The sequence below is a fragment of the Oncorhynchus keta genome, chromosome 22, assembly GCF_023373465.1.
Source record: "Oncorhynchus keta strain PuntledgeMale-10-30-2019 chromosome 22, Oket_V2, whole genome shotgun sequence".
In the NCBI taxonomy this organism is placed as follows: Eukaryota; Metazoa; Chordata; class Actinopteri; order Salmoniformes; family Salmonidae; genus Oncorhynchus; species Oncorhynchus keta.
The window spans coordinates 38,762,378-38,897,370 of NC_068442.1; the positions used below are offsets into that span (position 1 = coordinate 38,762,378).

General features: G+C 42.6%; 7 protein-coding genes across 13 annotated transcripts in view; 2 read left to right on the top strand and 5 right to left on the bottom strand.

Moving 5' to 3' along the window:
* Positions 1 to 1,372: 1,372 nt before the first annotated feature.
* On the bottom strand, positions 1,373 to 7,809 carry r3hdm4 (R3H domain containing 4). 2 transcript variants are annotated; one of them, XM_035798957.2, is made up of 8 exons: positions 7,594 to 7,809; positions 6,477 to 6,634; positions 6,152 to 6,273; positions 5,896 to 6,010; positions 5,547 to 5,623; positions 5,286 to 5,371; positions 5,078 to 5,133; positions 1,373 to 3,491 (listed from the first exon to the last, which is right to left on the bottom strand). In XM_035798957.2, exons 1-8 carry the CDS (start codon positions 7,632 to 7,634, stop codon positions 3,385 to 3,387), a joined length of 762 nt encoding a protein of 253 aa, XP_035654850.1. In that variant the 5' UTR covers positions 7,635 to 7,809; the 3' UTR covers positions 1,373 to 3,384. The 2 variants fall into 2 exon arrangements, with proteins under 2 accessions (XP_035654850.1, XP_052331124.1); XM_052475164.1 differs by lacking the exon at positions 5,078 to 5,133.
* A 195-nt stretch (positions 7,810 to 8,004) lies between these two features.
* LOC118401448 (uncharacterized) lies at positions 8,005 to 9,976 on the top strand. The gene is made up of 4 exons (XM_052475163.1): positions 8,005 to 8,168; positions 8,290 to 8,963; positions 9,177 to 9,373; positions 9,829 to 9,976. The coding sequence occupies exons 2-4, from the start codon at positions 8,310 to 8,312 to the stop codon at positions 9,974 to 9,976; spliced, it is 999 nt and encodes a 332-aa protein (XP_052331123.1). The 5' UTR covers positions 8,005 to 8,168; positions 8,290 to 8,309.
* Positions 9,977 to 10,057: 81 nt separating this feature from the next.
* abca7 (ATP-binding cassette, sub-family A (ABC1), member 7) lies at positions 10,058 to 67,814 on the bottom strand. Of its 2 annotated transcripts, XM_035798954.2 has the most exons (50): positions 67,679 to 67,814; positions 65,594 to 65,696; positions 65,069 to 65,162; positions 63,840 to 63,981; positions 63,406 to 63,533; positions 63,118 to 63,239; positions 61,249 to 61,443; positions 60,409 to 60,501; positions 59,913 to 60,150; positions 59,511 to 59,650; positions 59,231 to 59,347; positions 58,719 to 58,910; positions 57,547 to 57,752; positions 53,003 to 53,179; positions 52,596 to 52,818; positions 42,655 to 42,876; positions 42,161 to 42,365; positions 41,800 to 41,913; positions 41,540 to 41,711; positions 40,990 to 41,121; positions 39,924 to 40,063; positions 38,069 to 38,206; positions 37,644 to 37,864; positions 37,207 to 37,264; positions 36,765 to 36,967; positions 33,689 to 33,815; positions 33,548 to 33,571; positions 33,244 to 33,389; positions 32,976 to 33,100; positions 32,018 to 32,110; positions 31,387 to 31,579; positions 31,038 to 31,132; positions 30,887 to 30,925; positions 30,598 to 30,703; positions 30,430 to 30,504; positions 30,152 to 30,321; positions 29,682 to 29,859; positions 27,537 to 27,652; positions 27,128 to 27,272; positions 26,717 to 26,840; positions 15,049 to 15,178; positions 14,557 to 14,680; positions 14,378 to 14,440; positions 14,126 to 14,232; positions 13,563 to 13,704; positions 13,304 to 13,438; positions 13,094 to 13,197; positions 12,866 to 12,958; positions 12,323 to 12,572; positions 10,058 to 11,366 (listed from the first exon to the last, which is right to left on the bottom strand). In XM_035798954.2, the coding sequence occupies exons 2-50, from the start codon at positions 65,657 to 65,659 to the stop codon at positions 10,956 to 10,958; spliced, it is 7,053 nt and encodes a 2,350-aa protein (XP_035654847.1). In that variant the 5' UTR covers positions 65,660 to 65,696; positions 67,679 to 67,814; the 3' UTR covers positions 10,058 to 10,955. The 2 variants fall into 2 exon arrangements, with proteins under 2 accessions (XP_035654847.1, XP_035654848.1); XM_035798955.2 differs by lacking the exon at positions 33,548 to 33,571.
* A 4,824-nt stretch (positions 67,815 to 72,638) lies between these two features.
* On the bottom strand, positions 72,639 to 86,666 carry si:ch73-40i7.5 (amyloid-beta A4 precursor protein-binding family A member 3). The gene is made up of 11 exons (XM_035798958.2): positions 86,363 to 86,666; positions 84,645 to 85,816; positions 81,837 to 81,867; positions 81,572 to 81,717; positions 80,961 to 81,047; positions 77,329 to 77,517; positions 76,727 to 76,906; positions 75,904 to 76,116; positions 74,798 to 74,917; positions 74,243 to 74,383; positions 72,639 to 74,125 (listed from the first exon to the last, which is right to left on the bottom strand). Exons 2-11 carry the CDS (start codon positions 85,698 to 85,700, stop codon positions 74,054 to 74,056), a joined length of 2,235 nt encoding a protein of 744 aa, XP_035654851.1. The 5' UTR covers positions 85,701 to 85,816; positions 86,363 to 86,666; the 3' UTR covers positions 72,639 to 74,053.
* A 1,510-nt stretch (positions 86,667 to 88,176) lies between these two features.
* Positions 88,177 to 91,119, bottom strand: pex11g (peroxisomal biogenesis factor 11 gamma). 2 transcript variants are annotated; one of them, XM_052475165.1, is made up of 6 exons: positions 90,782 to 91,119; positions 90,449 to 90,640; positions 89,827 to 90,005; positions 89,416 to 89,478; positions 89,279 to 89,332; positions 88,177 to 89,199 (listed from the first exon to the last, which is right to left on the bottom strand). In XM_052475165.1, the coding sequence occupies exons 1-6, from the start codon at positions 90,842 to 90,844 to the stop codon at positions 88,977 to 88,979; spliced, it is 774 nt and encodes a 257-aa protein (XP_052331125.1). In that variant the 5' UTR covers positions 90,845 to 91,119; the 3' UTR covers positions 88,177 to 88,976. The 2 variants fall into 2 exon arrangements, with proteins under 2 accessions (XP_052331125.1, XP_035654852.1); XM_035798959.2 differs by lacking the exon at positions 89,279 to 89,332 and having other exon boundaries at positions 88,179 to 89,199; positions 90,782 to 91,116.
* A 206-nt stretch (positions 91,120 to 91,325) lies between these two features.
* si:ch73-40i7.2 (FYN-binding protein 1) overlaps positions 91,326 to 134,993 on the bottom strand; it is a 45,605-nt gene continuing 1,937 nt past the window's right edge. The window contains exons 1-16 of one of the 4 annotated variants that reach the window (XM_035798965.1): positions 109,644 to 109,743; positions 107,248 to 107,899; positions 100,015 to 100,111; positions 99,745 to 99,866; positions 99,478 to 99,515; positions 99,315 to 99,352; positions 98,912 to 99,047; positions 97,928 to 98,090; positions 94,596 to 94,767; positions 94,466 to 94,485; positions 93,995 to 94,055; positions 93,583 to 93,646; positions 93,254 to 93,410; positions 93,050 to 93,083; positions 92,863 to 92,903; positions 91,622 to 92,346 (exon numbers count right to left, since the gene is read on the bottom strand). In XM_035798965.1, the coding sequence (XP_035654858.1) occupies positions 92,297 to 92,346; positions 92,863 to 92,903; positions 93,050 to 93,083; positions 93,254 to 93,410; positions 93,583 to 93,646; positions 93,995 to 94,055; positions 94,466 to 94,485; positions 94,596 to 94,767; positions 97,928 to 98,090; positions 98,912 to 99,047; positions 99,315 to 99,352; positions 99,478 to 99,515; positions 99,745 to 99,866; positions 100,015 to 100,111; positions 107,248 to 107,899; positions 109,644 to 109,646 (1,848 nt within the window). In that variant the 5' untranslated portion in view covers positions 109,647 to 109,743 and the 3' untranslated portion in view covers positions 91,622 to 92,296. The other 3 variants (XM_052475167.1, XM_052475166.1, XM_035798964.2) reach the window with 3 other exon arrangements.
* Positions 134,157 to 134,993, top strand: part of LOC118401453 (prostaglandin E2 receptor EP4 subtype-like) — a 1,395-nt gene continuing 558 nt past the window's right edge. The window contains exon 1 of the mRNA XM_035798966.2: positions 134,157 to 134,993. This exon is cut by the window's right edge and continues 181 nt beyond it. Within this exon, the coding sequence (XP_035654859.1) occupies positions 134,392 to 134,993 (602 nt within the window). The 5' untranslated portion in view covers positions 134,157 to 134,391.

The following is a 134,993-nucleotide window of genomic DNA, read 5'->3' on the forward strand; positions in this document are numbered from 1 at the left end:
ATTATAATTATGTTCTGGCCCTCGACCATCTGCTCTGACTAAAATTGGCCTGGGGCTGAATCTAGTTGCCTACTCTGCCCTACTGACTACTGTATGCTCATAGCACACAAAATAAGCAAACTGAATGAAGATTATGAGACCACGCGTCCTAATTATCGATTATAAATTTTGCCAACTCTTTTGCTTTTTCCCCTCATCAAAATTGCCATGTAATAAATGTTATGGTGGAATTTCCTTGGGAAATAAAATTACGTAATTATTATGACATAATTCATCATTATTAGCACCATCATTAATGCATAACAGTTATAAGCCGAAACCTTGCGTTTCTGCATCAGTTACTTGTATCAAGGGGTAGCCTATGCATTTTAATCACACAGCAAAGGTCAGCAACAATGCAGCTATATGTTATTATAAACACCAATTAATAAACAGAATCTAATTGAAGCCTAATTTAATTCTAAACAGTATCAACACTTTACCTATTACATATTTGGCTGCATTTAATAAATAAAAAAACCAAATAATTTATTGTAGTTTACTAGTTTCTTATAACACATTAACTGACGCATTACTAACATTAGGCTGCCATCTAGTGGATAGATGCATGAATCATGCCGGCTCTCAAAATAGTATACTCTACTGTAACTCGCAAACAATTTAGTTAGCTATTGCAATGATCACCATCATAAAATATTATGTTTATTTTCACAATTCAAAACAGGAGTAATTACTGCAAGTAATTGCCCAACTGTCACAGGTGTGACTGTGCACCTAGGCTCCTGGCTAAAACATACTATGTTTAAGTGAACATTTAGTTAAACATACACCCTGAGTTTGTGCTTTCTTTGTCATTATTTATAAACTTGACACAATTTAAAGATATACTGTAAAAGCCCATTCACGTTTGGATGTTGCAGCAGATCATTTTATTTTGATCCAAGATCTATTGACTAATTGCTCAAAGTTTTAGTTTAGTTCAGGGTTGTAAATTGGCAAAAACAAGTTTAGTCTTTCACATTGTGGTACCCAACTCAGAGAAATGAGGTATTGCATTCTTGTGGCATATTATGTGGACATTTCCTTACATTTGAAGCTCAATTACATTCCACATTTCCTGTTATGTAATACATTCTTTAAAGATCCCGTGCAATCACTTTTTTATTACATATTAAGTGTCCATCAAGCAGTAACATTAAATGTAAAAATTGTCAGGGAGTCACACTGCGTCATCATACTGCTCCATCATTGCTACTACCATTTGTCCATTTAACATTCCAACTGCAAAATTAAGGGATATACTGTACATTTTAAGATGTTCATGAAATACTGTCTGAATCGACGATTAAATAATCAAGTCATTTAAGAGTCATTGAACACTTGAGTTAAGATTTATTAAAATGTGTCTATTCAGACATGGTTTTCGGCACTTTCAGTAAGGATTACGCAACCAACTACCTAGACAATAGGATAAACATTTACAAACTAAACTACTATATTATCATTTGTTGACTGATATAATTATGTACTGACATTACTTAAGACATACACTCTTGCATCAAACAATCATTGAAGGAAACATCCATTCATATCACTGTAAAATGCTTTAAGTTAAGAGAATACTACGCAGAAACAGAACTTTACCTATCCTGTGTTGGCACACATTGAACATGAGTTCAATTAATTAATGTTGGGGCTTAATATTTACAGCACTACTAGTAATAAACAAGCGACAAAGTTGACAAAAACATTGCACCACTACATACAGTAGAGGGTTGTTGGTTGTAATATTCAAAAGAAGTTAAGCTTCTCGTATGCATACATTACTTGTGAAATCACAAAAGACATTCATAGTGAGTGGCTGAAAGCCTAAGAAACTAAATGTACGGGCACAACAAACTTTGGTTATCGACACAGATGCACCGGCAGGTCAAGTTTCTTCATACCATTTTTGATAGTACAAATAAAGTTATGGATATTTTAAATAACCTTGATGGATGCTTTCAAAAAGTCATTAGTATAAATGTATAAATACATACACAAATACATATAAATAGGGTTGCCAAAATTCCTGGAACTTTCAATAAATTCTGTTTTTCCTAAAATCTCAGTTGGAAGATTCCCGGTATCAGGAGGGAATAAGCAGGAAATCCGAATCCATTCAGCCAGGATTTCTGGAAAAGCAGGGAATTTATTGAAAGTTCCAGGAATGCATTCGTAAGGCAAAAGTGCTAGTCCAGGGGTGGTTTATGATAGAAAAAAGTGCCTAAGAGGCAAAGCACAGAGCAGGTTTGCTGTCCAGTAAAGAAGGTTGTGTATATTAACTCATTAGTACTGCATATTATTGATACAGTATTTTTGATTAGACATTCCAAACCAAATAGTTGTTGGAAAAGTATATGAAGAAGCTGTATATACATTTTTTGAAGTTGACCTGTTTCATTGTCAGATGCTAAACTTATATAATTTGCTAAATGATGTAAAGAATGGGAAAATAACAATGTACCTGCATTCAGTACAGTAGAACACAAGGTCTATCTACGCATGCAAGTATAAAAAGCTGCCAAATGGTGTACATCTTTGACAAAACAATTGAAAAGTTCTCCCCCAAATAAAACACAATCATGCAAAGTCAAATTGGAAAGTGCCCAATATCTTTGTGGATAGACTTATATTTTTGCAAGAATGTGAATATTGTTCCAAGAGAGTTTGTAAGTATTTTTTTTTTACCAGGAGAAGTAACAAAAACCATAGATATACCTCCAAAGCCATATACATTGATACATTATCATAGTGATGAGTTCTGTGCTATAGAATAGTTCCCGATCACGTTATTTCTGCACTCTCAAGTAACATGAAAAGGTCCAAGGGTTTTAAGCCTGGTCCTACCACTAAAGCTGTTTTATTTTTCAATTCAACGTGGCTAATTAAATCATCAGTACAAACACAGTTGGTGAACTGCATACTCCCTCTCTGGCCCAGTTTTATTCTGATCTCTACCCCCTTACCCTGGTGGCCATCAATTTTAAGGTCACAGATAGATGAAGATTGGATTGGATAGTTAAGAGCGATATGACATCCACAAAGCACTTGAGTGGACGAGGTAGTCAACACAACTTATTTAAATGTGGACATCCATGTTCGCAACACTGCTGATTTTCATTATAACAAATCATGGACGGATTCAGATTTTTGATACCAGTTGAGTGGAATCTCTGGCTAATCAGTGACATCAAACCAGCAGTATTCTGGACTTCCAGAATCGGATTTGAGTACTCCTATATACACACTAACTTATGCCTATCTGTACCTTTCAAGTCTGCACTTATGGGGCTAGGGAGTGAAATGGAACCAGGCCCATCTGTCCAGCAGTGTGACCGTCTCTCAGCTCATGTGCTCCAGGTAGGCAGAGAGCATGGGGCTGGGAGGCTGGAACAAGCCCTCCTGTTTGTTCATGACATCAGTTTGACGAGCACCGTTGCAGTCTGAGCCTGCAGCACAAAGACAACATAAAACGTCTCTCAATACATACCTCATTATAGAGTAACACAGTATGAGTCATAATACCCATAAAACCTAGCGGTCAAACAGGGAAATGGTTCCAATCGTTTTTACACCATTCATTTTTCCTGTAGGGGATTTTAGAAACACACATAAGGGCTGTGTATTGTGTAGGCTTACCCTGGCATGACGTTTTGATAACCGTGTAAATCTCTCTAGGACAAGGTTTTATGGGTATTATGACACCTCCACTGTGGGGCTCTATTTTCATGTTACTAACCACATTTCCATACGAGTAAAGTCATACAGTACATTTAAAAAAATTACTACAGCTGTTGGTACAATTTCATAAATGTCAACAATTTGTTTGTTCAATATGGTGGGATCTTTTGTGCCTGTAAAATGAATTATGCTACAAATTTCGGGTAATTAGGTAATTGTTGATAGAATTAACCATCATGTCGAGGTAAATTTGCAGTCACGCTATGCTATGTTGTGTGGTCTTCCAACTACATCTTGACAAAGCATGCACATTAGGCTACAGATGAAATAGACTGAAATTAACTTCACAAGGTGTTGAAGGTGCACGTGATGAGCTTGTTGCTTCTTTCAAATAAATATTTTGGGGTTTTATTTATATGCTAGTGACATTATGATCGGTGCTTAGCTGCCAATTAACAAATAAAAATGATCTTGCTCTTATCCATCTCATCATATAACGTAACATATCCATTATATCAGCAAACTATTGTCTAAAGAGCATGCGCAAAAAACGAGAGTGGGCAAGTTTTCCATTTATCGCAACAGTGTGTGTACCAAAACCATCGATAGAGTGGAAAATGCAATGGAAAGCTTATGTTTTTTTAAATTACCTGAACACACACAGCCTTTAAACTGCAACAAGTCAGTTTGATGGAAACAAACCACTTGGTGGGAAAATGTGCGTATGTTTTTAAATATTCGCACTCAAAATATTGGAGAAATATGCTATTTTCCACAAGCGTAGGTTAGGTGCCAGTGTCACTTTAAAAGTCATAAATAACTATAGAAATCACATATTGTGGCCTCCTGGGTGCACAGCGGTCTAAGGTACTGCATCGCAGTGCTTGAGGCATCACTATAAACCGGGTTTGATCCCAGGCTGTGTCACAGCCGGCCGTGACCGGGAGTACCATGAGGCGGCGCACAATTGGCCCAGCATCGTCAGGGTTAGGGGAGGGTTTGGCCCGCCAGGATTTATTGGTCCGATCACACTCTAGCGACTCCCTGTGGCGGGCCGGGCGCCTGCAAGCTGACTCTGGTCGCCAGCTGGACGTTTCCTCCGACACATTGGTGCAGATGGCTTCCGGGTTAAGAGAGCAGTGTGTCAAGAAGCAGTGCGGCTTGACAAGCTCCGTGTTTCGGAGGACACACGGCTCTCGAACCGTCGCCTCTCCAGAGTCCGTAGGGGAGTTGCAGCGATGGGACAAGACTGTAACTACCAATTGAATATCATGAAATTGGGGAGAAATAAAGGGGTAAAAGTTACCCCAAAAAATGTATTAAAAAAATAAACTTCTACTCTACTACTACTCACTTGCTGAAACAAGGTCCATGTACTGGCAGACGGCATGAAGCAGTAGCCTCTCAAAGCTAATAAACAAAACACAAAATCAGTAACATCTGATTCATTCATAATTGGTATCTATACAAGTCCAAATATTAGCCCAGAAGAGCTTCTCAAATGTGTAAAGAACACTTCTGATAATTATGTTTGGGGAACATTTTCAGAGGGAAAAAAGTACCTGCTTCCAAGGTTGGTGGTGTAAACAGAGTGAGGCTGAGCACCAAAGAAACTGAGAAGGTTCTCTTCAAGTACCTCAAGTGTCCCCTAAACCAATCAGAGGGGAGAATGGCAATGAGACAGAGAGAAGCTAAAGTGTGTAATTAAGTGTTGATGAGGACAGGTGTCACTAGCACAGATAACAGTGTCTTTACTTTAGGTTAAACCATGATATGATTGACAAGCATTTCTCAAAATCTCAATGTTGAATGTTGATGCTTACAATGGGAATTTGTTTGCGTTTCAACGTAGCACGCAGCCTTCGATCAATCCTCTGGAAGTAGTCTTGAGCAGTGAAGGCTGGATTCACGGCAGAGTAGAAAAATGTGATCAGTTCATATCAAATATCCCCAAATCCTGACAATGAGCATGTTAAACCAATGATGCACCAATTTTCATAATTTACACATTTTATTTCATGGCAAACATCGTTGTTCACTGACCTGTAGTGATAAAACACATCAACCGAAACATACGCCTGGTAATGAACTTTCAACAGCATAACGCTACAAACTTTGTATATAGGGCAGTGCATGTTGGGTGTGTGGCAGGCATTTATCCTGGGCTCTCACCCTCTCTCTGGTCCTTGGGGAGCTTGTTGGAGTTGCTCCTCTTGGCCTCCTCTTCTAGAAGGGCCAGAAGCTTCTCCTGCTCCTCTCCAGAGCGATTCATGAAGTCATTCCATTGCTGACAGACAAGGGGACAATGAGCTACAGCTTAGGGGAAAACATTTAGTTAGGGGTAGTAGTGGTAAAAAGTTCAGCGAGTCTCACTTGCAACAAGTGAGGCCTGATTGAAGATAAATGGTTGGGACCAGTAGAATCCTACCTCCACGTAGTTGCCATTGGTGCAGGCCTCAGTAAAGATGGAAGGGAGGGCAGGGTCACTGCATACCTCTGCCTCGTCTTTGGAGCACTCATCTTTTTCAAGTAGATTGGCAAGGTAGCGACCTTTTTGGGGGGAGATTTAAAAAAACGAATAGGCAGCATCGTTAAATCATTTTGATAAAATACTGTTTGGCTAATGGCTATAACTATTGAACACGTTCAGACCAGCTGCTATCAAGCTAGTGAGTATTAAGAATATGTGCTGAGCAGGTGTCTTCCATCTACAGCAGAGTGAAATATTCCCACTGATAGACATGAGAACTTACTGTTCTCCTGCCGCCTTTGGCTCTTTTTGCCTTTGGCTCTTGGTGTGAGGTCAGAGTTGCGTATGGCCTGGTTGATGAAGAACTGTTTCTTCTTGGTTGGAGACACACGTTTGGCTGGGGAGTTGGGCAGAGAGGTGCATTTGCGCGCCTCTATCAGGCTGAGAGAAATAGAGAGCAAGAATTATGAGGACTCAACTATTGTGTTGACTTATGTGTTCGGAAGGTGACCTCTTCACAAAATATGTATTTGTTCATGTGTGGCTAGTAGGTAATATTGAATGGCCTTACTAATAGAATAATCTCGCAACCTCTATACTGACAACAGAATAGTAGGCTAGCTGTAGGTTACGTGACATCCACCTTAAAAAGTGGGTCAGTGGGTTTAAATTTCAAAGCCACGCCCCATTAAGATTCTCGAGCTCTGAATGGTCGATTTTCAATGTTACCACTTTTAGAACAGACGGCAGCATTGTAGTTAACGTCATATCGTAATCATTGCATCATACTGACAGAAGTGCACAAACCAACAAATTGCTCATGCAAATGAGTTGCTTGATGATCTGTCATGAATTAAGTATATTATTGGTTACATTAGTAACAGCTATAGCTAGGTGTGTGTAGAAGAGGCCTCGTCAGAGAATAACGATTGGCTACAAATATGTTTTGCATGAGTAGAACGAGAGCAGCAGAGGTGTAACAAACAACTCAAGCAAAAAACAAATCCTGCAAACCAGTTTTACCTGTTACTAACTAGGGTCAGCCACTTGAAATGGCGTAAATGTAACATCTACACAAGCCAGTTGTGATAAGCTTAGTTCACCTTCATCAACAGAAGCCGGCAAACCTACACACATAATATGTTCGATGTGTACCACCAGCTTGCAAGCTTAGCTTGCTAACATTAGCTACCCATAGTGTAGCGTTAAGTCCAAGCATATTAATATAGCATTCATTTACACAGATGTGCCTGATATCTAAACGGGCAAAATCTACGATACAGACTAAATTAGCTATGAAATATACAATGTTTGAAAACAATGACTAAAATGTGCTTGTCGATTGCTGCTAGCTAACGTTAGCTCTCAAGTTCCCACTTTAGTTAGACTTTTTCACTCACATAATATCCTGTTCCTCATTATTATTTGTCAAAACAACCATCTTACGCAAAGAACAACGAACGAGGGGTGAGTACAAAAACAAAAACAGTAGCTACGATACACACAGAAGTAGCGTAGGCGTTCAGTTAGCCACTTGCTAGCTTGGCGCTGTCAGAGCAGGTAGACAGACAACAGCAAAGCTGATCCCCGCCCTTCACAAAACCGAAAACGAGGCACGAGCTCTAGGTCATTAGAATCTTGATCGTTCACATCAAACCAAGTTTTGACGTTTGCTACAAAATAACTATTTTTCTCGCCTTAACGTTTATTTTTTTTATTAGTAGCTAGCTACGCGAAAAATACATGCCGGCTCTATTTCAATGACATCTGAACATGTCTCGTAAAGTTCAGACGTTTCCATAACAGCAATGTTTAACTGTGCCCTTCCAGAGGCAAGAGAGTCAATTTACAAGCCAGAGTCCCAGACAGTCCCATCCGGCTAAACAGTCAGTAGCCTACTGTTCTTTCTTGTTGTTCCTTGTTTGGGGATAGAATTGGGAAAAGGCTACTTATATATTTTGGATATCCTTCTCAGGTATGGCCCGGTGTTTTCCTTTGTAGATGAATACTTATACTAGTATCAAATGTTTTAGAAAAACAGCTTTTGCTTACGTAATATTAGAGCATCATGTTTACATTGTGAACTTTTATTTGAGGCCAAATTGTAGACATAGGAATGGGCCGGAGGAACAAGCCAAGGGCAACAAGACCAGAAATAGGTGATAAATTGGTAACACCTGACCCTCATCCAATGGTTGTGGGAGCAGTGAAATGTGTACTACCCAGGAAGACTGCCTTAAACTTACTTAAGGCTTGTGAAATAACCACAAACATCCGAAGTCCTGTCTCCAATACGTATGAGAGATTAGATAATAGAGTGGTGAAAATCTGTGTCAATCTATGGCCTGTCCTGGCTTCAGCCAAAGAGCCTGTAGAGGAAAGCAGTAGTTTGCTGGATGAAGAGGAACCTGGGACCAGCACAGATACAAGGACCTTCAACACATCAAAGTCTGGTGAGCAGCGTCCGAGAGACCAAGAAAGGAGACACCATGTTAGACAAGAATTGGACAGGGCTAAAGCAAGCTGTCTAGTGAAGCCTATTTTACTACCACCCATAAGTAAACTATCCCTTACAACACGACAAGCACATTCAGAGTGCATGGGAATGCAAGTGCCACACACATCTCTGCCACAGATATGTGTATCAGACCAAGATGCCTTGGTCAAATCCTCCAAGGGGACAAAAGCCATTGAGAATAAGGCACCATTTCCCATGATCCTATTGCAGAAGACCAGCAATTTGATGGACAGCACCATTATCTCCCAATGTGTAAGGATCAACTGCATTTAAGTATTACACAATTACTTAATTGGTAAACAGAGCATCAAACCTGGTCAAAATCCACTATAAATGTACCTTATTTATTACACAAATGATCTAAGGGAAATAAAAAAGTAATCCATTGTGTATCAAATACTGAATGAGCAATTACATCCACAATTGAAGCAGTTACATCTACATCTTCATATTGTCTCTATTCAGAGGTCTGCCCAGGTTCACCTCCCTGAGATATCAGTGTCCAGTATAGAAGGCCTGCTTCAGAGAGTTGCAGAGCGAGTGGGAAGGAGAGAGAGGGATGAGACATCGGGACTGACCAATCCTGATCATCTTCTCATGGCTGGCGCGCTGCGAGACCTGAGAGAGAAGAGGCTCCAGCATCGGGGAGACTATAGCTCAGAGTACTGTACCATCAATAGTGCTTACAATGGGAAGGTTATCCTTTAACAATTTGACATTTTAGTAATTTAGCAGACACTTATCCAGAGTGACTTACAGGAGCAATTAGGGTTAAGTGCCTTGCTCAAGAGCACATCAGATTTTTCACCTTTCTGGTTCTTGGCCCAACGCTCTTCGCCTACTAGCCGTACCAACAATGAGCACAGAGACCCGTCATTTAAATTTACATTTACATTTAAGTCATTTAGCAGACGCTCTTATCCAGAGCGACTTACAAATTGGTGCATTCACCTTATGACATCCAGTGGAACAGCCACTTTACAATAGTGCATCTAAATCTTTTAAGGGGGGGTGGTGAGAAGGATTACTTTATCCTATCCTAGGTATTCCTATTGTGGCAATTGATTGAGATGAAGCCCCTTTTAATGGCTAACTAATTTATTTGAACCTTTCCCAGGGGAACGGTAAGATGTCCAGAGGTCAAGCCAATCGGTGGACAGAAAGGGACCACTCTAGTAACAGAGAATGGAATGCAGAACCCTGCCTCCCTCTGCAATAAAACCAAACTGCCTGTCATCCTTAGTATGTCCAAAGGAAGCCTTTGAGCATGGATAAATCACCATCAACAATAGATAAATTGTACATGTTAATAAAGTTGTTAGAACAAAATACCCAAGATAGACGTATCCCCATTTAAAGGTTTATTACTATATGTTCTGTATACATCTAGTTATATGTACACATAAATAATCATACACATAATCAAGTATGAATGTTCAAGCATAATATAGTACGTCATAAGACCATACATTCAATTGTATGTATAGATATTTTACACATGCCTATCAGTTATTGTATCTTTCCAATACATCAGACTGCAGTACAGCACAGTAGTAAACTGCTTTGGATTTACAGCTACATTGTTTGTTTTTTCAAGTTCCATACAGTATAACGAGCCCAATTAAAAACAGATTTTTAAAAAACTATATAAAAACAGTTTACCTAATGAAGGCAGTGTTTGGAGTCTGGTATGCAGTCTGGTAACTGCACATCTCAATGTTGTGCCAGTGCCAATAAACCATGTTTTTAGCATCAAATAATAAATGTGACTGGACATCAGAAAAATATATATTTTTCTCTCTGTGCAAAACATGAGACCAATGTGAAAAGATATTGATGATTTTGTTGCCCTGAACATCTTCTGTGATAATGTAACAATCATTGTGTGCAGCATTTCTCAGTTAAAGTGCTTTAGGCAAAATGCAAAGATATTGAAAGACTCGATGATTGACCCATGATGAATACCACTATTCCATCATTAATTTTCAAAACATTTGGAAATTGAAATGACAAATAAAAAGTAAATAATAAGAAAAAGACCTGACCCATGAAAGTGCCTGTATGTAATTGGAGGTGAATACAATTAGTTTGGATATATTGGAGCACTACAGTATAGCTGTGATGGAGAATGAACAAGGCACCACACCCAGAAATTAGAGGAGCTATCCGGTAGTACTTTCCCCCCTCTCCGAGAGGGCACAGAGCTCCCGGTCTGTCCATTAAGGGGGCTGTTGCCCAATAACTTTACACACTGCTGTCTTGTGTGCTGCTACCCACTAGGAACAGACTGGTCGGATCCTTACTGCCTGAAGTCTCCCTTGTGCCCTTGGATCCGTTGGCAGACGATTCCTTGCTTGACCTCCGACTACTCAACTCTCTCCTGCTCTCTCCCCTGCTCGACTGGGGTTTCTCCTGTGGCCTGCTGGTCATCGCCATGCCACTGTCTGTGACCCCGTTTGGCTTGGTCTCTCTGGGTCTGCCGTCTGAGGAGTTGACAGACTGGGGAGGCTTGGTTGTTTGAGCTGGTTTGGCTGTTTGCCCTGGTTGGGTGGGCTGGGCCGCTCTTCTGGGTTGAGGTGCTGGTGTCCCACCGTTGACTGTCACTTCCCTCAGCAGGTCATCATCGCTCTGCTCTTTGGCAAAGTTGACAAACACCTGCAGGGTGGGGGAGAGGAGGTAATGCACATACATCGAAGGGTTAAATGGGCATGGTTTAAGATGAGATGCAAATGGAAGTAGGTGCTTGCAGGGAGAAAGAAGTGCCCTGTTCAAGTGCCTCACAGTGAATAAGTAGAAAATTAATTCTGAAGTGTTATACAGGTAACTACCAAAATAAAGGAAACACTTGAGTAAATAAGGGATACAGAGTTTATTGAAGGCAGGTGCTTCCACACAGGTGTGGTTCCTGAGTTAATTAAGCAATTAACATCCCAACATGCTTAGGGTCACGTATAAAAATGCCCAGTTGTCCATTATTTTGGCTACCATGGCAGAGAGGAAGTGAGAGGTTTTAATCTCTCATAAATCTGTCCAAAATAAGTTTCTATGGGATTATTTTGGACCTGAACTTGTCACCTGCCATCCCGCCTTTGGGACAATGACTCCCATTGTTAGGGAGGAGACATGAGCATCTCTGATCATGGCTAGAAGAAGAGATCTCAGTGACTTTGAAATAGGGATCTTAAAGGGGCATAGGGGGTTTAAAGGGTGTGTGTCTCAGTCACCAGATTTGAACCCAATTGAACACTTATGGGAGATTATAGAGTGGTGCCCGAGACAGCTTTTTCCACCACCATCAACAAAACACCAAATTATGTAATTTCTCGTGGAAAGATGCTGTCGCATCCCTCCAATAGAGTTCCAGACACTTGTAGAATCTATGCCAAGGAGCATTGAAGCTGTTCTGGCGGCCCAATGGGCTATTAAGATACTTTATGTCAGTGTTTCCCTTATTTTGGCAAACAACTGCTAGCCTCTTCAGAGTAATCTGACATTTTATAACCTACTTCTTCCCTCCCCACATTGGAGTCTTTGCTACTGATTCTATGAAGGAAATCCCCCAGCCTAAAAGTTTAACCATCCCATGTGACAGACACCTGAATGACCTCTACCTGGTCCAGGGTGGTCTGTGACACTGAGTAGTCGGCGATGCCCAGCTCCTCGTGGTTGTTGGAAAGCACATCGAAGACCCGCGCCAAGGAGCAGGAGTGGGAGGGCAGCTGGTACTGCAGCACGTTCTGGTGCCTCTCCTTTAGCTCGATGCCCGGGAAGGAGCCCTTGATGTAGGTGTCCACTGTGCACGGATCCTCGGGAGGCTTGGACCCCGACAGGCGCAGGACGATCGTGTAGCCGTCCCCGAACCTGTGGAAAAGATGACCAAGTGGAAATAGGGAGAGGTGAGGGATTTGAAAGTCTTAAAATAGTGCCAGTTTAGATACTATATTAAATGTGTATGGAGATTTGTATTGTGTGTTAAATTGTATAACGGGTTAGGTCTGTATCATAATGATATTGGCGAGTGAAGGCCTATAAAAGGACAGCATCACTGAGTTTAGGCCAATTTTAAGTGTGATCATATCTATACATTGACAGTGATCATGTATGTTACACTAAGATACCTTACAAATACAGTCAAATCAGCAGTAAACTTGTACCTGTTCTTAAGATGTTGAACGGAGCCCAGACACTGGAACCTTCCGTTCACCATGATGGCCATTCGTGTGCAGAGAGCTTCACATTCCTCCATACTGCTCACACACACATACAGCAAAACACCCCATTATTAGCCAATGTTCATACCATACAAGTGTTAAGACGTCAATTAAATAGACCAAGTTTGAGGCCTAGGAGGGTGCGCTGTTGGCATGAATAGCACCACTTACCTGTGGGAGGTGAGAACAACGGCCCTTCCCTCCTTGATGACGCTCAGGATGCAGTTCCACAGGAATCTCTTGGCCTTGGGGTCCATGCCAGTGGTGGGCTCATCCTATAAACAGGAGTGCAGATGTAACTGTAGGTTAGAGGAGATGTGAGAAAAGGAAAGCATCATCTGTTATTTTAGAAATCCACTCACTCCTTTCTCTCATACCTACCAGGAATATAACAGGGGGAGCTCCGATCAGGGAGATAGCAGTGGAGAGTTTGCGTTTGTTGCCTCCACTGTAGCCTCCGGCCTCTCGCTCTGCATACTGGGTCAGTCCCAGCTTCTTCACTCCCCATTGAGCCACCTTAGAGGGACACAAGTTACATTTGTCAGGACATTTTCTTAGACAAACGCTATGGGTGAATTGCTACCCTATTCAGTTGGTGTGTAGTTGGTTGTGTGTTTTTGTGTGCGTAGGTGTTAAGTACCTTAGCCACAGACTCCTCTGGCACCCCTCGGAGCCTAGCGTAGAACTCCAGGTGCTCCCTGCCAGTCAGCAGGTCGCAGATGGCATCAAACTGGGGGCAGTAGCCCATCAGCTGGTGGACCCGCTCCATCTCCGTCAGCACACTACATATCACATAGTACAGGTATAATGTAGGGTTTGTGCGGTAGGAATTATCATTATGGATACAATGAATGTGAGAACAGCATTTCTAGACTAACTTTCACTCCCTCTTATGGTCCTTCTGTAGCTCAGTTGGTAGAGCATGGCGCTTGTAACGCCAGGGTAGTGGGTTCGATCCCCGGGACCACCCATACGTAGAATGTATGCACACATGACTGTAAGTCGCTTTGGATAAAAGCGTCTGCTAAATGGCATATATATTGAAAGTAATTTTATTTCTTGCACGATAAATTATATTTATTACTTTCTTTTTCACAGCTACTAAGCATATGAATAATGTCATGAAATAGCAGGAAGGAAAGCGCAAACATGTTCGGTATATCTACGGAGTAAATGGTGACCGCTTAATCAAACTGGTCTTACCTGTGATGACTGAGAAATGCTTCTCCGTAGGTGATCGCAGTGTCTCCAGTCAGCATGCGAAACGTGGAGGTCTTCCCAGCCCCATTTACCCCCAGCAGGCCAAAGCACTGACAGGGAGAGGCAGAGAAAATGCAACACTCACAGTCACACCTATCTAAAACATATATAGTGTGCTACTCAATGCCCTCTCTAAGTGCTCTATAGAGCCAACAGTAGATTTGTGGCTGACAGAAACACAGCTCTATTTCTCACCTCACCACGAGGAATACCCAGACACAGACGATCTACTGCTGGCTTCTTGCCAGCTTTGTACACCTGCATAAACACAAGGTAATCCGTTTAAACCCCTTAGAGATTATATCCCATGCATTTAAACCTAAAGTAGATGACCCAACTTTTTAATCTACAAGTCCAAAGTTTGTTTTACTTGCCTTACTCAGGTCCATCATGGTGAGTATATCGGCTTGGGCTTTCCCACTCTTCACTCTCTCCCTCTCCCTGGCGATGTCCTCATCCTCCGGGCCAAGAGGAGGCAACTCAAGCTCAGAGCAGGGCCTGGAAGAATAGACTTATGAGTAAGATGACCTGAGAAGTACTGAGCCCATAACATTTTTATGATTTCACTGATCTGACACTATGGAGAAGAGGTGGCATGGTGACATTATAGTAATGTAATGTAGTAATGTAATATAGAGGTGACATTACAGTAATGTGTTTGTCGCTTTTTTCACTAGGTCTTAAAGTGCTTTTGCATTGTGTCGGAGTGGCTCACTCAATATAGCTAATCACATTGTGATCAGTAATAATTTTGAGCAAAAAATTAGGAAAGATGCATTTGACAAGCACAGTATTTGAAAAGGGATCTATGAATGAGATTACATTTTACCAACTGAAATACCAGCAGCAGAGGTCACAGTACCTACCTGCAGTTGACAAAGAACTTGTACTGTAGCAGTATTGTGAAGAGAAAGAACACGACACCCTCCACAGCCATGGCAAACAAGTTCTTCCCCACAAAGTCCCATTCCAGGGGGTCCAGGGTCTGCTTTGCGCCTGTGGACATGGGTACCCACATGGAAACAATGAATTCACTTCAAACTTGATGATGTCGTTGGCACTGATTTGATGTTGACAATTTAGACAAGAGTATAATCATTAAGAACTCCTCTTCTCTCAACAGAGAAAGCCACATTTTACTAAACTATATGGAGTGTTTTAAGAAGGTCATACACGGATCATTTAGCTATATGATTTAGAATTTTAAGACCCCTTCAGGTATTAAAAAAAGATCAATGACATTTCTTTTAATGAAAATTGTAATTTGGCCTTCACTTTGCTATTAGCCCATACAAAGTCATTGAATTACAGATTCACTACAAGGAACGATAGATACTCCTCCCCAAATATCTAAAGGAAGTTTGTTCTGAAGTGTCGGTTTTATCTTAGAGATGTTAGTAAGATCAGGAAACATGTTTTTATTTTTATTTTACATGCATTTAACCCCTTATTTCTGGCACTAAACTATCTCCATATACAATACCTGTCAAAAGGTACCTACTCATACCAGGGTTTTTCTTTATTTTTGACTATTTTCTACATTGTAGAATAATAGTGAAGACATCAAAACTATGAAATAACACATATGGAATCATGCATCAAATCAAATTTTATTTGTCACATACACATGGTTAGCAGATGTTAATGCGAGTGTAGCGAAATGCTTGTGCTTCTAGTTCCAACAATGCAGTAATAACCAACGAGTAATCGAACTAACAATTCCAAAACTACTACCTTATACACACACAAGTGTAAAGGGATAAAGAATATGTACATAAAGATATATGAATGAGTGATGGTACAGAGCGGCATAGGCAAGATGCAGTAGCTGGTATCGAGTACAGTATATACATATGAGATGAGTATGTAAACAAAGTGGCATAGTTTAAAGTGGCTAGTGATACATGTATTACATAAAGATGCAGTAGATGATATAGTACATACGTATACATATGAGATGAATAATGTAGGGTATGTAAACATCATATTAGGTAGCATTGTTTAAAGTGGCTCGTGATATATTTTACATCAATTCCCATTATTAAAGTGGCTGGAGTTGAGTCAGTGTGTTGGCAGCAGCCACTCAATGTTAGTGGTGGCTGTTTAACAGTCTGATGGCCTTGAGATAGAAGCTGTTTTTCAGTCTCTCGGTCCCAGCTTTGATGCACCTGTACTGACCTCTCCTTCTGGATGATAGCGGGGTGAACAGGCAGTGGCTCGGGTGGTTGCTGTCCTTGATGATCTTTATGGCCTTCCTGTGACATCGGGTGGTGTAGGTGTCCTGGAGGGCAGGTAGTTTGCCCCCGGTGATGCGTTGTGCAGACCTCACTACCCTCTGGAGAGCATTACGGTTGTGGGCGGAGCAGTTGCCGTACCAGGCGGTGATACAGCCCGACAGGATGCTCTCGATTGTGCATCTGTAGAAGTTTGTGAGTGCTTTTGGTGACAAGCCGAATTTCTTCAGCCTCCTGAGGTTGAAGAGGCGCTGCTGCGCCTTCTTCACGATGCTGTCTGTGTGGGTGGACCAATTCAGTTTGTCTGTGATGTGTACGCCGAGGAACTTAAAACTTACTACCCTCTCCACTACTGTTCCATCGATGTGGATAGGGGGGTGTTCCCTCTGCTGTTTCCTGAAGTCCACAATCATCTCCTTCGTTTTATTGACGTTGAGTGTGAGGTTATTTTCCTGACACCACACTCCGAGGGCCCTCACCTCCTCCCTGTAGGCCGTCTCGTCGTTGTTGGTATCGTCCGCAAACTTGATGATTGAGTTGAAGGCGTGCGTGGCCACGCAGTCGTGGGTGAACAGGGAGTACAGGAGAGGGCTCGGGAACGCACCCTTGTGGGGGAGGCCCCAGTGTTGAGGATCAGCGGGGTGGAGATGTTACCTACCCTCACGACCTGGGGGCAGCCCGTCAGGAAGTCCAGTACCCAGTTGCACAGGGTCTCGAGCTTGATGATGAGTTTGGAGGGTACTATGGTGTTAAATGCTGAGCTGTAGTCGATGAACAGCATTCTCACATAGGTATTCCTCTTGTCCAGATGGGTTAGGGCAGTGTGGTTGAGATTGCATCGTCTGTGGACCTATTTGGGCGGTAAGCAAATTGGAGTGGGTCAGGTAGGGTGGAGGTGATATGGTCCTTGACTAGTCTCTCAAAGCACTTCATGATGACGGAAGTGAGTGCTCGTTTAGCTCAGTTACCTTAGCTTTCTTGGGAACAGGAACAATGGTGGCCCTCTTGAAGCATGTGGGAACAGCAGACTGGGATAGGGATTGATTGAATATGTCCGTAAACACACCAGCCAGCTGGTCTGCGCATGCTCTGAGGGCGCGGCTGGGGATGCCGTCTGGGCCTGCAGCCTTGCGAGGGTTAACACGTTTAAATGTTTTATTCACCTCGGCTGCAATGAAGGAGAGTCCGCATGTTTTGGTTGCGGGCCGTGTCAGTGGCACTGTATTGTCCTCAAAGCGGGCAAAAAAGTTATTTAGTCTGCCTGGGAGCAAGACATCCTGGTCCGTGACTGGGCTGGTTTTCTTTGACTGTAGACCCTGCCACATACCTCGTGTCTGAGCCGTTGAATTGCAATTCTACTATGTCTCTATATTGACGCTTAGCTTGTTAGATTGCCTTGCGGAGGGAATAGCTACACTGTTTGTATTCGGTCATGATTCCGGTCACCCTGCCCAGATTAAAAGCAGTGGTTTGCACTTTCAGTTTCACGCGAATGCTGCCATCAATCCACGGTTTCTGGTTTGGGAATGTTTTAATCGTTGCTATGGGAACGACATATTCAACGCACGTTCTAATGAACTCGCTCACCGAATCAGCGTATTCGTCAATGTTTGACGCAATACGAAACATATCCCAGTCCACGTGATGGAAGCAGTCTTGGTGTGGAATCAGATTGGTCGGACCAGCATTGAACAGAACCTCAGCGCGGGAGCTTCTTGTTTTAGCTTCTGTCTGTAGGCAGGGAGCAACAAAATGGAGTCGTGGTCAGCTTTTCTGAAAGGAGAGCGGGGGAGGGCCTTATATGCGTTGCGTAAGTTATAATAGCAATGATCCAAGGTTTTGCCAGCCCTGGTTGCGCAACCTTCACACTCCTGGGCCAGACCTTCACACTCCTGGGCCAGACTACACTCAATAATATGACCCACTGAAGAGATGAGTCTTCAGTAAAGACTTAAAGGTTGAGAACCAAAAAAGTGTTAAACCTTCAAAAGCAATACATGGGCTTGCTCCTACCTATCTCTCTGATTTGGTCCTACCGTACATACCTACACGTACGCAACGGTCACAAGACGCAGGCCTCCTAATTGTCCCTAGAATTTCTAAGCAAACAGCTGTAGGCAGGGCTTTCTCTTATAGAGCTCCATTGTTATGGAACGGTCTGCCTACCCATGTGAGAGACGCAAACTCGGTCTCAACCTTTAAGTCTTTACTGAAGACTCATCTCTTCAGTGGGTCATATTATTGAGTGTAGTCTGGCCCAGGAGTGTGAAGGTGAACGGAAAGGCACTGGAGCAACGAACCGCCCTTGCTGTCTTTGCCTGGCCGGTTCCCCTCTTTCCACTGGGATTCTCTGCCTCTAACCCTATTACAGGGGCTGAGTCACTGGCTTACTGGTGCTCTTTCATGCCGTCCCTGGGAGGGGTGCGTCGCTTGGGTGGGTTGAGTCACTGATGTGATCTTCCTGTCTGGGTTGGCGCCCCCCTTGGGTTGTGCCGTGGCGGAGATCTTTGTGGGCTATACTCGGCCTTGTCTCAGGATGGTAAGTTGGTGGTTGAAGATATCCCTCTAGTGGTGTGGGGGCTGTGCTTTGGCAAAGTGGGTGGGGTTATATTCTTCCTGTTTGGCCCTGTCCGGGGGTATCATCGGATGGGGCCACAGTGTCTCCTGACCCCTCCTGTCTCAGCCTCCAGCATTTATGCTGCAGTAGTTTTTGTCGGGGGGCTAGGGTCAGTTTGTTATATCTGGAGTACTTCTCCTGTCTTATCCGGTGTCCTGTGTGAATTTAAGTATGCTCTCTCTAATTCTCTTTCTTTCCCTCTCTCGCAGGATCTGAGCCCTAGGACCTTGCCCTAGGACCGGTCCCCTGGCTCTCGAACCGAAACCTGCCTCTCCGCCTGCCCTACCGGAAGCTGGTGCCGCAATGTGTGGGGCCATTTAAGTCCTGAGGAGGATAAACGAGGTGTGTTATAGGTTACAGCTTCCTCCTTACTATCGCATTAACCCCTCGTTTCATGTGTCTCTCCTCAGGCCGGTGGTGGCTGGTCCCCTGCAGGATGGTGAGGTGCCGGAGGTCCATCTGCCCCCTCTGGACATCGAGGGGTCCCCGGCGTACATAGTACGTGCGATTCTCTAGGGGCCTACAGTACCTCGTGGACTGGTAGGGGTACGGTCCAGAGGAGAGGTGCTGGGTACCGGTGGGGGACATTTTGGACCCTTTGTTACTGAGGGACATCCACCGCCTCCACCCGGATCGCCCTGCACCTCGTCCCCCACGTCGCCCTCGAGGCCGGCGGCGGCACGCTGCGGGGGTACTGTCACGCCTCCCACCGAAGGTGGCCCCTCTTCCTGTTCGGGCGGCGCTCGGCGGTCGTCGTCGCCGGTCTACTAGCCGCCACCGATCCCTTTTGTCTTATTGATTGCACCTGTTCCCGGTTTCATTTCTTGTTTTATGTCTATTTAAGCCTGTTAGGTCCGCCTAGGTTTGTGCGGGATTGTTACTCTGTTGGTTGTGGATGTGTTTTCGGGTTTGTTTTCGCCGGACTGTTTGGTCCTGTGTTTGGGCTGGTATGTTTTATGCGCCCTGTATTTTGGTGTGACCGTTTTGTGCCGGAGAATAAATGACGATTTACCGAACCCTCTGCTATCTGCGCCTGACTCCAACCCACCACTCCTAGTAAACTCTGACAAACCATGACAGGGAGACATAGTGGAGTGGTAATGCGCGTGCAAGCAGTTGCTCCTGATGCCACTTGGGTACACTGCAGCATCCACCGAGAGGTTCTTGCTGCCAAGGGAATGCCTGACAGCTTGAAAGACGTTTTGGACAACAGTGAAAATGGTTAACTTTGTTAAAGCAAGGCCCCTGAACTTGTGTATTTTCTATACAATGCAATGATATGGGCAACGACCATGTAAAGCTTTTACACATACAGAATACGCTGGTTATCAAGGGTCAAAATATTGCCACGTGTTTTTGAATTGAGAGATGAGCTTAAAGTTCTTTACTGACCATAAATTTCACTTGTCTGACCGCTTGCATGATGACGAGTTTCTCACATGACTGGCCTATCTGGGGATGTTTTTTCTTGCCTGAATGATCTGAATCTAGGATTACAGGGACTCTCTGCAATTATATTCAATGTGCGGGTCAAAATTGAGGCTTTTTTCTGTCTGCATTAACAAGGACAACACACAGGTACTTCCATCATTGTTGGATTTTTTTGTGTGCAAATGAACTCAAGCTTACGGACAATGTCAAATGTGATATAGCGAAGCACCTGAGTGAGTTGGGTGCGCAATTACTCAGGTACTTTCCCGAAACAGATGACAAACAACTGGATTCGTTATCCCTTTCATGCCCTACCTCCAGTCCACTTACTGATATCTGAACAAGAGAGCCTCGTCGAAATGGCAACAAGTGGTTCTGTGAAAACTGAATTTAATCAGAAGCCACTGCAAACTTTCTGGATTGGGCTGCGCTGTTAAGACACCTTTGCAACAAATTATTTAAGACAGACTCTCTCCAATACAACCCAACATTGCAGAGTTATGTGCATCCTTTCAAGCACACCCTTCTCATTAACCTGTGGGGAGTTATTCACAATTTTCAATGAACAAATAAGGTTTTATATGTAAGATGGTTAAATAAAGAGCAAAATGATTGATTATTATTATATTATTATTTGTTCCCTGGTCCTATAAGAGCTCTTTGTCACTTCCCATGAGCCGGGTTGTGACAAAAACCTCACACTTATTCTTATGTTTAATAAAGGTATCGTATAGTGTGTGTGTGGTAGGCTTACAATGATGGCAAAAAACAACATTTGAGAGTGCGCTGACCCTGGTGCTAGAGGGGGTACGCAGCTGGAGGTTGAATGTTTTAAGGGGTACGGGACTATAAAATGTTTGGGAACTACTGATCTAGACAATGTATCTCAATCACTCCCAAACACATAGAAGATTATAGATTATTTTATAACTTTAAAAAAGCTGAATTTAACTAAAATCAGCCCTACTGAATCTCAAGACCCCGATGGAGGACTCCATCTCTAATTATGAAATCCCAATTGTTTCCCATTTAAAATATTTATGAGTATATATAAATAAAAATAGAAAAACCCTTGAATGAGTAGTTGTGTCCGAACTTTTGACTGGTAATGCATTTCCTTCTTTAGATACAACCATTGCCAAAAACTTTAACAGAACGCTCAATTCAATTCAACTTCAGTAGATAGAATAATATCCCAGTTGCTTTAACGGGCAGAATATCTATTGTCAAAATGAATATATTGCCACGGCTGAATTTCTGTTGTTCAATGCTTCCCATGGCTCCCCATTCTAGTTATTTGGATAAAATTCATAGTGCGGTTTCAACATTTATAGTGCCTTCAGAAAGTATTCAGACCCCTTGACTTTTTCCACATTTTGTTAGGTTACAGCCTTATTCTAAAATTAATTAAATATATATTTTTTTCTCATCAATCTATACAAAATATCCCATAATGACAAAGCAAAAACAGGTTTTTAGTACAGGTTTTTATACTTGGGGGAGTTTCTCCAATTCTTCTCTGCAGATCCTCAAGCTCTGTCAGGTTGGATGGGGAGCGTTGCTGCACAGCTATTTTCAGGTCTCTCCAGAGATGTTAGATCGGGTTCAAGTCAGGGCTCTGGCTGGGCCACTCAAGGACTTCTCCAGAAGCCACTCCTGCGTTGTCTTGGCTGTGTGCTTAGGGTCGTTGTCCTGTTGGAAGGTGAACCTTCGCCCCAGTCTGAGGTCCTGAGCAGGTTTTCATCTAGGATTTCTCTGTACTTTGCTCTGTTCATCTTTGCCTCGATCCTTACTAGTCTCCCAGTCCTGTTCACTGAAAAATATCCCCACAGCATGATGCTGCCACCACCATGCTTCACCGTAATGATGGTGCCAGGTTTCCTCCAGACTTGACATTTGACATTCTGGGCAAAGAGTTCAATCTTGGTTTCATCAGACCAGAGAATCTTCTTTCTCAAGTCTTTAGGAGTTGGCTTCTGTCTGGCCACTCTACTATAAAGACCTGATTGGTGGAGTGCTGCAGAGATGGTTGTCATTCTGAAAGGTTATACCATCTCCACAGAGGAACTCAAGAGCTCTGTCAGAATGACAATCAGGTTTTTGGTCACCTCCCTGACCAAAGCCCTTCTCCCCTGATTGCTCAGTTTGGCCTGGTGGCTAGCTCCAAGAAGAGTCTTGGTGGTTCCAAACTTCTTCCATTGAAGAATGGAGGCCACTGTGTTCTAGGGGATATTCAATGCTGCAGACATTTTTTGGTACACTTCCCCAGATCTGTGCCTCAACAGAATGTTGCCTTGGAGCTCTATGGACAATTCCTTCGATCTCATGGCTTCGTTTTTGCTCTGACATGGACTGTCAACCGTGGTACCTTATATAGACATGTGTGTGCCTTTCCAAATCATGTCCAAGCAATTGAATTTACCACAGGTGGACTCCAATTAAGTTGTTGAAACATCTCAAGGATGATCAATGGAAAAACGATGCACCTGAGCTTAATTTCGAGACTCATAGCAAAGGGTCTGAATACTTATGTAAATAAGGCATCTGTTTTTAAAATTTTTAATACATTTGCAAACATTTCTAAAAACCTTTTTTCGCTTTGTCATTATGGGGTATTTTTTTATTTAATCAATTTTAGAATAAGGATGTGCCGTGGTGCTGCTCCAGTTTCAACTGCTCTGCCTGAGGCTACGGAACCCTAACCTGTTCACCGTGTGTGCTACCTGTCTCAGACCTGCTGTTTTCAACTCTCTAGAGACAGCAGGAGCGGTCGAGATACTCTGAATTATTGGCTATGAAAAGCCAACTGACATTTACTCCTGAGGTGCTGACCTGTTGCACCCTCGACAACCACTGTGATTATTATTATTTGACCCTGCTGGTCATCTATGAACATCTTGGCCATGTTCTGTTATAATCTCCACCCGGCACAGCCAGAAGAGGACTGGCCACCCCTCATAGCCTGGTTCCTCTCTAGGTTTCTTCCTTGGTTTTGGCCTTTCTAGGGAGTTTTTCCTAGCCACCGTGCTTCTACACCTGCATTGCTTGCTGTTTGGGGTTTTAGGCTGGGTTTCTGTACAGCACTTTGTGACATCAGCTGACGAATTTGATTGATACTGTGACAAAATGTGGAAAAAGTCAAGGGGTCTGAATACTTTCCGAAGGCACTGTATATGGCAAGTTAACTTTTTATGGCTGCAGGGGCAGTATTGAGTAGTTTGGATGAAAAGGTGTCCATATCAAACGGCCTGCTCCTCAGTCATAGTTGCTAATATTTGCATATTATTATTAGTAGTTGAAGTTTCTAAAACTGTTTGAATGATGTCTGTGAGTATAACAGAACTCATATTGGCAGGCAAAATCCTGAGTTGAAATCAAAACAGGAAGTCAGAAATCTGAGCTTGTATGTATTCACCAGAGTCCCCAATGAAATCCCCTTGAGATATGAATGATGTTGCACTGCCTAGGGGTTCCACTAGATGTCAACCATCAATAGAAATTATAATGATGCTTCTATGTTGTTGTGGGAGTGAATGAGAGCAGAATATATCAACTGTCCATCAAGCAGCCATTTTGTGATTGTGCTTTTTCCTCATGGTACCCACTTGTGTTCCATGGCTCACAAAGACTAGAAGGAATACTCCAGTTGGAACTTTATTGAAGCTATATATTAAAAACATCCTAATGATTGATTCTGTACTTTGTTTGAAATGTTTCTTCGACCGGTAAAATCACTTTTTCAAGTGATTCAAGTTTTTGTCCGATATAAACACTGACCAGAATTAGCGTTTGGATATGTATACCAAACGCTCTAACAAAATAAGGTATTTGGATATAAATTTTCGAACAAAACAAACATTTATTGTGGACCTGGGTTTCCTGGAGTGCTTTCTGATATAGCTCATCAAAGGTAAGGGAATATTTATCATGTCATTTCTTGTTTATGTTGAAGCCATCTTTGTGGCTGTGGTGTTTTTAAATTGAGCTCCGTCTCCAATTATTGCATAGCTCAGTTGGTAGAGCATGGCGCTTGTAACGCCAGGGTAGTGGGTTCGATTCCCGGGACCACCCATACGTAGAATGTAAGCCGCTTTGGATAAAAGCGTCTGCTAAATGGCATATATTATTATTATTATTATATTATTGCATGCATTTCTTTTTCTGTAAAGTTTTTTAAAAATCTGACACAGCGGTTGCATTAAGGAGAGGTTTATCTACAATTCCATGTGTATTCCATATTATCATCTATATTTATGATGAGTATTTCTGTTGAATGATGTGGCTATGCAAAATCACTTGATGTTTTTGGAACTGGTGAATCTAACGCACCATTGTAAACTCAGATTATTTTTATATAAATATGAACTTTATCAAACAAAACATGCATGTATTGTGGAACATGAAGTCCTATGAGTGTCATCTGATGAAGATAATTCAAGGTTAGTGATTCATTTTATCTTTATTTCTGGTTTTTGTGAAGGTTATATTTTGCTGGAAAATGGCTGTGCTTATTGTGGTTTGGTGGAGACCTAACAATCGTTTGTAGTGCTTTCGCTGAAAAGCCTATTTGAAATCGGACACTTTGGTGGGATTAACAACGAAAATAGATTTTAAATTATATAAAACACATGTATGTTTTAGGAATTGTAATTATTAGATTTGGCGCCCTCTATTTTCACTGGTAGTTGTCATATCGATCCAGGTATCGGTATTCCAGCCATAACAGGTTAACTTCTTGGATATAGGGGGTGCTCTTTTAATTTATGGATAAAAAAACATTCCCGTTTTAAACAAGATATTTTGTCACGAAAAGATGCGACTATGCATATAAATGAAAGCTTTGGAAAGAAAACACTCTGACGTTTCCAAAACTGCAAATATATTGTCTGTGAGTGCCACAGAACTAATGCTACAGGCGAAACCAAGATGAAATTTCATACAGGAAGTACCCCAGATTTTTGAATGTGCTGTGTTCCAATGTCTCCTTATATGGCTGTGTATGGGTCACGAATGAGCTTAAACTTTCTGTCGTTTCCCCAAGGTGTCGACAGCATTGTGACGTATTTGTAGGCAAATCATTGGAAGATTGACCTTAAGAGACTACATCTACCAGGTGGCCGCTTGGTGTCCTCCTTTGCAATTGTTGCGTAATCTCCAGCTGCGTGTATTTTTAGTTTGCTTCGAGGAGAAACACAGCTGCCACGAATGATTTATCATCGAATAGATATGTGAAAAACACCTTGAGGATTGATTCTAAACAACGTTTGCCATGTTTCTGTCGATATTATGGAGTTAATTTGGTAAAAAGTTTGGCGTTGTAGAGACTGCATTTTCGGACTTCTTTCTTAGCCAAACGTGATGAACAAAACGGAGCGATTTCTCCTACACAAGTAATCTTTTTGGAAAAACTGAACATTTGCTATATAACTGAGAGTCTCCTCATTGAAAACATCCAAAGTTCTTCAAAGGTAAATGATTTTATTTGAATGCTTTTCTTGTTTTTGTGAAAATGTTGCCTGCTGAATGCTAGGCTTAGCTAGCTGAATGCTAGGCTATGCTAGCTATCAATACTCTTACACAAATGCTTGTGTAGCTATGGTTGAAAAGCATTTTTTGAAAATCTGAGATGACAGTGTTGTTAACAAAAGGCTAAGCTTGTGAGCCAATATATTTATTTCATTTAATTTGCGATTTTCATGAATAGTTAACGTTGCGTTATGGTAATGAGCTTGAGGCTATGATTACGCTCCCGGATACGGGATTGCTCGACGCTAGAGGTTAAACAATCTTGGAAAAAGGGAAGGACGTAGGAGAACTATCCGTACCAAACTTTAAATGGTATTTCCAGCTATGATGGCCTATGGAGTCCCTTGGAAAACCCAACTACTGAACCATCAAATGATGTGACTTAGAAATAAATTATTCTGAAAGGCTGATCTCTATAATATATAAACTACTTTTGGAACGCTCATATTATGAGACAGCCATTAAAAAAGTATGGTCCACAGATCTAATTGAATCTGAACAACCCTGTAACTGGAACAGAATATGGAAAAATATGACCTTGGCATCCCTTAATCCAAACCATCAATTTATACATTTTAAGATTGTTCAGACTATTTAACACCAAGGAAACATTTTACGATGAAATGGAGAATGCAGACTGTTTTTTGTACCTGTAGCCCCTCCCTCTGGGAAAAAATACTAAACTACATAAAAAGTTGGTCACAATAAAATAAAAAAATATTATACCCAGTCTCTGGAAAGCATCCAACATAGCCTGGTTCTTAGCCATGTCGATGAGGCCTCGACCCAGACAGAAGTGGGGGAAGATCAGGAAGACTTTCTTTAGGATCTTGTTGATATCGTTCAAGTGCTGAAAAGCAGACAGACGAGTTAATGTCTGAATACCATAGTAAAATAACATTCAAATCGGATTTGTTAATCTGCAGCCATGTTTGCTTCTAGTAACACTGGCAAACATTTTGCAATTGTAGTGGTGCAAGCAATTTGAAAAAACAACATTTAAAGTAGTACACTGTTGTACCATGTAACCAGACACCCTCAGCTGACCTAGTGTTGGTTGTAAAATCTAAATATCAGCAGAGCCCTGAGACTAATCAGTAGCCCTGATATAATATCATAGTCAAGTGCATGACCCACCTGATCTACGAACAGCTCCAAGACAAAGGTGGCTATGCTGCCGTTGATGCCGATGAAGAGGTTGATTGAGGTGAGGACAACATAAGCAGTGCTGGGGACACTGAACAGGAAGGAGGCTGGATACATGAGAGGAGTGATAGACCAACTGAAATGGAGGATAGAGAAATTCTAATCAGTAAGAAGGAATTTGTTTCGCAATGCACCATGAACTTTGCTAAGAACAACTCTGTGACATTCTTTAAAGGAGACCTCAGCTATTGAAATAAAATAAACAACGATATGACCACTCAAGCAAACATACTGTTGTAGTGATGTTTGAAAAGATCATTTTGATGTAATAAAGTGCACATACAACATCATTAGTTATGAGTGCAATGATAACAAAGCCACCCGTATCCATGGCCCTTACCCATAAAGCAAGAGCAACAGGACCAGAGCAGGGAGGTTGGTTTCAGACACATAGGACTGTTGCTGGAAGCAAATGAAGATGAGCACCACCATAGTGGCCGGGACTGTATAGTTCAGCTAGAAGAAAGTATAAGGCCAGTTAAGTACAATTCAATAGAGATGAGACTTATCCCCTGGGTCCAGTTTTTCAAAAGTTATCCATCAAGGATTTCACATATCGGATATGGTTAAATGCATAGAAATATAATGAATAGAACAAGTAAAGTCAATGATTCGGCCATTCTATTTCTATGCATTTAATCTAATCCGATAGGCGAAATCCAGATCGATAACTTTTTTTTAAATTGTGCCCTGGAGTTACAGTACATGCCACTGAATGATAGGAGGCACAAGGTTTGAAAGGAGACGTTTTACTGTCAACATTACTGTCTCGACCACGCCCTGTGCAACTGGGTACTGGACTTCCTGACGGGCCACCTCCAGGTGGTGAGGGTAGGCAACAACATCTCCACCCCGCTGATCCTCAACACTGGGGCCCCCCCACAAGGGTGCGTTCTGAGCCCTCTCCTGTACTCCCTGTTCACCCACGACTGCGTGGCCACGCACGCCTCCAACTCCATCGTCAAGTTTGCGGACGACACAACAGTAGTAGGCCTGATTACCAACAACAACGAGACGGCCTACAGGGAGGAGGTGAGGGCCCTCGGAGTGTGGTGTCAGGAAAATAACCTCACACTCAACGTCAACAAAACTAAGGAGATGATTGTGGACTTCAGGAAACAGCAGAGGGAGCACCCCCCTATTCACAACGATGGAACAGTAGTGGAGAGGGTAGTAAGTTTTAAGTTCCTCGGCGTACACATCACAGACAAACTGAATTGGTCCACCCACACAGACAGCATCGTGAAGAAGGCGCAGCAGCGCCTCTTCAACCTCAGGAGGCTGAAGAAATTCGGCTTGTCACCAAAAGCACTCACAAACTTCTACAGATGCACAATCGAGAGCATCCTGTCGGGCTGTATCACTGCCTGGTATGGCAACTGCTCAGCCCACAACCGTAAGGCTCTCCAGAGGGTAGTGAGGTCTGCACAACGCATCACCGGAGGCAAACTACCTACCCTCCAGGACACCTACACCACCCGATGTTACAAGAAGGCCATAAAGATCATCAAGAACAACAACCACCCGAGCCACTGCCTGTTCACCCCGCTATCATCCAGAAAGCGAGGTCAGTACAGGTGCATCAAAGCTGGGACCGAGAGACTGAAAAACAGCTTCTATCTCAAGGCCATCAGACTGTTAAACAGCCACCACTAACATTGAGTGGCTGCTGCCAACAAACTGACTCGACTCCAGCCACTTTAATAATGGGAATTGATGGGAAATGATGTAAAATATATCACTAGCCACTTTTAACAATGCTACCTAATATAATGTTTACATACCCTACATTATTCATCTCATATGTATACACTGTACTCTATATCATCTGCTGCATCCTTATGTAATACATGTATCACTAGCCACTTTAACTATGCCACTTTGTTTACATACTCATCTCATATGTATATACTGCACTCAATACCATGCCTATGCCGCTCTGTACCATCACTCATTCATATATCTTTATGTACATATTCTTTATCCCCTTACACTTGTATCTATAAGGTAGTAGTTTTGGAATTGTTAGCTAGATTACTTGTTGGTTATTACTGCATTGTCAGAACTAGAAGCACAAGCATTTCGCTACACTCGCACTAACATCTGCTAACCATGTGTATGTGACAAATAAAATTTGATTTGACATTATCAGGCTTCTGAAACATAGACAATACATGCCTACATTCATTCCCCTTATGCCTCTTTTTCATCAGTCATAAGTTACTCATCTTGCATGTATTGTTTTCTATGGTTAGGTATTAGTGCACTGTTGGAGCTAGAAACACAAGCATTTGGCTACACCTGCGATAACATCTGCAAAATGTGTACACAACCAATAAAATTGTATTTGATATGATTTGATATAAAGTTTATATTTGAGCCAAAACTCAAGGTAACTAGTGAATAAGGCTCTTGAGTGTACATTTTATATTAGTGCTAACAAAACAGGTATCAGTTAAGCCTATCAGGATGGTAGGAGACTAACCATGTCCCAGGTGAAGTTAGCCAGCCAGTAGAGAATGGGCCGGACTCCGCTGACAAACTGAAGGTGCTTGGCTTTGCTGACCCTCTCCTCGATGAGAAACAGCACAAAGCTGGCCGGCACAAAGGACATGGAGAAGATCACACAGATGGACACCAGAACATCTACTGAGGTGGTCATCCTGAAAACAGAGAGGCAATGAGTATGGTAAGCACAATTTATTCTGTATTTTGTTGACAGAAATGATTAGTCACTTTTAAGGCCAGTGTGGTATCATGTTTTCCTACCTATCACATTTTCATACTAACAGTACTCAACCTGCTTTGTACAGTACAATTATTGTCTAATAGTGCTTACAACAAGCAATTCCAAAAATAGGGATTTGATTCACTCCGACACACTAAGCTTAGGCTTAATCAACAAGGAGACTTATTGGTGTGAATTGAATAGGAAACTAGAGAGACAGAGCTTACATGGCAATTTCAGTGAGCTGTTCCTTGGTGAGGTTGAGAGGGTGGTTGTAGGCGGTTATGCCATACTTCATTCGCTCTGGCCCTGGGGGCAGGCTGGCACGGAGCAGGCCATTGTTCATGACATTGACAAACGATGCCATGGCGTGCCAACCCTTGTTGTTATACCACACCTAGCAGGGGTGAGGTAGAGCTTAGGTAACGGTGAAACAAAACACACAGATGCACATGCATACACACACCCACAGGTGCTCACACACACTCATCCTTTGACCTCTCACCTTAACATTGTTCTGACTATTCAGTCCACCTAGAAACTCTGGTAGTCGACCCAGGAGCTGATCCAATGAGCTATTCTGTGAGAAAGAGAGAACCAGACATTAAATAAAGACAACAAAGAAACTAAGAGGAAACCTGACGTTGAGGGTGTAAAAGATTTCAACTCCTACCTGTGCCACTTTGTAACGTGACCGTATAGACATGACTGAGTCCTCCATTTGGTAGGCCTGTGGGACAGCCTGAGTACCTCTGCCCCCCAGAGAGAAGCCCCCATATCTATAACAGAAACAGACATCACATTTACATCAGAGTAGATGGACTGTAATTTATTAGTAATCTCTCTTGGACAGCATCTGACCAAATTATGCAAGATTTTAGTTCTGGGTTAACCGAGATTAGGGCTGTAGACAAGTGATGTCTATGATTTTACATGGTGAGTAAGTCACCCACTCCACTTACCTGAATTCATTGATCCACTTCTTAGTGGCTGAAGTTAGGCTGAAACCGTAAGAGTGTAAGAAGAAATGAATTTGTAAGGTGGAAAAACACAGATTTAATCACAGTAATACTTTCCAACAAAGATAATAATCAAGCGAGTGGTGTAAGAGACCTTTTCTTCATTATCTGAGGGTAAGTCTTGACCAGGTAGTCCGAGATATTGCGACCGGTCATATTCTGCAGGATATCCCCTGTCAATCTCTGGACCTGTGGAACATAGAAACAAGTTCCAGTACACACAACAGTATGTGGACATTTAGGTATTGGATATATATTTAGGCAGGTAGCTAAGTCATTGAGAACAAATTCTCATATTTTAATGAAAGTCTGTCATAGGAGATTAGTTACAGTACCATTATTTATGCAATGTTTAACCACTGAGAACAAAGTAACAGTATATATAATGCAATGTTTAACTATAAAGAAGAATAAAGTAAAAGTAGTTATTATGAGGTATTGACCTGTGGAGGGGGGATGCCTCCGGCTCCTTCAGGGCAGTCTGGTAGCATCCTGCGGACCTCCTCAGAGCTGCACTCACAGTCAGGAGATGGCTTGTCTGCAGTCCAGTTGCCCCTGTTGAAGAGCTGCCAGGTGGAGTAGAGAATCTGGGGCCTCATGAAAATGCCTTCCTCTTCCTGCAAACACTGAGGATCCCTGCAGGGGACACATCCTAGCGTGAACATGCAAAATACACCACGACACCTAATTGAGGAAACATAGGCCCAACTTAAATCTCTTACGTTCGTGCTAATATGCACTGTCCCTCCAGAAGTGTCCTTGGGAAAAGTCAATAGCACTAAGTCACAAGTCATGTGGGGAACCTGGTGAATGACAGGTCCATAATAGAATGAACCCTCTCTCATAAAAACACACCTGTACACGCAAACGAACTGAGAATACATTGAGACAACAGAAAAAACCTTGTTGGTAATGCCAATAATGAAGATGGTGGTTTACACTTTAAAATGATAACACATAGGTAGGTGTCCGCTTTCCTTTGTGGTTGCAGCTGGACTAGCCAGGTAACACAGTGTTGTGTTTCTACAGTACGTGTTGCTTTAGTAGAGGAGAAAACCGAGGAGAAGGCCTTACGTGCTGTTTTCCATGCACTTGGTTCCAAATCCAGGCCGGTCCAGAAGAGCATCCAGCAGATTCTGAATGGCAGGATCCCCAGGGGCATCGTTGCTGGAAAGAGGACACCACAGATAAGGTTCAATACAAACAAAGAAAAATAGAAAGACAAAGCAGAATCTGGCAACATGGGAACAACTGACTCCTTGAAGCTCCAGTCCAAACATTTATGAGAATGTTAATCTGATAATTGCCATTCAAGACTACAGATCTTAATCTGATCACTTTGTTGCAGGAGAACTAAAACTTGTAGTATATTTGAGGTTAAAAAAGGCTTCTGTGGCCTCCCGGGTGGCGCAGTGGTCTAGGGCACTGCATCGCAGTGCTAGCTGTGCCACCAGAGACTCTGAGTTCGAGCCCAGGCTCTGTCGCAGCCGGCCGCGACCGGGAGGTCCATGGGGCGATGCACAATTGGCCTAGTCGTCCGGGTTAAGGAGGGTTTGGTCGGTACGGATATCCTTGTCGCAGTGCACGCTAACCAGGTAGCCAGGTGCACGGTGTTTCCTCCGACACATTGGTGCGGCTGGCTTCCGGGTTGGATGCGCGCTGTGTAAAGAAGCAGCGTGGGTTGGTTGGGTTGTGTTTCGAAGGACGCATGGCTTTCAACCTTCGTCTCTACCGAGCCCGTACGGGAGTTGTAGCGATGAAACAAGATAGTAATTGGATACCACGAAATTGGGGGGAAAAGGGGGTCAAATTTTTTAAAAAAGAAGAAAAAAAAGGCTTCTGTAGTTTGTCATTTTCAGACTTGATTTTCACTTACGAAAAATGTATTAACCCCTACAAAAATGTCCATTAATTATAATCCACATAATAATTCACATTTCCTGTTGCTGCAGGATTATTTTCCTGCAGTAGAAAACTGGCTCACATTAAGATCCTACATCTGTACTTGAAATCAATAGATGTAGGTCTTTACCTGAAGAAGGTGTACTGTTCCCCGTACATCCAGGGCTGAAGCTGGAGCGAGGGGTACTTTCCGAACGGAGGGACGATGAGGCTGAAAAGGAGAGCGATCAACACAAACACAGCAGGCAGCACGATCTGAAACACAAGGACATGGTGTCACAATAGCCTGTCATTGGTCTCTCTTCATTGTATCACATGCTTGTATTTTAGTTCATATCTGACGTTTTATTTGATAAGGACAACTGATTGTGAATAGAGTCAAGTTTATGAGTCTGCACCTGAGCGAAGAAGCCCCTGCGACTGCGGAGGGCATACAGCCACCTCTTGATGAAGAGAGCACGGAGCTGCTGCCACGTCAAACCCCAACCGGTCAGAGGGACACCGCCATGGCCATCCCCACTCAGCAGGTCTGTCTCCTGGGGCTCTGTGTGCAGGAAAGGCCCAAGCATGGTGGAGAGAAAGAAACACATTGTTCATTGAGCCAAACGACTCTTATTCCAACTGCTGCAGTTAGTGTTAGGATTAGGGGTAGAGAGCGGAGCTTCTGAAAAAAGGAAGTTAAAGGCCCAGTACTGTAGGTACCTTGCTTGCGAAGCCGTTTTCTTCCTGGCAGCAGTGCAAAGAAAGTCAGAAAGGAGGACAGACCATGTTAAATAACACAGGAAGACTGTGTTTCCAGGCGTGTTTCTATGTGTGTGTGATTATGTTTTCCCTTGTGTTTACCTGGATCCTCAGATGGCTCTCCAGACAAGCCCTGTCCTTGACCCTGCCCATGGGGTGTGTCAGCTTGTGCTGGGCTGTCCTCTGGGTCCACGTCCACCCCTGTCTCCTCAGCCACTCTCAGAAAGATCTACAGGAACAGATGACATTGTTAAACATCTTCTGCCTTGTGTGTTAGAATCAAGTAGATAAATGTCAGGTTTCAATTAAGCAATAAGGCCCGAGGGGGTGTGGTATATAGCCAATATATTACGGCTAAGGGCTGTCCTTATGAACGACGCAACGTTTTTTGTCCATATACCACAAACCCAGAGGTTGGGGCCACAGTGTCTCCTGACCCCTCCTGTCTCAGCCTCCAGTATTTATGCTGCAGTAGTTTGTGTCGGGGGGGGTAGGGTCAGTTTGTTATATCTGGAGTACCTCTCCTGTCTTATCCGGTGTCCTGTATGAATTTAAGTATGCTCTCTCTAATTCTCTCTTTCTCTCTCTCTCGGAGGACCTGAGCCCTAGGAAGGGCTATATAAATACATTTGATTTGAGGTGCCTTATTAGTATTATAAACTGGTGACCAATGTAATTAGAGTAAAAATAAATGTTTTGTCATACCCATGGTATACAGTCTGATACACCACGGCTGTCAGCCAATCATCATTCAGGGCTCACAGTTTATAATAACTAATAGAGAACTCAAAACTCTAACACAAAAATGCAAAACTCTGGGGAGAGATAGTAGGTTGGCTCCAAGCAGATTCTAACTTATCAAATGGGATCTTTTCTGGTAATCGTGGTAAGCTGGCAGCCTAAGCACATTACCGTGACAGTAACTCCGCAAATATACTATTCCGGGTAAACCCTGCTTAATCTAGTTAAAGCTGAGTTTTAACTGTCCACAAGAGGTTCAATGGACGGCTTGTAAATACAGGTCAGTTTAGTGCAGTCATGACTATATTTAGGATGAGCTTCATGTAACTTTGGCCTGTTACACGCTAGTGTCTACGTAATATAGTGCTTAGAGCAACTTCTGAAGCAAAGCCTCTTTAAGCCCTAAATGTGTGTGAGAGAGACTGTGTGTATGCCAATGTGTGTGTGTGTGTGTTATCTGTGTGTGTGTGTGTGTGTGTGTGTGTGTGTGTGTGTGTGTGTGTGTGTGTGTGTGTGTGTGTGTGTGTGTGTGTGTGTGTGTGTGTGTGTGTGTGTGTGTGTGTGTGTGTGTGTGAAAATGTGAGAGAGAGAGTAGCCCATGACGAGCAAGCATGCTGACCTCATGGCCTCTTGGCCAGCATGGGCTCCGGTCCAGGCCCCCCCCAGCTGTGCCTTTTGTGGTGTGTGTGTGTGTGTGTATACAGTGCATTCGGAAAGTATTGACTTTTTAATTCCGTTACAGCCTTATTCTAAAATGGATGAAATTAAATTTTTCCCCAGCAATCTTCACATAATACATTTTTGCAAATGTATTAAAATTAAAAACATAAATACCTTATTTACATAAGTATACAGACCCTTCACTATGAGACTCGAAATTGAGCTCAGGTGCATCCTGTTTCAATTGATCATCCTTGAGATGTTTCTACAACTTGATTGGAGTCCACCTGTATTCAAATCAATTGATTGGATTTGGAAAGGCCCAAACACCTGTCTATATAAGGTCCCACAGTTGACAGTGCAGGTCTGAGCAAAAACAAGCCAAGTGTAGAGCTCCAAGACAAAAAACAAGCCAAGCGTAGAGCTCCAAGACAAAAAACAAGCCAAGCGTAGAGCTCCAAGACAAAAAACAAGCCAAGCGTAGAGCTCCAAGACAAAAAACAAGCCAAGTGTAGAGCTCCAAGACAAAAAACAAGCCAAGTGTAGAGCTCCAAGACAAAAAACAAGCCAAATGTAGAGCTCCAAGACAAAAAACAAGCCAAGCGTAGAGCTCCAAGACAAAAAACAAGCCAAGCGTAGAGCTCCAAGACAAAAAACAAGCCAAGCGTAGAGCTCCAAGACAGGATTGTGTCGAGGCACAGATCTGGGGAAGGTGCCAAAAAATGTCTGCCGCTTTGAAGGTCCCCAAGAACACAGTGGCCTCCATCACTCTTAAATGGAAGAAGTTTTGAGCCACCAAGGCTCTTCCTAGAGCTGGCCGCCCAGCCAAATTGAGCAAGCGGGGGAGGAGTGCCTTGGTCAGGGAGGTGACCAAGAACACAATGGTCACTCTGACAAGAGCTCTAGAGTTCTTCTGTGGAGATGGGAGAACCTTCCAGAAGGACAACCATCTCTGCAGTATGCCACCAATCAGGTCTTTATGGTAGAATGACCATACGGAAGCACCTCCTCAGTAAAAGGCACCTAAAGGACTCTCAAACCATGAGAAACAAGATTCTCTGGTCTGATGAAATCAAGATTGAACTCTTTGGCCTGAACGAATGGCATTGGCAGCATCATGCTGGGGTGATGTTTTTCAGCGACAGGGACTGGGAGACTGTCAGGATCGAGTGAAGATGAATGGAGGAAAGTACAGAGAGATCCTTGATGAAAACCTGTTCCAGAGCGCTCAGGACCTCAGACAGGGGTGAATGTTCACCTTCCAACAGGACAAGGACCCTAAGCACACAGCCAAGACAACGTAGGAAAGGCTTCGGGACAAGTCTCTGAATGTCCTTGAGTGGCCCAGCCAAAGCCCGGACTTGAACCTGATCTAACATCTCTGGAGAGACCTGAAAATACCAGTGCAGCAACGCTCCCCATCCAACCTGACAGAGCTTGAGAGGATCTACAGAGAATAATTAAAGAAACTCCCCAAATATAGGTGTGCCAAACTTGTAACGTCATACCCAAGAAGACTCAAGGCTGTAATAACTGCCAAAGGTGCTTCAACAAAGTACTGAGTAAAGGGTCTGAATACTTATGTAAATGTGATTTCATTTTTTAAAGATGTCTATGCTTGTCATTATAGGGTATTGTGTGTAGATTAATAACGGGAAAAAAACATTTACTCGATTTTAGAGTAAGGCTGTAATGTAACAAAATGTGGAAAAAGTCAAGGGGTCTGAATACTTTCCGAATGTACTGCATATGTGTATGTGTGTCTCCTTTTCCTCACCTCCTCCAGGGTGGTGTCAGACAGGCCGTAGCTGGTGATGCCCAGATCAGCCTGCCTCCTGTCAAGCTCTGTGAGGAAGATGGCCAGACTGCTGTCCTCTGCCGACTTCTGGGGCAGGTTGATGACTGCCTCACGGCCCACGTCCTCCACCAGCCGCGCCCCGGGGATGTGACGCTGCGCCAGGGTCAACAGGGCAGCCAGGTCTGCGGGGGAGAGGGAGAATGATAATTATTCTGAGGTTTGAAACTTCACTGTCTGGAAACATGCCCTAACCCCACACTAGATACTTGTGCAGGGGGGTAGAGGCTCGTCATTGGGTTAGCTATGGACGAACAGAACAGCCAAGCGAATGGTTGTTTTTTCCAGGTGTTTGCAATAATGGCGAGCTGTCAACACACAGCTAGCAGGATGTCACTTAGTGACTTTGGGTTGGAGACCCTACCTGAGCCACTAACATCACTGCCCAGACCTGTGTCGTCACTCATGGAGGAGTCACTGTCCTGAAATACAGAGGGAGAGCCAATCAACAAAGGGGTCATAGTTCAGTGATAAAAGTAATGACCTTTAGCATCCCACAGTATACATTGCCCTATTGCGATAGTCTACAATAACCTCATCTCCTCTCTGTAGTAAATGAGTAAAGGTGAGCAACTTTTGACTATTAAGATGCACTGGTAAAATGGTCTTCAGGGCCCATATTCACAAAGTGTCTCAGCGTTAGAGTGCGGATGTAGAATTAGTTTGGTCTTTTAGATCTTAATTATGAGGACAGGGGGACCTGTTCCTAGATCAGAAATCCTATTCTGAGACGCTTTGTGAATAAGCACAACGTATTCCTGAGAAAATCTCATGTGCAGGGGTATACAATCTCTCACTCACCTTTGTGGCAGGGGGCAGTTTGGTAGCGCTGGCACTACTGGGGGTTCGAGTATCCAGTCCCTCCTTCTTGACGACGGTGAGGTAGTAGCCCGTCCCCAGCTTGGCCTTGAGGAAGAGGGGGGAGCCGCAGCAGCACAGCTTCCCTTGGGAGATGATGGCTATGCGGTCTCCGAGAAGGTCAGCCTCATCCATGTAGTGGGTGGAGAGGATGATGGTGCGATCTGATGGAGAGAGAAGGAAAAGGAGAAAAAGAGAGCGAAAAGATCTAGTAGATAAAATATATAATTCAATTGAATACTTTCACCTGAATTGACATGAAATGATAAACTCCGCCACCAAGTTAGACCATGGATTTCTGGAAATCCTGGGAATTTTGGCAAAGTTCACGGAAAATGTTGCAACCCTTGACACAGTTCAGGGCTAACCTTTGCGGTACTTGAGCAGCAGGTCCCAAATGCCTCGACGGGAGTAGGGGTCCACCCCAGCTGTGGGCTCATCCAGGACCACCACCTTCGAACCCCCCACAAATGCTATGGCCACCGACAGCTTCCTCTGCATACCACCTGAGAGTAGAGGCAGAGACAGAGGGCGAGCGAGAAAGACAGACACAGAGAGAAATAAAGGGAACACTAAAATAACACATCCTAGATCTGAATGAATGAAACATTCTTATTAAATACTTGTTTCTTTACATAGTTGAATGTGCTGACAACAAAATCACAAAAATGATCAATGGAAATCAAATTTATCAACCCATGGAGGTCTGGATTTGGAGTCACACTCAAAATTAAAGTGGAAAACCACACTACAGGCTGATCCAACTTTGATGTAATGTCCTTAAAACAAGTCAAAATGAGGCTCAGTAGTGTGTGTGGCCTCCACGTGCCTGTATGACCTCCCTACAATGCCTGGGCATGCTCCTGATGAGGTGACGGATGGTCTCCTGAGGGATCTCCTTCCAGACCTGGACTAAAGCATCCGCCAACTCCTGGACAGTATGTGGTGCAACGTGGCGTTGGTGGATGGAGCGAGACATGATGTCCCAGATGTGCTCAATTGGATTCAGGTCTGGGGAACGGGTGGGCCAGTCCATAGCATCAATGCCTTCGTCTTGCAGAGGAACCGCTGACACACTCCAGCCACATGAGGTCTAGCATTGTCTTGCATTAGCAGGAACCCAGGGCCAACCGCAACAGCATATGTTCTCACAAGGGGTCTGAGGATCTCATCCTCGGTACATAATGGCAGTCAGGCTACCTCTGGCGAGCACATGGAGGGCTGTGCGGCCCCCCAAAGAAATGCCACCCCACACCATGACTGACCCACCACCAAACCGGTCATGCTGGAGGATGTTGCAGGCAGCAGAACGTTCTCCACGGAGTCTCCAGACTCTGTCACGTCTGTCACGTGCTCAGTGTGAACCTGCTTTCATAAGTGAAGAGCACAGGGTGCCAGTGGCGAATTTGCCAATCTTGGTGTTCTCTGGCAAATGCCAAACGTCCTGCACGGTGTTGGGCTGTAAGCACAACCCCCACCTGTGGACGTCGGGCCCTCATACCACCCTCATGGAGTCTGTTTCTGACCGTTTGAGCAGACATGCACATTTGTGGCCTGCTGAAGGTCCTTTTGCAGGGCTCTGGCAGTGCTCCTCCTGCTCCTCCTTGCACAAAGGCGGAGGTAGCGTTCCTGCTGCTGGGTTGTTGCCCTCCTACGGCCTCCTCCACGTCTCCTGATGTACTGGCCTGTCTCCTGGTAGCGCCTCCATGCTCTGGACACTACGCTGACAGACACAGCAAACCTTCTTGCCACAGCTCGCATTGATGTGTCATCCTGGATGAGCTGCACTACCTGAGCCACTTGTGTGGGTTGTAGACTCCGTCTCATGCTACCACTAGAGTGAAAGCACCGCCAGCATTTAAAAGTGACCAAAACATCAGCCAGGAAGCATAGGAACTGAGAAGTGGTCTGTGGTCACCACCTGTAGAACCACTCCTTTATTGGGGGTGTCTTGCTAATTGCCTATAATTTCCACCTAATGTCTATTCCATTTGCACAACAGCATGTGACATTTATTGTCAATCAGTGTTGTTTCCTAAGTGGACATTTTAATTTCACAGAAGTGTGATTGACTTGGAGTTACATTGTGTTGTTTAAGTGTTCCCTTTATTTTTTTGAGCAGTGTATATGTAGTGGCTGTTGAAGGATATATTATATTGTATAGTATACAGCTGAAGGCCATATTTGTATTGGATGTTGAGTAGTAGAGGGAGGGAGCCATACCAGACAGGTTCCTGGTCTGTTCGTGGCGTTTGTGCAGCAGGCCCACATCCTCCAGGAGAGTGTCCAACTCCTTCCTCACCTCATCGCCTGATAGGCCCTTCAGACGACCATAGAACCACACATGCTCCTCTACGGTCAGACTATACAAGAATAACAAGGTTAAAGTCAGAGAGCTGATTAAGTAACATCAAACTCTTTTACATGTACAGTGGGTAAATGTTTTAAGATGGAACCTGAGGGGCAAGAGATTAAGTGAATAGGGCCTTTCGTTATCTTGATTCCCTCTAGTGATTATTCATCTTTGTCACTGTTATATCAGTTAAATAAATGTGCAATATGCAGAAATATGCAGTCATTTCCTGATTTCTAAAATTCGAATAGTCCGCCCTAATTTCAATTTATGTGACAAAACAATAATCACTGGACCATCTAAACCTCTGAAATATATTTTCAATAACCAAAATTATTGTATTTTCAGCTGGTGTACAAACAAAGCAAAAGACGCAAAAACTAAACGTAAGAACAGGAAGCATAGAAATAGCACACATAGAACATATCTACTGATTCTTAGACTTTCTTTCAATGAGAATTACAGATCTATAACTCACATTACTCAACATGTCCAAAAAGTTAAATATTGCAGCTTTAACATTACCAATGAATTCATTTATGTTGGAAGATCAAAAACAAGCACCACAGATAAATGGAGTCAACATGGTATGCACTACAATATAATGAAATAGGATAAATTACTTAATGACATGTATTCATGAGATATAGAGTAGAAATATTAGCGAAAAGGGGATAACTAGTTAGTTGTACAACTGAATGCCTTCAACTGAAATGTGTCTTCCACATTTAACCCAACCCATATGAATCAGAGAGGTGCGGGGGGCTGTCTTAATCGACATCCACATCTTCAGCGCCCGGGGAACAGTGGGTTAACTGCCTTGCTCAGGGGGAGAACGACAGATTTTTAACTTGTCAACTCGGGGATTCGATCCTGCAACCTTTCGGTTACAGGCCCAACGCTCTAACCACAAGGCTACCTGCAGCAGGGGCTTACATGTCAAAAAGGACATTGTGCTGAGGACACACTCCCAAGGTCTTCCTGATGATGTCCATGTCAGTGCGGATGTCCATGCCCTTAATGTACACAGTCCCAGCCGTGGGGGGAAACAGACCCGTCAGGATAGACCTGTCAATGGAAATTAACTGCGTATTATGCATTATAACCAGTGGAGGGTAAACACATGTAAACAACACTTACCCACCTTTTGCTGAAAAATGCATCGAAATTATAGAAATGACTCACCACGAACGGCAGAGTTTACCCATTTATTCTTTAACTACTACATCACCGATTATAAGTTAGAACCCTACATTAGAGCTTCAAAGCACATTCATAAGCAATACATAAGCAGTACAATGGCCCTCGATTAGGGCGACAGTATGTACCACATTCATAAGCAATACAAAACACCTACTGTACAAGCACCACATTCATTGATATGTGTCTGTAATGTAGGTGCAGGTTTACATGGTGGTGTTGGCTGTTGTACTTCATTTTAAAACATTCTATATTGATTCAATGGTTCTTAAAGCACAGCCCTTACATGGTGGTTGTTTTGCCAGCACCGTTGTGCCCAAGGAAAGAGGTGATCTGCCCTTCATAGAACTTGAGATTGAGGTGGTTGACCGCCAGCTTGGCACCTTGTTTGTAGATTTTGACCAGGTTGCGGATGGCCACACCGAGTACGAGGTGAGAGGGGTCGGCTTCGATGCGATCTGAGACAGGTACAGAGAGGGAACCTCAGGACCATGAAACGGTGTCCGTTTTTTTACATCATATGTAGTGTGTGTGTGTTTTTCTTACCTCCTCCCTGTCCTCTGGGAGCCGGAGGGATGGGCATGCCGGCCTCTAGAGGAATTCCTCCCCAATAGTTCAAACTGAACACAAAGTTCCATGGCCTGGGGACCCCATATTCACCTGGACAAAAGATCCCAACAACATGTGTTTAGTCATACCAGTATAAGTGCAGTTTTACTATCTGCAAAGGTGCACTGGCATTACATATTATAATGAACATATAACTGCATTTTAATATGAACTTCTGTACAAAATGGCATGAAACCATAGAGCAGTTAGATAAAAATAACTTAAACCATTAATTTCCTTACCTGGGAAAACAGTTTCAACGTACCATACCTGGCAAAACAGCTTTAATGTACCTTACCTGGGAAAACAGCTTCAATGTACCAGGTGGCCAGAGCATAGATACATGCATCGATATGCAACATGATTATGGAAGTGGTGAAATTGTAGGTGTCTCCCTCCATGGGGCTGGAGTTAAGGTTGAACCACTGGATGCCCACTCCTTGTTCCTCATACTGGGAGAAATACTCACAGCCAAAGCCAAAGGCCACAGGAGAAAACAGGCTCTGTTGGGAGAGATGAGAATCTCAATGTATACTGTAGTACTACCAGATTGGATGGGTTAATTTCATATATTTATACAGGTGATACCATTGAGATTCCAAACCTCATTCAAAAGAGCGACTTATCAGCAGCAAGTAATGGGTTTAATACAGTACCAAAATCATTCTTCCTTATAAACAAAAAACGACTCACGCAAACCTTAACAAAATACAACAAAGAGAATGTGTAACATGATGACTCACTGCTAGAACACGGTGTGTGGTGGTGAGAATGTGTATTATAAAGACTCACTGCTAGGACACGGTGTGTGGTGGTGAGGTGGTCTCTCCAGGCCACACACAGCACATAGGGCAGGTAGAGGGCGAAGTAGATGAGGCCTCCGCAGGCGGCTGCCAGGTTGGCCCGGGAGAAGAAGGTGCTGATGAGGAAACACTGCATGATGGTGGCCGTAGCGAAGGCCGTCAGGAAGAAGAACACCACAGCCGGGTTGCTGTAGGGCAGGATGTCCCCCCACTGGAGGAAGAGAACAACACAATACAGGAAGAGATGAGGAGGGTGAGACTACAGCGATACACCTCTATGATGTTTCATTGTCTTAGTACTACATCTTAGTGTGTCCCTAATGCAATGCCTCAAAACTATACAGAGTGCTGTAATGAACCCAGTCATTAATCCAGGGCATTATTCTAGGACAACTGCATAACTGTGATGTGAATACTTTTCAGTCCTGCCAAAAGACTGCAGATACAAAATGGCTTGATAATTCGCTTGATAGCATCTAAAGCAAAAAAACAAGCTGTGCATGGTCCCGGGCAAAATAAACAAGTGACTAAATTATCAACACAAGGCTATCGCTGGTTGAAAACTGTTTTCTGCCCCTCCCAAAATATAGAATTTGTAGATAATTGGGCCTTTCTGGGACTCAACCACAAACAAGACCAAGCCTGGCCTGTTGAGGAGTGAGGGACACCATCCAAGCTGGAAGGGTGCTCTCATCTACAAACACAGACAGGGCTCTAACTCCTCTAGCTCCACAATGAAATAGGGTGCAGGCCAGGCAGCAGGCTGTTAGCCAGCCTGCCAGCATAGTGGGGTCTGCCACTAGCAGTCAGTGTAGTCAGCTCAGCTATCCCCATTGAGACTGTGCCTATGCCTCGATCTAGGTTGGACAAAACTAAACATTGTGGTGTTTGCCTTAGCAATCTCACTGGAATAAAGACCTCCTCCATTCCTGCCATTATTGAAAGAGATTTTGATACCTTATACAGGCCTCCTGGTCCATATACAGCATTCCTCACTGAGTTCCCTGAATTCCTATCGGACTTTGTAGTCATGGCAGATAATATTCACATTTTTAGTGACTTTACTATTCACATGGAAAAGTCCACAGACCCACTCCAAAAGACTTTCGGGGGCCATCATCGATTCAGTGGGTTTTGTCCAACATGTCTCCAGACCTACTCACTGCCACAGTCATACTCTGGACCTAGTTTTGTCCCGTGGAACAAATGTTGTGGGCCTTAATGTTTTTCCTCATCCTGGACTATCGGACCACCATTTTATTATGTTTGCAATTGCAACAAATAATCTGCTCAGACTCCAACCAAGGATCATCAAATTATTGGACAACCCAAAGATTCCTAGATGCCCTTCCAGACTCCCTCCACCTACCCAAGGACATCAGAGTACAACAATCAGTTACACTTCAGTGTTGTGATGCAAAAATCCTAGCAAAATGCTTGGCACACAGAATTAAAAAAGTATTGTCTGATATTATTCATCCTAATCAGACAGGTTTTTTTACATGGACAATACATTGGAGATAATATAAAACAAGTACTGGAAACAATAGAACACTATGAAATATCGGGGACACCAGGCCTGGTTTTCATAGCTGATTTTGAAAAGTCTTTTGATAAAGTACGACTGGAGTTTATATATAAATGCCTAGAATATTTCAATTTTGGGGAATCTCTTATAAAATGGGTTAAGGTTATGTATAGTAACCCTAGGTGTAAAATAATAAATAATGGCTAAATCTCAGAAAGTTTAAATCTATCTAGAGGAGTAAAACAAGGTTGTCCACTATCGGCATATCTGTTTATTATTGCCATCGAAATGTTAGCTGCAAAGATTAGATCAAACAATAATATTAATGGATTAGAAATCCGTGGCCTAAAAACTAAGGTGTCATTGTACACTGATGATTTATGTTTTCTTTTAAAACCACAATTGGAGTCTCTCCACGGCCTCTTAGAGGATCTAGATACTTTTGCTATACTCTCTGGATTAAAACCAAATTATGATAAATGTACCATATTACGTATTGGATCACTAAAATTGTTTTTACATTTTACATTACCATGTAGTTTACCAATTAAATGGTCTGACAGAAATGTAGACATACTCGGTATACAAATCCCAAAGGAAAGAAATGATCTCACTCTAATACATTTTTATAGAAAGTTACCAAAAATAGATAAGATCTTGCCACCATGGAAAGGAAAATACCTGTATATTTGTGGAAAGATCACCCTGATTAACTCCTTAGTTATATCAGTGTACCTATTTGCTTATGGTTGTGCCTACACCTAGTGATCTGCTTTTTAAATAATATAAACCAAAAATATTCAATTTTATTTGGAACGGCAAACCAGATAAAATTAAAAGGGCCTATTTATATAATGAATACGAATTCGGTGGGCAGAAATGATTAAATATTAAAGCATTAGACCTCTCACTAAAGGCATCAGTCATACAAAAGTTATACTTAAATCCAAACTGGTTCTCTAGTCAATTGGTACGAATGTCTCATCCTATATTCAGGAAGGGCCTTTTCCCCTTTATTCAGATTACACCTGCTCACTTTCGGTGGTTTGAAAAGGAAATAATCTCCAAAATATCTTTATTTTTTAAACAAGCCTTAGAAATTTGGTTGCAGTTTAATCCACCTGAAAGGACGGAACAAATAGTACAACAAATATTGTGGTTAAATTCAAATATACTAATTGATTAAAAAAAAATATTTATAGAAGAAATTTTTAAAAAAGGTATACATTTAGTGAATGATATCATAAATAGGACTGGTGGAGTTATGTCGCACATGCAGCTAACACAGACATATGGAAATGTCTGCTCTACCCAAAATTGCAACCAATTAATTGCAGCATTACCACAAAAATGGAAGAGGCAAGTAGAAGGGGAAAAAAGTAAGGAACTTGTATGTCGGCCCTGTATTAAAGAACATAAATGGTTAAAGAAAAGTGTGATAAATAAAAACGTATACCAATTTAATTTAGGGACCAAAATACTGACAGCTGTGCCATATAAATTGCAAAATAGTTGGGAAGAGATTTGTGATGTACCCATTCCATGGCACATGGTTTATGAATTGATACGCAAAACAACACCGGATTAAAAACGTCCAATTTTTCAATATAAATTATTATACAAAATTCTTGCAACTAATAGAATGTTATATATATGGGGGAAACAATCTTCCCAGCTCTGCAGATTCTGCTGTGAGGAGGCAAAGTCATTAGATCATTTATTTTGGTATTGTCCATATGTAGCTCATTTTTGGTCACAGGTCCAGGAATGCCTGAAGAATTGCAACATTTACCTAGAACTAACACTGCAGATAGCAATACTGGGTGATTTGAAAAGCCATAGTCAATCAATCAATAATATAATAATTATTTTAGCAAAAATGTTTATTTTTAATTTACAATCTGTAGAAGCCATAAGAATAGGAAGGTTAAATGATTTTGTGAAGCATCAAATCAAATTTTATTTGTCACATACACATGGTTAGCAGATGTTAGTGCGAGTGTAGCAAAATGCTTGTGCTTCTAGTTCCGACAATGCAGTAATAACCAACAAGTAATCTAGCTAACAATTCCAATACTACTGCCTTATAGACACAAGTGTAAGGGGATAAAGAATATGTACATAAAGATATATGAATGAGTGATGGTACAGAGCGGCATAGGCAAGATACAGTAGATGGTTTTGAGTGCAGTATATACATATGAGATGAGTATGTAAACAAAGTGGCATAGTTGAAGTGGCTAGTGATATATGTACTACATAAGGATGCAGTAGATGATATAGAGTACAGTATATATGTATACATATGAGATGAATAATATAGGGTATGTAAACATATTAGGTAGCATTGTTTAAAGTGGCTAGTGACATATTTTACATCATTTCCCATCAATTCCCATTATTAAAGTGGCTGGAGTTGAGTCAGTGTGTTGGCAGCAGCCACTCAATGTTAGTGGTGGCTGTTTAACAGTCTGATGGCCTTGAGATAGAAGCTGTTTTTCAGTCTCTCGGTCCCAGCTTTGATGCACCTGTACTGACCTCGCCTTCTGGATGATAGCGGGGTGAACAGGCAGTGGCTCGGGTGGTTGCTGTCCTTGATGATCTTTATGGCCTTCCTGTGACATCGGGTGGTGTAGGTGTCCTGGAGGGCAGGTAGTTTGCCCCCGGTGATGCGTTGTGCAGACCTCACTACCCTCTGGAGAGCCTTACAGTTGTGGGCGGAGCAGTTGCCGTACCAGGCGGTGATACAGCCCGACAGGATGCTCTCGATTGTGCATCTGTAGAAGTTTGTGAGTGCTTTTGGTGACAAGCTGAATTTCTTCAGCCTCCTTCTTCACGATGCTGTCTGTGTGGGTGGACCAATTCAGTTTGTCTGTGATGTGTACGCCGAGGAACTTAAAACTTACTACCCTCTCCACTACTGTTCCATCGATGTGGATAGGGGGGTGTTCCCTCTGCTGTTTCCTGAAGTCCACAATCATCTCCTTAGTTTTATTGACGTTGAGTGTGAGGTTATTTTCCTGACACCACACTCCGAGGGCCCTCACCTCCTCCCTGTAGGCCGTCTCGTCGTTGTTGGTAATCAAGCCTACCACTGTTGTGTCGTCCGCAAACTTGATGATTGAGTTGGAGGCGTGCGTGGCCACGCAGTCGTGGGTGAACAGGGAGTACAGGAGAGGGCTCAGAACGCACCCTTGTGGGGCCCCAGTGTTGAGGATATGCGGGGTGGAGATGTTGTTGCCTACCCTCACCACCTTGGGGCAGCCCGTCAGGAAGTCCAGTACCCAGTTGCACAGGGCGGGGTCGAGACCCAGGGTCTCGAGCTTGATGACGAGCTTGGAGGGCACTATGGTGTTAAATGCCGAGCTGTAGTCGATGAACAGCATTCTCACATAGGTATTCCTCTTGTCCAGATGGGTTAGGGCAGTGTGCAGTGTGGTTGAGATTGCATCGTCTGTGGACCTATTTGGGCGGTAAGCAAATTGGAGTGGGTCTAGGGTGTCAGGTAGGGTGGAGGTGATATGGTCCTTGACTAGTCTCTCAAAGCACTTCATGATGACGGAAGTGAGTGCTACGAGGCGGTAGTCGTTTAGCTCAGTTACCTTAGCTTTCTTGGGAACAGGAACAATGGTGGCCCTCTTGAAGCATGTGGGAACAACAGACTGGGATAGGGACTGATTGAATATGTCCGTAAACACACCAGCCAGCTGGTCTGCGCATGCTTTGAGGGCGCGGCTGGGGATGCCGTCTGGGCCTGCAGCCTCGCGAGGGTTGACACGTTTAAATGTTTTCCTCACGTCGGCTGCATTGAAGGAGAGTCCGCATGTTTTAGTTGCGGGCAGTGTCAGTGGCACTGTATTGTCCTCAAAGCGGGCAAAAAAGTTATTTAGTCTGCCTGGGAGCAAGACATCCTGGTCCGTGACAGTGCTGGTTTTCTTTTTGTAATCCGTGATTGACTGTAGACCCTGCCACATACCTCTTGTGTCTGAGCCGTTGAATTGAGATTCTACTTTGTCTCTATACTGACGCTTAGCTTGTTTGATTGACTTGCGGAGGGAATAGTTACACTGTTTGTATTCGGTCATGTTTCCAGTCACCTTGCCCTGATTAAAAGCAGTGGTTGGCGCTTTCAGTTTCACGCAAATGCTGCCATCAATCCACGGTTTCTGGTTTGGGAATGTTTTAATCGTTGCTATGGGAACGACATCTTCAACGCACGTTCTGATGAACTCGCACACCGAATCAGCGTATTCGTCAATGTTGTCTTCTGACGCAATACAGAACATATCCCAGTCCACGTGATGGAAGCAGTCTTAGAGTGTGGAATCAGATTGGTCGGACCAGCGTTGAACAGACCTCAGCGCGGGAGCTTCTTGTTTTAGTTTCTGTCTGTAGGCAGGGATCAACAAAATGGAGTCGTGGTCAGCTTTTCCGAAAGGAGGGCGGGGCAGGGCCTTATATGCGTCGCGGAAGTTGGAATAGCAATGATCCAAGGTTTTTCCCGCCCTGGTTGCGCAATCGATATGCTGATAAAATTTAGGGAGTCTTGTTTTCAGATTAGCCTTGTTAAAATCCCCAGCTACAATGAATGCAGCCTCCGGATATATTGATTCCAGTTTGCAAAGAGTCAAATAAAGTTTGTTCAGAGCCATCGATGTGTCTGCTTGGGGGGGAATATATACGGCTGTGATTATAATCGAAGAGAATTCCCTTGGTAGATAATGCGGTCTACATTTGATTGTGAGGAATTCTAAATCAGGTGAACAGAAGGACTTGAGTTCCTGTATGTTGTTTTGGCCACACCACGTCCCGTTAACCATAAAGCATACGCCCCCGCCCCTCTTCTTACCAGAAATATGTTTGTTTCTGTCGGCGAGATGCGTGGAGAAACCAGCTGGCTGCACCGTCTCTGAGTCTCTCCAGTGAGCCATGTTTCCGTGAAGCAAAGAACGTTACAGTCTCTGATGTCCCTCTGGAATACTACCCTTGCTCGGATTTCATCAACCTTGTTGTCAAGAGACTGGACATTGGCGAGGAGAATGCTAGGGAGTGGTGCACGATGTGCCCGCCTCCGGAGTCTGACCAGAAGACCGCTTCGTTTTCTCCTTTTTCGAAGTCGTTTTTTGGGGTCGTCGGCTGGGATCCATTCCGTTGTCCTGGGTGAAAGGCAGAACACAGGGTCCACTTCACGAAAGTCATATTCTTGGTCGTACAGATGGTGAGTTGACGCTGCTCTTATGTTCAGTAGTTCTTCTCGACTGTATGTAATGAAACCTAAGATGACCTGGGGTACCAATGTAAGAAATAACACGTAAAAAAACAAAAAACTGCATAGTTTCCTATGAACGCTAAGCGAGGCGGCCATCTCTGTCGGCGCACAGTTGAAAAATATATGGCAAGTAGAAATCCGAAATGGTTGATGTTGAGAGACAGATGGGAGGTGTTGAGTGGAGCTGAAGGGTGGGACTAAAGAAGACATCAATATCCAACGAGCTTCGCCTTCACGTCTCTATGGATTAAAATGACAATTTTTTTCTGGCTCAGCCAGAAGAGGACTAGCCACCCCACATATGCTCTCTCTAATTCTCTCTTTCTTTCTCTCTCTCTATCGGAGGACCTGAGCCCTAGGACCATGCCCCAGGACTACCTGACATGATGACTCCTTGCTGTCGCCAGTCCACCTGGCCATGCTGCTGCTCCAGTTTCAACTGTTCTGCCTTATTATTATTCGACCATGCTGGTCATTTATGAACATTTGAACATCTTGGCCATGTTCTGTTATAATCTCCACCCGGCACAGCCAGAAGAGGACTGGCCACCCCACATAGCCTGGTTCCTCTCTAGGTTTCTTCCTAGGTTTTGGCCATTCTAGGGAGTTTTTCCTAGCCACCGTGCTTCTACACCTGCATTGCTTGCTGTTTGGGGTTTTAGGCTGGGTTTCTGTACAGCACTTTGAGATATCAGCTGATGTACGAAGGGCTATATAAATAAATTTGATTTGAGATATATATATCGATAGATAGATAGATAGATAGATAGATAGATAGATAGATAGATAGATAGATAGATAGATAGATAGATAGATAGATAGATAGATAGATAGATAGATAGATAGATAGATAGATAGATAGATAGATAGATATGCATGCATGCGTGTATGGATATATATATTTACCCCAAAAATATGGGGGATTGGAAATTATGCAGACAATGACATTGGAAGCAACATTCTTTCCGCAATATTAAGCTGATCCATCCAGAAGAAAAAATCAATAAAAATCAGTTAACCACCTAACTGAGGAACTCAATTTAACCTTGCGCAATACCCTAGATGCAGTCGCACCCCTAAAAACAAAAAACATTTATCATAAGAAACTAGCTCCCTGGTAAACAGAAAATACCCGAGCCCTGAAGCAAGCTTCCAGATAATTGGAACGGAAATGGCGCTACGCAAAACTGGAAGTCTTCCGACTAGCTTGGAAAGACAGTACCGTGCAGTATCGAAGAGCCCTCACTGCTGCTCTATCATTCTATTTTTCCAACTTATTAGAGGAAAATAAGAACAATTCCCCCAAAAATGTTGATAATGTTGCAAAGCTAACTAAAAAGCAGCATTCCCGAAGAGAGGATGGCTTTCCCTTCAGCAGTGATAAATTCATGAACTTCTTTGACGAAATCATCATAATTTAAATCTGCGTATTCCTCCAAAGCTCAGCTGTCCTGAGTCTGCACAACTCTGCCTGGACCTAGAATCAAGGAAGACACTCAAGTGTTTTCGTACTATATCTCTTGGCACATTGATGAAAATAATCATGGCCTCAACCTTCAAGCTGCATACTGGACCCTATTCCAACTAAACTACTGAAAGAGCTGCTTCCTGTGCTTGGCCCTCCTATGTTGAACATAATGAACGGCTCTATCTACCGGATGTGTACCAAACTCACTAAAAGTGGCAGTAATAAAGCCTCTCTTGAAAAAGCCAAACCTTGACCCAGAAAATATAAAAAACTATCGGCCTATATCGAATCTCTCATTCCGCTCAAAAATGTCAGAAAAAGCTGTTGCGTAGCAACTCACTGCCTTCCTGAAGACAAACAATGTATATGAAACGCTTCAGTCTGGTTTTAGACCCCATCATAGCACTGAGACTGCACTTGTGAAGGTGGTAAATGACCTTTTAATGGTGTCAGGCCAAGGCTCTGCATCTGTCCTCGTGCTCCTAGACCTTAGTGCTGCTTTTGATACCATCGATCACCACATTCCTTTGGAGAGATTGGAAACCCAAATTGGTCTACATGGACAAGTTCTGGCCTGGTTTAGATCTTATCTATGTGATATGTGCCCTTGCTATTAGTTCACCAATTGTATAGAGCAGATCATATCTTAGGTTGTACTGGATTCCCTAAAGCACTGTTTCTACCTGGTTACAACATCATGTATCCTTTGTCTACATTCATGTATCCTTTGTCCACATTCTGATTGTGCCCACATTTTCAGACCGGTGTAGATGATTTAAAAAAGACATTGTGACCAGATCAGAATGGTCCTTCTGTAGCTCAGTTGGTAGAGCATGGCGCTTGTAACGCCAGGGTAGTGGGTTCGATCCCCGGGACCACCCATACGTAGAATGTATGCACACATGACTGTAAGTCGCTTTGGTTAAAAGCGTCTGCTAAATGGCATATATATTATCTGTCGGAAAGATAACAGTTTGTCTCTGTGGGTGGTTTGTCCTCTGACAAATCAACTGTACATTTTGGTGTTCCTATCTGGAGTCTTTCTCCTGTCTTATCCAGTGTCCTGTGTGAATGCAAGTATGCTCCCTCTTTCTCAGAAGACCTGAGCTCTAGGACCATGCCTCAGGACTACCTGGCCTGATGACTCCTTGCTGTCCCCAGTCCACCTGGCCGTGCTGCTGCTCCAGTTTCAACTGTTCCGCCTGCGGCTATGGAACCCTGACCTGTTCACCTACCTGTCTCAGACCTGCTGTTTTCAACTCTCTAGAGACAGCAGGAGCGGTAGAGATACTCTGAATGACTGGCTATGAAAAGCCAACTGACATTTACTCCTGAAGTGCTGACCTGTTGCACCCTCGACAACCACTGTGATTATTATTATTTGACCCTGCTGGTCATCTATGAACATTTGAACATCTTGGCCATGTTCTGTTATAATCTCCCCCCGGCACAGCCAGAAGAGGACTGGCCACCCCTCATAGCCTGGTTCCTCTAGGTTTCTTCCTAGGTTCTGGCCTTTCTAGGGAGTTTTTCCTAGTCACCGTGCTTCTACACCCGCATTGCTTGCTGTTTTAGACTGGGTTTCTGTACAGCACTTTGTGACATCGGCTGATGTAAGAAGGGTTTTAGAAATACATTTGATTGATTTGATATTAGACCACATGCCTTGAGCAGAGCAATGAGGAGGCCGGCGCTGACCAGGAAGGGCACCAGGCTGCTGATGAACCAGCTGACCCACAGCTGGCCTGTACCAAGCCCCATGATCCTCATGGTCTCCTTGAGCCGTGCCTCCTTTTCGTACACCACGCCCTTGATGATCATGGCCACCGAGTAGATCCACGCCAGCGTCATGAACAGGGGCAGCGAGCGGTTCAGCACGCGTAGAAAACTGGAGGAGTATGAGTGGGTAATAGATAGTATATGAAAACGTTTCATAGAGCATGAAAAAAAGGAAAAGTTAAGAGCGAGAGGAGGATAGGTGAGGAAAAAAGTTGATAAGGAGGTTGAGGTTTTTAAATCTCAAAATAATTTTCCAGAGATCCTACCCAAATATGACTTAAAGTCCTACTCACACGTCATCCACGTAGCAGGGGTAGGGCATCTGCTGGATGTAGAGGCCAGTGGACTGCTCCACACCACTCAGCACACGGGCCACAGCTCTCTCCACCAGGTCCTGTACGTACACAAAGCCCCCCCAGATGTAGCGCATGTCACTGAAGGGGTCCGCTGCTGGGCCTGGGTCCCAGAACCTGGGGGGGACATTCTCATGAACAATATATTGGTATTGTAATGCAGCAGCACCATGGTTGTATCTAAAACAATAGTGGAAGTCTATCAGGTGATAATGTACCCACAATTATTTTAGGCAGGGGGCAACAGAGCTAGCCAGGGTTACCAGCCCTTGTTCTTTGTATCAGCAACTCAACTCAAAAGAAGTGGGCTGAAAGTCGGGTAAAAACTTTTAAAAATCATCATCTGTGGCGTACCGCGGACAAGTCACCAGGTGGAAACTCGTTGAGGCCTGGTGACAGATGGAGTCTACATCACGCGGCAGTGGCTCCCTTTGCTTGAGGTGCCAGGTTTCGACGGGTCCCCCGGCTAGTACTAATTGGGGCTGATTGAGGCTGGTGAGGCTCAGCAGGGGTAGGGCATCTGCTGGATGTAGAGGCCAGTGGACTGCTCCACACCACTCAGCACACGGGCCACAGCTCTCTCCACCAGGTCCTGTACCTACACAAAGCCCCCCCAGATGGAGCGCATGTCATTGAAGGGGTCCGCTGCTGGGCCCGGGTGAGGCTCACCAGCCCTACGAGGCCCTTAAAGCTGCCAGGAGGGCAGCATATGGGAGTGTTGGAGGTAGTGAGAGGATGCTACCGGACAGACGTCCCCACGGTCTGCTAGAATCGAGGGGCTCTGTGTTCTACCCCAAAGGAGACAAAATTATCCGGAACCCAGAAGGCAGTAACCTGGAAGAGGTCTTCTGGAGAAGACCGGTTTCTTTTCGTTCCTTTTTCCTTTATCGTTTTAAATAAACACCATTGAAACTAAGGATTCACACTTGTGTCTGATCTGTGTAAACGTCTTCATCAAACCCCTGGTCTGCCACAAGTGGTGGAGAATACGGGCAAGTCTGACAACGTGGTCAGACCAAGGTTGAGGTTTACACAGTATCAGCATGGATGAGTTCGTTCGGGCCAACAAGCACAACAGGACATTCAGGAACGAATGCTGGAAGAACAGCGTCTACCTGCTGGAGGAAGTCAGGAAGCTGCGAGGAGAAACACAGACCGAATCTCATCCTAATCAGTTCTTAATCAAGCGGAGGATGATTATGTCGAGACCTACCTCTGCACTTTCGAACAGACAGCACTCCGGGATGGATGGCCCATGGCCCCGTTCCTGTCCGGAGACGCCCAAAACTCGTATTATGACCTCAACACCGAACAGGCGGCTAACTATGACTGTCTCAAGAGTGAGGTACTCAGCCGCTACGGGTACAGCCTGGCACGTAAGGCCCAACTGGTCCACAACTGGAGGTTCGTGACCGACGCTTCCCCCCCGTGCCCAGATGAGCAACCTACTGCACATCACCAGAGCATGACTCCCTCCCCGTTATCGACAAAGTGGTCATGGATCCCTTCTTTCGGGTGCTACCTTACAACATGAAGAGGGCGGTGAGCCTACGCACACCCCAGACCTCGGACCTCTTGGGAGCCGTGGAGAAGCACCACAATACTGAGGCCCTGCTGAAGGGGGTGCAGGCAGAGGCCGGGAACCGTCGAAGGGGACCCCACCACTATTACTCCCCAATTCGACAGTCAGCCAGGGTAAAGGACTGCAGACCCGCGGAGAGTTGGAGAGTCAAACCTCCGCCGACGACCCCAGGTGGATAAAGACTAAAGGAGGTGTTTGAGTGTGGTTCCCGGGAACACCTCGCATGGAATTGCCAGTTCGAGAGGAGTCAATGCCATCAGCGGGCCACGCAATAAACTACATCACCTCCAGTTGGGCCCACAGCGAACCACCAGCACCCATGGTCCCGTTGAAAGTCAACGGTCATAACAGCCACATTCTGTTGGATTCTGGGAGTATGGCAACGCTCATACAAGCGCGACTGCTGGACCATCCAACCGACCGTGGTCTGTCTCTTGTGTCCACGGTGACACCAAGCGGTATTTAACTGGGCAGTGCACCATCGTGATGCCACAATGGTGAGCTGCCAGATGGTGGGAGGTGCCGTACCCAAGTAGCCGGTACCCCTCCTCGTGGGACGAGATTATCCTCTGTTTGCGGCACTGTGGAGGCACGAGCTGGGGAAGAAAAGCAACTGGGGAAGAAAAGCAAAAAAAAGCGTACGACCCGGCGACCGATGAGAGCGGGGACGGACCTTTGCATGCATGGCCCGGAAGCAAGCGGTTGCCAACCCCGTGTCTACGGACCCGTAGTCGGATTCTGAGGGGGCAACGGAACCAACGTTACCTAGTGAACAACCAGAGGAGCCCATGCTCCTCCTCGATTTTGAGGGACCTGCCGACACACCTGCCCTGAGCCCCGAAGGGACAGTTCGGGACCGCCCAGTGGGAGGATCCGAACTTGAAAGCCGCCGCGTCCCAAGTGATAAAGGTGGATGGCCAGTTCTTCTGGGGAAAAGTGACTAGCGATGTCACTATTTACAAATAAAAAAATAACCTGTTGTATCAGAAGACGCATGAACAGGGGGAACTTCGAGGGGTGTTGTTGCTGCTGAACCATCAGATCCTCCTCTCCACCCTCTCCGAGTTGGGCATCTCCGGCGCGGCCCACGCTTGGATTGCGTCCTACCTGACAGGTCGCTCCTACCAGGTGGTGTGGCGAGAATCTGTCTCCTCACCACGCACTCTCACCACTGGTGTCCCCCAGGGCTCTGTTCTAGGCCCTCTCCTATTCTCGCTATACACCAAGTCACTTGGCTCTGTCATAACCTCACATGGTCTCTCCTATCATTGCTATGCAGACGACACACAATTAATCTTCTCCTTTCCCCTTCTGATGACCAGGTGGCGAATCGCATCTCTGCATGTCTGGCAGACATATCAGTGTGGATGACGGATCACCACCTCAAGCTGAACCTCGGCAAGACGGAGCTGCTCTTCCTCCCGGGAAGGACTGCCCGTTCCATGATCTCGCCATCACGGTTGACAACTCCATTGTGTCCTCCTCCCAGAGCGCTAAGAACCTTGGCGTGATCCTGGACAACACCCTGTCGTTCTCAACTAACATCAAGGCGGTGGCCCGTTCCTGTAGGTTCATGCTCTACAACATCCACAGAGTACGACCCTGCCTCACACAGGAAGCGGCGCATGTCCTAATCCAGGCACTTGTCATCTCCCGTCTGGATTACTGCAACTCGCTGTTGGCTGGGCTCCCTGCCTGTGCCATTAAACCCCTACAACTCATCCAGAACGCCGCAGCCCGTCTGGTGTTCAACCTTCCCAAGTTCTCTCATGTCACCCCGCTGGCTTCCAGTTGAAGCTCGCATCCGCTACAAGACCATGGTGATTGCCTACGGAGCTGTGAGGGGAACGGCACCTCAGTACCTCCAGGCTCTGATCAGGCCCTACACCCAAACAAGGGCACTGCGTTCATCCACCTCTGGCCTGCTCGCCTCCCTACCACTGAGGAAGTACAGTTCCCGCTCAGCCCAGTCAAAACTGTTCGCTGCTCTGGCCCCCCAATGGTGGAACAAACTCCCCCACGACGCCAGGACAGCGGAGTCAATCACCACCTTCCGGAGACACCTGAAACCCCACCTCTTTAAGGAATACCTAGGATAGGATAAAGTAATCCTTCTCACCCCCCTTAAAAGATTTAGATGCACTATTGTAAAGTGGCTGTTCCACTGGATGTCATAAGGTGAATGCACCAATTTGTAAGTCGCTCTGGATAAGAGCGTCTGCTAAATGACTTAAATGTAAATGTAATGTAAATGTCTGATGAACAGTCAAAACTGTTCTTTAGCTGGCCCACACTCATTTGTTGGGGGCGCATCTGGGAATGGAGACGACCCGGGAACGGATCACTGCCCGGTACGGTACATCACTGGGGCCAAGCTTCCTGCCATCCAGGACCTCTATACCAGGCGGTGTTAGAGGAAGGCCCTACAAATTGTCAAAGACTCCAGCCATCCTAGTCATAGACTTCTCTCTGCTACCGCACAGTAAATGGCACAGAAGCGCCAAGTCTAGGTCCATAAGACTCCTGAACAGCTAATCAAATGACTACCCAGACTATTTGCATTGCCCCCCCCCACTCTTTTAAACTGCTGCAACTCTGTTTATTATCTATGCAGTCACTTCAACTCTACCTACATGTACATATTACCATAATTACCTCGCCCCCACACATTGACTCTGTACCGGTAGCCCCTGTATACAGCCTCGCTACTGTTATTTTACTGCTGTTCTTTAATTATTTCATACTTTTATTTTTTACTTACCACTTATTGGTTAAGGGCTTGTAAGTAAGCATTTCACTGTAAGGTGAAATATTCGGCATGTGACAAATCTAGTTTGATTTGATGACGCAAAATACAACCAATAGCACTGTTCATATCAAACATTCCCCTGAGTGAGTTTACCTGTCCTTGATCTTGTTGGTGCGTGCAACATCGTCGATGTCCATGCGGATTTTGTAGGTGACATGAGGGGGCAGACCGGGTAAAGACGTGTTGGGAAGGAGGAACACTATCCCAGCCCAGAACTCTCTCTCCTCCAGCAGCTCCAAGGCCCTGTCAATCATCTGTCCCTCTGTGGCAGCACCCTCCAGCTTGTTCAGGGAGAAACACTGAAGGATAAAAAAGGACATGAATAACGTTACAGTACAAAACAATGTAACTCAATGTGAGGGAATGGGTGAAGTTATACACGCTGTAATAAGTACATACACAATGGCTGAAATGCATCACCGGAGGCAAACTACCTGCCGTCCAGGACACCTACACCACCAGTAAGATCATCAAGGACAACAACCACCCGAGCCACTGCTTGTTCACCCCGCTATCATCCAGAAGGCGAGGTCAGCACAGATGCATCAAAGCAGGGACTGAGAGACTGAAAAACAGCTTCTATCTCAAGGCCATCAGACTGTTAAACAGCCATCACTAACATTGTTGAGTGGCTGCTGCCAACATACTGACTCAAATCTCTAGCCACTTTAATAATGTAAAATGTAAACAATGTATCACTAGCCACTTTAACCAATGCCACTTAATATAATGGTTACATACTCATCTCATGAGTATATACTGTACTCGATACCATCTACTGCATCTTGCCTATGCCGTTCTGTACCATCACTCACTCATATCTCTTTATGTACATATTCTTTATCCCTTTACACTTGTGTGTATAAGGTAGTAGTTGTGGAATTGTTAGGTTAGATTACTCATTGGTTATTACTGCATTGTCGGAACTAGAAGCACAAACAAGCATTTCGCTACACTGCTAACCATGTGACAAATAAAATTTGATTTGAAGCATTTCGCTACACTCGCATTAACATCTGCTAACCATGTGATTGTGACAAATACAATTTGATTTGAAACCACAACTGTAGACTAGTGAAGCTAACTCAGACAATGCCAATGAGGACTTTCATTCAGTGGTAGAACAACTAAACTAATTAGACTAATTAACGGTTAAGTAAAAGTTACACTAATCATGGCCTTGACAAGCTCTTCAGAACCAGGGTTGGTGATCACCAATCTACAATACGCAGCATAGATGGTTGAGTAGGAGGAGGGGTAGCTACCTGGGTAACTTGAGCCAGAGTGGTGATGGTGTTGTTCAGGTCGGAGTACACGTCCAGCCAGGTAAGGGGCGCTCCTTCTTTCCTGGGTTCTTTGGGTGTGGACAGGAAGCGGGCAATGCGCTTGGCTGTCCAGGAAGTGTTCTCCAGCTGCAGATTAACCAACACGGCCACCTCCGGTCGCCTCAGCAGATCCTGTCACACAGAGGAAGTGACACGGTTGGCCAAAGCTGCCAAATGAGGAGGATTTCAATGGCGAAGGCCAGACTAGAAATAGTACCACTCTCACCAGGGAGGCTCTAATTTCTAGAAGTTCTGGCTTGCTGGGTCCTATGGTATGGACTACTTGGCACTTAAGCAATGTTTACAGTAGGCTCTTCATATACACAACATACAATAATAGTGACCATGCACTTTGGTTGAGATGTCATAGCTATTGCCACACAGTATTCACGATGACATATTCTTAATCAAGACGTTCCCAGGTTTGTTGGCATTTTTAATGTGTGCAGTACCTGCAGCAGCTGTATCTCCACACTACTCTCCATGTAGGTCTTGATACCAGGTGCTACCTCCATCCAGGCACCATTCAGCTCCTCTAGGACCTGCAGGTCCTGGAAGGTCTTGTTCACCTATGAGTGAAGACAGGGATCATAGAAGAAAACGAAAATATTTAATGATTTTTTTGTTGTTGTTACAGAGCAAAGAGAAAAATTGGATAAACTATAAACTATAGAGCGAATGGAATGAGAGTGAATGGAATGAGTGTGAAAAGACAACAGAGGCTTGATGTACCTCTTTCATGACGTCGCGTACGGCAGGGGTGTCCGGTGTGTACAGCAGTTTGCCAATGAACAGGGGCTTGATACCTCTCCACACGATGCGAGACAGTGGGTTGGACTCCAGGCTCTGGATCAAGCTTTTACAGTACGGGGCTGGGAGAACCAACACAACACCCATGTTAGGTAGGTTGTCGGCTCATCAGCTCACCACTTATTCTAAACAATACACCTTTTGAACGTACATCAATTCATCCACCATCCAAAAAGAAGAAAACACATGTCAATCAAATGATCAAATCCCCTTTCATCCAAGATGATCTACAGTTATGCTAGTTTTGATTTTCATTAGTATTAGCTAATGCTATCACACATAAACCCTATAGATATCAAGTGAACATTGAAATCTCTCTCTCACTGGTGACGTTGTCCTTTTCCATGTCGTTGTCCTCGGTGCCGTTCTTGCCCAGGAATGACTTGATGTCATTGTCCTCGTACCAGTTGAGTGAAGGGATCCTCTCGCCACCCACCTCAGGGTGGCCACACATAATCCTGGAGAAGGCCCTGAAGCTCTCCCGTGGCAGGGTCGAACGGTTCTCTGGCGAGAGCAGACGCAGCTCCGAGTTCAACTCCCTAAAGCTAGCAAGAGAGGACAGCTAGCGGGAAAAAAGAACAAGTAAGAGAGAAGAGGAAAAAGAAAGGAGAGAGCGAAGAAAGAGGAGAGATGCAACATTAATGGATTTTCCTGCAGGCAGGTGTGAAGTATAGTTTTGCTACTACTGAGTGAAAATGTGTTTTAGGCAGTGTCACAAAGCTATCAAGGCAGGTATTCAAGCTTGAATGACTAATTACAGAAATATATCATTCTCATTTACCTAAGAGATATAAAAAAGAATAGAAGATGGTATTCTTACGTCATCCATGAGTACTGCCAACTCCTTGGACACGGAGGTGACCGCTTGACTGATGACCCGGAGGTCACCGGCGTTGGCCCTCAGTCTGTCTCTCTGAGGAAGGAAAGGATTTAGGATTTAGCTCGATCTGTTGTCCACATCTAGAGACTCTGAAGATTGGAGATTCTATTGTGTGCAATGATATTCTATGTTAGTGTTAAGAGTATAATGCTACATTAGCACAAAAGCTATAGTAAATTAGCTTTCTAAAAACCTTCAAACAGTTGTATTCCCCAATACAAATTAATTGAGCTCACCTAAACATTTCTAATTAAAGCCACATAATTGCAGAGGGTCCGCTCATATAATAATCTAATCCAAAAGTAAATGGCCAAACTGAACAAGCAATTTACTCCACATATTTTATAGAATTCAGTGGATTATATAGGCCAGACTATTATTTTCCACTGCTACTGTGAATTGAGTGCATATTTAGTAAGCACTTTAATGTAGTCCCTGTAACCAAATAGTATTTTGGAAGGTTGATAGACAGATGCTCTTAGCTTGTTGACAGCTAAGAACATGACACACAGTTAATTCATTAACTTCATGCATACAGTACTTGATTCTTGGAAGACAATAGAAAGCACCTGTTGTCAGGTAGAATTCATCTATAAAAGAGCAAGCAGACATACTATGTGACCCATTGTTATAGCATAGAAAAATACATTTTCCTCCAAGAGTGGCTGAATATTTTTGTACATCAAGTTCATTTACATGCACTTCGAAAGGAAAACAGCAATATATTTTTCCTTTCACAACAACATGAACACGGACAGAGAGTGTGCGACCTCAACTGACCGTGAAGAACTTGCTGAAGTCCAGCTGGGAGAGGAAGAGCTGCTCTGCTTGCTGCAGGGTGTCGGCTGGGATGGCACAGAGCTGGCTCTGCAGCTCTGCCATAGAATCCTCTTGATCTACAGTGAGGAACTGGCTCAGCACAGTGGCATTGCACACAATGTCCTTCAGCATCACCCCAGTGCCTGCCAGAGACACCTACAAATCAAATCAAATTGTATTGGTCACATACACATATTTAGCAGATGTTAATGCGGGTGTAGCGAAATGCTGTGTTCCTAGCTCCAAGAATGCAGTAATATATATCTCAAATGTAACAGTTCACAAAAATACACACAAACGTAAAAGAAAAATAATGGAATTAATATATAAATATTAGAACGAGAAATGTCGGGAGAGGCATTGACTAAAATACAGTAGATACATGTGAAATGAGTAAATATGCAAACATTATTAAAGTGACTAGTGTTCCATTATTAAGGTGGCCAGTGATTCCATGTCTACATAGGGTAGCAGCCTCTAAGGTGGGAGGTTGAGTAACCAGGTGGTAGCCGGTTAGTGATGGCTATTTAACAGTCTGATGGCCTTGAGATAGAAGCTGTTTATCAGTCTCTCGATCCCAGCTTTGATTCACCTGTACTGACCTCGCCTTCTGGATGATAGCGGGGTGAACAGGCAGTGGCTCCAGCGGTTGATGTCCTTGATGATCTTTTTGGCCTTTCTGTGACATCGGGTCCTGTAGGTGTCCTGGAGGGCAGGCAGCGTGCCCCTGGTGATGCGTTGTGCAGACCACACCATCCTCTGGAGAGCTCGCGGTTGCGGGCGATGCAGTTGCCGTACCAAGCGGTGATATAGCCCGACAGGATGCTCTCAATTGTGCATTTGTAAAAGTTTGTGAGGGTCTTCAGGGCCAATCCAAATTTCTTCAATATCCTGAGGTTGAAGAGGCGCTGTTGCGCCTTCTTCACCACACTGTCTGTGTGGGTGGACCATTTCAGATCGTCAGTGATGTGTACGCCAAGTAACTTGAAGCTTTCCACCTTCTACACTGCGGTCCCGTCGATGTGGATAGGGGTGTGCTCCCTCTGCGGTTACCTGAAGTCCACGATCAGCTCCTTCATTTTGTTGACGTTGAGGGAGAGGTTATTTTCCTGGCACCACTCCGCCAGGGCCCTCACCTCCTCCCTGTAGGCTGCCTCGTCATTGTTGGTAATCAGGCCTACTACGGTTGTGTCGTCAGAACATTTAATGATTGAGTTGGAGGCGTGTGGCTACGCAGTCGTGGGTGAACAGGGAGTACAGGAGGGGGTTGAGTATGCACCCTTGTGGGGCCCCTGTGTTGAGGATCAGCGAAGGGGACGTTTTGTTTCCTACCTTCACCACCTGGGGGCGGCCCGTCAGGAAGTCTAGAACCAAGTTGCACAGGGCAGGGATCAGACCCAGGTCCCCGAGCTTGATGATGAGCTTGGAGGGTACTATGGTGTTGAAGGCTGAGCTATAGCCAATGAACAGCATTCTTACATACTGTAGGTATTCCTCTTGTCCAGAGAGATACATGAGGTCAAGAAGATACCCAAAGACACAGATGTAAAACAAGTGGTCCCATGTGGCTCAGTTGGTTGAGAATGGCGCTTGCAACTTCAGGGTTGTAGGTTTGATTACCATGAGGGACCATTATGAAATTGTATACACTCACTACTGTAAGTTGCTCTGGACTGCCTGCTAAATAATGTAAGTTGGCGTGTATATAGTCAGGTTTATGTTCACAGCTGATTCAATTTGGGTTTTTCTGTGCATATACTACCTTGGTTGAACTCATGAGATACTTTTATCCTGACTGGGAGTCAACGTGTGGTTTACTGCAGTGCTTACCACCTGAAAGTTCAGGCGAGCCCTGAACAGCTGGTCGAGGGCAGAGGGAGACAGGCTGCCATTGGTCAGGAGAAAGTTGGAGAAAGTCTGATTGGCTCGCAGGTATTCTCCCACAGGAAGATCTATAACGCAAACAAAAAACATGAATCAGGACATAACAGGACAACAAAATAGCAGACAGACAGACACTTGACACTTAATTGTTTTCTCCTGTTTGAGACAATCCACAAAGAGAATTTGCGGACTACAATGCTCTGATCTGTATTCAGTCTCAAGACAGCCACATACTTGGCCAGGCGCCTGGCCTCTCTCCAAGTCTCCGTATAGTATCTAGAAGGTCCTGAAAGCCAGAGAAGGCTGTCTGGTTGCCACTGTAGGACAGGATTGTCTGAGAGTCCACTAAGAGTCGAGAGAGTCTGCAGGAGGAAAAAAAACACTTGGGGTGAGATAAAAACAGATTTATGGATTGGTTGTTATACAAACTCAGTGGCATGCAGTAGGGTTGGAAGTCAACTCCAATTCAGTTTAAATAAAAAATAAACATGTTGAAATGTTCTGGTTCCAACACATGCCCTAAATAATTTACTTTAATTGTATCACATAATCTGGTTTAGAACACTTTTATCAGAACACATTGAAACAGAACTGGCCCAAATCCCTGATGTTCAACAACCACCAATTAAGTACTTTGGCCACACACAAATACACTGCAGTACACCCACATGGAGTTGTCAAAGTTGCCCACCCGCCCTGGGGTCTCCCCCTGAGTGGGGTTGTGGAAACAGGGGTTGTTGATGTTGCAGATGATCCCCTGAACCCATGGCAGAGTGCCTGCTGAGGGAAGTGCCTTGTTGGGGAAATGACCTGGAATTACACAAACACACACACGTTAGCTGTGGGATTGACCCGAGACATGCAAAACACTGTTGAACTGTTGCCCAGTTCCTGCGATAGATTTTGATGTGTGTAATAATCGCACTCCTTTCAACACAGTAAGATTGGCCTCGTCTCTGAGATGTCTGTCAGAACATGGTTAATCCAATGAGTCCCACCTTCAAACCCCTTTTAAACATTGTGTGTTTGAACTACAGACGATCAGAATCGCACATAGCTGCTTTCACATTCACCACACAGTTGTCACTGACTAGTTGGATATTAATTTCCCACTGAGAAAACAATTTCTTTACTTACAGCTTTCATATACATTCATTTTTATCAGGTTTTTGCTTTGCCTAACCTTATTTTTATTGACATTTGTCAATAAAGCTCATGAATGCAACTGTTTGTCAAATTGTGTTGTGTTCTACTTGTTACCCTGTTTGTCCTGAAAAGAAAAGGGTAAAGCACTTCATTGTGAGGCTAAATATAAGGGCTGGACATGCAGATACATTTATTTGCTATTTTATTAGGATCCCCATTAGCTGTTGCAAAAGCAGCAGCTACTCTTCCTGGGGTCCACACAAAACAAAATGGACAATAACAGCTCAAAGACAGAACTAAATAAAAAAACATTTTAAAAAAGGCACACGCAGCCTACATATCAATACATACACAAACTATCTAGGTCAAATAGATACATTTAAAGCCCGTTTTTGCAGGTGTCTCAAGACTGATAGGATTCATGTGAGAGGCAACCAGTCATGATGTCAACCATGGACAAATGTAAACACTGAGATTGAGCTAAAATACATACAATGTTATGACTGAAATTGACCCACTGCATGACAAGAGTCCACAAATAAGCAAGCCGACGATCAAGAGCAGAACAGGCTGGAAAAAGTCTGGCGGCACCCAGAATCACTCTCACCTAGCTAATCAGCTTATATGGTTGGCTGGAAATTTCTGAGGCAGGGAGGGAGAGCTTAACCTGTGTGTTACAGCAGAGCTGGTAGGCAGTCGACACGAGAGCAACACTGTCAACACAAGAGTAGACTGACTGATGGGCACTCACATTGGCTCTGTTTGTAGGGAGGGTGAGAGTGACGCACTGAGATGAGGATGAGGAAGAGGAACAGAGGCCAGACCAGCTCGATAATCAACTGGACCTGGAGGGAGGGATTACATCATCACACACATTAGGCTAATAGTGGCTAGTAGCTACCACTGCCTTTGATGCCTGCCTTATGTTAGGAGTCTTAAGACAACAGATTGCATCTGTAGCTTAATGGTCAAAAAGGCCTAATTAATTTGTGAGGTTACATCATGGATATCAATTTCATTCATGATTTTTAAAGGGGACATGGTCAATAGGAGCATTAGAATCAGAAGTGGTACATAGAGACATGTTGGCTTTACATAAGTGGTACACGCATACATGTTTGCTCTTTATAACAAGTGGTACATTGAGACATGCTGTCTCTTTATAAATTGTGGTACATAGAGATATGTTGCCTCTTTATATCCTAATTTCATCTGTTAATGTGATGTAGGGCCAACTACTGCTACACCACTGAACACGTGCCAGTTCAGTTCCCACCTTGTTCCTCCTGCGGTAAGTGATGTTCTTCCAGAGCAGGAGCAAGAGCTGAGTCCCGATCCCCATGTTGTGCTGCAAGGTGCTACCAAGCCATAGTGCAGCACTATAGGAACAAAACATGAGGGAGAGCAGTTGGACACCTGTGTCTCGACTAAAAAGTATTTTCTGACCAAAGAAAATGAACTAAACAGCAGCAGTGTGAGCACCTCCACTTGGAAATTTAAAATTAGCAGAAAAATTGGGATATTTGTTATCTTAACATATTACTTATTGCCACAGTACATGGCTAATTCAGGTGCAGACGGGAGCACACTGTCCTGTAAGTCCCACATCCTCACAGGGAGTCTTAAGACACTGAGATCACGACAGGCCAGCTTAATCCAGACAATAAACATTCTCTTTTAACAAACATCTGTACTTCACAGATGCAGTGTAGCTTCAGTTGGAAAACTTTGAGTAATGTCATCTAATGCGGGATAAATATTTAATAAAAACAATGAAATAGCATGAAGATGAGGGTACTATGCTATTATGTCACAGAGAGAACATTAATCTGCTCAGGACTCCCCCTAGGTTGATCCTGCAATCCTCATTATCCCAATTGGTTTACGTGATTCTGAGATTTCTAAATTAACTTTTGCTCAACAAATGCTTCCACGTCTTATCATTTGTTTATAAACAGCATTATGTCATCTAAATGAATTCACCAGCAAACAAGTGTGATTTCACTTGCAAATTCCCCTCACTCATATTTCTTAGGCCTATCCCTAGTGCCAAGCTATTATGTGTGCATTCATCTGTGTACAAAGATGCACTTTATCCGCAGTAAACCTTTATAACATGCTCACTATCATAATAAATGAATACAATACATGCTCAATAAGTTCCTTTTCTTTAAACACCTCCACAACAACCAGATCAAAATGGTAAGGCTGATGTCAGACATGGAATTTACTATATCAAACACAATTCAATTGAGAACCCAGATGGGGCCTGGATGAATGACACAAGTAGAGATATATACTCTATTGAACCTGTTCACCTACCTGTCTCAGACCTGCTGTTTTCAACTCTCTAGAGACAGGAGGAGCGGTAGAGATACTCTGAATGACCGGCTATGAAAAGCCAACTGACATTTACTCCTGAAGTGCTGACCTGTTGCACCCTCGATAACCACTGTGATTATTATTATTTGACCCTGCTGGTCATCTATGAACATTAAAACATCTTGGCCATGTTCTGTTATAATCTCCACCCGGCACAGCCAGAAGAGGACTGGCCACCCCTCATAGCCTGGTTCCTCTCTAGGGTTCTTCCTAGGTTCTGGCCATTCTAGGAAGCTTTCCCTAGCCACCGTGCATTGCTTGCGGTTTGGGGTTTTAGGCTGGGTTTCTGTACAGCACGTTGAGATATCAGCTGATGTAAGAAAGGCTTTCTAAATAAATTTGATTTGAAATTTGATTTGACAAGAGGTCGGAAGACAAATAGGCCTACTTAAACCAACCTGGTCTACCCCCATAGAGAATATTAACTGACCTGGGCTCAAATTAAAATAGTGCACCCTAAAATGAATAAGAGAGACATTACTAAATGTTTGACAATGGATGACAACATATTTTGAAAGTATTCTCAACATTTCACACAATTTGGGCTACACACCTGAGAAAGAAGGTATGTCAACAACATGCCATACCAGGCAATGCTACACAGCGATCACGCAAATGTAGACTAACACGTTCATTACTAATGAATTCAATTCCAAGGTCTTAATTAATCAAATTATAACTACATTAAATGTAATAATTTACAGGGCTATATACCAGTGTTATTCATTCAAACAAGTCAGCAAAATGTTTGTTAAAAAAAACTATAAAAGCAGACACATAATTATGTAACATTAAAATAAGACTGGTTTTACACGTTAACATAGCTACAAAAATGGACAGAATATAACAATTGTACATGCTCTTCTCTCAAAGTGATGCTAACGTTTTGGGGATAAAGCAGCCTACGCAGTATTAAGGACTAAATTAGGTAATTTAGCCGAAAGAGAGGCATCCCAGGACAATAATGTAATAGGCTCACCTTTCGCATGAAAGAGAATATTCCTATTTATCAGTGTATATGTACCAAATAAGTATTTTCGGTACCGCATTGACGTAAACTGTGTGTGTGTAGCTCATGTGTATGTAATTGGAGATAAAATCTACAGGCTGCACGCCCACTGGTGGACGTTTATTGGCTAATGGAGGATTATGACAGAGGTTACAGAAACCGGTTTCCTGTCTCATTGGTTGCAACACCGTCAATTCTACCGCTATTTTGGTACACAAATGAAGTTGATTGGCCAGGAGTATGACACGTACAGTGTTACACAAGGTCGATTACTACTACATAATAATGGTCTCTTTCAGAATGATCCATAAGTATTACCCTGCGAATCATTACCTGAAGAAACTCAAAAAATACATTAACATTGATTGCACTTTTTGTGTTGAGCATCTAGAAACAGTTTCGCATTTATCTTGGCATTGTCTACATGTAAAACAATTATGGAAAGATATTCACAGTTTTATAATTGTTAATATTCTTGTTGGCTTTTTTTAAATGGGAGAATGTGCTGTTCGGTTTCCTTAACCACAATAAAGATAAAGAAAAACAATTCTCCCTCATAAATCTAATTGTGCTAATGGAAAAATGTCATATTCATAAATGTAAATTCACTAATAAAAAAAACAATTCTGTGTTTTCTATAAGGAATTCGAGCAGTACATTAATAAGACCATTCAACATTCTTCTAATAAGAAAGCTGTTAAAGCAATCAATGTGTGCTTCTTTTAAGGTCTTTGTATAATCTGTAGTTTGTTGTATCCCCTAGCATATGTTATCATTGTCTAGTTGTGTACGTCTTGTATGTATACAGACTTTTCTACATTATATAAAACTAAATTATTATAATAATTTTTTAAAACTACTACATAATAATAACAGAAAAAGATAGGGGAATACATTTTTAGGTGTAGAATAAAGCAATATAACCCAACATTTCAATACTAAAATTGAGACATGTATTTACAAATATTTTAGAGGCAATATACATTATTTTTTAACTTAATTTTTATCAGGGAGTAAAACTGAGACCAAGGTCTCTTTTACAGATCAGCCTGAATTAAACAAATTACAGAAAATACACATAAATATAAATACAAAACGCAAGCAAAAAAAAAACACATTCATCAGTAATAAGGTCCTCAGTCAGCTTTCTGAATTACCCTAGAGACACCAAAACTTCACATTTAAGAACATTTTGAAGATTGCGCCTTATTTGTGGAACAAGAACACTAAAAGCTGATTTACCTAAATCAGTAGAGAATAAAGGAATTTCCAGAGTTAACCATCCCCGAGACCGGGTGTGGTAACTCATATGTCTAAAGTTTAGTAAAGATATTAGGTACAGTGGGACTTTTTGTAAAAAGGGCTTCATAAATGAAAACATAGCAATGTATCAACCTTCGTGACATCAAAGAGGGTCAACCAACTTTCTGGTAGAGAATGCAGCGAGGAGTACTAAAATTTTTGCCGGTAATAAAGCGCAGCGCGCTATGACACTGTATCTAACTGCTTTAATAAAGAAGCAGCTGCGTTCATATATATGAAAGATAGGAACGTCGACTGAATCATCTGCTTTCTACTATTTAGCGAGAGGCAGGACCTATAGAAGCCCATTTTTATTCTTAGTTTCTTAACTCATCAATATGCTTTTAAAAGACACCTTTTCATATATCAAGATATTTGTAAGCAGGGACACGATCAACATGGACACAATCCAAAGTACATATGCTTAAATAAGTTATTTTTAAACGCTCTGGAGAACATATACATAGTTTTACCTGCATTAAATACTAATTTCAGGTCAATAAAGTTGTTCTGTAATACAATGAAGGCAGACTGCAGTTTAGATAGAGCCTGGTTAACCATGTGGGCAAAAGCATGCACAAGTGTCATCATCAAGTACAAGTGCAGGTTACAATTTTTACAGACTAACAATACAGACTTATGTAAACAGTAAAAAGTACAGGACCCAGAAATCAACCTCTACAGGACACATTTCTTAATATCCAGGAAACCTGATTTAACACCATCAGTAGATACACATTGAGTTCTGTCAGGTCAAAAGCCTCTGAATTAGCAGTGAGTGACAAACAGTATCGAAAGCCTTTGACAGGTCAATGAAGAGGGCAGAAAAATGTTGCCTTTTATCCATACATAATTTAGAACTAGGAACACAGCAGAGATAGTGCTATGACCTGGTCTAAAACCCAACTGCTGTACATTTAGAATACATTTCAAAGATAATAAATATCTTAGCTGAGAATGAATCAAGGAGTCTAATATTTTAGCTAGGCAAGAAAGTAGAAAGAGTGATTATTATTTAGGTCACCACCTTTGTGAAGGGGGAGTACATGGGCCGCCTTCCAACTTTGGGGATAGTAACAGATATAATCGTCAGGTTAAACATATGGGTTAATGATTCAGCAATCAGGGGGGCTGAGCTGCAGCAAAAATGGATCAATCATATCTGCCCCAATGGATTATTATTATCATTATTTACATACATCTTAAGCAAGGCATCTAGCACATCACAGAAAACAGTGATTTACTAGATGTTGAGGGGTTAACTGTTGAGTCAGCTCGAGGCTGGAAGAGGGAAGAGCAGTCGATTGACTGACCAAGGTCAATTAAACCCCAGTTTCTCTCAAACAAAAAGCCTGGCGAGATAAAATTATGATTAAAAGCATCAGTTATCCAATTCTTCTCAATTATGTTGACAGAGTCAGACCTAACTTTCTTAAGCAGGGAAGAGGAATGTGTACTTTTCAGTGCATTTACTGTTTTCCAAAATCACCAGAGATTAAAAAGTAGATTGTTTTAGCTTTCTTAAATCGAGATAGTACATCTGTTTCTCAATTGTCTGAAAATAGTTTTGGGGTTCTATACAGAGTGTGTATAACACCTCTATAATTTATATTTATAATTATATGACAATATTTTATGTTGTCAATAATTCTATTACACAATTTCTGATATATTACATTCCTTACTTTTATCTTCCTGCATAAGTAAAATCAAGATTATGATGACTGCCATTCATTCCAATTAGACTGGTTTGGATTTCTCCCTGATCAATATGGCTGCCATTGCCAACCCCCCCCCAATTCTGGAACTTTGAGGGTTAATGGCATAGCCAATTCTACCTCTATTTTGGCACACAAATGAAGCTGATTGACCAGGAGTATGACAGGCAGTGTTACACAAGATCGACTACTACTACTCAATAACAGAAAAAAGTAGAGGTAATTTTAGGTGTAGAATAAGGCAGTATAACAAATAGCCCAACACTTTGTTTTTTAGACACCTTCTTATCAAACAAACAGTTATGACATATTGCATACACATTCTTCAACAGGAATTCTGTACACTAAAAATAGTTGGTACTGCAATAACTGATTTCAAAAGTGGATTCAATATTCATCAACATATTTAGTTCACTATTCCGCAACGTTTTGCTATTGTGTGCCCTTATAAACTCTGCAAAAAAAGAAACATCCCCTTTTCAGGACCGTCTTTCAAAGATAATTCGTAAAAATCCAAATAACTTCACAGATCCTCATTGTAAAGGGTTTAAACACTGTTTCCCATGCTTGTTCAATGAACCATAAACAATTAATGAACATGCACCTGTGGAACGGTCTTTAAGACACTAACAGCTTACAGACGGTAGGCAATTAAGGTCACAGTTATCAAAACGTATGACACTGAAGAGGCCTTTCTACTGACTCTGAAAAATGGCAAAAGAAAGACGCCCAGGGTCCCTGCTCATCTGCGTGAACGTGCCTTAGGCATGCTGCAAGGAGGCATGAGGACTGCAGATGTGGCCAAGGCAATAAATTGCAATGTCCGTAAAGTGAGACGCCTAAGACAGCGCAACAGGGAGACAGGACGGACAGCAGATCATCCTCGCAGTGGCAGACCATGTGTAACAGCACAAGCACAGGATCGGTACATCCAAACATCACACCTGCGGACAGGTACAGGATGGCAATAACAACTGCAGGAGTTACACCGGGAACGCACAATCCCTCCATCAGTGCTCAGACTGTCCGCAATCGGCTGAGAGAGGCTGGACTGAGGGTTTGTGGGCCTGCTGTAAGGCAGGTCCTCACCAGACATCACCGACACAAACCCACCGTCGCTGGACCAGACAGGACTGTCAAAATGTGCTATTCACTGACGAGTAGCGGTTTTGTCTCACCAGGGGTGATTGTTCGGATTCTGGTTTATCGTCCTCTGGAGCGGGATCGATTTGGAGATGGAGGGTCCGTCATGGTCTGGGGCGGTGTGTCACAGCATCATTGGACTGAGCTTGTTGTCATTGTAGGCAATCTCAACGTTGTGCTTTACAGGGAAGACATCCCCCTCCCTCATGTGGTACCCTTCCTGCAGGCTCATCCTGACATGACCCTACAGCATGACAATGCCACCAGCCATACTGCTCGTTCTGTGCGTGATTTCCTGCAAGACAGGAATGTCAGTGTTCTGCCATGGCCAGCGAAGAGCCCGGATCTCCATCCCATTGAGCACGTCTGGGACCTGTTGGATCGGAGGGTGAGGGCAATTCCACCCAGAAATGTCCAGGAACTTGCAGGTGCCTTGGTGGAAGAGGGGAGTAACATCTCACAGCAAGAACAGGCAAATCTGGTGCGGTCCATGAGGATATGCACTGCAGTACTTAATGCAGCTGGTGGCCACACCAGATACTGACTGTTACTTTTGTTTTTGACCCCCCCCCCCCCCCTTTGTTCAGGGACACATTATTCCATTTCTGTTAGTCACATGTCTGTGGAACTTGTTCAGTTAAATATTTAAAAAACTGTAGAGGTAGAGCAACAAGACATATCACACAATACCATTAGAGAAACAGCCTATAATACATGGTTTAGTCACACATATCCCCAGTCCATAATCAATAAACAATGGCAATTGCCAGGGATAGATCGATTTTAATAAAACATCCAAAACGGCAGTCATTAAAAACATATCTTTCTAACGCTAAGTTACCTTTGATTCTGCAAATACAGAAGTCAACGTTATGAATTCTTCCAGGCACTGAAATGGGAATGGCATCTTTCAGCATTTTAATAGTACACCGTTCAGAGATACAGTGTAATAATTTAAAACTCATTTAGTTGCCAGTTGACGTGCATGTTAGTCAATGACATTGTCTAACCGTAAAAAAAGAAAAAAAGAGATGCTCTGCTTTTTTGACACCACACTACAAAAAGCAAGTTCTGCAGGCTCTAGTTTTGTCTAATCTTGATTATTGTACAGTAGTGTGGTCCAGTGCTGCAAGGAAAGACCTAGTTAAGCTGCTGCTGGCCCAGAACAGAGCGGCACGTTTAGCTCTTAATGTAATCAGAGGGCTGATATAAATACTATGCATGCCAGTCTCTCTTGGTTAAGAGTTGAGGGGAGACTGACTGCATCACTTATTTTTATAAGAAACAGTGTTGAAAATCCCAAAATTGTTTGCATACTCAACTTACACACAGGTCTGACCCACCATACATGCCACCATGGGTCTTTTCATAGTCCCCAAATCCAGAACAAATTCAAGAAAACGTAGAGTATTATATAGAGCCCTAATTGCATGGAACTTCCTTCCATCTCATAATGCTCAAATGAACAGCAAACCGGTTTTCAAAAAACAGATAAAGCAACACCTCTCCCCTATTTGACCTAGTTTGTGTATGCATTGATATGTAGGCTACATGTGCCTTTTTTTAAATGTATGTAGTTCTGTCCTTGTCTAATGATGCTCTGTATTATGTTTTGTGTGGACCCCAGGAAGAGTAGCTGCTGCTTTTGCAACAGCTAATGGGGATCCTAATAAAATACCAAAATAGAATGAGGCGGGAAGCACGAAACAACAAGAGATATTTTCCTTAAGTAAGGCTTCTCTCCATTAACTCAAGTTCAACGGAGGCACATCTGCAACTAAAGAGCAGTGGAAGAAGACAATTGTACGTACTCATCCTGTTCCTGTTAAGATGCTTAGTATAGTCGAAAAATAACTTAACTTTTCCTATTGCCAATCTTAGTTATCATTTGCTTTAAAACATCTCATAAATATAAACTGCGTTTTATTAAAAAAAAAATCTAAATGTGCTGTATCATCATGTAATTCCAACATACATACATCAAATATTCTGTACAGGTGGAGAACCCCTTTATGTGTATCAATAGCCAGCTGATACAGTACAATTGCATATGGGGAGAAAAAAATAGAATGAGGCTGCGAGTGAGCATGTGTGTAGTTGGAGAATGGCCTGTGTATAGTTGGAGAATGGCTTGCGTATAGCTCGTTTGCTTGTGAGCGCAGCAGCACTCTTCTCCGTTCTCTCAGAGAAATACTGGCGTATCTTGTCCCGTTAGAAGGCGATATGTAGAGGCTGGCATTGTCTTCAAGTGAATCTGTTCAGAAAGATGAGCAGTTATGAATGTCAAAGCTAATAAAGAGAAAGTAGGCTTCTTGAAATTAAAATAATTATTAAATCTAGGGCTTCTGATTTGGGGTGGAAATCCTCTCACCTCCCCGACTGCGTTAGTCAAAATGTGGATGATCTTCTCGTGAGGAGTGGCTACCACACTCTGCCCGTTGATTTCAATGATGCGGTGTCCAACCCGGATGCCACCTCTCTCCGCAATCCCTCCACGCATCAGACTGCAGATCTGCTCAAGGCAACATGGGTATGAGAAAGATACAGAATGAAAAGATACGCGAGAGAGTTGAGGTGATTGAAGGTTGTGAAGCTATGAAAGTGGGCAATTTACCCTTTTTGCTTTACTACTATGGACTTTCATAAAATGGATGCTGTACAGGTACTATTCAATCGAAAAAATCAGTTTCGGACCACATTGATTTCAGATAAATTTTATTGAAGACCATATTCGCAGTGAGAAACAAAAAATAATCTCAAATGCATCACTAATGACTGGACAGGGCCTGACCCAAATAAATATTGACATAAATAAAACATTAATAAACTGAATGTTAGATCCTGTCTGGCAGTTGAATACATATACATCGTTTTTATTTTTTTTTAAATGTAGAGTAAAATGATATACAAAGTAACTGTCACTTACAATACCGTCCTCCACACTGAAGCCCAACTGAAATTTTGGGTCCGGTCGCTTGATTATAGCCATGGTGACGGGAGGGCAGTGGACAATACTGAGCTTCACCTCAGCTTGGTTTTTCAAATCCTTTTATAAAAAAAAAACAAGGGGATCATACAAATACTGGAGAGATTCCTGAAACATACATTTCTATGTCACCTTAAAGTATCCATTCACTATCTAACTGTATTATGTGCTCCGTACATGAAGAAAGGCATTCACAGAATGGGTATTGTGTGTGTGCATCCGTGCATGTGCGGAACACAGAACATTAGGTGAAAAACTCCAACATCCTACCATCAAGTCCAACCGCATGCCGAAATGATACTTTAGAACGCAAACATTTCCACCAATTGATCTCACGTCACCCGCATCAGTCTATGCCAGGGATCATCAACTAGATTATTTTCTAGGGTAGATGGTCAAGGGGTCGGGCTGCAAATTGACCGGAAGCCCAAAAAGATATAATCTGTCTTTCAAACCTTGATTACATTTGTATATGATCATACACTGAGTATACAAAACATTAGGAACACCTGATCTTTCCATGACAGACTGACAAGGTGAATCCTGTTGAAAGCTGATGCCATATTGATGTCACCTGTTAAATCCACTTCAATCAGTGTAGATGAAGGGGAGTGGACCGGCTAAAGAAGGACATTTAAAGTCTTGAGACTATTGAGACATGGGATGCGTGTGTGCCATTCAGAGGGTGAATGGGAAAGACAAAATATTTAAGTGCCTTTGAACGAGGTATGGTAGTAGGTGCCAGGCGCATCAGTTTGTGTCAAGAACTGCAAAGCTACTGGGTTTTTCAAGCTCAACAGTTTGCCGTGTGTATCAGGAATGGTCAACCACCTAAAGGACATCCAGCCAACTTCACACAAATGTGAGAAGCATTGGAGTCAACATGGGCCAAATAAAAATAACCTGTGGGCCGCCAGTTGGGGAACCCTGCTGTATGACTTCAGCAATACAGCACCATCTAGTGTGCATTCTACAAACTACATGATAGACAGCCAACAGTCACAGGAACTAATGAAACACAGATGCACAACACAACCCCCTCTTACCCGTATGATACTCTGGCAGGTGGTTATGGGGAGGCCCACAAGGCTGGTGCTATTGACAGACATGATGCGGTCTCCAATGCTGAGGGCCCCACAGCGCTCTGCAGGGCCACCGTGGAGTAGGTTGGCCACCACCACCGTGGGAAGGATGGACCCCCAGCCCGACTCCACCACCGCCACCCCCACTATCTCCCCGGGAGCCTTGGAGATGGACACCTGGACAGACAGCAGGAAGGTGGTTTAAGAGAAAGATGTAATTTCATCTGGGTGGTGTTCAGTAGGGAAACAAATTTCAAGATGTAAAACAGATGACAAGTTCAGAGAGTACCTAACCCAATTTAAACATAATTTTATCTTAACGCTACACAACATTGATGTACATTTCACTAAAATCATGAAATGTATGGATCTGTTTCATCAGTTTCTTGAGCAAAAGAGTAAGTGGCTGTTGCAGAGTGTAAAACCACAAATACCTCTGGTTTATTAAGGACAATATTATCTCCATGAACAACCAAATGTTAAAACAGATTGTTATCTAGGCAAGTACTTCCCAAAGCTCTCATCAGGGATCACCAGATGTTTCACACATTTGTTGTTTCCCTGAATTGGCAAACCTGATTCGATTAGTTAAGGGCTTGGTGATAGTTGACTAATTGAATCAGTAGTGCCAGTTTAGTGCTACAACCAATATGTGAAACGTCTGGTGGTCCCCAAGGAGAAGGTTGAGAATCCCTGCAGGGAGGAATACCGCATTTGTAGACCTACATTTAAAAGGACACCCCGGCTGGTCCTAACAACAAGGTGCTGAAATTGAGTGTTACTGTACCTCTCTGATGTTATCTGAATCAGAAAAGTGCACCAGGTCTCCGTTGTAGAGCTCCTGTGTGCCCAAGTAGTCACTGTACTCGCTGGGCTTTAGCTCGCTGGCCTTGATGCCGTTGGCATGGAGGAACTGCTGGTAGGCCACACCGAAGGCCTGGCCAATCGCCTGGGCGATCACCTGTGCCTACATGCAGGAAAGTGACAGTGAGTCAATGGGCATGTTCAGACATGTTTCAGACTGGCAGCCAACAGTATTGTAATCCTTTACATACCTGTTCATTCTCACAGAGTAGTTCAAGTAGACAAAATAGGCTGTGGCTAACGTATTATTAAACCAAACCTTTACCTATAATAATCTAATGAACTGCTAATTAGTGTTTCCTCCTGTTAATCGACTCCTGGCATGGAAAAATAACCTGTTTCTTTCTGTATTCAATAAAGCTGGTTTACCTAGTTGCTTAGGCAAAACAACGACAAGTTGGCTCAAGTACTGTAGAAAAAGACTGGCACCGGAACTAAAATAACAGTTCAACCTAATTATTTTCAACAAAAAAACACAAAACATATTGAACATAAAGTTGAACGGTTTCCACTTGGCTGACTCACATCATCGGAGTTAAACACATGGCAGATCATGCAGCACTTTTTCTGTGGCCCGGGGGAGTTTGCCCCGGTGGGGTTCTCCTCCTGGCCTTTACGGCCCACGGCCGGCTTCCTGCGGGCCATCAGGACCACGATGCTGCCGATGTCTGCGATGTAGGAGATCATCTGGAGAGGGTGGTCCATCATGGCCTCCTATAGGAGAAGCAGGAGGGATGAATGTATAGAAACTGTTTACTAACACTATTTGGTCTTTTTTAATTATTCTTTATTTAACTAGGCAAGTCAGTTAAGAACAAATTCTTATTTACAATGACGGCCTACCAAAAGGCAAAAGGTCTCCTGCGGGGAAGGGGGCTAGGAATAAAAATGTATCAAATAAAAAATATAGAACACACACACACAACACGGCAAGAGAGACAACACTACATAAAGAGAGAGACCTAAGGGGCCTCCCGGGTGGCGCAGTGGTTAAGGGCGCCAGCTGTGCCACCAGAGACTCTGGGTTCGCGCCCAGGCTCTGTCGTTACCGGTCATTCTTTAAAAGTAACTTCCTCACCATCTTAGATAAGCATGCTCCGTTCAAAAAATGCAGAACTAAGAACAGATATAGCCCTTGGTTCACCCCAGACCTGACTGCCCTCGACCAGCACAAGAACATCCTGTGGCGGACTGCAATAGCATTGAATAGTCCCCGCGATATGCAACTGTTCAGGGAAGTCAGGAACCAATACACGCAGTCAGTCAGGAAAGCAAAGGCCAGCTTTTTCAAGCTGAAATTTGCATCCTGTAGCTCTAACTCCAAAAAGTTCTGGGACACTGTAAAGTCCATGGAGAACAAGAACAGGTAACACGGTCACCACCGATAAATCCATGATAATCGAAAACTTCAACAAGCATTTCTCAACGGCTGGCCATGCCTTCCTCCTGGCTACTCCAACCTCGGCCAACAGCACCCCCCGCAGCTGCTCGCCCAAGCCTCCCCAGCTTCTCCTTTACCCAAATCCAGATAGCAGATGTTCTGAAAGAGCTGCAAAACCTGGACCCATACAAATCAGCTGGGCTTGACAATCTGGACCCTCTATTTCTGAAACTATCCGCCGCCATTGTCGTAACCCCTATAGCCAGCCTGTTCAACCTCTCGTATTGTCTGAGATCCCCAAGGATTGGAAAGCTGCCACAGTCATCCCCCTCTTCAAAGGGGGAGACACCCTGGACCCAAACTGTTTACAGGCCTATATCCATCCAGCCCTGCCTATCAAAGGTCTTCGAAAGCCAAGTCAACAAATAGATCACTGACCATCTCGAATCCCACCGTACCTTCTCCACTGTGCAATCTGGTTTCCGAGCCGGTCACGGGTGCACCTCAGCCATGCTCAAGGTACTAAACGATATCATAACAGCCATCGATAAAAGACAGTACTGTGCAGCCGTCTTCATCGACCTGGCCAAGGCTTTTGACTCTGTCAATCACCATATTCTCATCGGCAGACTCAGTAGCCTCAGTTTTTCTAATGACTGCCTTGCCTGGTTCACCAACTATTTTGCAGACAGAGTTCAGTGTGTCAAATCGGAGGGCATGTTGTCCGGTCCTCTGGCAGTCTATGGGGGTGCCGCAGGGTTCAATTCTCGGGCCGACTCTTTTCTCTGTATATATCAATGATGTTGCTCTTGCTGTGGGCGATACCCTGATCCACCTCTACGCAGACGACACCATTCTGTATACTTCTGGCCCTTTCATGGACACTGTGCTATCTAACTTCCAAACGAATATGTGGACATCTATAAGTACCTAAATGTCTGTCTAGAGTGTAAACTCTCCTTCCAGACTCATATCAAACATCTCCAATCTAAAATCAAATCTAGAGTTGCCTTTCTATTTCGCAACAAAGCCTCCTTCACTCACACCGCCAAACTTACCCTAGTAAAACTGACTATCCTACCGATCCTCGACTTCGGAGATGTCATCTACAAAATAGCTTCCAATACTCTACTCAGCAAACTGCATGCAGTTTATCACTGTGCCATCCGTTTTGTTACTAAAGCATCTTATACCACCCACCACTGCAACCTGTATGCTCTAGTCGGCTGGCCCTCTCTACATATTCGTCGCCAGACCCACTGGCTCCAGGTCATCTACAAGTTCATGCTAGGTAAAGCTCCGCCTTATCGCAGTTCACTGGTCACGATGGCAACACCCACCCGTAGCACGTGCTCCAGCAGGTGTATCTCACTGATCATCCCTAAAGCCAACATCTCATTTGGCCGCCTTTCCTTCCAGTTCTCTGCTGCCTGTGACTGGAACGAATTGCAAAAATCGCTGAAGTTGGAGACTTTTATCTCCACCACCAACTTCAAACATCTGCTATCTGAGCAGCTAAACAATCACTGCAGCTGTACATAGTCCATCGGTAAATAGCCCACCCAATTTACCTACCTCATCCCCATACTGTTTTTATTTATTTACTTTTCTGCTCTTTTGCACACCAGTATCTCTACCTGCACATGACCATCTGATCATTTATCACTCCAGTGTTAATCTGCTAAATTGTAATTATTCGCCTAACTCCTCATGCCTTTTGCACACAATGTATATAGACTCTTTTTTTTCTACTGTGTTATTGACTTGTATATTGTTTACTCCATGTGTAACTCTGTGTTGTCTGTTCACACTGCTATGCTTTATCTTGGCCAGGTCGCAGTTGTAAATGAGAACTTTTTCTCAACTAGCCTACCTGGTTAATTAAATAATTAAAATTAAATTAAAATATAATGGGAACCTCCCTAGAGAGAAGATACAGGTTAAAAGGGTCAGAGATGGGCTTGGCGAAGATAGGGGCAACAACCTTAAAAAAGAAAGGTCTAAACCATCTGACCCAGTTTAAGGAGCTCCTTTAGCACCTCGGACTCAGTGACTGCCTGCAAGGAGAAACTTTGTAGCAGGGCAGGGGAAAAAAAGAGTGAGAAGCATTGGGGATAGTCGCATTAGAAGGGGTGGGAGATTAGGAAATGTTGGACGGGCAAGGAGGCATTGCTGAGTCAAATAGGAATCCTGACTTAATGAAGTGGTGATTTAAAGAGCTCAGCCATGTACTCCTTGTCAGTAACAACCACATCATCAACATTAAGGGACATGGGCAGCTGTGAGGAGGAAGGTTTATTCTTCAGGGCTTTAACCGTTTTCTAGAATTCCTTGGTGTTAGACCCACAGAGAGAGAACTGCTCCTTAAAGTAACTAACTTTGGCCTCCCGGATAGCCTGAGTGCACTTTCCCAATTGCCTGAACAAGAGCCAGTCAGCGTGTGCTGAGTCTTTCGCCAAAAGCAATTCTTGAGGTGGAGGAACTCTGCAAGATCACGGTCAACCCAGGGGCTGAACCTTTAGGTGTAAGTTTAACACTAATGAAATAAATCCATGATAGATCCATTCCCACTGGGCCTAACAACAAAGATGGCCAGGCTAGTTTAACAGTAACCACTATATATCTAGGACCAGCCAGCCATTAAGTAGGGAAAAGCTGAAAAACTGTCACAAAATTAACTTGCCTATTCAACTGCACAGGCTGAGTACGACGCAAATTAGAGACACTTTTATTCAAGGAATGACCTAAGCTACTTTGTCATTCATTCAAACCAAACCTGTGTGTCTGCGCTGAGGACCTTGATGCGCTGAGTGGAGATGAAGAGATCCACCTCAGTCATAGGCTGAGACTCTCCCTCTGGGGCCTGGAGAAAGACAAGAGCAGATGTTTTGATGACACAATCTAAAGCAGATCACCGCTTTTTAGCAGAATGATCTGTCTGACCCATTCTGGCACTTATGGCCCCCCCACTTCCCACTTATCCCAGTCAAAGCTGTTCTCTATCCTGGCACCCCAATGGCGGAACAAGCTTCCCCCTAACGTCTGGACAGCACAGTCCCTGCCAATCCTCCAACCACGTCTAGAAACCTACCTCTTCAAAAAGTAGAAGGGAAAAAAACACCCTGCCATTGAACTTGCGCCTTTCTTTTCTTACTAGCACTTACTTTGCAGTCATAGATGCGTTATTGAGGAAAAGTTCTACTGATGCACCAACCCACAGCGGGGAAAAAAACAAGGTTCTGCCGCAGCACACTCTAAACCCTAGCAGTCTCAATCGACTGAGATGTGGTTGTCTTACCTTGCTACCTTAAGATAAATGTACCAAAATGTAAGTTGCTTGGTATAGGAGCATGTGCTAAATGACTAAAATGCCAAAAGTAAACTTACTTTGATCCTGTCCACAGCCTCTTGGGCCTGTTTCATTCGGGCGTTGGTGGAAGGGTTCTTGTCAGACTTGAGCTGGGTGGAGCCCAGGTACTTTGCCCCAAATATGACCCCATCCAGGAGGTCATCTGGGTCACAGGGGCCAGGCACTGACACAAAAACAAGTGACTTAACAGAAATGTATTACTATTGCTATTACTGCTATTATTATTATTGAGATTCCAATAAAAGAAGCACAGAAGTTTTACATAGCCTATGTTTAGCTTACCATCTTTATAGGCTGGGTGGTCCTCTGTGCCCTGTAAGTGAAGAGGTCAATGATAATTGAACAAAGTAAAAGACACAGCTCATTTGAACCAATCAATCATCAGCAAAATAATTGATACTTTACTAAAGGTCGACCGATGAATCGGAATGGACGATTAATTAGGGCCGAAGTTATCATAACAATCGGTATTTTTGGACACCGATTAAAAAATATATATATATTTTACACCTTTATTTAACTAGGCAAGTCAGTTAAGAACACATTCTAATTTTCAATGACAGCCTAGGGTTGGTGGGTTAACTGCCTTGTTCAGGGGAAGAACGACAGATTTTTACCTTCGTTTTTGCAACCTTCTGGTCCAACGCTCTAACCACCTGCCTTACATTGCACTCCACGAGGAGACTGCGTGGCAGGCTGACTACCTGTTACGTGAGGGCAGCAATAAGCCAAGGTAAGTTGCTAGCTAGCATTAAACTTATAAGAAACAATCTTAACATAATCACTAGTTAACTACACATGGTTGATGATATTGCTAGTTTATCTAGCGTGTCATGCGTTGCATATAATCGATGCGGTGCCTGTTAATTTCTCATTGATCCTACTTCGACAAACAGGTGATGAATTAACAGGCGCATTTGCGGAAAAAAGCACTGTCGTTGCAACAATGTAACCAAACCATAAACATCAATGCCTTTCTTTAAAATCAATACACAAGTATATATTTTTAAACCTGCATAATTAGTTAATACTGCCTGCTAACATGAATTTCTTATAACTAGGGAAATTGTCACTTCTCTTGCATTCCATGGAAGCAGTCAGTTGCAGCAGTTTGGGCCACCTGGCTCATTGCGAACTGTGTGAAGTCCATTTATTCCTAACGAAGGCCGTAGTTAATTTGCCAGAATTGTACATAATTATGACATAACATTGAAGGTTGTACAATGTAACAGCAATATTTAGACTTAGGGATGCCATCCGTTAGATAAAATACGGAACGGTTCCATATTTCACTGAAAGAAAGTTTCTGGATTCGACCATTTTAATGACCAACGGCTCGTATTTCTGCGTGTTATTACGTTATAATTAAGTCTATGATTTGATTGAGCAGTCGTAGGCACCAGCAGGCTCGTAAGCATTCATTCAAACAGCACTTTTGTGCATTTGCCAGCAGATCTTCGCAACGCTTCAAGCCTATCAACTCTCGAGATTAGGCTGGTGTAACCGATGTGAAATGGCTAGTTAGCGGGGTGTGCTCTAATAGCGTTTCAAACGTCACTCGCTCTGAGACTTGGAGTAGTTGTTCCCCTTGCTCTGCATGGGTAAAGCTGCTTCGATGGTGGCTGTTGTCGGTGTGTTCCTGGTTCGAGCCCAGGTAGGGGCGAGGAGAGGGACGGAAGCTATACTTTTACACTGACAATACTAAAGTGCCTATAAGAACATCCAATAGTCAAAGGTATATGAAACACAAATCGTATAGAGAGAAAGTCCTATAGTAACTACAACCTAAAACTTCATACCTGGGAATATTGAAGAATCATGTTAAAATGAACCACCAGCTTTCTTATTTTTATTTGACCTTTATTTAACCAGGCAAGTCAGTTAAGAACAAATTCTTATTTTCAATAACGGCCCCTGAACAGTGCCTGTTCAGGGGCAGAACGACAGATTTGTACCGTGTCAGCTCGGGGGTTTGAACTTGCAACCTTCCGGTTACAAGTCCAATGCTCTAACCACTAGGCTACCCTGTCGCCCCAGGGTAGCCTAGTGCCGCCCCAGGGTAGCCTAGTGCCGCCCCAGGGTAGCCTAGTGCCGCCCCAGGGTAGCCTAGTGCCGCCCCAGGGTAGCCTAGTGTTCTCAGCAAGGAACTTAAACCTTTAAACTTTTACTTTCTTCTCCAACACTTTGTTTTTGCATGATTTAAACCAAATTGAACATGTTTCATTATTTATTTGAGGCTAAATTGATTTTATTGATTGATTATATTAAACTAAAATAAGTGTTCATTCAGTATTGTTGTAATTGTCATTACAAATAAATACACATATATTTTTATTTTAAAATCAGCCAATTAAATCGGTATCTGCTTTTTTTTGGTCCTCCAATAATCGGTATTGGCGTTGAAAAATCATAATCGGTCGACCTCTATACTTTACCTAACAAAAAATATTGTGAAGTGTTGGTCCCATGCTTCACGAGCAAAAGAAAAGATCACAGAAATGTTCCATAGACACAAAAATTGTATTTTTGAAATGTTGTGCACAAATTGGTTTTTCATCCCTGTTAGTGAGCATTTCTTCTTTGCCAAGATAATCCCCTCCACTTGACAGGTGTGGAATATCAAGAAACTGATTAAAAAGCATGATCATTACACAGGTGCACCTTGTACTGGAGACAAAAAGCCACTCTAAAATGTGCAGTTTAGTCACACAACAATATCACAGATGTCTCAAGTTGAGGATGTGTGCAATTGGCATGATGACTGCAGGAATGTCCACCAGAGCTGTTGCCAGAGAATTGAATGTTCATTTATCTACCATAAGCCACCTCCAACATTGTTTAAGAGAATTTGGCAGTATGTCTAACTGGCCTCACAACCGCAGACACGTGTAACCACAACAGCCCAGGACCTTGGCTTCTTCAAGTGGGAGGGCCTATGCCTTCCCAGGCACACCCATGGCTGTGCTCCTGAGAGTAGGGCCTAATGAATTTTAAAATCGTTGAAATTGTTGCATGATGTTTATATTTTTGTTCAGTATTATAACACCACCATTAATCATTAATAACCATCTTTCAGCATGTCCCACCTACCCGCTCACTGTTCTCTGCATCGTTGACCTCCTCTGGAGCCTCCTCCCCTAACTTCATCCACACAGGCTCTGGGACCTCATCCTCGGGGCTAGAGTCAACGGAGTCATCTATGTGGCGCAGCCGCCCGCTGTTCCCAAAGTGGTCCCAGAACCTCTCCCCGTCCTCCTGGTTGTACGAGACAGACACCACCGCATCCATCTCTTCTCTCCGGGCCATGTAAGGAAGAACATGGGTATCAGAGGGACTGGGCTGGGGAACCCCGATCTCTGTACACTCCAGCAGCCCTAATAGGTCTCTCTGTTGACTTTCAGAGAACAGCAGCCCCGACGCCTGATTCAGGTTCTGCTCTGGTAGGAAAGGGCTGACGTCAGTCAACAGAGATGGGCCTGCAGGGTCAAAGTCCGAGGACTCAGAGAACGCTGATGGTGTAGGGTCAGTGCTTGAGTTCCTGGGGAAAGGGCTTTCTCCGATGACTTGGAGTCGGTTCAACAGGTGGCGGATCCTAGTGTGGTCTTCGTCACCTGGTCTCCAGATCTCAACCTTCTTCTCTTCCTCCACCACTCTTTCCTTTTCACAAGGATCCAGGACCCGTTCAGTTGGGGTTCTATCCTCAGGAGCAAAGTTGATTAGCTCCTCCTGGCTAACTGCCACAGGTAAAGCTACAGTGTCACTGGTGTCCAAGAGAGGTAGGGACTCACCTACTCCATCCACGGCAGATAGGGACTCACCTAGTACATCCTCTGGACTGTCCATAGCGACAGAGGAGGGAGGACAGCTGGGATCATCCATCTCTTCCACTGACCCTGCTTCACTAGAGTCGTCTGACCTCCAGTCCAGAGGAGGGGGCTCTATCAGGTTAAAGGAGTCCAGGTCCTCTGATTCAGGGTGGGAAGCCTTGGAGGCAGCTTTATGTGACTGGCTTTGACTGTCTGGATCACCTACAGCAGGTCCACCACAAGCAGTGTTCTCCTGTTGAGGTGAGGAATCTGTTTGTTCCACCTTGTTTCCAGCAGGGCAATTATTGGGCTCCATTTTCTGGATAGGAGTACGGGTCATTGGCAACACATCAACAAGTTGACATGATAGAGACTCCACATACAAGCACCTTTCAATGTCTTGTGGGGTGTTTCGGCAAAGGTTGAGCCATTTAAAGGGGTTACTATACTGTTTCACTGTGAAAGTAGACAATTTTAAAAACATACATTAAAATATATTACTTAATGAATAATAATTTATATTTACACCATCAAATTGCATATCGTCTAACACTATCCTACAGTAATCAAAATTGTAAATGCTTTTCACATCCCCCATTTCTTGTGCAGGGGATAATGAAAGCACCCTGTTTTTGTCTTCATTGACCTATGTCCAAGAAAGAAGTACTGCTATATTGCTTCAGGCTCAAAGTACATGTTATGGTCATGTGACACCAAGTCCCCTTTGTGAAACGAGCCTGACAATACGGTATGTTTGTATTCGTATTAAGCTACTGTCGTCATTGTAAAATTTTCTCCATATTTCTCCAGAGCTAATTTGCTAACGTTAGCTTCATTTAGCTTAGCTAACGCGTTAGCAAGTATGGCTAGCTACTCAGCTGACTTTCAGCTAATTTACAGCCAATAAGCTTTAGTAATCTTCCTGCTGGTTTGCGAACAAGTTAAGGACATTTTGGGCGATATTGGCAGTACCACCCTAACTGACATGATCCAGATGCTCACCCTGTTAAATTCTGGATCCGATGAATGCTTGAACTTTACTGCCACGGACGAAGTTGACGTGGCTGGGAACTCTTTTGCAACGAAACAAGTCGGCAATATAGCAGTGTCTTCGTAGTAATAGCTACACTTTTAACAACACTGTGCTGAGTCAATTAGCAGTACGTCTGTCTCGTGTATGAAACATAAAATGCTGCTGTTGTATGCATCTCTACTACAGAGTTACATAAATTGTTTCGGTGGTCTTCTCTCTGCCGCTACAAACAATGTTGACTTAGTGCGCATGCGTAAAACTGAGTTAAGTCATGCTCAATCTATTGTCAAACTGAACTTCATACAGTGCCTTCGGAAAGTATTCAGACCCACTGACTTTTCCACATTTTGTTACGTTACTTATTCTAAAATTGAATAAACATTTCAATGATCTACACACAATACACCATATTGACAAAGCATAAACAGGCTTTTAGAAAATGTTGCTAATTTATTCAAAATAAAAAATATCAATAACTTATTACACAAGAATCCAGACCCTTTGCTATGAGCCTCGAAATTGAGCTCCGGTGTATCTTGCTTCCATTGATTATCCTTGAGATGTTTCTTCAACTTGACTGGAGTCCACCTGTGGTAAATTCAACTGATTGAATATGATCTGGAAAGGCATACACATGTCACACAGTTGACAGTGCATGTCAGAGCAAAAACCACACCATGAGGTTGAAGGAATTGTCCGTAGATCTCCAAGACACAGATCTGGGGAAGGGTTCCAAAAAATGTCTGCAGCATTTAAGGTCCCTAAGAACACAGTGGCCTCCATTTTTAAATGGAAGAAGTTTGGAACCACCAAGACTCTTCCTAAAGCAGGCCACCTGGCCAAACTGAGAAATTGGGGGAGAAGGGCCTTGGTCAGGGAGGTGACAACGAACCCGATGGTCACTGACAGAGCTCTAGAGTTCCTCTGTGGACATGGGATAACCTTCCAGAAGGACAACCATCTCTGCAGCACTCCACCAATCTGACCTTTATGGTAGAGTGGCCTGATGGAAGCCACTGCCCACTTTGAGTTTGCCAAAAGGTACCTTAAAGCCTCTCCGACCATAAGAAACCAGATTCTCTGGTCTGATGAAACCAAGATTGACCTCTTTGGCCTGAATGACTAACGTCACATCTAGAGGAAACCTGGCACCATCCCTACGGTGAAGCATTGTGGTGGCGGCAGCATCATGCTGTAGGGATGTTTCTCAAATCAAATTTTATACGCCACATGCGCTTGATTAGCAGATGTTATTGCGGGTGTAGCGAAATGCTTGTGCTTCTAGCTCCGACAGTGCAGTAATATCTAACAAATTTCCAGTTTTGATGCACCTGTACTGACCTCGCCTTCTGGTCAATAATGGGGTGAACAGGCAGTGGCTCGGGTGGTTGATGCCCTTGAAATTTTTGGCCTTCCTGTGACAAGCCAAATTTCTTTAGCCTCATGAGGTTGAGGAGGCTCTGTTGCTCCTTCTTCACAACACTGTATGTGCGGGTGGTCCATTTCAGTTTGTCAGTGATGTGTACGCCAAGGAACTTGAAGCTTTTCGTGCTTCAACAAAGTACCGAGTAAAGGGTCCGAATACTCACGTAAATGTAATTTCAGTTTTTTTTTAAGAAATGTACTTTGTCATTATGGGGTATTATGTGTAGATTGAGTGAGGGAGGGAGTGAGGGAGGGGACAATGTAATACATTTAAGAATAAGGCTGTAACATAACAAAATGTGGAAAAAGTCAAGGGGTCTGAATACTTTCCCGAATGCACTGTATGAGATTTATATATAATAAAAACAGGTACATTATGTAATTTAACTGTATTTTATTCTAGGAAAATTATGAACAAAAATTACAATTCATCACTGTTCACAGCAGCTGATATTTTCATTGTCGAGCCTGTTTCTGTGGTTGAAATAGCAGCCACAAATGTTGTGTTGACGTTGTTTGATTGGTAATGTTCATAAAACCATACTGAAAGGGCAATTGCTACTCTGAGATAAAGTTAGGATTATATTTTACCAAAAAATTGATTGGTGCCAAAATGCCAAACAATTAATGTTACAGCAATATTGTTCAGATCTAATATTCAGAATTCTAAAAAAAATAGGTTAAAAAGGTTCATTCATTTAATTAAAATGTAATAGATATTCTATATTTTTTCAATTCACATTCCATGGGTTTATGTGAGAAATACTGAGAGTCATAACAGATCATTGGAGTGCCTAGCTAGGAGAAACAGTAGGCCAGCTGAACATGACTCAACTCAAGCACAGGAGGACAGAGCTTCCCATGCTTTACTGTATTCCTACTAGTAAAAAGTCAACTTAAAATATGTCTGGGCTATGTTCAACACCGCTGAACAGTTGGTTTAAAAACAGACAATAGTCAACTGTTGCATCTGGTTGTGGAGCTTTGTCAAGAAAAGAGAAACAAACCATTAATTACCAACACTGGGCACAACGATGTCATCCAGAACAGGGTTTGATGTTGAATGTTCCCCAAATTTCAGTAGATTTTTCAACGAATTCTGATTGGGTTATCAAATGTGTTAGTCAAAAAAAGAAAAGATTTGTCAAAGCAATTAGACTAGGCACTGACTGCTTGACTGGCACCCATCTGGATCAAGCCAATCAGGGATGACGTGGTGCCCATAAGTCCAACTAGCCAATTGGGAAAGCGTCCTGCCCAGAGGAAACCAGGGGGCATCCAATGAATGGCATTACTCAGATCTGCCATGCTGCTGAGAATACTGAGGACCTCCCCTTGCACCTGCCTCCGGAGCTGAGACCTGCTGGCAACAGTTCCCTCACTGGAGAGAGACAAATCAAACCCAAGATACGTTTATATACACTCATTGGTTTAGCAACACACGTATCTAGTATCCTTACCTGAAATGTCCTCCCAATTGATGTGATGAATATGCATTGGGAACGCCAAGATTCCTTCAATATATTTTATGCAATGGAACACAGTCATTGACACACACACAACACAAGTAAACTGATTCAGCTTTGACCCGACTCACCTACTGTCGCCTCGTGTTGACTTCCTTAACTTCTTCCGCAGCAGCATGACAACCCTCATGGACCTAGAATGAGAAGTGTGTATGGTGAAGAAAACCTGCTTGTAGCCATTCTACATGCCTCCCACTATCACTGAGCGTTTCAAATCCTGTCCAAAGCAATAGGCTACATTCGAAGAAAAGCTCCATGCCAAAATCTGTACTGTAAGTATGCCAATGTAATCTCGTCCACCAGCCAGCTCCAAACTGAACCACTCTCTACAGTAGAAATTGAGCCTGGGAACAAGGATAATAGCAACTTTTAGTACTTTGGCCATATGTCAAATAGGCTAGCAGCATTGTAACTTTCACTAATTGAAGAGTGCCTCAGATTTGTTTTGTAGTATGAAACCATCAGTGGAGAAATATTCTTACCTGAAAACGCCTAAAAGCAGAGATACTCCCCAGAGTATACCGCTTAGTAGCCACCATTTGTCAGACTTAGCACTGATGATCTTGGCATCGGCAGCCCACGCTATATGTTCACAAGGGTAATACAGCTGGTCAGCCACATTATTCAGCACAGACATCCAGCGCAGTGCAGAATCTTCTTCCTGGAGAGAGGGACATGCATGTCAATCTAAAGAAAGTGTCAATTCTATTCTAAGTCTCTGTCCCTCAATCTCTCACTTGGGGAATCTGGCTTTAATTAGTTTCAATTGTGTGTTGACACTGACATGCTTTGATATTGAAGTGGGGCTATTGCCATGTCTTGAGACACAGATGATGGCTGGCTATGTAATTTCAGAAACCTTTCATACAGGGCATTTCTGATCATAGAAATAGACCAGAGTTTCCCAAACTCAGTCCCCCAAGGTGTGCACATTTTGTTTTTTGACCTAGCACTGCACAGCTGATTCAAATAATCATCATAACTAATCATCAAGCTTTGAACATTTGAATCAGCTGTGTAGTGTTGGGGCAAAAACCAAAACATACACCCCTAGGGGTCCAGAGGACCGAGATTGGGAAATGTTGCTATAGTCTCATTGCTCACCCCGGCTCCAAGACCATAGCTTTGTGAATATGTGAGCATGGAGAGGTCATCGAAGAGTCGAAGTACAGTCCGACAGTGGCTTAGCTGTGCAGAGAACAGTAGGAGGCTCTTTCCAAGCTGTGCGGTTGACCGCCCTGGCTTCTCAGACAGAACCCCACCAACCAGCTGGGACCCATAGCACAGTGTCCTTATCTGCCCACAAATATCCCACATAACACAAGGCCATTCTATTAGGAAGAATGTGGTGGTATGCATAGTCATTTAAATAGGGCAATGACTCAACATTTGTCATATTTAAAATGAAATAACTGAATGTTTTGGTGGGACACTTACCACTTTATCTCTTCCTCTGTACGACTCAAGCACATTCACAAGCGACTCCAATGAATTTTGCATTATGTAAACACACTAGTAGCGGTCTGCAAGTCAGGTGTACACAGCTCTGTTCACTCGAATGGAAATCAAATTGATCCTGCCGGTGTTGACTGCAACGTCCAAGCAATGACTGTGCGTCAAAGTAACAAAGATCTGTAAATGCACGTGACAGATGTCATCTTTTTCAGCTAGAAGATCAACACGAAATTGTGTGAAATAGTACCAAAAACAGGTTTCCTCTACAATCTGTGACACAGAAAATATGGTATTGTACTTTGAACAGGAAGTGTTCAATGATATATTTACGATATGCAGCCAGTAGTAATAGATCACATATTCAAAGATGCAATGCCCATGTGAAAAAACGGAAAAAGTGGGTAGCTTTTGATAATAAATTCCATGGGAATGTCAATAAATGTGTCATCTTTTTAAATCCTTCTTCTAATTCTTAGGAGGATATTTTTTTTGGAGTACACTAATAAAATATGAATAATACACAAAATACAACTGGCAAAAAAGTATTTATTATTCAAACTCATCTCAAGAAGCCCAGCCATGAACAAAGCATAGTGTATTAAATAGTTCTACAAGCAAATTCGAGCAAACAACAGTCATGCCATGATTGTTTCAATTCTTAGGACATGTATGTGTGTGTGTCTCCCAGTGTGTGTGTGTCTCCCTCGAAGACAAGCATTAAATTGTCAGTCCAGGATTGGTGATCCATGTTGGTCAGGAAAGGAAAAAGGGTTCAGTGGATTGTGTGATCATAGACATTGTCATTGTCATAGATATCTGTAAGGAGAAGAGAGGAGGTCATGAAAGGGGTTAACTCCTTGTTCTTTTACTACTTTGCATATATACTGAACAAAACTATAAACGCAACATGAAACAATTTCAACGATTTTACTGAGTTACAGTTCATATAAGCAAATCAGTCAATTTAAATAAATAAATTAGGCGATAATCTATGGATTTCACATGACTGCGCAGGGGTGCTTTAGGCCCACCCACTAGGGAGCCAGGTCCAGCCAATCAGAATGAGGTTTCCCCACAAAAGGGCATTATTACAGACAGAATTTCTCCTCAGTTTCACCCTTACAAAAAAAGATTGCAGTTTTGAAACTGCAGTAAAGGTGCAGTAACTACAGTTGACTGTGGTATTTTGGATGCAGTAACTGCAGAATAACTGCAGTGTACTGCAGTTGAATTGCAGTTGAACTGAAGTTATACTGCAGTTACATTGCAAAATTACTGCAGTTAAAAAAACAGTGTTATTTTGGACACAGTATTTTCCTCCTGCATACTGCAGTCATATTGCACTCTAACTACAGTTATACTGCAGTGTACTGCAGTTATACTGCACTCTGACTGCAATATTTTTTCATAAGGGCATCAGATCAGCTGTCCAGGTGGCTGGTCTCAAATGATCCTGCAAGTGAAGAAATCGGATGTGAAGGTCCTGGGCTTGCGTGGTTACACGTGGTCTGCGGTTGTGTGGCCGGTTGTACATACTGCCAAATTCTCTAAAACGACATTGAAGGTGGCTTATGGTAGAGAAATGAACATTCAATTCTGTGACAACAGCTCTGGTGCATATTCCTGCAGTCAGCATGCCAAATACACGATCCCTCAACTTGAGACATCTGTGGCATTGTGATGTGTGACACAACTGCACATTTTAGAGTGACCTTTTATTGTACCCCAGCACAAGGTGCACCTGCATAATGATCCTGCTGTTTGGTCAGCTTCTTGATATGCCACACCTGTCATGTGGATGCATTATCGTCACAAAGTAGAAAGGCAGAGATGTAAACTAATTTGTGCACAACATTGGAGAGATATCTTTAATTTTAGCTCATGAAACATGGTACCAACATTTTACATGTTGCATTTATATTTTTGTTCAGTATATATTACATGAGCTCATCTGGGGTCTGTGACTCCTGATGTTGTGTCCCAAAGCTAGATTCATAATATCACTTCAGAGTCAAAATATAAATGTATTTACAGTAAGCATAATTAATTCAAAAATAACTTACCGTTAATATGATCAACATCGTCGTAAACATCCTCCCCTTCCCTGAAAAGGAATATTGAAAACCATATTAACCAAAACATTATGACACAGTTGTCAGCAGTAAATTATGATACCAGTGACTAACAGAGACTATGGCTATTCTGATATTCTACCAATAATTGTGTTGAATAAATATATAAGAAACCTACGCCTGAAGAAGAACAACCCTGGGCACATATCCATCTGTGAGAGAATGAAAATTAATGAACAATTAAAATAATGACACTCATGCTGACAAAAGTAATCAAAACAGGGAATTTTCTGCAATCTCTAATTGATAAGGCTGTAGCCTAATCAAATATATAACAGACTTTTACAGAAACTTTTCACAAGAGGGCGATGTATTCACATACATTTCCCCTGCTCGTTGCGACACAGGGCTTTCTTGTCACTGGTGAGTTGAATTATCTCCAGGATCTCCCCTTGAACCACAGCTAGATCCTTCCCTCCTGATTTCTTGATGCTTGCGTCAACCATCATGCAGTGTAACACCTTAATTGGTCCCTCAAACTGACAGAACAAAATAAAAGTGATGTTTATTTTTTCATATGACTTGGTAATGTCATTTTATTAAGCGACTAGTGATTGTGCTTTCAGAGTAATGTGTGCACATGAATTGTGGTAAAAGCTATTTTTTACTAACAGTTCAACAGATATGCAAGAAGAGCAAACTAAGATTTACCTTAAATTTTTTTCTGAACTCTTGTTCATCTTTCTCCAGTTTCTTGCTCATTTTTGGATGTAGACTGGAACATAAAGACAAACATGTCCTTTATTGTCTGATCACAAAAGTAGTTTTTGTCCTCTTTTAGTAGCCAACTTTCTTATTTATGCTTTCTTATTGTTAGCCATTAGCAACTACTTTATTTATATACAGTGCAATACATGCTCTATGCAACAGACAAGTTAAACCATATACAAGTTTTGATTTTCATTTTTTAAGTAAACATACAGGCCAAAGTTGGCAAGCTATTAAAGCAACACCACACTATGAAAAACCCCAGACAGAGGAAGGCATTTGACTAACTCTCCTGTGTATCGGAAAAGTACAAAAAATAATAATTGAATTCAAAGACACTTTATATGAGGAATACCTTATTTCAGGAGGTGGAAGGGGGAAGTCATTGTTTATTCCTTGCACATCATCGTAGTCATCTAGAGAGAGAGAGAGAGAGAGAGAGAGAGAGAGAGAGAGAGAGAGAGAGAGAGAGAGAGAGTTTGTTTATTTTATCTTGTGTCCTTTACCATTTGTACATTGTTAAAACACTGTATATATATATATAATATGACATTTGTAATGTCTTTATTGTTTTGAAACTTATGTATGTGTGATGTTTACTGTTAATTTGTATTGTTTATTTCACTTTATATATTCACTTTATATATTATCTACCTCACTTGCTTTGGCAATGTTAACACATGTTTCCCATGTCAATAAAGCCCTTGAATTGAATTGAATTGAAATTGAGAGAGAGAGAGAAACAGAGAGAAACAGAGAGAAACAGTAACATAAGCATACTACATGAACAACTTCATGGAAAACGGTCATTCACAGCTCCACTTACCCTCCTCTTGAGTCATGCTGCTGTAAGAGAGAAACATATCAATCATATCAATCACTTGTATTCAGGTTACACTGTTTCAATTACAGACAAAGTTAAAGCAACATGGTATATTTGTGCTTGCGAGAGCTACCTGTTCATGTTATCTGAGGAGTCGACATCATAATAAATGTCATTGTCCTCAAAAGAGACGGGAGGTGGAGGTGGTGGTGGTGGCAGTGAGGGGTCAGGGGCTCTGGACAGTTTGAGTTTACGTTTCACTTCCTCATAGTCCACATCCACACATGTGTTAATGATGTAGCCATCTGCAAAGTAACACTTCATTACTGGTTTTTGGTAGCTTTAGGTACACGAAATGTGTGGTGTTCAGCATTGTCACAGGAAATATGGACCAAGTATAAAATATGGAATACATATTGAATTGTTTAGGGACAGATCAAAATTTACTGGAGTGGGGGGTGGGGCTTGTCCAACTCCAGGTGTCATAAGAAAAATGTACCCCCTCCCCAATGTAAATGTTTTTTCCCCCTTGTACTGTAAAAAAAATATGCACACCCTCCCTCCTCATAAAATTAACTCTAAAATAATGATTCATTATATCATCCCCAAGGCAATATAAATGTCATTAACTGTATAACAAATAAGTGAGGTGAGCCAGCAAAAAAAATATATATACAGTTGAAGTTGGAAGTTTACATATACCTTAGCCAACTACATTTAAACTCGGTTTTTCACAATTCCTGACATTTAATCCTCGTAAAACAAATCCCTGTCTTAGGTCAGTTAGGATCACCACTTTATTTTAAGAATGTAAAATGTCAGAATAATAGCAGAGAGGATGAGTTATTTCAGCTTTTATTTCTTTCATCACATTCACAGTGGGTCAGAAGTTAACATACACCCAATTAGTATTTGGTAACATTGTCTTTAAATTGTTTAACTTGGGTCAAATGTTTCAGGTAGCCTTCCACAAGCTTCCCACAATAAGTTGGGTGAATTTAGGCCCATTCCTCCTGACAGGGCTGGTGTAACTGAGTCAGGTTTATAGGCATATTTGCTCACACACGCTTTTTCAGTTCTGTCCACATATTTTCAATGGGATTGAAGTCAGGGCTTTGTAATGGCCATTCCAATACCTTGACTTTGTTGTCCTTAAGCCATTTTGCCACAACTTTGGAAGTATGCTTGGGGTCATTGTCCATTTGGAAGACCCATTTGCGACCAAGCTTTAACTTCCTGACTGATGTCTTGAGATTTTGCTTCAATATATCCACATAATTTTTCTTCCTCATGATGCAATCTATTTTGTGAAGGGCACCAGTCCCTCCTGCAACAAAGCACTCCCACAACATGATGCTACCACCCCTGCGCTTCATGGTCGGGATGGTGTTCTTCGGCTTGCAAGCCTCCCCCTTTTTCCTCCAAACATAATGATGGTCATTATGGCCAAACAGTTCTATTTTTGTTTCATCATACCAGAGGACATTTCTCCAAAAAGTACAATCTTTGTCCCCATGTGCAGTTGCAAACCGTAGTCTGGCTTTTTTACGACGGTTTTGGAGCAGTGGCTTCTTCCTTGCTGAGTGGCTTTCAGATTATGATGAAATAAGACTTGTTTTTACTGTGGATATAGATACTTTTGTACCCGTTTCCTCCAGCATCTGCACAAGGTCCTTTGCTGTTGGTCTGGGATTGATTTGCACTTTCGCACCAAAGTACGTTCATCTCTAGGAGACAGAACGCGTCTCCTTCCTGAGCAGTATGACGGCTGCATGGTCCCATGGTGTTTATTCTTGCGTACTATTGTTTGTACAGATGAATGTGGTACCTTCAGGTGTTTGGACATGTTCCAAGTTGTTTAAGGGCACAGTTAACTTCTGACCCACTGGAATTGTGATACAGTGAATTATAAGTGAAATAATCTGTCTGTAAACAATTGTTGGAAAAATTACTTGTGTCATATGCACAAAGTAGATGTCCTAAACGACTTGCCAAACTATAGTTTGTTAACAAGAAATTTGTGGAGCAGTTGAAAAACAACTTTTAATGACTCCAACCTAAATGTAGGTTAACTTCCTACTTCAACTATATATAGAATAAAATAAAAGTTGAACGTCCAAATCAACTTAAAGCATCTACGAAATTAGTTTTGCAGCGACACAATTCGAAAGGAAGTCTACAGCTGAATTGTTTCCTTTTACTGTTTGTGATTCACAAATGATTATTCCCATAATTTGATTAACTGCGATTTAACCGAACCCCCAACTACTACAATGACGAAGCACAGCATTCGGTTAGTGAAAAATTATTGTTAAAAATAATCAATTGATATGAATTAAAATAATCACTATTTTAGTTTTCACTATTTTGACAAATGTGAAGAGGGAATCCGTTTATACAGTCAATTAAATGTGTAGTCTAAACAAGATCAATAAGATAGGAGACACGCAGCTCAAAAAGCTATCAGCTCTGCATACCACTATCGTACTATGTATAGATGGGCAAGATAGAGTTGACTGTATACTAGGCACGCAGAAACGCATAGTGCTTAAGGAAAGTACCAAAACACTGCGCATTCAAGCAGATGAGGAAATGTGGCTATATGATGTGCAAGTAGAGGTACTGGGTGCAAAATAGCAAAAAAATAACAACATGAAGATGAGGTAGTTGGGTGGGCTATTTACAGATGGGCTGTGTACAGGTGCAATGATCGGTAAACTGCTCTGACAGCTGATGCTTAAAGTTAGTGAGCTCCAGCTTCAGTGACTTTTGCAATTTGTTCCAGTCATTGGCAGCAGAGAACTGGAAGGAAGGGCGGCCAAAGGAGGTGTTGGCTTTCGGGATGACTAGTGAAATATACCTGCTGGAGTACGTGCTACGGGTGGGAGTTGCTATGGTGACCAGTGAGCTGAGATAAGGCAGTGCTTTATGTAGCAAAGACTTATAGATGACCTGGAGCCAGTGGGTTTGGCGACAGATATGTAGCGAGGGCCAGCCAACGAGAGCATACAGGTCGCAGTGGTGTGTTGTATATGGGGCTTTGGTGACAAAACAGATGGCACTGTGATAGTCTACATCCAATTTGCTGAGTAGAGTGTTGGAGGCTATTTTGTAAATGACATCGCCGAAGTCAAGGATCGGTAGGATAGTCAGTTTTATGAGGGTATGTTTGGCAGCATGAGTGAATGATGCTTTGTTGCGAAATAGGAAGCCGATTCTAGATTTCATTTTAGATTGGAGATGCTTAATGTGAGTCTGAAAGGAGAATTTACAGTCTAACCAGACACCTAGGTAACAAGCAAAAAAATACACTACCGTTCTCTGTGCCCATTAAAAAATCACACAACCCTCCCCAAATAAAAAAAAAGAAGATAGACAACCCCCCCTATTTTGGACCAGCCACCTCACCCCATTAAATGTAGAACCGTCCCTTAGTTCTATAGAACATAACAGTGTTTTACTTACAGGTGCCAGTCTGTGTGCGGGCTAGCCACATGCCCCCAGGATTGTTCTTAACCCGTAAGATCTCCACACTGTCTCCCTGCCGAACAGTTAGATCCTGCTTGCCCCCCTGCCAGTCATGTCGAACCCTGGCCATGTGAAGGACCTCTATGTCCCCAGTCCCCAGCTGTGGAAGCGTACAAATAAACACAGAGGGTTGTAAAGTGGTGTTTTTAGACTGCAGAGATTAATGAGATGTATGTTCTGCATGTGAAATTACATTACTGTATATCTATATTTGGCAAAACACCATATGTAAAAGGCTCACAGAGATGTATTACAGGTGTGTTCCAGAATTCCCAACCTGATCTCAGACGTAGCATAGTAAACGTAAATCCGGGACACTTAAATTAGTATGATATGTTACATTTGGTATGGTTACATAAGACAGATGGCTAATTAAGGTATTTTAGTTCATTAGCAACTTTTTAACTACTTACTACTTTTTATCTTTGAATTTACTTAGCATGTTAGCTAACCCTAACACTAACCTTAACCCTTTTAGCTAATCCTTCCCCTAACCCTAACCTTAAACCTTTAACTTAACTTCTAAACTTAACCCTAACCGTCACCTTAACCCCTAGCCTAGCTAACGTTTTGCCAGCTAGCTAACGTTTGCCACCTAGCTAGAACATATCATACATTTTGCAAATTCGTAATAGAATGTACATTTTGCAAATTTGTAACATATATGAATTGTAATTTGCAACATATCATACGAAATGGGTGATAGATATCCACATATAAATACATACCATACGAAACGTAACATATAATACTAAATGGAGTGTCTTGGACTTACATACAGAATAATGAGAAATGCTCTGAGACCAGGCTGCAGCCCCATATCCAAAACCCTGGTATCAAATGTAGCAAGTGTGTTATGACAAATATTACTGTTTGGGGGGATTTATGGATTTGTTAGCGCATGGAAATGTGGCAAATCACCTTGAATTTCTTTCTGTATTTGTTTTCCCTTTCCAGTATTTCCTTTTGCTCTCTCCTCTCCTGCTCTTTCTGCCGGCTCAACTCTTTCTGTTTATTCTTATCAGAACTTGTGGTTTTCACCTCCTCTTGGTTGCCTCTGAGATGGCAAAAGACAGAGATGTCAAAAGACATTAACGGGTCAGTGATTATTTGAAGTGGACAGCTATTACGCCTATATAAACACATTTTAACAGATATGTGAGTATCCAAGTGTTTTTTATTATAATTAGCCTTGTGATATTGGCTGTTTAAAGTATGCTGTGCCAGACATTGAGTTGTCTACTTGTAAGACAAGCATAAACCCAAGATACCACGTACTGTATCTAGGCAGGGGATCAAAGTTGTATTTCAATACTATACTTACTTATCAATCATATCATAGACCTCACTTTCATCGCTCCCCTGCAGCCAGGAATAAGAACATAAATGTCATGAAAAGCATGTGTATCAAGAACAGTATTTCAGAAATAATTCAAAAGCAGTGTTCTGCATTGATGGTCACTGATGGTAAATATGAATTCTTTCACCTTATCTATTTGTGAAGAACTATTTTCATTCCAGGAGTCTGTAGGGGAAATAGCAGAACATATAATTCATGACATGCATGAACAAGCAATGAACATGTAAAATACATACATTATGGGATGATGGATTGAGAAACTATTTGTGTATATAATTCACATAAATCATACATTCACGATTTAAGAGTCATCATGATTCAGTCCTAAATTCACAATAGCTAGTGAATCTCTTGCATGTGTTCATGGTAATATAGTAGTTATTTTCAGACATACCACTTTTGTCCCAGCTCCCTGGGTGTTTTGGGTTTGGGGGTGGGGGTGGGGGAGGTGGTTTTACATCTAGGCCTAGGCCTAGGCCTATGTCATCATATTCCCCCTGGTCATCCTCAGAATGCCTAACAAGAAAGCAGGAATCAGAGGGAAAAAATACTTAAGTGAAAAATGTGGCTTTTTTGTTCCTGTAAATCCAGTTGCCTACAGAGTAATTACAATTTGTGTTCATACTATCACTCAACACTTGACATTTCGAGTGAGCACACTCACACAGGGGTACACTGCCGTGGTAGGCTGCTGGGCTTGGTTGGGAGTCTTGAGGGGCCAGACAGACTGACTATCCCTGGAAGAGACTTACTGCTGCCACCTGAGGAAAAGAAACAACCTGCACTGTAGGTCTACAGTAGGTCTTCACCAACTAATTCAATATTAACATATATATTGAAGGGCAATGCTCTGCACCAGCAGCAGCAGTCTGAGAATTTCTTTTGCTCATTCATTTCTTCATTTCTTAGAAGATACTGTTCCGCATGTATACAGTAGGTCATTCAAAAATACTTTTTAGAGAGAGACGTGTTGAGGTTTTAACTAGTAACTAGATAAAGCACACTGCATATTATACAATTATATATTATACAGGTTGCAAGTGAACAGATACCTTTCTTGTGTCATTATGGTGCTTACAGTAAGTCCATACACGTATTCAAATAGAATAGACACTGGCTGGAATGCGGTTTTCACCAACCATCATCCAGGATTAAGACCACACATTGTATAAATGTATTCAAAACAGTCAGTTTTCCATTTTACACTTGTACGGAAGGGGGGCTTTTTCAAAGGAAATTAATGCCTAGATTAAGGTCAGACCCACACTAGCCGACACCCGCATAATGGTTGTTTTGGCGGTGTCAGAGGTGGAACTGCATTAGAGCTGTCAAATCCACAAGCAGCTCCCGGCATTATACCTAAAGAGGAAATTGCCATTGGCTGCATGAAGTCGCATTAAGAGAAATCCCACGCAACCTTGTTTACAAGTTCGAACAGTGGAATAGGAGTTGTAAATACTCCTCGATTAGGCTGATAGAAATCCTTATTATTTAGTTTAAAGATTTTCAATTTGGGTGTCATTATTTCTATATAGCCTACACTTTCTAGTTCTAATGCGATTGGGAAGGGTGTGGCTTTGTGATACGTGCCACACGAGCAGAAGCTGTGATTCGACAGCTCTAAAGCAGTTACACCTAGCCTGGTTGACGCAACCCAGGTGACTCACAGCACAGGGAGAGCTGTGACCACATTGGTCTGGAAAGGAGGCTGTTTGCTAATGCAATATTCGCTCAGAAATTGTGCAACGGGTTTAATTTGTTCTCTCAAATATGCTTTTTCCCTGTGGGTTTGAGGTGTGTGTGGCTGTGCTTTGGGTGTTTGATTGAGATAGACACAGAGGAAACCCAACACAGCCCCTTTCCTTATGTGCCAACAACATCAAAGAGTCATACCAGACTCTGGTCGAGAGAAAGCGAGTTACAGTGCGTTCAGAAAGTATTCACAACCCTTGACTTTTTCCCACATTTTGTTGCGTTAGAAAGTGGGATTTAAATGGATTTAATTATAATGTTTTTGTCAATGATCCACACAAAATACTATGTAAAGTCAAAGTGGAAGAAAAATTCTAACATTTAAAGAAAATGTTTTTGGAAAATAAAACACTAATATACTGTATCTTTATTAGATAAGTATTTAACCCCCTGAGTTGGAATACTTATCATGTTAGAATCACCTGTGGCAGCGATTACAGCTGTGAGTGTTTCTGGGTAAGTCTCTAGGAGTTTTGCACACCTGGATTGTACAATGTTCGCCCATTATTATTATAAAAAGTCTTAAAGCTGTCAAGTAAGTTGTTGATCCTTGTTAGAAAGTATTTTTGAAGTCTTGCCATAGATTTTCAAACCGATTTAAGTCAAAACTGTAGCTAAGCCACTCCGGAACATTCAATGTCATCTTGGTAAGCAACTCCAGTGTAGATTTGGCCTTGTGTTTTAGGTTATTGTCCTGCTGAAAGGTGAATTTGTCTCACAGTGTCTGTTGGATTTTGCCTGTGCTTAGCTCTATTCCATTTATTTTTTATCCAAAAATTATTTTTCTTTAAAAAAAGTCCTTGCAGATGAAAAGCATACCCATAACATGATGCAACCACTGCCATGCTTGTCTGTATCTTTGTTGTGACTGGGTGTATTGATACACCATCCAAAGCCTAAATAATAACTTCACCATGCTCAAAGGGATATTCAAAGGGATATTTTTTATTACACATCTACCAATTGGTTCCTTTCTTTGTGAGGCATTGAAAAACCTCCCGGATCTTTGTGGTTGAATCTGTGCTTGAAATTCACTACTCGATGAGGTAGTCATTCAAAAATAAGTCCATGCATGTCACGCCCTGGTCAAAGTATTTTGTGTTTATCTTTATGTATTGGGTCAGGCCAGGGTGTGGCATGGGGTTTTTGTATTGTGGTGTGTTTTGTCTTGGGGGTTTGGTATATAGTGGGATTGTAGCTAGTGGGGTGATCTAGCAGAGTCTATGGCTGTCTGGAGTGGTTCTCAATCAGAGTCAGGTGTTTATCGTTGTCTCTGATTGGGAACCATATTTAGGTAGCCATATTCTTTGGTTGTTTTTGGGTGATTGTCCTTAGTGTCCTTGTAACTATCTACTGTTAGTTTGCACCAGTTTAGGCTGTTTCGGTTTTCTTTACGTTTATTGTTTTTTGTATTGATTCGTGTTTACGTGTGTTTTTTTTTATTAAACATGAATCGTAATCTACACGCTGCGTTTTGGTCCGACTCTCCTTCACCACACCTAGAAAACCCGTTACAATGCAGTTTACAATGTGATTTGTTAAGCACATTTTTACTCCTGAACTTGTTTAGGCTTGCCATAACAATGGGGTTGAACGCTTATTGACTTAAGACATTTTAGCTTTTCATTTTTTATTACACTGAAAAAATATATAAATGCAACATGCAACAATTTCAAAGATTTTACTCAGTTACAGTTCATGTACGGGAATCAGTCAATTTAAATAAATTCATTAGGCCCTAATCTATGGATTTCACTTGACTGGGAATACAGATATGCAACTGTTGGTCACAGACACCTTAGGGGTGTGGATTAGAAAACCAGTTAGTATCTGGTGTGACCACCATTTGCCTCATGCAGTGCGACACATCTCCTTCACATAGAATTGATCAGGCTGTTGATTGTGGAATGTTGTACCACTCCTGTTCAATGGCTGTGCGAAGTTGCTGGATATTGGCAGCAACTGGAACACACTGTTGTGCAAGTCGATCCAGAGCATCCCAAACACGCTCAACGGGTGACATGTCTAGTGAGTAGGCAGGCCATGGAAAACTGGGACATTTTAAGCTACGAGGAATTGTGAAATCAAATCTAATTTTATTGGTCACATACACATGGTTAGCAGATATTATTGCGAGTGTAGCGAAATGCTTGTAAATTGTGTACAGGTATTTGCGACATGGGGCTGTGGATTATCATGCTGAAACATGAGATGATGGCTGCAGATGAATGGCATGACAATGGGCCTCAGGATCTCTTCACGGTGTCTCTGTGCATTCAAATTGCAATTGATAAAATGCAATTGCATTCGATGTCCGTAGCACAGCAATTGCTAATAACCCATCTGCAACCGCTAATAAAGTGAAAATCTGAGGCCTGCACCCAACCCTAACCTGCAAATATAGAAAACATGCGCTATGTGCTAGTCAAAGACAGCAGAACAATTATTTGACAGGGGGTGCAGGATTTTTTTTTGCCTGATTGAAATATGTTTCTGCTTATAATTTCTGACATTTTGGTAAGCTATTTGTTAGTCAACTTGTCTATAATTAGACACAGTTAGCTTATTTTTTGTCATTATATTATATGACAGAGACCAATAAAGACAAATTGTCAGGGGTAGTGGTCTAAGGAGAACGCTGTGACATCACAATGGGACTAGGTGGCGTTATGCTGATGCTGGAGGGGTGTGATGTTCTATCGAGGGAACAAACGTGATTGTTATGAATCATTTTTTTGTTTTGCTACATACTGTATGCAACAAGATTTGAGTTGCAAAATAATTGTAATCTTGTTAACTAACTTAAATCTAAACTGTACAGTTAGATGTTTACGTCTCTCCATCATACTTATGACAGTTACATCGATCTTTCCACTAGTTCCCTGGAGAACCTCTATGCTCGTCATCGTGTGTGTCCCCAAATTGCATTCTATTACCTAATAAGGTGTGCACTATATAGGGAATTTATGACATAACAATTGAGTGCATTTGATTTAGGCTTAATGTTGGCACACTACAATGATACACTTTGTTCATAGTGTTTCACTTCATTTAGAACTTGTCCCATTTGGAATATAGAATGAATGTTACACTCAGTCCATACTTTGTGAGCCAAATTGCATGCACCCATTGAACTGAAGTTACATTGGCTTTATCCAAAATGCAACCGATTCCCCATATTGTGCACTAGTCAAAAGTAGTGATATGGTGCCCTTCCCGACGCAGACATTGACTGACCGAGGGCTCCGGAGTGGCGCAGCAGTCTAAGGCACTGCATTTCAGTGCTAGAGGCGTCACTACAGACCCTGGTTTGATTCCAGGCTGTATCACAACTGGCAGTGATTGGGAGTCCCGTAGGGTGGCACACAATTGGCCCAGCATCGTCCGGGTTAGGGTTTGTCCAGGGTAGGCCGTCATTGTAAATGAGAATTTGTTCTTAACTGACTTGCCTAGTTAAATAAGAAACTCGTTGTAGGGGGAGAAAGAAAGTGCAAGTGACCCATCTGATAAGATTTCAGTTGATCTTCAATGCATATTTTATGTGGTTAAAATACTATCAGCTTTAAAGATGCTTTAATGATTAAGAGAGCACCTCTACAGATGGTATCTAATTAAGCATTGCATTCTATCAAGATGCAGAAATAAATAAATCATATTTATTCACTCCTGTTCCCGAGTCCAAATTTCGCCTACTTTTGGTGTATCGTTTTACTGCAAGAAATGCTTAATTCTGCAGGAGTTATTATTAAGGATATGTGAGAGGTTATTCAGTTTCAATTTAACCAATCTAAACAGTAGGCTACAGTTCCCTTGACATGCCATAGGCCAATTAAATAGTCCACAAATGTTGAAGTCTCGTCTTGTGACTGTCGAATTTGTATAGTGCCTCACAATCATCACACATAACATAACAGGTGTTGTGCCGAAAATCTCCTCCCTGCCAGAATCCCCCCTTCGCGTTCTTCATTGCTGCGACTTGTTTGCTAGTTGAGATTCCTGCTCTTCACTCCGTTGTCAGTTTAGCCTACATTTCACTGACCTTAGTAGCAGAAAGCATTTTTGTCTGCAGTTTTCGGTTTGGATATTTGTTTCAAGTGTATGTGGCGGTTCTAACTTGTATGGCGCCCTGGGCGAACGTCCGCGTCTGCGCCCGCCCACACCCGGGGCCGCCGCCGGCAAGTTGCTGCCCTGGGCGGCTGCCCATGTCGCCCGTACCTAAATCCGCTACTGAATTTTGTATTCGTCTTTAAATAAATCTCTTTGCCAAAATTCGTCATCACTCTCAGGTCTTATTCGACTAGTATTTTTGAAAGTGTAAGGATAATAATTCAGCCATAATTGTTTTGAAATGTTTATTGCTTGCCAGCATTTTACTCCCTCCTCTATGTTTAATATAACACACACACATACATTAATTATTCATTTTGGTTGCCTATCCTAACATGAAGTTTGTTCTGTAGAAAGTATTTGAATCTGATGTGTGTCACAGAAAGTATTTAACTCCAACCACAAAATTAAGGAAATTAGAGGGGGGAGGGATTCTGGCAGGGGGGAGATTTTCGGCACAACCCCGGCACTGCTATCATCCTCTTTTGCCACTTCACAAAATATTATCCAAACATTACTTCTCTGGCCCTCCCTACACTTTATTTTAAACTCTCCTTTCACAGCTTTTGTCTTATTACATTAAACTTTGACAATGTCCTTTTTAAAAATCTCCCTTAACTTTTTCTGCCTGTTCCCAAAAACATTATTTGTCGATTGGCTGAGTAGGCTATTTGGTGAGTGTACTGTTAAGCCCTAAAGTTTCGATTTACACCATGCCCAAACCAAACGTGTGCCTGAATACACGTGCGCCATTGTGCTCAAATTGATTTTGTCCCCCCACACCAAAGATCAGGACACACAGGTTGAAATATCAAAACAAACTCTTAACCAATTATATTAATTTGGGGACAGCTCGAAAGCATTAAACGTTTAAGGCATTTTAGCTAGCTTGCTGTTGCTAGCTAATTTGTCCTGGGATCTAAACATTGAGTTGTTATTTTACCTGAAATGCACAAGGTCCTCTACTCCGACAATTAATCCACACATTAAACGGTCAACCGAATTGTTTCTAGTTATCTCTCCTCCTCCTCCCAGGCTTTTTCTTCTTTGGATTTTACATGGCGATTGGCAACTAACTTTCATAATAAGGTGTATTACCATAACTGACCTCAGTTCATCTTTCAATCACCCACGTGGGTATAACCAATGAGGAGATGGCACGTGGGTATATGCTTCTAAAAGCCAATGAGGAGATTGGAGAGACAAGGCTTGCAGCGCATTCCGTGCCACAAATAGAATCAACTTCTATTTTAGCGCCTGGCAATGCAGTTGCTCGTTGGCGCGACGCGACCAGTGTGGTCAGCATGTTATACACTAATACCCTAAAATAATGAACGACAAACCTCAATGTAGCCTATATAAATTGCACAATAATGATACATTTCTTGATTTTTCTAAAGGTATTGTTTCTCTTTATTCAACCAGCCCGCCACCCACCCCTTCAGCCAATATTCAATGACCCTAAACCCATCCGCCACGTGGATATAACCGTGGGGACTGCGGGTTATGAGTCAACCCGCGCATCGCTACTGCCCATACCATAACCCCACCCCCACCATTATTTTTACAATGCTGAACTGCAGTCAGGTCTACCCTGGTGAGACTGTAATGATCATGTTGTTTAATCATCTTCTTGATATGCCACACCTGTGAGGTGGATGGATTATTTTGGCAGAGGAGAAATGCTCACTAACAGGGATGTGAACACATTTGTGCACTAAATTTGAGAGAAATAAGCCTTTTGTACATATGGAACATTTCTGGGATCTTTTATTTCAGCTTATTAAACATAGGACCAACACTTTACATGTAGCATATATATTTTTGTTCAGTATAATCTCAAATGTTCTTCAAACAAGATTCCACTTTGACATTATGGGGTATTGTGTGTAGATCACAATCAATTTAAAAAGCAGTCTGTAAAAAGCAAATGGGTGTGAATACTTTCTGAAGGCACTGTAGGTGCCAAAACACCAGCTATGCGGGTGTCGGCTATCGCCGGTGACCGCTTGATCTGATCTAGGCCCAAGCTGCTTACCTTCAGTCTTCCTTAACCCTGGGCGCCCTGCAAGGTGTGGTACCCTGTTGTTTCTCTGATGGGCCTGCAGGTTGATGTGGGGGGGTCGTCTGGGCTTTATGGGTCTGGAGCCCTCAGAGGGCAGGGTCCTTCTCAGGGGGGTTACCTCCGTCAGACTCCTCTGGCTGGGTAGGGAGGGGGGCGCTGGCTTGGAAGGGGCGGCGGGTACTCCCTTGTGCGTTAGCATCATATTCTGCAGGCGTTCTCCTGTGACCCTCACCTTCCCTAGCCTGTCAGTGTCTGAGGGTGGGGGTAGAGGTCGGGGCGGCTCCTTGGTGGCTCCATGGGGGCGGTGTGATGGTGGAGGGCGGGGGAAGACACCATGAGGCTTGGGGATGGTGGATATGCCCTCCAGTGCAGCCCTTACAGGTCGTGGTGGTAGTCTCTGAAGGTCGGGTGTGGAGCTTGATCCAGAAAGTGGTGGTGTGGGAACCGTAGGCATCAGTTTATGTCGGACCCCTCCATTTGCTGTAACACCAGCATCTGCCAACAACAGGCCTCCTCTACCAAATCCTGGCAGTGGAGATTTTGGAGAAGTACTATCTTGACTACCTGCCATGTCAGCCTTGGCATGGAACCTGGCCCTCAACGCACGAACATCCACACTCTCCCCCTGACACAGATACAGAAAGGTGAGAATGTGGCTCAGTTTGTAAGCAGGAAGTTAGCAGAATAGCAAAAACAAGTGCAACCACCCCCACACACATTTCTCTTTCTTCACACACCAATATTGAGGCATCATTCAAATGAGGGAATACACACGTCAAATCACTAGCGGTTCCTGATCCTAGCATCATTACTACCACTAAATGTCACTATAGGCTCAATAAATTACTTGCTCTGACCAATATAAAGTCTCTCTCAAGCACCAGAGTGAAAATACAGGTACAAGTTTTTCTGAATGTGCTACTATCAGAGAAAGCTGATAAAACTGAAAGCTATTATTTTCTTTGAGACACAGAGAGATATTTCAATAGATGTGTGAATAGTGTTCTCTGAGGCACATTTGACATGTTGGGTGCAGTGCAACCAAACCAAATGTCACATGCAAGTGAAACTACAAAAGAGCCAGTAAGGGAAGATGTTCTGAGATAGAGGTCATGGCACAGTAATCAATTAGGTCAGATTGTCACAGACAGTGCACTTTTATGATCAATGCTACTTCTCTGAAAAGTTTAGAAAAACCCACACTCAAAAATGATTACTTCAAGAGTAAAGGTCTTTGCTGAATAAAGAGTTAAAAGAATAAAACAATGAAGAGAAACAGGAAGTAACTACAACCACACACCTATTCACCTCTGTATCACTCTGCAATGGTTGCCATAGAAAATGCAGTAGCAGTCTTAAATGGACCAATGAGATGCATGCTTTGCTAGAGATATTTTTCTTGTGACACACAGAGGAAATAAGAAAGACCTGTCTGTGGACCACAACAAATGGAGCCTATAAGCATTGTTCTCAAGCACTTGCTTACTCAAAACAGAACTGCATGCCCTTTAACATGATCATTGACTCCAGAACTTTCCAAAATTGTTGAAGAGTTCACATGAGTTATTAACATATAGTTTGTTTATGGCATAGGTGTATGAAGGCTAAAGGAAAATGTGATACCAAATAACAACACAGATTAAACAAATATCTAATCTAATAGGAGAGAAAGTGTGTGGATCCATTGTGTGTGGTATGCTGAGTGTTAATAATTAACTGATTATAACAGTGATCAATAATTCCCTGACTGAATCACCACTTCTTACACAGAGAAATAACAACCAATCAAATAGCTTGAGTGCAATGTTTAAATGTTCAACTTAATTGAGACATTTACAAACTGAAAATATTATTTCCAGACTATATCCTGATGATCAATTCAAACTCGTCCCTTGAAATAACATTATTCAAGACAATAATTCGTTTTTTAGGTACTTAAATCTAGGCCAATTCTTTTCACATCTTCAGCATTTAAGTTTGTACATTTTCGTTGAATCTAAACAAAAATGTATTAACATTTTTTGAATTGGAGAACAGTGAAATCAATCATGTCCAGTCTAATAACAAGTGATTATTGTGTCTCATAAGAGTAGATGTGAAAGTCACTCTTCAACCAAAAAAGATTGGGGTTGAACATATGGTTTATAGATGCTCGAGTCATTGACATTTCATTTCACGCATTTATTTGTAGAAGCGCAAAAAATGCGACCTCAAATAAGAAACGCGACTTGTTAGATAGAACACGGGCTACAAAGTTATTATAGCCTATATATAAATATATATATATATATGTATATATATGCTGTTTAATATTCATCGTTTGCATGTTTTTCCTGTGTCGTTTCAACAATATTTAAGTGATACTTTACCATCTTTGTCCGTTTGGAGTTGAACTTAAATTTAGATGAAAATGAAGTGATCCATGTTGAACTGTGTCATTCAAGGATGCTGCGCAACACTGTTCCGTTTGTTACACAATGGATATCTCCAACGCTAAATCAGGAAATAGGTGGGGCGGGTGACAAAATGCTACTGTAAGAGTTCATTCATATCGGAAGGTTACTTATAGGCTATGGATTTTTATTATGAAATGCATGTGAAACACAACAGTCATTTATTTTAAATGACTGTATTTCGATTTGATTACCATTACGAAGCTTCTGTTCATTTAGTAGGCCTCATACAATTTAATCCAAATTGGAGGTGAGATACTCATAAATGTATTTCACCTTCATTACTTGATAAAAAAATCTGACAAAGATGATTTATGAGCACCCATCATCCGTCATTATGAGATCCACAGCATGCATGGATTTCACTTTCTGGAACATAAACAACCACTTTCAATGGTTTACATAAATGGAGAAAATATAAAATTCAGATTTGTCTGACATTCATGGGCATTCTCAGAATTGTAAACAAGTTCGGTTATGAGATCCCTCCAAAACGAAAGCACTTTAATGTCATTTTCATACAGCTTACTTATTCAGCTAATAAGCTTATTCACAAAAAGTTGTAAAGACTACTGAACAACCTACAAATAGAATTTCCGTTGAGCTGAAATTCACAAATGTACAACATTATCAAAAAGCAATGTAAAACCGTACCCTAGAAACAGATTCATACCAACACACTATAATGGTTCGTGTACAGTATATTTATTTTTATTTAACCTTAATTTAACCAGGTAGGCTAGTTGAGAAAAAGTTCTCATTTGCAACTGCGACCTGGCCAAGATAAAGCGTAGCAATTCGACACATACAACAACAGAGTTACACATGGAATAAACAAAACATACAGTCAATAATACAGTAGAACAAAAGAAAACAAAAAGTCTATACAGTGGGGCAAAAAAGTATTTAGTCAGCCATCAATTGTGCAAGTTCTCCCACTTAAAAATATGAGAGGCCTGTAATTTTCATCATAGGTACATACACTTCAACTATGACAGACAAAATGAGGGGAAAAAAATCCAGAAAATCACATTGTAGGATTTTAAATTATTTTATTTTCAAATTATGGTGGAAAATAAGTATTTGGTCAATAACAAAAGTTTCTCAATACTTTGTTATATACCCTTTGTTGGCAATGACAGAGGTCAAATGTTTTCTCACACTGTTGCTGGTATTTTGGCCCATTCCTCCATGCAGATCTCCTCTAGAGCAGTCATGTTTTGGGGCTGTTGCTGGGTAACACAGACTTTCAACTCCCTCCAAAGATTTTCTATGGGGTTGAGATCTGGAGACTGGCTAGGCCACTCCAGGACCTTGAAATGCTTCTTACGAAGCCACTCCTTCGTTGCCCGGGCGGTGTGTTTGGGATCATTGTCATGCTGACAGACCCAGCCACGTTTAATCTTCAATGCCCTTGTGGATGGAAGGAGGTTTTCACTCAAAATCTCATGATACATGGCCCCATTCATTCTTTCCTTTACACGGATCAGTCGTCCTGGTCCCTTTGCAGAAAAACGGCCCCAAAGCATGATGTTTCCACCCCCATGCTTCACAGTAGGTATGGTGTTCTGTTCTTGTGATCATTTTGACCCCACGGGGTGAGATCTTGCGTGGAGCCCCAGATGGAGGGAGATTATCAGTGGTCTTGTATGTCTTCCATTTCCTAATAATTGCTCCCACAGTTGATTTCTTCAAACCAAGCTGCTTACATATTGCAGATTCAGTCTTCCCAGCCTGGTGCAGGTCTACAATTTTGTTTCTGGTGTCCTTTGACAGCTCTTTGGTTTTGGCCATAGTGGAGTTTGGAGTGTGACTGTTTGAGGTTGTGGACAGGTGTATTTTATATTGATAACAAGTTCAAACAGGGGCCATTAATACAGGTAACGAGTGGAGGACAGAGGAGCCTCTTAAAGAAGAAGTTACAGGTCTGTGAGAGCCAGAAATCTTGCTTGTTTGTAGGTGACCAAATACTTATTTCCCACCATAATTTGCAAATAAATTAATTAAAAATCCTACAATGTGATTTTCTGGATTTTTTTTTCTCATTTTGTCTGTCATAGTTGAAATTTACCTATGATGAAAATTACAGGCCTCTCATCTTTTTAAGTGGGAGAACTTGCACAATTGGTGGCTGACTAAATACTTTTTTGCCCCACTGTATACAGTGAGTGCAAATGAGGTAAGTTAAGGAAATAAATAGGCCATGGTGGCAAAGTAATTACAATATAGCAATTAAACTGGAATGGTAGATCGGCAGAAGATGAATGTGCAGGTCGAGAGACTGGGGTGCAAAGGAGCAAAATAAAAATAAAAATACCAGTATGGGGATGAGGTAGGTAGATAGATGGGCTGTTTACAGATAGGCTAAGTACAGGTGCAGTGATCTGTAAACTGCTCTGACAGCTGGTGCTTAAAGCTAGTGAGGGAGACGTGAGTCTCCAGCTTCAGATATTTTTTCAATTCGTTCCAGTCATGGGCAGCAGAGAACTGCAAGGAAAGACGACCAAAGGAGGAATTGGCTTTGGGGGTGACGAGTGAGATATACCTGCTGGAGCGCGTGCTACGAGTGGGTGCTGCTATGGTGACCAGTGAGCTGAGATAAGGCGGGGTTTTACCTAGCAGAGACTTGTAGATAACCTGTAGCCAGTGGGTTTGGCAACGAGTATGAAGCGAGGGCCAACCAACGAGAGTGTACAGGTCGCAATGGTGGGAAGTGTATGGGGCTTTGGTGACAAAACGGATGGCACTGTGATAGACTGCATCCAGTTTGTTGAGTAGAGTGTTGGAGGCTATGTTGATGACATCGCCGAAGTCGAGGATCGGTAGGATGGTTTTACGAGGGTGTTTGGCAGCATGAGTGAAGGATGCTTTGTTGCGAAATAGGAAGCTGATTCTAGATTTCATTTTGGATTGGAGATGCTTAATGGGAGTCTGGAAGGAGAGTAAACAGTCTAGCCAGACACCTAGGTATTTGTAGTTGTCCACATATTCTAAGTCAGAACGGCAGGCAGCGATCGGTTGAAGAACATGCATTTAGTTTTACTTGCATTGAAGAGCAGTTGGAGGCCACGGAAGGAGAATTGTATGGCATTGAAGCTTGTCTGGAGGTTAGTTAACACAGTGTCCAATGGTGGCTCCCTGCAGGGAGACAGCGTGGCGGAGCTGGTCCATGTCTGCTGGGTCTGTCATGGACAGTTCGTGCTATCATGACACAAGGCGAGACCTAGATGCATACACAGGAGGCAGATGGTTGGACTCTTACCCTGTTGGATTAATAAATATTGTAAAGGCAAGAGAATGGTCATGGACAGGCAAATGGGTCAAAACCAAAGGGCAGGCAGAATCAAGGTCAGGGCAGGCAGGATCATCAGGCAGGTGGAAAGTAGTCCAGAGTCAGGCAAGAGTCAAAACTGGGAAGACTATCAAAAAGAGAATAGGAAAAGGAATGCAGGAAAAACACACTGGTTGACTTGACAAACATACAAGACGAAGTGGCACAGAGAGACAGGAAACACAGGGATAAATACACTGGGGAAAATAAGCGACAGGGGGTGGAGACAATCACAGGAACAGGTGAGACAGATCAAGGCATAACAGGAGTTCCCACATATGCTGAGCACTTGTTGGCTGCTTTTCCAAAAACAACTGCTCCTTCTCATCATTCTCTGTAACTTCCTGCAGAAATTGAAGCCCGCAATTTGGGGAGTAACTGCATGTGGGCATTCCTGAATCTGCAGAAACCCCTCTTTATACTTCTATTGGCCCATTTATAAGCTGGGACTCTGGAATGGAGGCGGGGTCATTCCAGTACAGTAGGTGGCGGTAATGCACCATGACGTGGGACGCCAACTGACAATAAATCCCAAGAGGAAGAAGAAGAGGCGGGGGCGACAATGACAGTATCCTTCGTCCTCGCCTGTCCGGCACTGCTTTTCCGCAGTTCTGTTAGGGACGACGAGGGCAGGTGGCAGGCAGGTGCAAAGGACACTTTGTGCAAGCTGGGAGGCCTCCGGTACAAAGGCGGGACAACTCAGATAACTCACAGCAGCCAAAAAAACTCAGATAATACTTTTGTTTCCATTTTGACCCGTACAGACCATCAGGGGAATCCAGAATATAAAAAGTGTGACACAAGCATGAAGAAAAAGTGTGACAAGTGTGCTCAAAGGGGGGCCGTGTTCATACAGGAACCAACGTGATGCTCCAGGGCAGGTATTCCTACAGAGACAAGAATTCCCACATGCAGGAGGGACCGGAATTGTGTGCCGCAATCACGCACTCTTGGCAGTGTAAGACAGGGTGGGAAATGTACTTTTTGGTCCATGGATGCCCCAATTTGACCAGCTACTCAAATTTTTTACCAGCCACATTTTCTTACAGAAAATATCCTAATATTTTAGATTAATCACATGTTAATGTGATTGTTAAAACAACATGCATGTAATGTAATGTTAAAACAACATGTACTGAATGGTTTTGAAATTGATTGAAAGTGATTTCTAAGAACAACACAGAGCATGACAGACAGTAGTGGATACCAGAGTGTCCCGAAGCCACTCCCGCGTTGTCTTGGCTGTGTGTTTAGGGTCATTGTCCTGTTGGAAGGTGAACTTTTGCCACAGTCTGAGGTTCTGAGCGCTCTGGAGCAGGTTTTCATCAAGAATCTCTCTGTACTTTGTTCGATTCATCTTTGCCTCGATCCTGACTAGTATCTCAGTACCTGCCGCTGAAAAACACCTCCACAGCAAGATCCTGCCACCACCATGCTTCACCATAGGGATGGTGCCAGGTTTCCTCCAGACGTAACGCTTGGCATTCAGGCCAAAGAGTTCAATCTTGGTTTCATCAGACCAGAGAATCTGGTTTCTCACGGTGTGAGAGTCTTTAGATGCCTTTTGGCAAACTCTAAGCAGGTTGTCATGTGTCTTTTACTGAGGAGTGGCTTCTGTCTGGCAACTTTACCATAAAAGGCCTGATTGGTGGAATGCTGTAGAGATGGTTGTCCTTCTGTAAGATTCTCCCATCTCCACAGAGGTACTCTAGAGCTCTGTCAGAGTGACCATCAGGTTTTTGGTCACCTCCCTGACCAAGGCCCTTCTCCCCAGATTGCTCAGTTTGGCCGGGAGTCCAGCTCTAGGAAGAGTCTTGGTGGTTCCAAACCAAGCTATTTTTATCACATACTAAATAGAATGAAAATGTCAGGTGGTCAGCTCAAAAACACACTGGAACAGTAATACAGAGAGTATATAGAAATGATCCATTTCAAGTGGTAACAGCTTAAAATTGGCTATATTGTGAAAATGAATGAACACGAAAATCAACTTTCCAGTCTTAACGGATGTTATGGTTGGGCATCAGGTTAGGAATATTAAGGTTAGTAAGGTTATGGTTTTCTAGAGAAAAATGGCCTACTTCCAGCTTGGCCAGATAGTGACAGCTCTGCAAAAGGAGGTAAGTAAGGGCTGTTAATGCAATGTGTCCTTCCTTGATTTATTCAATACATTTGAAAGTTATTTTCATTGCTACCAGTCAAACGTCAGTGTCACCAAAGGCAGAAGGGACCTTTGCACCAAACAGCCCCAAGTCAAAATCAAATCGTACACATATTTAGCAGATGTTATTGCGGGTGTAGCGAAATGCTTGTGTTCCTAGCGCCAACAGTGCAGTAGTACCTAAAAACAATTCCCACAAATCTAAAAGTAAAAGAATGGAAGTAAGAAATATATAAATATTAGTTAGCGCAATGTCGGAGTGGCATTGAATAAATAATTACCAGTCTTCTCGATTCCCATAGAAACCACGTCATTTCCAGTTGTAGGGTATCAATAATGTTCTCCCATGAAGAGTTTTGTAAAATGTTCTGATACAGGAAGTCTTAAAGCACAATCCCGACTAAAGCCGAGTTACCAGAAAAAATATTAGCTACGCATTTAATTATTTTTCAACAAAGTAATGACAATTCGTACCATCTTAAAGTATAAGGAATAAGGCTTATCCTGAGTTTCCACAGAGCTTTTCTAAAAACTCTTCAAAATGAAAGTAAACAAAGACAATGATGAAACTTTAATAGGCAACAAAAAAGTGATATTTATTTGGCAGAGAGAAAGAGGTGACCTGAGGATATGACATACGTTAAACTAGTATTCAATTAGATATTCTTTCTGGTTTCCTAAGAAGTTAGACCATGGAAAAAGGCCCTAGTGCAAGACCAAAATGTCAAGACGACTTTCTCATATGTCAAGGAACACTTTCTCATATGGGGTTTTCCTTTTGATCCAAGTGATCACAGTTTACCCAAATTGCGTTTTCAAACTATAGTTTCCCAATTGCACAATTAATTCAGAAATAAATTATTCAGAACTACTCTACCAAACCACAAAGATGGTCTTGATTATTGTTTGAAACTTTACCGATTGTAATTTTCTAAGGAATATGGGGAAATTATGGAATAATTTAATTACTGTACAAAAACAAATCTGTGGCTCATGGATTTCCAAGGAAAACTTAATTGGCATTCATTTAAAAGCAGGATGTTTATATATTCAGTATACAAATCCTGTGAATCTCAAGGCTGAATAAAGTCGATTCTAGTATTTCTCAATAACCAACTCAGTGGCTTGTGGTTAGAGTGTCTGACCTGAGATTGGATGGTTTGGAGTTTGATCCCCAGCTGAGTCATACCAAAGAATGTAAAATTGGACCTGATGCTTCTCTGCTTGGCACTCAATTAGGGGTATTCCCTGTGATACACTAATGTCCTCTCCAGGGGGTGTACTTGTACATCAATCTGCCTCATGCTATATGAATAGGCTCCTGCTCCTATCTTAACCAAGGCTATACTTACTTAGTGTTAATTAATGAGGACATCAGTAAGTCATTGATCACTTTGTCCTTGAAATCAATATGTGCAAATAGCCTGGGGACAAGGTTAGTATGTAATGAGTTTTCTTCTTGGTGATCCCTTTACCTTTGAGTAGTTGTCCCCCACGATGAAATCGAGGAGGGGACTTTGGATCTGTCTCCATCCATTAGTACGTTAATCACGCGCGATATCTCAGACAGCACTGGCTCAATTTGGGTGAATGATGGGTCTTGCCATAGCGATCCGGCATTTACAAAATTACACTGAATGGTACTATAACAAGCGATTGAAAAGTCTAACTTTGAAAGGTTATCAAGCTTACACACTATGTGCACACATAGTGCGTGTGGCAGTCTGGCAGACTGCCAAATACTGTTCACATGAAAACTTAAACAATGCCTTCTAAGGAGACCTACAGTCTACAATAAAGACATTGACATGGAGTACAAATGGTTGTCATTTGAAATCTTGACCTGAACACACCTAACTAGGGAATAGGCAACATATTGTATCCCTCAAATGAAACCCAGTGCTGGAGTATGGTCATGACTAGTAACACCTCATGCAGTACCAAGATGTAATGTCCAGTGCCCTATATGGAAGGAAAACGAATAGGCAATTTGGATGCAGGATGTTCATGTCTAAAATCTAAGAAGAATTGGCTTGACTAACTGCTTCTCAAGGATTATATCAGTAAGTCATGGTGAGCCCAAACAGTGTATGGTCAGTATCAACGCAAGGAAACTTTCAAACAACACCTTATAGGGAGGCCTACAATATACAGGCTCCCTAGTGGAGCAGCAGTCTAAGGCAATGTATCTCAGTGCTAGAGGCGTCAATACAGACACCCTGGTTCGAATCCAGGCTGTATCACAACTGGCCGGTATTAGGAGTCCCATAGGGCGGCGCAGTATTGGCCCAGCGTCGTCTGGGTTTGGACGATTTAGGTAGTCGTTGTAAAAAAGAATTTGTTCTTAAAACTGACTTGCCTAGTTAGATAAATGAATGACATCAGAAATATGGAATAATTGCAGGACTTATTAACAATGACCAACAATTCCAGTCAACATATGAGAAAAAAAAAATACTTACTATATCCAACCCAACTCTACTTTTTGCCACTATCATGGTAGGCCTACAACACTGCGACCCCGTGCGCACACATACATTTTAGAAAAGCAAATAAGGCTACAGAAATACACTGCATTTTACACCTGCATTTTGAGACTAAAGTAATAAGTTGAAGCCAATATCAACTAGGGCTATATCGTAACTTGTCACTCCTCTGGAGTCCAGAGCAAGCAAAATCATATCGCCAACTTGTAGCTGAGGTTGCAGGATCTAATGGAAAATCATGTTCTGTCTGCACCACATCATCACTTTGGAGGGCAGCTTGCCTGCAGAGTACTCATTGCCATCTGGGTAGCCCTTTTCTTCCTCACAAATATATTAATACATTTGCAAGAATATGTTACATCTTCATCCAATAATATTGAAGGCAGTGCGACGTTACAGCTGTTGTAGCCAGTAGCCACCCAAACTAGGCCGATCTGAAATATGAAAATGATAATTAAAATCGCAAGGTAGCCTATTGTTCTGGCAAAGATGAGTTAGTAGACTGCGAAACTGTATTTGATATGGATAATAAACATAGGGCCACTGTTTTTGCCAGGAAATTAAATGAAAAAAATGTCTGGTCCCTAATCTGGATATGCGCACTAACGTTGATGACTGGTCATTGGACAACATTCAAGACGCACAAGTTTTTGGTTTTGAAGCATAGGCCTAGATGAGAATTCAAATCAAATCGTTCTTTATCACGAGCCGAATACAACAGGTTCCTCTCTGACTGGAAGGGCAAAGGGGATGTGTTCTGCACAGGTGCCTGTAGTAAAGGCATCCCTCGTAGGCATTGTGTTCCTTCTTTTAAGCAGTAGTGGAAAAAGTACCCAATTGTAATGCTTGAGATAAAGTAAAGATACCTTAATAGAAAATTACTCAAATAAAAGTGTCACCCAGTAGTCAAAGTAAAAGTAAAAGTAGAAATCATTTCAACATCCTTATATTAAGCAAACAAAACAGTACAATTGTCTTGTTTTTTAATGTATGTATAGACTCAGGGGCACACTCCAACATTTAGACATAATTTACAAACTTAGCCTTTGTGTTTAGTGAGTCTGCCAGATCAGAGCCAGTAGGGATGACCAGGGATGTTGTCAAAAATATAAATAGTAAAAGTACAGATACCCCCCAAAAATACTTAAGTAGTACTTTAAAGTATTTTTACCTTAGCACTTTACACAACTCCTTTTAATGGTTTGAGACATTCATCCTTTGTCATGGGGCTGCATCTATAAACATAATTAGCCATCTAATAAGAATAAGTGGCGTGGGAGGGCACTAAGTTCACTGGCATCCTCATGTTCTCTCCTATCATAGAGGTCAACTTCCCAACCATTTACAGTCGTCTTTGTTTGAGGTGCACAGCTGAGAATCAGGCTTTGTATAAACTGTGTTCATGTTACTGGGCAGCTACCATGACAAACAAAGCTAAGGGATGGAAGTCTCTTAAAACTGACTGGGAATTTGTTGTTGTTTTGGAGTTATTCATTTTACTTCAAGGTACACTACATGACCAAAAGTATGTGGACACCTGCTTGTCGAACATCTCATTCCAAATTTATGGGCATTAATATGGGGTTGGTTCCCCTTTGCTGCTATAACAACCTCCACTTTTCTGGGAAGGCTTTCCAATAGATGTTGGAACAGTGCTGCGGGGGCTTGCTTCCATTCAGCCACAAGAGCATTAGTGAGGTCGGACACTAACGTTAGGCGATTAGGCCTGGCTTTGGTCGGCGTTCAAATTCATTACAAAGGTGTTCGATGGCCTCAGGGTTCTGTGCAGGCCAGTCAAGTTCTTCCACACCGATCTTGACAAACCATTTCTGTAAGGCTTTGTCCACGGGTGTAGTGTCATGCTGAAATAGGAAAAGGCCTTCCCCAAACTGTTGCCATAAAGTTGGAAGCACAGAATAGTCTAGAATGTAATTGTATGCTATAGCGTTAAGATTTCTCTTTAATAGAACTAATGGGCCAATCTGAACCATTAAAAACAGCCGATACCATTATTCCTCGTCCACCACTCTTTACAGTTGGCACTATGCATTGGGGTAGGTAGCGTTCTCCTGGCATCCGCCAAACCCAGGTTAATTCATCAGACTGCCAGATGGTGAAGCGAGATTCATCACTTCAGAGAGAGATTCCACTGCTCCAGAGTCCAATGGCGGCAAGCTTTACACCACTCCAACCAACGCTTGGCATTGCACATGGTGATCTTAGGCTTGTGTGTGGTTGCTTGGCAATGGAAACCCATTTCATGAAGCTCCCTACGAATAGTTCTTGTGCTGATGTTGCTTTCAGAGGTAGTTTGGAACTCCGTAAGCGCCTCACACTTCAGCACTCGGCAGTCCCGTTCTGTCAGCTTGTGTGACCTACCACTTCGTGCCTGATCTGTTGTTGCGCCTAGACTTTCCACTTCACAATAACAGCACTTACAGTTGGCTGGGTAAGCTCTAGCAGGCCAGACATTTGATTAACTGACTTATTGGAAAGGAGGCATCCTATGAAGGTGCCACGTTGAAAGTCACTGAGCTCTTCAGTAAGGCCATTCTACTGCCAGCATTAGTCCATGGATATGTCCACAGCTATCTGCTCGATTTTATACACCTGTCATCAACGGGTGTGGTTGAAATATTTGAAGGGGTGTCCACATACTTTTGTAAATATACAGTTGAAGTTGGAAGTTTACATACACCTTAGACAAATTCATTTAAACTCGGTTTTTCACAATTCCTGACATTTAATCCTAGTAAAAACCCCCTGTCTTAGGTCAGTTAGGACCACCACTTTATTTTAAAAATGTAAAATGTCAGAATAATAGTAGAGAATTATTTATTTCAGCTTTTATTTATTTCATCACATTCCCAGTGGGTCAGAAGTTTACATACACTCAATTAATATTTGGTAGCATTGCTTTTAAATAGTTTAACTTCGGTAAAACGTTCCAGGTAGCCTTCCACAATAAGTGGTCCTGTAGCTCAGTTGGTAGAGCATGGCGCTTGTAACGCCAGGGTAGTGGGTTCGATCCCCGGGACCACCCATACGTAGAATGTATGCACACATGACTGTAAGTCGCTTTGGATAAAAGCGTCTGCTAAATGGCATATATTATTATTATTATTATTAAGTTGGGTGAATTTTGGCTCATTCCTCCTGACAGAGCTGGTGTAACTGAGTCAGGTTTGTAGGCCTCCTTGCTCACACGCTTTTTCAGTTCTGCCCACAAATTGTCTATAGGATTGAGGTCAGGGCTTTGTGATGGCCAGTCCAATACCTAGACTTTGTTGTCCTTAACCTTTTGTGACTAGGGGGCAGTATTTTCATTTTTGGAGAAAAAAAAACATTCCCATAGTAAACAGGATATTTTGTCAGGACAAGATGCTAGAATATGCATATAATTGACAGCTTAGGATAGAAAATACTCTAACGTTTCCAAAACTGTAAAAATATTGTCTGTGAGTATAACAGAACTGATGTTGCAGGCGAAAGCCTGAGAAAAATCCAATCCGGAAGTGCCTCATGTTTTGAAAGCGCTGCGTTCCAATGTGTCCCTATTGAGCAGTGAATAGGCTATCAACCAGATTACTCTTTCTCCATATTCCCGAAGGTATCAACAGCATTGTTTTACGCATTTATGTTGAAGAATACCTGTAGGCGGCTACATTGCGCAAGTGGTCACCTGATGCTCCCAGAGAGATTCTCGCATAAAATACAGAGGAAGCCATTACTCCAATCGGTCCTACTGACAAACTAATTGTCCCGATGGATATATTATCAAATAGATATTTGAAAAACACCTTGAGGATTGATTATAAACAACGTTTTCCATGTTTCTGTCGATATTATGGAGCTAATTTTGAATATTTTTCGCCGTTTTCGTGAAATTTCCGGGCCATTTCTCAGCCAAACGCGAAGAACAAACGGAGCTATTTCGCCTACAAAAATAATATTTTTGGAAAAAATGAACATTTGCTATCTAACTGGGAGTCTCGTGAGTGAAAGCATCCGAAGCTCAAAAGGTAAACGATTTAATTTGATAGCTTTTCTGATTTCCGTGACCAAGTTACCTGCTGCTAGCTGGACAAAATGCTATGCTAGGCTATCAATAAACTTACACAAATGCTTGTTTAGCTTTGGCTGTAAAGCATATTTTGAAAATCTGAGATGACAGGGTGACTAACAAAAGGCTAAGCTGTGTCTAAATATATTTCACTTGTGATTTTCATGAATATGAATATTTTCTAGTAATATTTATGTCTGTTGCGTTATGCTAATTACTGTCAGATGATGACAACGATCCCGTTCACGGGATGGGGTGTTACTAGAGGTTAAGCCATTTTGCCACAACTTTGGAAGTATGCTTGGGGACATTGTCCATTTGGAAGACCCATTTGTGACCAAGCTTTAACTTCCTGACTGATGTCTTGAGATGTTGCTTCAATATATCCACATAATTTCCATCCTCATGATGCCATCTATTTTGTGAAGTGCACCAGTCCCTCCTGCAGCAAAGCACCCCCACAACATGATGCTGCCACCCCTGTGTTTCACGGTTGGGATGTTGTTCTTCGGCTTGCAAGCATCCCCATTTTTCCTCCAAACATAACGATGGTCATTATGGCCAAACCAGAGGACATTTCTCCAAAAAGTACGATCTTTGTCTCCATGTGCAGTTGCAAACCGTAGTCTGGCTTTTTTATGGCGGTTTTGGAGCAGTATCTTCTTCCTTGCTGAGCGGCCATTCAGGTTATGTCGATATAGGATTTGTTTTACTGTGGATATAGATACTTTTGTACCCGTTTCCTCCAGCATCTTCTCAAGGTCCTTTGATATTGTTCTGGGATTGATTCGCACTTTTCGCACCAAAGTACGTTCATCTCTAGGAGACAGAGCGTGTCTCCTTCCTGAGCGGTATGATGGCTGCGTGGTCCCATGGTGTTTATACTTGCGTACTATTGTTTGTACAGATGGACATGGTACCTTTGGGCGTTTAGAAATTGCTCCAAAGGATGAACCAGACTTGTGGAGGTCAGAAAAAAAATAATTCTGAGGTCTTGGATGATTTCCCCATGATGTCAAGCAAAGAGGCACTGAGTTGGAAGGTAGGCCTTGAAATACATCCACACCTCCAATTGACTCAAATTATGTCAATTAGCCTATCAGAAGCTTCTAAAGCCATGACATAATTTTCTGGCATTTTCCAAGCTTTTCAAATGCACAGTCAACATAGCATTTGTAAACTTCTGACCCACTGGAATTGTGATACAGTGAATTATAAGTGAAATAATCTGTCTGTAAACAATTGTTGGAAAAATTACTTGTGTCATTGTCACGACTTCTGCTGAAGTCGTTGCCTCTCCTTGTTCGGGCGGTGCTCGGCGTTCGACGTCACCGGTCTTCTAGCCATCATTGATCCTTTTTTCATTTTCCATTGGTTTTGTCTTGTCTTCCCACACACCTGTTTTCAATCCCATTCATTACCTTTTGTGTATTTAACCCTCTGTTTCCCCTCATGTCTTTGTCAGAGATTGTTTATTGTCAGTGTAGTGTTGTTTGTTGTATAGGTGCGCGACGGGTCTTCGTACCCATATTTTGTTTATGTTCTTTTCCTGTTTAGTGTTATGGAGCATGTTACTAGGACATTATTAAAAGACTCCATTTTACACTCCGTTTGACTCTCCTGCGCCTGACTTCCCTGCCACCTGTACACATATGCCTGACTTCCCTGCCACCTATACACATATGCCTGACTTCCCTGCCTCCTATACACATATGCCTGACTTCCCTGCCTCCTATACACATATGCCTGACAGTCATGCACAAAGTAGATGTCCTAACTGGCTTGCCAAAACTATAGTTTGTTAACAAGAAATTTGTGCAGTGGTTGAAAAACTAATTTTATTGACTCCAACCTAAGTGTTCTCCTACTGGAGAACTTTTATTTGTATTGCTTTTAATCTTTTTAATGACTGTATCTTATTAACACTTTGTTCTAGCTAGCTATTTGTTTAGGTAGCTATCAAGTAAACACAATGAGCAGTCCAGCAACTCTTCTTGAACCATTCCTGGGTACTTTTGATGTGTGTTTGGGGTTGTTGTCCTTCTATAAGACCCACAACCTTTAACATTTATGTGAATCAACTGTAGTTATAATTTGGAAGTTGTGACATTTGAATGGTTAAAACCAAGATCAAATCCGTTAAATAAATGATTTATTAGCCAAACTGCTCCCACATTAGTCATATAGACAGCTTTATCAATCATCTGTACAACATTATCATTTGGATTAAAAAAATGTCAACAAGCTCATGATGCTCATTTGGGGAAAGCCCAAGTTTTTTTCTTGAGAGCCTCATTGATATTGACCTCAGAAGAGATTATGCACGTGCTTGGTGACTGACATGTGACAACTGTGAGACTTGTAATCCATTGCATCCACAGTCAGGGTTTTGCTGTTGAGACGTTAACATCAACACAGACGCCACACCAGAGCCAGTCCTGACCTCCCTGGGGCCCTAAGCAAAATTCTGCTAAGGGGCCCTCCTACCTGACCCATGAGCCATGTAAACCATTTGCCATTGCCACGCCACATAGTCACACCTGACACCCCAGTGCTCCCACTACAATCCTCCCTCCTTTAAAACAGTTTGCTCCATCTGTCTGTCTAAGAATAAGTAGACCTATACAGAACGATATAAACAAACAAAATGTATTGAAAATAATATTTTCTATAGAATCTCACAATATTATACAATTAGCTTAGTCTACACAATGTAAACATAAGCCTATGGCTGCAGTGATATGTCTTAAAATAGTCAATAAAACCTATACAGATGTGTGATTAGCTTTGGTTCTCTCTACAGCCTGGGCATTTTCAGCATCAGCATGGACACCAGTCTATCTGGATGTATATCAAAGTATATCACATAGTTAAGCAGTCATTTACACAAATGCACTTCTGCCATAAAATCTCAAATGTTACTAAGTGTGTAAACATTTGAATGTTTGAATTAAAATCTTACAATCAAAATATTCCTCTTCTGCAATTTCTTGAGGCAAAATCATAAATGACGTCATCATAGGACATGTGTTTCCCCACGTCATGATTAATGCTCATGATGGCCAGACCACTCAAACGTTCCTGTGACATGGTAGGCCTCAGGTACCTTTTGATGAGTTTGAATTTTGAAAAGCTCCTCTCTGATGATGCTACTGTTACCTGTAGGGTGACTGTCCTTCTGTAGCTCAGTTGGTAGAGCATGGCGCTTGTAACGCCGGGGTAGTGGGTTCGATTCCCGGGACCACCCATACGTAGAATGTATGCACACATGACTGTAAGTCGCTTTGGATAAAAGCGTCTGCTAAATGGCATATATTATTATTATTATTATTACTGCCATTCTTAGGGCTATCCAAAGTTTAGGATACAGTTCCTCCAGGTTTTTCTTACAGAGAAAGGAAAGCAGCTCAAAAGGTAGTCATCTTATCTGATGGCAGATCAGGTCTATTCTGAATCTCGTGTGCCAGATCCATTCCACTGATGTCACAGTGATCTCTGAAGATTAGAGTGTTTTCAACTTATCTAAGATGACAGTGGACCAATTCGAGCCTGTTGTAACAACATTCACAAAGCCAAGGAAGTGCTCCTTGATCTCTGGCTTTCCCTTTGAAGCCACGCTTCTCACAAAAATTGACATTTGCTCCTGGTGACTAATGTCAGGTGTACAGTCCAAGATAATGGAGAAGTACTTTGAGTCTCTTACTTGAGTCACTATTTCTTGTCACTCACAATCTGTATCAGCTCATTTTGTGTGCGCCTCCCAAGGTAATTTTGCTGAGATGATTTTCCATAACGGGGTCAAATTTTGCCAGTAATTCAACCTCTTTTAGGAAGTTTTCCATTATCTGGTTGGAAGAGGTTGTCTGATTAACCCCTGAATGCTTGGTTTATTTCACCCAGAGACTGGGTGATACTTATTAAACATGTAAGGACATCCCCACTGTCTCTTTCTTTCAGCCTCCAAAATGGTCATTTGTATCTGGTCAAGAGTCTTTCCCAGACTTCGGCGCAGACTTCGGCGCAGATCAAGTTCTCCACTTAATCATATTGTTTGTGTGTTCAGGACTACCCTCATGGGGTTTCAGAATGGTGTTGATTTTTGACCAGTCATTCACACCTTTATTATTTTGTAGTCTTTTGTAGAAAAAGCTTACAGCAAAAACAATACACAGCTTTGTTTTTGATTGAGTATGAAAGCAAGCTCCTGGTAATCTTTTCCCCATTTGACAACTGTCTCTGTAATAAGCCTGAATGGAAACCTCTTCTAGACTTGTCTTTAGGGTGAGAAAAATGCAGTCCTGGTTTGAATGGACCTCTGCGCAATAACTCAGTCCTCATAAAATCTGTTAAGACTGGGGGCCAATCTGCTGGGTCATTTTGTGGAGCAGCAACTGTTCTATTAGGGTCTGAGCTACTTGTATCTGATGCTGGCTGTACACCTCTAGTAGTGCTAGTACTGGCTCAGGCTGCCTGTACTTCACCTGGGTCTATGTTAGTATTTGCTGAAGCCGGCTGGACTGGGTCTATGTTAGTATTTGCTGAAGCCGGCTGGACTGGGTCTATGTTAGTACTGGCTGAGGCTGGGTGTGGATCAATTGAGTCTGTGCTTGTACTGGCTGATGATCCAGCATCTTCTCTACTGACAAACTTACGCAAAGCACCTGTAAATTATAGATAATACTATTAATTTTATCAGCTGCATCAGGCCCATTCAAACTGGCTCCCCCAGATTTCCTTTTATACATTTTCAAATATAAAATACTATTTATACTAGGGCTTGGCTGAATACTTGATGGTTATTATTTACTGAGAGATGTGCATCCATATTGTCCAGTATGCCCAGCTAATGAACTTTTTAAATTCAATATATGAATCAATAGTCAATGTCAATCCATTGCTTTCCATCTTGCATTAGTCCAGAATGATAACTAAACATTGACCGAGAGACGAGATAATCATGGTCTTGTTTTAAAATAACGTGCGCCTATGAGGAGTGCCATCACACTCATATATTGTCTGGACTGGTCCCCACAGAGGTTGCAGCTGGAAAGCGCGAGTTTCATTTTGTGCACTCGCATATGAACGCATGTTCCTGCGCGACGCGTTATCTTTTCTGAGCTGCAGTTTATAAACACCATTGCCCGTTGTCGTTTATCAAATGTAATAAATAGTTGCATTTCACTTTTGTCAGGCACAAAGTCACAGAACACAGCCCTGGAAGTGGCTGGCAAGCAAGCAAGACACTGACAGACCAAGAGACGCACTGCCCAGCTAGGTTAGCAAGACAGAGACTAGAGAGAGATGTACTGCAAGCTAGCCTATCAACTTAACGTTACTGTTATTTACTGACGTCAAACTTGGAGAGGAGAGAACACAAGTTTACCTGATTGCTGTTCCCGCAATTCACTCTCATGTTTTTTTTGTGACTATAAGGATAGTTCCGCTTCATCCTAAGAGAGAGAGAGAGACAGCTGCATGTGAGCGCTCACATTTTTCAACATGTTTTTTTTACAAAAGGATAGATTTGGAGTTAACTCCAGGTCAAAACTCCAAACCTACAACATAATTTTGACCAAAATTAACCCGGAGAGATTACTGCTTCCAAGGTTTTCTTTTCCAAGCTATATGGAGGGTGCTCTAGCTAACAAACAGTAGAGATCTAAGGACACCATCCAACCTGGAACTGAGTGAGTAGTGTTTGGTTTGATGCTAGTTAAAAAGCCAAGAAGAAGAAAAATAAAATAATAAATGAAAAATAAAGTACATTACAATGATATATTTTATGGGGACTGAATGCTGAGTTAAGGCTCCCAGGCTTGCAACAACAGACCAGATACAAATTCAATTAGCACTAAGGTGTGAGGTAACATGTGTCGAGGACTTTGGGCCCAACAAGTGTCAGGAGTCTTTGAAGCGTCCTCTGAATTCCCCTCGTGCTGTTTAAAGACCATTCATTCACTGGCATTTCATACAAGAAATCTGCCTTCAGAAATAAACACCTACTCCTTTTGCCTGCTGCACTACTGCTTGGATTCCACCTGGTGACCTGTTCACCGTCTGCCCTGGCCTGTCTCCCCCTGTCTGGTACAGGTACCCCCACCACACTCACCCCTCTCTCCAGAGCTTTCGCTCACCTCCAGCACTCACACACTGTTGGGGAGAGTGGCTCTGAACTTACAATGGCTAGCCCCAAGTCGTTATATATTTGAGTTCTCATGTGCATTTTGCTATTTGCCTCATGACTCCTGCATACTTTGTTGACTACAAACTTTCTATACCCAACCGTGGGACAGACCGTTTGTTCCCACACTCGGGACACTGACTCTCTATTGGTTACACTGACTTTTGGCTTCCCATCCCATTCTAACCACCTCTCGCCAGCTTTGTATTCATGTTACCTGATAAAATTGCTGTACAATATGATCTTGCTGCCATCTGATGCACATTCAGATGTCATAAATCTGCAGCGCTCTCCCTGTCCTATCCTGTGATCGTATTACTGTTGATGATATCTGGAAATGTTTATGTACAACCTGGCCCATCTACTGTTGCTAGCCCCAATTCTGACTTGTGCTCTGATATCTACTTCACTGATTTCTGCTCTCGTAAAAGCCTGGGTTTTCTGCACGTTAACACTAGAAGCTTATTACCTAAAATGGATTAATTGAAAGTGTGGGTTCACAGCTCCAATCCAGATGAGTTAGTCATTACTGAGACGTAGTTAAGGAAGAGTGTTTTGAATACTGATGTTAACCTTTCTGGTTATGACCTTTTTTGGCAAGACAGATCTTCCAAAGGTGGGGGAGTGGCAATCTTTACCAAGGATCACCTTCAGTGCTCGGTGTCTCCACCAAGTTTTTCCCCAAACAATTTGATTTGCTGGTTTTCAGCATTAAACTTTCAAATAGCTCTTTGTTGACTGTTGCTGGGTGCTATCGTCCTCCATCAGCACCGGCCTGTACCCTATCTGCCCTAAGCTCTCTCCTGGCCCTTACACTCAGTCTGAATTTGTCCTGCTTGGTGACCTAAACAGGGACATGCTAAATACACCTGACCAAGTCCTAAAGCAATGGGACGCCCTAAATCTTGCTCAGATTATTACCAATCCCACAAGGTATGACTCCAAACAAGCAGAAAAGGCCACTCTCTCCTTGATGTTATCCTCACAAATAATCCTGATAGGTATCAGTCCGGTGTTTTCTGTAATGACCTTAGTGATCACTGTTTAACAGCCTGTGTTCATAATGGCTGCCCAGTGAAACAACCTGTCCTGATTTGTCATAGAAGCTTGCTACAAAACTTCAATGAGCAAGCCTTCCTTCATAAACTGGCCTCTGTTAAATGGTATAGAATCAGCTTCATCCCCTCTGTCAAAGACGCTTGGACCTTCTTTTTTGATATTTTCAGTGGTATTGTTAACAAACACGCTCCCATACAGAAAATTATAATTAAAAACAGGTTCAGGCCCTGGTTCGACCGTGATCTTGCAGAGTTACTCCACCTCAAGAATTGCATTTGGTGAAAGGATCGGCACAAGGTTACTCAGGCTGACTGGCTTTCGTTCAGGCAAATGATGTATAAATGCACTCAGGCTATCCGGAAGGCCAAAGTTAGTTACTTTAAGGAGCAGTTCTCTCTCTTTGGGTCTAACCCCAAGAAGTTCTGGAAAACGGTTAAAGACCTGGAGAATAAACCCTTCTCCTCACAGCTGCCCATGTCCCTTAATGCTGATGATGTGGTTGTTACTGACAAGAAGCACATGGCTGAGCTCATTAAATCAGGATTCCTATTTGACTCAGCCATGCCTCCTTGCCTGTCCAACATTTCTCCCACCCCTTCCAATGCGACTATCCCCAATACTTCTCCCTCTTTTTCCCCTGCCCCGCTACAAAGATTCTCCCTGCAGGAAGTCACTGAGTCCGAGGTGCTAAAGGAGCTCCTTAAATTTGACCCCAAAATATAATCTGGGTCAGATGGTTTAGACCATTTCTTATTTAAGGTTGCTGCCCCTATCGTCGCCAAGCCTGTCTCTCCTTTCTGGGGAGGTTCCCATTTCTTGGACGGCAGCCACGGTTAGTCCTTTATTTAAAGGGGGAGATAAAGCTGAACCTAACTGTTATAAGCCTAATTCTATTTTGCCCTGTTTATCAAAACTGTTGGAAAAACATGTCAATAAATCAACAGACTGGCTTTCTTGATGTCTATAGGATTCTCTCGGGTATGCAATCTGGTTTCCTCCCAGATCATGGAACCTTAAAGGTCCTCAATGATGTCACCATTGCCCTTGATTCTAAGCAATGTTGACTTGGCCAAAGCTTTTGATACGGTAGACCATTCCATTCTTGTGGCCTGGCTAAGGAGTATTGGATGCAAGATGGCGCCAACAGGGATGGTCGCCTTGATTCAGGTCCTTAGAAAACTATGCAGGTATTCCTTTTTTATGTATTATTTCTTACATCGTTAGCCCAGAAAATCTCAAGTGTTTTGCATACAGCCAGGCCATTGCATACAGCCAGGAAGAACGACCAGGAATATGTCTTTCCGAAGCGGATCCTTTGTTCGGACCTCCACCCTGGAAATGGGATCATATCCCAGAGGCCGACCCAAAACAATGCGGTTGCCGCAGGAGTGGCAGAAGGAGCGGCCTACTGGTCAGACTCAGAAGGCGAGCACACTATCCACCGCTTCTGAGCATATTACTCGCCAATCTCCAATCTCTAGATAACAAGGTGGACAAAATTAGGGCACAAGATGCCTTCCAGAAAGACATTCTCTTTTTCACGGAAACATGGCTCACTCGGGATATGTTATCAGAGTCGGTACAGCCACCCAGTTTCCTCATGCATTGGGCTGACAGAAACAAACATTTCTCTGGTAAGAAGGAGGGTGGGGGAGTATGCCTTATGATTGAGGACTCATGGTGTAATCACAACAACATACAGGTATTCAAGTCATTTTATTCACCTGACCTACAACTCCTCTTAGTCAAATGCAGACCAGATTATCTTCCAAGATAATTATTTTCGATTATAGTCACAGCCGTGTACATCCCCCCCCAGCAGATACATCGTCGGCCCTGAAAGAACCTCACTGGAATTTATGTAAACTGAAAATCCCCAGCTACAATAAATGCATCCTCAGGATGTATGGTTTCAACAAAGCCACCCTTAGAACAAGACGTCCTCAATTTTATCAGCATATCGAATGCGTGACACGAGCTGGTAGCATTCTGGATCATTGATACTCTAACTTCCGCGATGCATACAAAGCCCTCCCCCGCCCCGCCTTCAGCAAATCTGACCACGACTCCATTTTGTTGTTCCCAGCCTATAGACAGAAACTAAAACAGGAAACGCCCGTACTCAGGTCTACTCTGGTCTGACCATTCAGATTCCACGCTTCAAGATTGCTTCAATCACGTGGTCTGGGATATATTCTGGATAGCCTCAGACAATAACATTGATGTATACGCTGACTCGGTGAGTGAGTTTATTAGCAAGTGCATCGGAGATGTCATACCCACGGTGACTATTAAAACATTTCCTAAAGAGAAACCGTGGGTTGATGGCAGCCTTCACGCAAAATTGAAAGCACGAACCACCACTTTTAATCGCGGCAAGGGGACTGGAAACATGGCCGAATGCAAACAGTGCAGCTATTTCCTCCGCAAGGAATCAAACAAGCAAAGCATCAGTATAGAGACAAAGTAGAGTCGCAATTCAATGGCTCAAACACAAGATGTATGTGGCAGGGTCTACAGTCAATCACGGATTACAAAAAGAAAACCAGCCCCGTCGTGGACGTCTTGCTCCCAGACAAATTAAACTACTTCTTTGCTCGCTTTGAGGAAAATACAGTGCCACTTACACAGCCCGCTCCCAAAAAAGTGAAGGTAACTGAACTAAATGACTACCGCCCCGTTGCACTCACTCCTGTCATCATGAAGTGCTTTGAGAGACTAGTTAAGGATCATATCACCTCCACCCTACCTGATAGCCGAGACAAACTCCAATTTGCTTACCACCCTAATAGGTCCACTGACGACGCAATCTCCATCACACTGCCCTATCCCATCTGGACAAGAGGAATACCTTTGTAAGAATGCTGTTCATTAACTATAGCTCAGCATTTAACATCATTGTACCCTCCAAACTCGTCATTAAGTTTGAGACCCTGGGTTTCGATCCCGCCCTGTGCAACTGGGTCCTGGACTTTGACAGGCCGCACCCATGACTGCGCATCAGGAGGCTGAAGAAATTTGGCTTGTCACCTAAAACACTCAAACTTTTCCAGATTGACCAATCGGGAGCATCCTGTCGGGCTGTATCACCGCCTGGTACGGGAACTGCACTGCCCTCAACACGCAAGGCTCTCCAGAGGGTAGTGCGGTCTGCACAACGCATCACAGGGGGAAAACTACCTGCCCTCCAGGACAGCTACAGCACCCGATGTCACAGAAAGGCCATAAAGATCATCAAGGACAACAACCACCCGAGCCACTGCCTGTTCACCCCGCTATCATCCAGAAGGCGAGGTCAGTACAGGTGCATCAACGCTGGGACCGAGAGACTGAAAAACAGCTTCTCTCAAGGCCATCTAACTGTTAAACAGCCATCACTAACATAGAGAGGTTGCTTCCAAAATACAGACTCAAATCTCTGGCCACTTAAATAAATGGACTTGACAAAGGGATCACTAGTCACTTTAAATAACGGCACTTTAATCATGTTTACATATCCTACATTACTCATCTCATATGTATATACTGTATTCTACACCATCTACTGCATCTTGCCTATACTGTATTCTATACCATCTACTGCATCTTTCCTATGCCGCACGGCCATTACTCATCCATATATTTATAAGTACATATTCTTATTCATCCCTTTACATGTGTGTGTATCAGGTAGTTGTTGTGAATTTGTTTGATTACTTGTTAGATATTACTGCATTGACAGAACTAAAAGCACAAGCATTTCGCTACACTTGCATTAACCTCTGCTATTCATGTGTGTGACCAATACAATTTTATTTGATTGGTCTCTGAGGGGTCTTTGGGCTGGTTTGCTATGCTCGATCCTAGGCCCCACTCTCTTCTCAATTTACATCAACAACATAGCTCAGGCAGTAGGAAACTCTCTAATCCAGATATATGCTGATGATAGTCTTATACTCAGCTGGCCCCCTGACCCTTAACCTTGTTCAGGACACCTCCAAAAAATGCCCCTCATCCCACAGGTGTTATTACTACCTCTAAGGGTTTAGAGTTTGAGGTAGTCAACTCATACAAGTACTTAAAAGTACTTGGGAGTATGGCTAGACTGAATACTGATTTTCTCTCAGCACATATCAAAGCTGCAGGCTAAAGTTAGAGCAAACCAAGTCTAGATTTTTCGTACTCGCTCCTCTTTCACCCCAGCTGCCAAACTAACCCCGATTCAGATGACCATCCTACCCATGCTAGATTACGGAGACATAATTTATAGATTGGCAGGTAAGGGTGCTCTCGAGCGGCTAGATGTTCTTTACCATTTGGCCAACAGATTTGCCACCAATGCTCCTTATAGGACACGTCGCTGCACTCTATACTACTTTGTAAACAGGTTATATTTGTATACCCATCGCAAGACCCACTGGTTGATGCTTATTTCTAAAACCCTCTTAGGCCTCACTCCTCCCTATCTGAGATATCTAATGCAGCCTTCATCCTCCACATACAACACCCACTCTGCCAGTCACGTTTTGTTTAAGGGCCCCGAAGCACACACATCCCTGAGTCGCTCCTCATTTCAGTTCGCTGCAGCTAGCGACTGGAACGGGCTGCAACAAACACTCAAACTGGACAGTTTTATCTCAATCATTCATTCAAAGACTCAATCATGGGCACTCTTACTGACAGTTGTGGCTGCTTTATGTGATGTATTGTTGTTTCTACCTTCTTGGCCTTTGTCTGTGCCCAATAATGTTTGCACCATGTGTTGTGTTGCTACCATGTTGTTGTCATGTTGTGTTACTGCCTTGTTATGTTGTTGTCTTAGGTCTCTCTTTATGTAGTGTTGTCTCTCTTGTTGTGATGTGTGTTTTGCTCTGTATTTATATTGTTTATTTATTTTATCCCAGGCCCATCCCCACAGGAGGCCTTTTGGTAGGCGCCCATTGTAAATAGGAATTTGTTCTTAACTGACTTGCCTAGTTAAATAAAGGTTAAGTAAAATTGTACAAAATTATCCTCTCATCGAAGTTGTAAACATTAACACCCGCTTTGACACGAGGAGTATGCGTGGCTCTTACGTAATTTGCGGCCCCCTACGCAACTTGCGTAGGGAGCGTATAGGGCCGCCTGGCTCTGCGCCCCACTGGCTTTGATATATCTATTAGGACCAGATTGCTGGGCGTCAAGAGCGCATTTCCAAGTTTTTCCATCCACGGGAGATTTCAAAAGGTTGATGTCAATGTAGGCTATTGAACAACAGCCATCATGAAATAGGGATTCTACAAGAGAAAACACATTTGTCAATATCCTGCTTGGATAGTAATGGACTCAAGAAGTAAGTGGCATCTATCTAAAAAGAAAGGAACAAATAACGCCCATTGGATAGCTTTCTTTTGGAACGGAAAACATGAACGATACAAGTAATTTCACGACACACACTGTGCCTTACATGTCAGCTGCAGCCATGGCTTTACCTGCATTTATGTTTGCAGTTGGTGTCATTGGAAATATAATAGCAATAGCCGCTCTATCTGGATCTAAGCAAGGGCGCAAGTCATCCGCGTTCTTCGCCTTAGTTTGCGGTTTGGCTATCACCGATCTTCTTGGGACTTGTCTGGCCAGCCCAATCACTATAGCCACATACCTCGATAAAAATGTACTCCACGACCGTCATCTTTGTGAATTCCACTCATTTTTGTTGCTGTTCTTCGGAGTGGCAGGACTAAGTATTATATGCGCAATGTCTGCTGAGCGCTACCTCGCAATATGCTGCCCTTACACATACCAAAGATGGGGAATTGGCCCACATTTTGCGCGCAAGTGCTTGTTTTGCATTTATCTCAGCAACATTGTATTTTGTTGTCTTCCAGTGATGGGTATGACTGAAAGCCTGAGCCAGCCCTCCAAAACTTGGTGCTTCATCAACTGGATGGCTCATGAGCCGTGGTCTGCAGCCTATTCGTTTTTATATGCAAGTGTGAGTTTTCTACTCATATTGATGACGATAGT

Excerpts from the sequence above, each read along its gene's own strand:
- r3hdm4 (XM_035798957.2), bottom strand. The coding sequence starts at position 7,634 with ATGGTTGTTTTGACAAATAATAATGAGGAACAGGATATTAT. Across the intron at positions 6,274-6,476 it reads CCAAAGGCGGCAGGAGAACA|GTCGCTACCTTGCCAATCTA; the intron begins GTAAGTTCTCAT and ends CCCCCCAAAAAG. Across the intron at positions 3,492-5,077 it reads CATGGACCTTGTTTCAGCAA|GCTCAGACTGCAACGGTGCT; the intron begins GTGAGTAGTAGT and ends TTTGTGCTGCAG.
- LOC118401448 (XM_052475163.1), top strand. The coding sequence starts at position 8,310 with ATGGGCCGGAGGAACAAGCCAAGGGCAACAAGACCAGAAATAGGTGAT. Across the intron at positions 8,964-9,176 it reads GCACCATTATCTCCCAATGT|AGGTCTGCCCAGGTTCACCT; the intron begins GTAAGGATCAAC and ends GTCTCTATTCAG. Across the intron at positions 9,374-9,828 it reads CGGGGAGACTATAGCTCAGA|GGGAACGGTAAGATGTCCAG; the intron begins GTACTGTACCAT and ends AACCTTTCCCAG.
- abca7 (XM_035798954.2), bottom strand. The coding sequence starts at position 65,659 with ATGGGGATCGGGACTCAGCTCTTGCTCCTGCTCTGGAAGAACATCACT. Across the intron at positions 53,180-57,546 it reads ACCAACAAGATCAAGGACAG|GTTCTGGGACCCAGGCCCAG; the intron begins GTAAACTCACTC and ends TGTCCCCCCCAG. Across the intron at positions 31,580-32,017 it reads AAGTGCATGGAAAACAGCAC|GGATCCTCAGTGTTTGCAGG; the intron begins GTAAGGCCTTCT and ends TGTCCCCTGCAG.
- si:ch73-40i7.5 (XM_035798958.2), bottom strand. The coding sequence starts at position 85,700 with ATGACCCGTACTCCTATCCAGAAAATGGAGCCCAATAATTGCCCTGCT. Across the intron at positions 81,048-81,571 it reads AGGCTGTGGACAGGATCAAA|GCCCCAGAGGGAGAGTCTCA; the intron begins GTAAGTTTACTT and ends GTCTTTCTCCAG. Across the intron at positions 74,126-74,242 it reads TGACTAACGCAGTCGGGGAG|ATTCACTTGAAGACAATGCC; the intron begins GTGAGAGGATTT and ends CTTTCTGAACAG.
- pex11g (XM_052475165.1), bottom strand. The coding sequence starts at position 90,844 with ATGCAAAATTCATTGGAGTCGCTTGTGAATGTGCTTGAGTCGTACAGA. Across the intron at positions 89,333-89,415 it reads TCAACACGAGGCGACAGTAG|GAATCTTGGCGTTCCCAATG; the intron begins GTGAGTCGGGTC and ends AATATATTGAAG. Across the intron at positions 89,200-89,278 it reads CAATTGGGAGGACATTTCAG|TGAGGGAACTGTTGCCAGCA; the intron begins GTAAGGATACTA and ends GTCTCTCTCCAG.